The sequence below is a fragment of the Apus apus genome, chromosome 24 (assembly GCF_020740795.1).
Source record: "Apus apus isolate bApuApu2 chromosome 24, bApuApu2.pri.cur, whole genome shotgun sequence".
Classification (NCBI taxonomy): domain Eukaryota; kingdom Metazoa; phylum Chordata; class Aves; order Apodiformes; family Apodidae; genus Apus; species Apus apus.
In genome coordinates, this window is record NC_067305.1 from 2,730,301 (window position 1) to 2,868,655 (window position 138,355).

Genomic DNA, 138,355 nt, shown 5'->3' on the forward strand with positions numbered 1-138,355 from the left:
GAGCTCTGCACCTCCTCCAGACTGACTCTGGTTCCACCAGGAGCTCATCAGGAGCCCCTGGAGCTCCTCCAGACTGACTCTAGTTCCACCAGGAGCTCACCAGGAGCTCTGCAGCTCCTCCAGACTGACTCTGGTTCCACCAGGAGCTCACCAGGAGCTCTGGAGCTCCTCCAGACTGACTCTGGTTCCACCAGGAGCTCACCAGGAGCTCTGCAGCTCCTCCAGGCTGACTCTGGTTCCACAAGGAGCTCACCAGGAGCTCTGGAGCTCCTCCAGACTGACTCTGGTTCCACAGGGAGCTCACCAGGAGCCCCTGGAGCTCCTCCAGACTGACTCTGGTTCCATAAGGAACTCACCAGGAGCCCCTGGATCTACTCCAGACTGACTCCAATTCCACCAGGAGCTCACCAGGAGCTCTGCAGCTCCTCCAGACTGACTCTGGTTCCACCAGGAGCTCACCAGGAGCTCTGCAGCTCCTCCAGACTGACTCTGGTTCCACCAGGAGCTCACCAGGAGCCCCTGGAGCTCCTCCAGACTGACTCTGGTTCCATAAGGAACTCACCAGGAGCTCTGGAGCTCCTCCAGGCTGACTCTGGTTCCACCCGGAGCTCATCAGGAGCCCCTGGATCTCCTCCAGACAGACTCTGGTTCCACCAGGAGCTCACCAGGAGCCCCTGCAGCTCCTCCAGACTGACTCTGGTTCCACAGGGGGCTCACCAGGAGCCCCTGGAGCTCCTCCAGGCTGACTCTGGTTCCACCAGGAGCTCACCAGCAGCTCCTCCAGACACACCAGGACCCACTCTGTCCCGCAGCCCTTGGGGACCGGAGCTCAGCACTTTCCGGACCTGGCCCGTTCTTGAAGACCCAACCACGGATGCTCCGTGGGGAAGGAGCTGCTGGGAGAGGGATGCTCTTCCCTGCGGGGGTGACGCTGCTGCTCCCTGCCCAGCGCGTCCCCAGCCAGCACCGGCGGTGCCTCATCTCACCAGGGCGGGAAGCAGGAGCTTCTGCTCAGCAATTCACTGACATTCCTCAAATTTGCCCCAATCCAGACCCCCCCAGCCCCCCTTGTTTCTCCTCCCCCCGCCCCCCAGGCCTGAGTCGGCCGTGACGTCACACCCGGTCGCTATGGAAACGGTTTGATGTCACGGGAAAGTGGGAGCTCAGGACGGGAGAAGCCAAACCCGGAGGAACCGCGAGCCCGGCGGGATTTGTGCGGGTTTCCCCCGGGAACCTCCTTTCATAGTTCACATTAAAGATGAATCTTTAACCCGGGGGGGGGAAACACCGACCCAGCAAGAACAGGAAAAAAACAAAAAAAAGACGGAACTTTTAGATGTTGTTTCGGTACCGGAGCCCCCGGGATCGCCGCTCTCTGCCCCCCCCCCCCCCATCCCGCCCGTTCCCCCCGGTCCCGGTTCCCGCACCGACCCCCTCCCCCCCTCATCCCCCCCCCCCCCCCTCCCGCCATCCCCGCCCCGCGCCAAAGCGCGCGCCAACTCCCCGCCCCGCCCCTCTCCCCCGCTGCCATTGGTCCGTTCCCTCTCCGTCCCGCCTCCCCGCTGACGGACAAGGCGCCAGCCAATGGGAGCCGGCGATCCGGCGGCGGGGGTGGGCGTGGCCGGGCGGTGACGCGGGAGGAGAGGGTAGCAACAGTTGCTTCGAGACCCGGCGCCAGGCGCCATAGTGACCGTAGCCCTGGAGACTGTTACTTGCCAACGGCAGCAACGCGCGGCCCCGGCGGCCGGAGCCCAGCGCAGCCCGCGGCGCCCGGCGGGGAGGGCAGGTGAGCGGGGTGGGGGGTGGGGGTGGGCAACGGGGGTCCCCGCCCCGCTGAGGGGGCCCCGCGGTGCGGTGTGTGAGGAGTGAAGGGGAGTCCAGGGAGGCGAGGCCCCCCCCCCATCGCCAGCCTCAGGGGTCGGTGGAGGAGCCGCCTTCCCCGTCCCGCCTCTCCGCCCCGTCCCGGCTGTGGCAGGATTCGCCCCTCGGCACGTTTCCCCGGGGGGGGCTCCCTCGAACCCCCCCCCCCCCCGCTGCCGCCTCCGGGGCTGAGGCTGCTCCCCGCAAAAAAACACCCCCGGAAAGTTTGGGAGCGGCGTCGCGTCCGGGCGGAGCGGGGGAGGAGGAGGAGGAGGAGGAGGAGGCACCAACCCCCCCCTTCCCCCCCCCTTCCCGGCCGCGTCCGGTGCCCGCGGGCCCCGCCCGGAGCGCGGCGGGCCCGGCTCCCTCCCCGGGGCACGGCAGCTCCAGCCGCCCCTTGCAGCCCCAGCGGGGCCGCACGGCGGGAGCCTCATCCCTCCCGCCCTGAACCAACTTCTTCAGGGTTCGTTTCACGCCTTTGAACTCCCCGCTCCCAGCCTCGGGTTTGGTTCGGGACGAGCTGAACGTTTGCTCCGTCCTCCTCCCGCCGCCCGGGGTGGGGAGGAACTCGCCAAGTGCCTGGTGAGAGTTGGGAAGAGGGGCTGGAGACTCCACCTTCTTGTTTAAGAAGCTTAAAACCTCTTGTGCCGTCTCCGTTTCCCTCCCCCGGACACTCCTCCTGGTCTTAACTGGGTGGGGGGACGAGGTTTCAACTCCTCCAGTTTGCCAGAGCTTTGAAATCCCAGCGCTTGCTTTCCTTGTTGGTCTTAGAAACGAGCAGAAAATTGCAATAAGAACTATTTTTAAGTATCTGCCGTCTATTCTTGACTTGGTTGCTCCTGTTTGTTTGGAATAAAGTATGTTGTGAAACAAGACTCATCTCCTGTTAAAGCAGGATTTTGTGGATGTGCCTATTTCAAGCGTGAGTTCCTGCAGACTGATTAAATCTTTCCATTCTTTGACTTAGATCCTACTCTAAAGTCTTTTTTTGGTTTTGCTATTGAAAGAAGAGACTCTTACCCATTAAAGAGCAAAGCAGAATAAATAAGGTATTTTTTAAAAAATGTCCTTTATGCTTGGAAGAGCCTTAAACTGAACCAGGAGTATCCTCAAACTGACTGTGCTCAGGTTTATTTTTTTACTAAAGGCTTTTTTCATCTGCTTCTGCCCAACCTTTGCAACTCTCCATCTCAGTTACAAATAATTTGAGAACAGGGAGTAATTGCTGGCTTAAAAATAAAAGGGGGGAAAAAAAAAATCAGTCTCAAAATATAAGCTTTAAACTCCCAAGGTTGGGGGTTCCTTCTTTGCCTCTGTTTGTGACTTTCTGTGTGAATTTGCTTTGGTCAGCTGAAGATGAATCCAGTCTTATCTCAGTTTTATTTGGAAGTTACATGTCTGGTGGGAATCAAGTCAATGTGGAAGGGAATCTGGGAAGGGCTTCTCGTGGTGACCTATTTCAGGAGGGGTTGATTCAGCCTCTGAAGGTTGAGAGAGTCTAGGATGAGCCAGTTTGGACATTTGCCTTCTACTTGGCTGAAGTCAGGTGAGGAGAAACCCCCATTTTTCAGGACCAAACTGGGGGGGTTGGATATCCAACACGGGGACTGGGATGAGGCGGCTCCTGGTTTCACTTTGAAAATCTTATTCCACAGTTTTATAAAAAACCAAACCCCACAGGTTCTCTGCTCTCCATATTTGGTCCCAAGAGACACGAAATATCTTTTGAATTGTGTGAGATGTTTTGCATTTGCCTCTTGGTGTGTACAGATGTGGGTGTGCTGGTGTGTTTTGTTTCCAGCCTTTAGAGTTGATGTTCTCAGAGCTGTTCCTGTGAAGGTGAGGATGGAAATACTCATCTTTCCAAAGGGAATCTGAGTGCTCAGGTAGTTGATGTTCTCAGAGCTGTTCCTGTGAAGGTGAGGATAGAAATACTCACCTTTACAAAGGGAATCTGAGTGCTCAGGTAACTGCAGGATCTTGGCCTTAAGGGTGAAAGCACACACAAAACCAAGAGAGGGCTTGGCAACTGGAATGTCTTTGTCCCCCTGCTTGCTTCCTGCTAAACTGGAACAATCCCAGTGCATTTGTGGCTGGTGATACCAGCATCCACTGTTACAGAGCTGTGCAAGAAGCCAGGTCTGACAGACTTCACATGGGGCTTCCACAGACAGTCCCTGCTTTGCATTTCCCTGCTGTGTCATTTGCATCTCATGAATTCCTCTCATAGTACTGTGTCCCTGTCCTGGGGCCCTGCCTGCCAGCTCTGTTGGCTGTGGAGGGCCTGAAATCCCAGGGCTGTGCTACAGCAACCAGAGAGGGTGCAAGATGTGCAAGGAGACAGGCTGGGTGTTGTGGCCGTGGCTCAGGACAGCAAATTCCCCCTCAGCATCAGATCTGCCCTCTCAAAGAACATTGTGGGGGTTTGGCTTATAAATGTGGGGGTTTGGCTTATAAATGTGCAGGTTTGGCATAAAAATGTGCAGGTTTGCCATATAAATGGAGGTCCATCTTCATCAAGGGCCCACGTATCCCATGGAATCCCCCACAGCACAGGGCTGGGGGAGAGGGATGGGGTCGCCCATCTCAACACTTAAGGCTGAGTGTGCTCTAGAGAGAGCTGCTGTTCAATTGTGTGCTTTGTATGTGAAAGTACATTGGAAATGCACTTTCTGGGCATTTTAGCACGTGTGAATCTGTCATGGTTAATTTAAGGCCATAGTCATTAAAGGCATGAGCAGCCAGTGCCTCTGACAGACATCAACCGATGCGGTGTGTCCTGCCTATTTCTTGAGGTAAATTCTCCAGTTGAGAATGTTTGTTGCCACTATAAGTCACCTCTGCACTTGCTGCCCTCTGTCACAAAAGCTCTTCAGGGCTGCTGTAAAGGTAGAGCTGCAGTCAGTGCTTGATAATAACCCTGGCTTTTCCCAGCTCCATCACAGGGAAGCAGTCGGCGCCAGGCATTGTCTTTAAATAGTCTCCTGCTTGTAACACCTCAGAGCGTTGGCAGCTGTTGTGTTTAATCACAACATGTTTTCCCTCTTCGTACAGCCCTGTAAACAGAGCTGCTTTAACGGATCCCAGCATATTTGCCTTGCTCAGTTTTAGCCCTCCAGAGCTAAAAGCGTCCCGCGGCGCGCGGCGTCACAGGGAAGGGCCGTGCTGATTCAACAGGCGGATCTCACCGCACGGCTTCGCAGCCAAAGTTTCTGCTGGAGGCTGCTGAGTTATATTTAAACCCTTTTTTTTTTTTTTTTTCTTTCCCCTCCCTCGGAACAAATGCCAGTGCAGTTAAGGGCTGGATGCTGGCCAGCTGGAGCAGAGCCCTGCCTGGCCCAGGGTGCCAGGCTTTGCCGTGGGTGCTGCGGGGAGGAGCACCCAACCTCCCCGTGCGTCGGCGCGTGCAGCTGGGGGATCCGGGATTATGTTTCTGAGACTTGAAGCATATGGAAGGTTTCTTCCTGTAATCTGTGCTTTAAGACTCGGTATTTTGTCATATTTGGACTGGCAGTTCTTAATTCCTGTGTTCAAACATTTCACAGATCCACCACATTGTCGAAGAACAGGCTGGGTTCCTCACGGTTGGCTGTTTCTGTCTGAGTAGTATATGGACTAACTAAGCCATAAACATGTAAACAGAATCAGAAAATGGTTTGGGTGTCAAGGGACCTTCAAGATCATCTAGATCCAACCCCCCTGCATGGGCAGGGACACCTCCCACCAGCCCAGGTTGCTCCAAGCCCCATCCAACCTGCCCTTCAGCACTGCCAGGGATGGGGCAGCCACAGCTTCCCTGGGCAACCTGGGCCAGGGTCTCACCACCCTCACACTCCAGAATTCCCTCCTCCTGTCTCAACTCAATCTCCCCTCTTCCAGTTTTAATCCATCACCCCTTGTCCTCTTGACAATAGACAAATAGGCAACAAAACTTCTCGTCAGCACAAGCCACGTGCCCATTAATACACTGAACAAAGAGGATTCTTTTTGTACAGAGCACAACCTACAGAAAATCACTTTTCTTGCCACGTGGAGGCAATGATTACATGCCCACCAGTACACAAACTGTTTCCAGTTAAGGGGGGGAAAGGAAACAAATTAAGAACCCACCTTCAGCTCTGGGTCATGTTTTTCTGAATGTTTGCATCTCACCCAGCTAAAACAGTTTACATTTGTGTAGTTCAGCTGACTTGTTGAAACAATATTTAGTGATGTTTAGACATGTCAATGAATGTGAGAATCTTCCAAGGCCATTCTTTCTTAGGACACCGGGGGATTTCAATTTACAAGGATAATTTTTAAATTGCAACAGAAGCAAGAGTCCTCCCATATAGAACTTTATAAAGTGTATTGTTCTGTTGATCTGGGATTAAAGAGCAGTTAAGATCTGGAGAAATGCCAAATGGAGGTATTTGAGAAGTAATTCAAAGGCAATTGGTCAGGTTGCTTTTTCCCCTAAATTCGAAATCATTATCAAATGAAGGATTCATTTTTCTGAGCTTAGTAAATGCCAAAGAAGTCTCAGCACAGGGCAGATGTGTCCTAGTGATGAAGCTTTGGAAGAGATGAACAAATGAACGTTGCCGTTGCTTTCGAAGAACCAGGGGTCCAAAATGCTACCATTGCTGATTTCATGGAAAGCACGTGCAAAAAAAACCCAACCCAACAGATTCTTTGTTTTCTTATCACAAATCAATCCTCTGCTGAAGGAAATCCTCAGTGTCTTTAGGAAGAAGCTGACAGAAGAAATAATTGCTTTGAGTGCAGTGACACTCCTCACTGCTGCATCATTTAGTTCATTGCTGCACGTTGGGACCATCCAGTCCCCACAAATGATTGTTTTTTCCTGTTCAAGGTGGTTCTTCTCTGGCTTCATGTGTGGAAATGTCTGAATGTGTATGAGCAGAAAGGAGCAGGTACCTGCATGTAGGATCTGGTGAAAACCAGCAGTTTGAGACACGTCCCTGTCTTCTGTGGCAGAGTGACTTCATGTTCAAACTTCTTCAGGGCATCTCTAGTTTTTACAGTCTCTAGTCATTACAAAGAAAAGGCAGAACATGAGCAGACACCAAACAAAAGCAGGAGACAAGAAGGCTCCTGTGGATGCCATGGTGTCCAAGATGTGTGTAGCAGCATTTCTGTGGAGATCAGCACTCCAGGAGTGGTCCTGGCTGCCAGGACAGCCCAACCTGGGCTGACATAAGCACTTTTCTCTTGCTGCATCTATGCCATGAATTTTGCTGCCATACATAGTGCCCAAGGGCTGTGTTTCCTTTCTGTGGCCTGGCCAGCTGACACTGCTCTGCTGGGAGAACTTCCCCATGTGGTTCAAAGTTTCCAAAACGTCACCTGCTCGGCTGCCCTCACAGGAGAGGACTTGAGTTGTACTGGGGTGCATGGATGCAAGCTGGAGCCTACAGCAAAGGTGGGGGGAAACATTTCACCAGAGAGAGTAGTGATATGGCAAGGGGTTTCAAACTGAAAGAGGGAAGATTTAGATGAGACAAGAGGAAGAAATTCTTCACCGTGAGGGCAGTAAAGCACTGGCCCAGGTTGCCCAGGGAGGTTGTGGAAGCCCCATCCCTGGAGGTGTTCAAGGGCAGGTTGGATAGGACTTGTGCAGCCTGGGCTGCTGGGAGGTGTCCCTGCTCATAGCAGGGAGGTTGGAGCTTGATCTTTTTTAAGGTCCTTTCCAAGCTTCACCATTCTATGATTCTAAGCTCCAGGGTTTGGGGCAGGGATCATGCAGGAGCAGCAGGACACCAGCCTCCAGCCCTGCTGCCTCCTCTCGTAGCCCCCAAATGGCTCCTGCTGTTGAACACAGATGGAGATGTTTGCACCTGAAATTAGATTTCCCCCAATCCTTCTAGAGATGAGGTTCATGGCTGGATTATCTTCTCTCCTGGACAGCTCTGGAGCACATGTCCTGCCTTTCCCATTGGGAGCTCCTGCACCATGTGCTGCAGACACATCCACATTCCTTGGCAGGAATGTTATGGGTGAGTGAATCCCTGTGAAGTCCACATGGCACGAGTGAATCTGGGTGTGAAGAAAGATGGTTCTACCTCCATAGCAGAGTTTTGTAAGTGCCCATGTCATGTGGAAGCACTAGGATGAAATCCATGCTGAATCCAGGCAGTGGTGCCCCAGTTCTTGAGGAGTTTCTCTGGGAGTATGTGGTCAAGGTTCTTCAAGGTTAAAGCAAGGCAGAGGGTCCCACTGAATTGAGCCCATAATTATTGATGCTCCTTCTTTTGGAGGTGTCACTAGCTAAGATGACAAGAAACATCAGGGGAAGAAGAGAGAGAGGAAGAGGCATGGATGGAATGATTAAAAGCAAACAGCCCAGGCATAATAAGCAATTTGCTTGGCTGCCTCTTAGTAATTGTGAGCTTATTCTTTAGTATCAGCTTAAGATCCTATTGCCACCATGACAACCCTGGAACTATTCTGGATGATTTCTGGCTTAACACACAGCTGATCAAACATTCACCTTCTCTGGGGATTGGTATTAGTTATTGTTCCTTCTTATCTCTAGTGGAGGGTACCTGGGATGCAGGGAGTTCAGCTGGCTTTGGAAAAACGAACCTCATGCTGACAGGTGATACCCCAACCTGTGGTAGATAAGGCAACGTTTGAGGAAGAACCTAAACCTTCATGTTTATAAGAATAATTGGGGGTGTAAAGAAAGTTCTGACGTGGCTTTGGGTAGAGGGGTCACCTCTTTGGTGGGCTCCCTTAGCAGGGTGTGAGGGGTACCAGGCTGAGGAGCTGCCTGACCCCAGCGTGGCCCTGGTGAAATCACACAGGTCCTGTTCTGCTGGTCCATCTGGAGGAGCAAACACACTGTGTTGTACAAGTCTTGGCCTTGGGCTGGCCTGCCTTTGTGCAGCTGAGCAGGCAGGCAGCAGGACACTTTACAAGAACCTTTGTTAATTGTATTTATTTATATTTTTCCTGAGACAGTGCTGCAGTGATCAGAGAAACCAGGGCACTGAAAACTTAATTTGTATTATTCTAAGGCACAGACATCCAGCAGCCCTACTCTGTGATGCAGCAGTGGCCTGAATCCAGCACTGGTTGAAGGTTATTCCATTCACTTGATTTGGGAAGGTTCTTTATGGTGGTCATTATGCATATGTCTTATTTCTAGAATGGCACCTTTTAGAAAACAGTGTTTGAAGGCAGAAATAGTCCAGATGATCTGAGCATGTTGCAGCTGATGATCACTTTTGCACAGAGGGTATCCTGTGTTTTGTTGCTCCCAGGGCTGGATGCCAACATCGTGGAGCTCTAATCAGCTCATGTGAAAAGGCCCTTTTCTTTCTTCCTTTTCCCTGCTTGGCTTTCTCCAAGATCTGACCCTGAGCTGAACCAGCACCTGATGATGTGTGGGTTGGATCAGTGCTTCAGGTGGGTTTAATGGCTGGTGTTGGGTAATTTCACCAATCTTAAGCATCCTCTCCTCAGTGTGTGAAGGAGGCTATGGGACTGGGTACCAGGCCAGTGACATCCCTGTCCCCATCACCCCATGGCCATGGTGTATTCACCAGTGTCCAAGGATGGAGCTGAGTCTCCACCTGGACAAACCCAGGCTTTGCTGAAGAGGGTGAAGGCAGCTTGTTCTTCTTGGCCAAACCTTTCCAATCTGCTGCAACCCAGGCTACAGCTGGAGAAGGGAACCAAAGGGGGATCTGGAGGTGGGCTGCATCAAAAGAAGTGTGGCCAGCAGGGCCAGGGAGGTGATTCTGCCCCTCTACTCTTCTCTGGTCAGACCACACCTGGAGTGCTGTGTACAGCTCTGGTGCCCTCAGCACAAGAAAGATACAGACCTGTTGGAGAGGGTCCAGAGAAGAGCCACCAAGATGATCCAAGGCCTGGAGCAGCTCTGCTCTGGAGACAGCCTGAGAGAGTTGGGATGTTCAGCCTAGAGAAGAGAAGGCTCTGAGGAGACCTTAGAGCACCTTCCAGTACTTGAAAGGGGCTCCAGGAAAGCTGGGGAGGGGCTTTTCATCAGAGAAGATAGTGATAGGACAAGGGGTGATGGTTTTAAACTGAGAGAGAAGAGATTTAGATTAGATATTAGGAAAAAATTCTTCACTCTAAGGGTGGTGAGAAACTGGGATGGGCTGCCCAGGGAGGTTGTTGATGCCCCATCCCTGGAGGTTTTTAAGGCCAGGTTGGATGAGGTTTTGTACAACCTGATCTAGTGGGAGGTGTCCCTGGTCATGGCAGGGGGTTGGAACTGGATGATCTTGAAGGTCCCTTCCAACCTTCATGATTCTATGACCCTACAGTTCTATGATTAGGTGGACAAAGGGCCCGTCTCAGTGCAGCAAGATGTTCGTGGCAAGCAAGGCTGAATCTGCACAGAGCTGGATATTCCACTTGGTTCAGCCAGATCTGGGGCCCTTCTGGCAAGCAGGCAGTAGTCTTGTATTTTTGCTTACCCAGATTAAGTTCTTATTTGGACAGTAAAGAGAATCTGTGTGTAGCCTCTGATAAGATTGAAGCTTGCAGAGAGCTGGGAGGAAGCAAGTTCTGAGATAAGCCCGAGCTCTCCGTGTGCTGTGGGTACTGTGCTCATCAGTGCTGCCACCTCCCTGGCCCCTGCAAGGAAATCTGTCTCCTTTCTCCTCCCCCAAACTTGTCTTGGAAGGTCCAAATCAAAAAACTCAACTTGAAATCCACTTCTGAGCTGTGAAACATAGGGGTAGTGATGAATAAGTGCACATGGACTATCTAATTTATCTTCAGTCCTTGCATTTTAAACAAACTATTTGATCTGTTGTTTAAACCCCTGCCCCTTCTCCCCCAAAAGAAGATGAAATGCAGATCTTCTCAAATATTCATAACCTTAAATGACCAGTCATGGGAGGAACTTTTTCTTTTAATAGGTACAGCGAAATAATGGTTCCTGGTCACCAAGCTACTCTTCAGAGCTTTCTTCTTCCTAGCAAATGTTTATCCTTCCTAATATGATAGATGCAACAGAAGACTTGCACCTGCCAGGAAAGTGAAATATCCCTCACCCAGGTCCTAAAACCCTTGAATAAACAGGGCCTTGCCTGCAGGCTGCCTGTCCTCTGCAGCTGTTGGAACTCAGAATGTAGATTTTTTAAAATCAAATTACATTCCTGCAAACCAGAAATACAAAATTCACCCTTCTTGGCACCAACTCTGTTCCATTCACTGTCAGGCTGACAACCTGCAACACTCTGCCTTGAGCTGGGCACTGCAAAGCAAGGGTTCTCCCTGCTCATGGCTCAGGCTGGAGGTCTCTTGGTGTCAATATTTTCCTTTAGGAATTGCATTTATTATGGTCCTTTCCTTAAGATTACTCCCAACACTGTGATGAGAGAATATTCACCAGGTAGGAGCCACTGGCAGGCAGGAAGCAGTTAGATGGTTAGAATTGCTGTTTGATGTGCTAATAAATGGACTTATTTACATTTCTTGCATGCTGCAAACATTAGAGATAATTGCATAAGGTGAGGAGTTGTAAGCCAGATAATTCATGTTTCAAATTCTCCTGGAGCAGCAAAAGTTTCTTACCACTCTTGGTTTCCACAGTTTCATTCTTCCCAATTTAGATGCTGGTCAGAAGTTTAAAAATCTTTAAAAAAACAAACAAACAAATAAACAATAAACCAACCAAAAAAAACCCAACCTGTTTTTATATAAAAAGCACAGTCAACATTTGTGTAACATGTAAGAAACTGTGTTCCTGGAGGTTTTCCTGCCTCCTGGAATTTTGGGTCAGTTCGTTGTTTACTCGTTCTCGAGGTGGAGGCTCTAGGTAGACAGAACTTCTTTCCAACTCATCATCTACAAGAAGTTCAAACCCATGGATGTTTGGGCTGTGACAGTGCCAGGAAACCCCAACATACCCTGATCATCCTTTTTCCTGGCTCATTGTAGCAGGGCCTGGTCTCTGCCCCAAAGTGCTCACTGTGCTTTCATGGGACGGGCAGAGCAAGGGTTGTCTTACAACAGAGATGGGGGTGAATTATTTGGTGCTGGCAGCGTGTTTTTGTCATCACAGCAGCCTCCTCTGCAGTCCCCAACTAAGACATTCCAGTCTGGTGCCTCAGCAGCTGCTGCTGCAGCACATCCATCATCTCCAGGCCTTGGGAAGGGCCGTGGCCACAGGCAACTGTTCCTGGGAAGAGCCTGACGTGCCTTCAACTGAGGGATCTTCAGGCTATTTGATCCATAACCCTTTTGGAGGTCAACTTCACTGAGAGCAAACACCCTCCTGTGCCTTCATGGAGGAACCTATCATGTTTCAAGCTGAAATAGGGGAGGTTTAGATGAGATAGGAGGAAGAGTTCTTCACTCTGAGGGTGGTGAGACACCATCCTCTTCCCTGAGTCTGCACTTTGGGTGCTCAGGCAAAAAACTCTCCACAGAAAGAACACACATTGTTCAGCTGAGCATTCACATCAGGTTTGGGTTTTTTCCCTCCCACAATCACTATATGCCAAGAAAGTCAGGCTGCTCAACCCCAGCACTGACCCAGAGCTGCAGGGGGACCTGACAAGGGTATGATTCAAGAAGTGGACTCAAAGGGACCTTGGACAAGGGCAGGAGGGAGAGGACAAGGGGGGATGGATGAAAACTGGCAGAGGGAGATTGAGGTGAGACATGAGGAGGGAATTCTGGAGTGTGAGGGTGGTGAGAGCCTGGCCCAGGCTGCCCAGGGAAGCTGTGGCTGCCCCATCCCTGGCAGTGTTGAAGGGCAGGTTGGATGGGGCTTGGAGCAGCCTGGGCTGGTGGGAGGTGTCCCTGCCCATGCAGGGGGGGTGGGACTGGATGAGCTTTGAGGTCCTTCCAACCCAAACCAGTCTGTGGTTCTGTGATTGGTGCTTAATAAAGTACAAACTCTTAATTTATAGAGTTGATTTTGGGAAACTGGTATTGAGATAGGGAACAGGGTGTGAGGACAGGGCACACCCAGTGTGACCAGGCAGCCCCAATCTCTTTATTCCCTCTATCCATTGTCCTGGTGGATGAGAGCTGGGCTGGGCAGTGGGTTGCAAGGCAGGTCTCTCCTAAATTCAAACTGTGGACCAGGGACTTTTCCACATCTTTTTCATGGATTCAATCAGTAGGAAAACATGATCTGCCTTGTTGTCATATTCAGGAATATTGAAGTCCTCTGTAGGGAAGCATGCTTTGTCCTCAGCCCCACAGGTGCTGTGCAAGCTCAGTCTTCTTCTCTCATTTGTAAAAAGCACTAATTAGCACTTGGTGGGAACTGAAAGGAGACATTTTAATACCAAAACACCTGAGGGTGTGTCTGTCATAATCAATCTTGTGTGTGTTTCTGCAGGCCCTGGGGCTGTATCTGTAGCTGTGTATGTGGAGGGACAGGTAGATTTTATTTTTTATTGATATATATATACACTATATATATATATACACACACACACCCATATATATATATATAAAAACATATATTAAAAATATTTCTGTATATGTACATATATATACATTAGGATGGAGTGTAGTTCCAAGAAGACATCATGGCTGAAGGATGTTTATTCCACGTTTCTGCTGCACCTTCTGCCTCTAAACCCCTTGTCCTTGCTGGGGTTTCTGTGGGTGCAGCCACCTTAAACCCTCCTGTGGGTCTGTGCTCTGGGGCATAAACCAGTCTCTGAGCAGGTCCCTTCCTTTTCTGATCCAGCTGCCACATCTTTTGGTACTTCTGAGTCTGGGAAACCCTGCTTGATTTGCTTTCTGCTTTCATTTCCATCTTCCATTAAGGAAAAATTCAATACCTGCCTTTTTCCAGAGACCAGAAAGTTGAGCTGGGAGGCTTGTAAGGATTACTATTTGAAATCCTGAGGTGATTGCTGCTTTATTCACTGCTCCAAATCACGTGCATTTTTGGGATGGTGTCATTTATTGCTCTGCTTCATGCCCTCTTGGAATACTTTGTGTAGGAGCACTTGCCTTTTACCCTCTGGACACTGAAAAACAAGGACAACCAAAATGAACCAACCCCTGGAGAAATGATTTAATGGGAGAAATTCTTTTGAGGGAAAAGAATGATGGTGGAATTTCTTGCTGAAGTGACTCCAGTGTCATTCTTCAGGCTGTTTTAAGGTCCCAATAAACACACACGTAGAGTGCTCTGAAAAAGGGAATTTTGGAAGAAAAATCTTGGGAAGATGGACTGTAGATGAGCTGAACTTTGTTGTTCCACATTGCTGTGTTTGCACTACCTGGTGTGAAACACAGAATAGTTTCAGTGACACTCCCTCTCTTTGCACATTTGAAGAGAAAATTTGGGTTATGGATTGAATTTTTCCAGCTGTGTTCTAACCTCATGTCCTTAAAACTCCAGCAAAAACATGCCCACAAATAACTAAATTAATACATCATACATTGCAATTCTTATTCATGTTCCCCCAAGAATTACTCAATACTTCAGTGATGAGTCTTTTATTAGTGTAACATGAAGGAATTTTTTATGATAGCTTAAAATTTGGCAGCTACTTTGTTGAATTGATATTATGATATTGGACAAGAAGGTATTCCACAGGAAATATTTTGAATGCATCTCTTGATTTCTGGCTGCTTTCTTCATATATACAGCTTGAATGACATGATCAGACAGAATATTATGCAATATTTCTGCTGGAGAAAAGAAAATTGTCTATGGGTGAATTTATCATAGAATCATTGAATGGTTTGGGTTGGAAGGGACCTTCAAGATCATCTAGATCCAACCCCCTGCACGGGCAGGGACACCTCCCACCAGCCCAGGTTGCTCCAAGCCCCATCCAACCTGCCCTTCAACACTGCCAGGGATGGGGCAGCCACAGCTTCCCTGGGCAACCTGGGCCAGGCTCTCCCCACCCTCACACTCCAGAATTCCCTCCTCATGTCTCCCCTCAATCTCCCTCTTCCAGTTTTCATCCATCCCCCCTTGTCCTCTCCCTCCTGCCCTTGTCCAAGGTCCCTTCTTTGAGTCCACTTCTTGAATCATACCCTTGTCAGGTCCCCCTGCAGCTCTGGGTCAGTGCTGGGGTTGAGCTGCCTGACTTTCTTGGCATATAGTGATTGTGGGAGGGGAAAAAACCAAACCTGATGTGAATGCTCAGCTGAACAATGTGTGTTCTTTCTGTGGAGACTTTTTTGCCTGAGCACCCAAAGTGCAGGCTCAGGGAAGATGATGGTGTTGCCTTTTTTTTTCCTCCCTCTGCAGAAAGCAGAACTTCTCCGCTTTGAAAACAAATGTCACAGATGATCTCTGGAAACTGTTGTTAATGTCTTGATTGTGTGGACTCCTCTGACCTTTACTGCTGACCTAAACCCATTCACTTTTGAGCTACAAGTTGCTAAATAAGAACAGAAACTGACCCTTCTGTTTTGGAAACCTGGAAATTCAGGATTAACAAAATCTACTTTGTTGCCTTTGAAACAGGCAGATGTGATCAGTTAACATAAAATTTGCTCAAGTTTATTTTGACTGAAGTCTGATGTCAAGTAGCATCCTAGGAAAATATTTAAGAATAAAAAATACCAGATTGCTGACTTACAACTCTGTTGCTGTTGGGTTAAACTAACTATGGTTATAAAATCCCTGGTATTGGCAAAGGTTCTGTTAACAGAACTGTAAGTGTTTGGATATAGTGTTTTAAACCAGTTGGGTTTTCTGCTGTTAATGGAAAGCATGTTTTGACATCTTCCCCTTAGCTCCCTGACTAAACTGTCTGGATTTGGAATTCCATCTGGCTGCACTGAGGAAACTCTTCCCTCTCTTCCCCACCCAAATGGCTTCTCAGGGCATAAAACCATTGAAAAGGTTAACTGGTTTTTTCAGGGAACAGATCATTCTGCTTTTATTATTGGCACTGGAGTGGCCTTGACTGGCTACCTGCTGCACTGGGGCTCTCTCGAGGTGTTGGAAGCTTTTTTAAAATGCTTAGAGTTGCTTAGGCTTGTAAATAACCTACAGATCATAGCCCAGGAGAGACCTTTGAGTCAGGGGGTAGGAAAGGGTCGAGTGTGGGTGTTGGAGAAACCCCAGAGCAATATTTCAAGTATCAGAAAAAACAGAGGTTTCATTTGGCTGTGCCAAAACCCATCCATAATTAATGCATCCTTTTTCCCCTTTAAAATGTCTTCCTCCCCCCCCTTCTTTGTCTTTTGGATCCAATAGGAGATTTACTACCCTGTGGAACAGGGAGATGAGTGTTAACCTGTGACTTCTGGCTTTCTTTTTTAAAGGCAGATTTATGCAATTCAGTCAATGAAAGGGAAACTACCAGAGAGCAGTAATTGGGTTGATAGCTAAACAATTGATTATTTCAAAAGGAAAAAGTGAATCCCCAGGAAGAGCTGAATGCTGACTGATTCCCCTGCTGCTTTTGAAGCTGCACAGCTCAGACAGGAGAATCAGGTGAGGTGATTTAATCAAGACATCTGTGCAATCTCCCTCATGGAAAAGAATCCCTTGAAAGCTTCGTAGCCCACACAGAGGAGCAGGGTCTTGGCTTTTAATGTCTCAGCCTCATCTTCCTCAGCTTCCCATAATGACAAACCTTCATTGTTCTTTGCAGCAGAATAAGGGGGAAAGTTGCTGATGGTTCAGAGCAATTCAGTGTTCCTTGGGCTGTGTTTCTGGCAAAAAAATAAATAAAATAGAATGGGTTGATGCTTTAGATAGTTCTGGAAAATGCTTAAAATGGGAGGCAGTGTTGCACTGGTGCTGCTGGAAACACAAGTTTCCAGGTGCTACAGCTCAGACAACATCCTCACACCTCCATAGTTGTTCCAGAAAGAAAACACCTGCTCCTGGGTTTTCCAGCTCTGTTACAGAAAAGCTCAAGGCAGTGGTGGTTTCTCTGTAGGGGAACAGTAACAAGTGTTGTTAATCCTTGCAATGTTAATTAGGCTCTTGGGGAGAATTTGCAGACCTCTGGGTGGCCAAGGGAGTTGCACCATCCTGCAGGAACCTGGTAGCAGAGGCCTGATCCCACCACCCATTCCTATGAGTTAAGAATTAAATCCGTGCCTCTCTGAGTGTGGAGAGGCCTTGTGCCTGCAGGTCAGCACAGGGAGATGGATGAGAGCTTGGTGGGAGATGGTTTGGGGATGAAGTGGACAGGAGTGACCCCCTTCCCAGGCTGGCTTGTCTCTTGTCATTTAAACTCTGCCTGAGCAAACATGTGGGACAGGCTGTTGGAAAATCTGTGATAAAAAGGGTGAGCAGGGGTCCCCATTGCTGAGCCTGGTGGTTCCTCCCTTTGTCGGGTCAATCCACTGTTCTATGACATCTCCAGGACATGGAGCTCCTGGAGAGAGTCCAGAGGAGGCCACAGAAATGATCCAAGGGCTGGAGCAGCTCTGCTCTGGAGCCAGGCTGGGAGAGTTGGGGTGTTCAGCCTGGAGAAGAGAAGGCTCCAGGGAGACCTTAGAGCAGCTTCCAGTGCCTGAAGGGGCTCCAGGAAAGCTGGGGAGGGACTTGGGACAAGGGCAGGGAGGGAGAGGACAAGGGGGGATGGATGAAAACTGGCAGAGGGAGATTGAGGTGAGACATGAGGAGGGAATTCTTTGTTGTGAGGGTGGTGAGAGCCTGGCCCAGGTTGCCCAGGGAAGCTGTGGCTGCCCCATCCCTGGCAGTGTTGAAGGGCAGGTTGGATGGGGCTTGGAGCAGCCTGGGCTGGTGGGAGGTGTCCCTGCCCATGCAGGGGGTTAGAACTAGATGGTCTTGAAGGTCCCTTCCAGCCTTCACCATTCCATGATTCTGTGATGCTCTGGTTCTATTTGCTTTGCTGATTATTTGGCCTTAGGAGGGTTGTTACTTTGTTCTCAGCAGCTGATGGCTTTCTGTTCTAGAAGAGATGGATTTGTTTTTTCCATCCCTGAATAATTTAGATGCTATTGATAGCTTAAAAATATTCTTTTGCAGAGAAACTGGGTGCTTGTGTTAGACTGCAAATGAATTCTGTATTTCCACCAGCAAATTACAGAGCTGCTGCATGAAGTTTACTGTTACAGAGCTTTAGGGGCTCCAATTTAGTTTTCATTTAATCAATTTATTTTGTGGAGGAAAAATTCTATCAACTCTGGCAGCCCTTTTAATAGGTGTGTTTCAGAAATGAAATCATGTCTGATTCTGGTTCCAAATGTGCTGTGAGATTAGTGTTAGAAAAACCCCACAACAAGCAAAACCCCACAATTATTGCTTCTCTTAATTGCAAAAGGAGCAAAGTTCTTATGTATCAAGAGATTTGTTTTAATTTTGAAAGGTTTTGGCATCCTCAGCTGGAACCCACTATTGTTGCTTGTGAGTGCAGCCCCAACCCAGGAAATGTCTCATAATTTGAGAAACAAGTATTTTCTGGTTGGCCTGTGTGATAGAAAATATTTAGCCTGAAAACTTGAATTAAGATGGTGGAACAAATCAATAGGATGGTCTCAGCTGAGGCAAATCTTAATTAGTCTGGAGCATGATAGTGGTGGTGGGATAGGGTTGGTGCCCTTCTCCTCCCTGAAAGGGTGAAGGTGTAGGGGAGGAGGGGGTTCTCCCCTTCTGCTCTGGTGAGACCCCACCTGGAGCTTGTGTCCAGTTCTGGAGCCCCCAACATAAGAAGGACACGGAGCTCCTGGAGAGAGTCCAGAGGAGGCCACAGAGATGATCCAAGGGCTGGAGCATCCAGAGCTCTGCTCTGGAGCCAGGCTGGGAGAGTTGGGGTGTTCAGCCTGGAGAAGAGAAGGCTCCAGGGAGACCTTAGAGCAGCTTCCAGTGCCTGAAGGGGCTCCAGGAAAGCTGGGGAGGGACTTGGGACAAGGGCAGGGAGGGAGAGGACAAGGGAGGATGGATGAAAACTGGCAGAGGGAGATTGAGGTGAGACATGAGGAGGGAATTCTGGAGTGTGAGGGTGGTGAGAGCCTGGCCCAGGTTGCCCAGGGAAGCTGTGGCTGCCCCATCCCTGGCAGTGTTGAAGGGCAGGTTGGATGGGGCTTGGAGCAGCCTGGGCTGGTGGGAGGTGTCCCTGCCCATGCAGAGGGTTGGGACTGGATGATCTTTATGGTCCCTTCACACTGAAACCATCCCATGAGTGTGTGAAGGTGTCCAGCATGCCTGATGTTCTCCTTGCTCACTAGCTGGTGTCTTAGCCTAAGTTTCCCGTTGCTCAGCAGCTTGGGTTGGAACTGCAGCGGGGCCATCCTCATCTGCAGAGAGGATCTTCTGCCAGCAGGACCTGCTCTGAGCCTGGTCTCCCTCCCAGGCTCTAGAGGTATGTGGAGTCTCCTCTCAGCTCCAGATCTGGGCCTTCCTGCTGTTGCTCAGTTTGCAAGTGGAGGCATTCTTAGCATTCCTTCCAGTCTGCACCGGAGCTACACAACATCTAATGACACTTCTGCACACCAGCCTGCCAGCCAATTAACATGAGAATGCATCTTAAAGCTTTGTAATTACTCCAACCTGTCATTGGGCTGGAAGAGTCCTGGGCTCTGCCTGGCAGCCTTTCCTCCCAGGGCAGCCCCTTTCTCCTTCTGCCTTTGGAGTCTTCCTGCAGGTGAAGTAATTGTTTTCCTGAGGCCTTCTTGTCCTTAGCAGCACATTTCTCCTCTTTCTTAAGGGTTTTTCTGTTAATTACTTTGGGTCCAGGAGTGCCACCAAAGGTTGGGACCAGGCTCTGAAGGGGAGTGGAACATGTTGCTGCGTTTCTCTGCTGACCTGAAGTGTTCCTGCCACTTGTAAACACCCAGGGCTGCTGCTGCTTTCTTTGGCCTGCCCCAATTTTGATTCTTGTTTCTACAGAAGCTGCTGGAAGAGGTGCCTTTGGCAAAGGTGGGAACTGGCCTTGCAGGACTGGTTCCCTGGAGGGAGGGACAGGGGCCCTGCCCACTGTAGCCTCCCAAATTCTACCTTAGTTTACCCTTGGGCAGGGCAAGGGGCATCCTTTCTGTTCCCTTCTGCTTTACACCTTTGTGGCTCTTCCTGGCAAAATCAAGGGTTTTATTACCACAGGAAAGGTACAAGCTCCAGAGGGGGATGCCTGGAAGGGGGATGCCTGGCACCATTCCAGGGCTGGACCCAGCAGGAGCAGTGGGGGTGTTTGCATCCTTCCCCCTCTGGGCACCCGACTTCAAGCAGGATTTTCAGCTCCCTGCCCAGGCAGCTCAGAGTCAGTTCCCTCCAGAGGTTGGCTCAGAGGAGCTGCATCTCCTGCTGTACCAAAAATTAAGGCTTCAGCCACTAATGAGGGTACTTAGGGTCCGTGAGTGATGCTGGGTGCTGTAAATCCTGTGCATCCCTTAGCACCTGCATTGAGAGCATCACGGAGTGGTGGGGGTTGGAAGGGACCTCTGGAGATCACAGAGTCCAACTCTCCTGCTTGAGCAGGATCACCTGGGGCAGGTCACACAGAAAGGCATCCAGATGGGTCCTGAAAGTCTCCAGAGAAGGAGCCTCCACAGCCTCTCTGGGCAGCCTGTCCCAGGGCTCTGTCACCCTCACAGCAAAGAAGTTCTTCCTCATGTTGAGGTGGAACTTCCCATGTTCCAGTTTGTGCCCATTGCCCCTTGTCCTCTCACAGGGCACCACTGAGAAGGGTCTGGCCCCCTCCTCTTGACACCCACCCTTCAGATATTCATAAACATCAATGAGATCCCCTCTCAGTCTTGTCTTCTCCAGACTGAGCAGCCCCAGCTCTCTCAGCTTCATCAGACAGATGTTCCTTCATCATCCCTGTAGCCTCCATGTGACTCTCTCTGGTCCATCCCTGTCCCTCTTGAACTGGGGAGCCCAGAACTGGACACAAACTCCAGATGTGGCCTCACCAGGGCAGAGTAGAGGGGCAGGAGAACCTCCCTGACCTGCTGGACACTCTTCTCAATGCTCCTCTGTTGATATCCTATGGCGAATCCCTGTGGTTACCCTGAGGATAAACTGATTACATTCCACCCTTACACAGCTTTAACTCCAACCCCAGCTCTTCCCAAATCCAACCCTTGCATTTGGGGAGAGCTCTGCCTGCTTTGAATGGAGGTTGCTGCCTTTTTGTAGAAAAGGGGGGGGGGAAGGAATGAAATACTAGTTAATACTTAATGCATATGAGCAGCAATGCTGCTGGGGTTGCCTAGCAGCCAGGGAGACAAGCAAGAGAATCAAAAGAGCTGTTGCAGTGAATGTGGTTGGAGCTGGTTTCTCAGTTTGAGGGTGGAATCTGACCCCTGCAGCCCATTTTCATTTGATTTTTAATTTTGGGAGGGGGAGGAGATGGAGAAATTGACCACCTATGGATATTTTTGCTCCGTCCCATCATCTCTCTCCTCTTCCCCCACCCCCATCTGGTTTTTCCTTTTTAGATTTTTCAAGTGTAACTTGGAAAGCTGTAGCCAAGGGGAGGTGTTAAAGTTTTGTATGGTTTCTGGTGATGGAATGGGGGGAAAAAAACCCAAACCACAACTATCTCCAAGTGACTTTTTCCTTCTATTTCCAACTTGTATCTCCAGGAGTCTGCAGATCATTAGCATTTCATGGGCTCTTCCATCTACTGCTCAGTACATGCAGGAAATGCTCTATAGACTGGAAATAGCTCCTGAAGTCTTGCTCATTGCTCTCATTCTTGCAAGGAAGTGGATGTACATTTCATTTTCTGGAAAGCAAAAGCAGAAAGATACTTGAGGGAAAAAAAACCCAACAACCAAACCAACAGGGGCCTTGAGCTGCTGTGTGATTGCAAACAAACTGCCCCCTCTCCCCCCAGCCCAGCAATTCCCCAAAGCTGGAATAAAAACCAGTAGGAGAGAAAATGAAGGAAGGCTGACTGTTTGAATAGTGACTTTCTGGAACTGTGCAGCTCTTTTTACTTCTTCAGGGAAAGCTGGAAACCCTTTTTCTTGCCAGGCAAAGCTGTGGGAGTAACAAGACTCCAGCAACTGAAACCCCTGAAGCCCCCACTACCATCCTCACTTGAGATGAGAGGTGTCAGCTCTCCATTTTTATGCCTTTTCCTCATCCCAGCAGTAACTTTTTAGCATATTTTAAAGCAGGAATGAGGGCACTGAGCAGAAAGGAATGAAAGGAGAAGAATCATTGGACTTAATTTGCCTGTTTGAATTAAGGAATAAGAATAGTGGCTCTTTCAGGGCAGGCAGCCTCTTTTACACTGGGAAATGAGTTGATATGTCTTGGGTGAATGTCAGCAGATACCACTCCTTTAATTTTGGTGGAAGGAGCAAGGGGGTCTAGACAATGACTTTTGGCTTGCTTCACAGGCTGGCATTTGAGTGAGACCAGACTTAACCAGAGGTTGGACATGTCCATCTGTGCTTCTTCTGCTGTCATGGCAGAGATTATAGAATCCCAGACAGGTTTGGATTGGAAGGGGCCAAGTTGCTCCAAGCCCCATCCAACCTGCCCTTCAACACTGCCAGGGATGGGGCAGCCACAGCTTCCCTGGGCAACCTGGGCCAGGCTCTCACCACCCTCACACTCCACAATTCCCTCCTCATGTCTCACCTCAATCTCCCTCTTCCAGTTTTCATCCATCCCCCCTTGTCCTCTCCCTCCCTGCCCTTGTCCCAAGCCCCTCCCCAGCTTTCCTGGAGCCCCTTCAGGCACTGGAAGGTGCTCTCAGGTCTCCCTGGAGCCTTCTCTTCTCCAGGCTGAACACCCCAACTCTCCCAGCCTGGCTCCAGAGCAGAGCTGCTCCAGCCCTGGGATCATCTCTGTGGCCTCCTCTGGATGCTCTCCAGGAGCTCCATGTCCTTCTTATGTTGGGGGCTCCAGAACTGGACCCAGTGCTCCAGGGGGGTCTCACAAGAGCTGAGTAGAGGCGGTCAGTCCCCTCCCTGGCTTTGCTGGCCACACAGCTGATGATGCACCCCAGGACACAGTTGGTTTCTGGGCTGGAAGAGCACATTGCTGGCTCACGTTGAGCTTCTCACCAATCCCTTCCTGCAGTTCTGTTGCAGCACCTGGAGGGTTTGGTAGATAAACCCACAGAAAGCCCAAAGGAATCACTGAAACCACCCTGCACTTGGAGATCAGCAGCTCCAGGAAGAAGCTTTAGCATTAATGACTGTGGAAGTGACCTGATGTGATGCCAGTGCCTAAGCCTAGATTTAAAAGTTGGAGGGACTAATTCTACCCAAATTCTGTTCCTATTGAATTTAGGAGCCTGTGACAGCAGCATGTGGCCTTAATGATGATTAGCAAGCACAGCAGAACTTTTCTGTTTAGATCATGCTGCTGCACCCAGGACAATGATCTCTTTCCACCAGCCAAACAAAAGCCTGTCTCTGCTCTTTATTTCCACAAAGAACAAGCTCTCCCTTAAAATCCCCTGAGCGTTTAGACATTTTTGCTCTCGATTAGTTGCCTGAAATTTTAAAAGTAATAAAAGGCAAAGTACAATTCTGTCCTCTGTTCTTGGAACTAGAAGAAAACATCTTTCTCATGAGTTTCTCTTCTTCAAAGCAGAGGACACTCAAAAACCACACAAGCTCCCTCCTGGAAGCTCATTTCCCAGCAAGACTCCCTTTCCCTGGGCTCATAGAATCACGGAATGGTTTGAGATAGAAGGACCTTCAAGATCATCTAGATCCAACCCCCCTGCATGGGCAGGGACACCTCCCACCAGCCCAGGCTGCTCCAAGCCCCATCCAACCTGCCCTTCAACACTGCCAGGGATGGGGCAGCCACAGCTTCCCTGGGCAACCTGGGCCAGGCTCTCACCACCCTCACAACAAAGAATTCCCTCCTCATGTCTCACCTCAATCTCCCTCTGCCAGTTTTCATCCATCCCCCCTTGTCCTCTCCCTCCCTGCCCTTGTCCCAAGCCCCTCCCCAGCTTTCCTGGAGCCCCTTCAGGCACTGGAAGGTGCTCTAAGGTCTCCCTGGAGCCTTCTCTTCTCCAGGCTGAACACCCCAACTCTCCCAGCCTGTCTCCAGAGCAGAGCTGCTCCAGCCCTTGGATCATCTCGGTGGCCTCCTCTGGACTCTCTCCAGGAGCTCCATCTCCTTCTGTCTTTGGGCTCATAGATACAAACCCCTACCTGTTGGTGTTTTAGTTGTGTTTTTTTTTTTCCAGTAGTTTAATCCTGCTGTAAAGGGATCTAAATTCTGCTGGGAAATTTCTAGGAATGTACAAATAGGTGGGGAGAAAGTACCAGTTGTAAGAACATTTCCTGAGGGCCCAGTGTGTTTGTGGGGAGCTCTGGTACCTGCGTGGTGCTTCCCTGGGCAGCAAACTGGGACCAACGGGTCTTGGTCTCACAACTAGTTACTAATGTCTCCAAAAGAGCTTCACCCGTGTTTTTAAAAAACATACAGATTGAAAAAGAACAACAACAACAAAAAACAACCCTTCCTTTCCTGGGCATCTGCTTTGAGGAACACTCTCCAGCCTCTTAATCCGTTTATTCTGAACTAACAATTAAATAAAAGAAAACCAAAACAAAACCCCAAACCAGTCCCTTCCCCCCCCCCCCCCCCTTCAAGCTTTGCCTCAGTTACTATAGCAAAGAAAATTATTTGTCAGTCCTCCCGGGCTCCTTCTGAAAATACCCGCTGACATATTTAGTGGCGGGCGGGGCGGGGCGGGATGGGGATGTTTGGTTTGGGAAGAGCACCCGGGGTTGCCTAGCAACGCTGCCTAGCAACGCTCCCTGGCCGCGGCCGCGTTGCCCTTGGCAACCGCTGTTGCTCCCAAACAGCGTGTTCGGCCCCGCATCCCCCCCCCCCCTCCTTCACCGGCCTCCTCCTTCCAGAGATGCCAGGGGGTCCCCCCTGCCCTGTCACCCCTTAAGGTGGAATTAGGGTTAAACTCCCTGCCCCCATCCTCAGGTTGTGAGTCAGGATAAGGAGCTTTTGGGGAGGGTCCAGCCCAGGACCCCAGGGGTGGGGAGAGGAAGGAGCATCTGCCTGGGAGGAAAGGCTGGGAGAGCTGGGGCTGCTCAGCTGGGAGAAAAGGAGGCTGAGGGGGGATCTGGTCAGTGCTGGTGAATATCTCCAGGGGGTGGCAGGAGGATGGGGCCAGACTCTGCTCAGGGGTGCCCAGGGACAGGACAAGGGGCAATGGGCACAAACTGGAGCACAGGAGGGTCAAGTTAAATATAAGAAAATAACCTCTTGGCTCTGAGGGTACCAGAGCCCTGGGACAGGCTGCCCAGGGAGGTTGTGGAGTCTCCATCCCTGGAGACATTCCAACCCCACCTGGATGTGTTCCTGTGGGATCTGCTCTAGGGGATCCTGCTCTGGCAGGGGGTTGGACTGGGTGATCTCCAGAGGTCCTTTCTGACTCCCACCATTCTGTGACCTAAGGATAAGGAAATCCATGTAGCACTAAACTCACCTGGGGTGGGTTCCTGTGGGAACTGCTGTAGGTGACCCTGCTCTGGCAGGGGGTGGTTGGACTGGCTGATCTCCAGAGGTCCCTTCCAACCCCACCACTCTGGGATTCCCCAAGAAAGGTTCTGTGACTCCAATCTCTCCACTCAGCTTGATAGACTGAGCCCAACCCTGCTCCAGGATGAGCTTTGAAAGCTGCAGCTTTGCCTTGCCCGTGTACTGCATGGCTCAAACAAAGGGTTTTCTGGGGGTTATCTGAACCCCTCTCTGGCCAGACAACAAACAGAAGGTTTTGTGGGCTGAGATGTCTGTCAGAAAGCCACCCACTCCTGTCTCTGGGAGTGTGCAGTTTGGGAGAGTGCAGACTATCAGAGCAGTGTGCAGTTGTTGCAAGCCTTTATTTTCTCCTAGTCATCTACAATACAGTCTATTCTGTTACTGTCCTCCCCAAAATGCAGCAGAGCTTGTCTCCAAGTGTAGAATATTCAAATACATGTTCCCAGACATGAGGCATCTGAAGCAGCCTTCTCATTTCTTTGCTTGTTCCAGGAAGAATTACCTGTCTCTAGGTAGTTTGCGTTTTCTGTTTGGGCTCTTGTTTAGTCCTGGAGTCTGCAGCACCAATAACTGTACAAACCTGACATTTCCATGGGGAAAAAACCCCAACAAACCAGCTAATTCCCCAGTGTACTGGTCTGGAAATCAATTCCTTCTGTCCCTTGTCTTGCTGAAACATGCCCTGAGTACCGTGGTGGAACAGTTGAATAGTTTTGGGACCCCTTTATATTAGCCTGGGGCTCTGAGGAGCACAGTTGCACTTGGGCAATGCTGGTTTTCAACTTGGGGCAGTTTTACTGCACATGGAGAAGCAGAATCATCAACAAGCAAATCCCAAAGTGTCATTAAGAGAAGTTTTACATGTTCTGGAAAACCATCCCATTCTGTGGAGTGCAGGAGGAGAGCCCAGACCTTTGTGGTGGTTTCTCAAGTGATAGCACAGCCTGGAAAAAGCATCTTGGGTGCATGTGGAAGGATGGTGGAGTCAGAGTTTATGCAGATATGTGAGAAACACAAAGAAACTTGCCCTTAATATCAGGAGAAAGCAAAGAAGCCCTTCTCCTCCTCCTCCTTCTCCTTCTTCTCCTGCCCACCCAGGCACTTCCTGCCTTTCTGAGGGAAAAGTGACCACTTCTTGTTTCTCTCCTTGTTCCAACTCTCCTTTCTGGCTTCTCCAACTACCAGTACAAACCCACAGCACTCGTGACCACTTGTCTATCCCCTCGTGCCACGTTTCAATCCACCCCGTGGTGGAATCTCTCCCGGAGACCTCCAGAGCACTGACTCAGCCCCTGCTGTACAAGCTGAGATGAAGTCATCTCTTCTCTGAACAGCCACAGTTTATGTTTGTGGCTTGTTCAGCTTAACTTTGTTAAGCACCACAATGCTTCTGAATGGTGCTATATAAATAAATAACAATATTCTGGTCTGTGTTGGCAGCAGTTACTTCTGTATTTGCCGTTCGCCGGGTCGGCCTGATGGAAACAGCTGCTGCTGCCTCCCCACATCTAGATGAAATACTGCAGCAAATCTCCTGCTTCACACTTAAATTGTCAAAAGGCTGCCTGGTCTAAAGAGCATTGAAAGGGCTGTCAAGTCTAAACAAGGGCAAAAGTGATGGCTGATGAACATACAGGTTTCAATTAAGTTGCTCCCTTGGAACTGATTGCAAAGAAGTGACATATTGCATCGTTTTCTGCCATATGACAAGCTATAAACAGTGGCAAAAATGCAGCTGAGGAAGGTTTGTTCCAAAAGGAGCCCGGGAGGATTAGGTGTACCCAGGTACCTGGGATTGTCCTGGGAACATGCAGAAGCAGAGCTACAGACAGCAGGGGTAAAACAACCAGCTGGTCTGGTTTGGTCGGCAACTGAAACTAAGATTCGTCCTAGAAAGGAGCCTTTGAAATGTTTTTGTGCCAGATTTTTGCTTGACACTCTTTATTTCCACTGGTGAATCACAGCCCTGGGAAACCCCAACAGTGCACATGGTAAAAAACATGGGAAAATGATTAATGTGAGCCCAGCACTTGTGTTTGCTTTCACCAGATAGAGTTGTCAGGGATGAGGAGGGGAGGGAGTTTGTTGTAAGTTGAGGTTTTTACAACATCTTGCTGACTGTGCCAGTTTGTTGTGGAGAAGGGAAAGACTTGAGGGCACTTGAAGAATCACCATCAAATATATAGAAAAAGGGATTTAAATTGGTTCACCCTGTTGCTTAGTGCAGGGAAGGAGTAGCCAAATGTTGGAATGATTTTGCACAGGGATTGGGAGGAAGGATTTATAAAAAGATCAGGGGAAATCGAGCCAGGATTTAGACAGGGATCAGGGAGGCCCTCCCATTGGGTCCCAGGTTCAGAGTGGACCCCCTTGCTTTCTAAACTTCTCCAAGAGGAGTCCAGGAGCAGTTGGATCCACTCCTAGTCCCAGCCTTGGTCAGTGGTTCATGTCTAAAGGGGCTTCAGTGGAGTGGTTCACCACGTGATTATGGGGCTTGTGTGATTTTGGGTTAGCAGCAATTGAAGATTCATTAACTCTATTACAATAAATCAGAAGATTAGGTTTATATGATTTTCTAGCAAAACTTGATCAGTCAGGAATCACAGTTTGTTATTGTCAACACAGCAACTTAATTAAAGGTTGAACATTTTCCTAAATCAAATCCCATACACACACAGATACTGAGGTTAACCTGTGATGAAGATGTTGCCTTTTCTGCAGATTACAGTCAGTTTTGGTGCCTAATGATGGAAATCAAGCTATACTCACTCTTTTCCCTTTGTGGGCTTGTGTCTGGATCACATCCTGAAATCCTGCTGCCATCCCAGAGAGCTCCAAGGGCTGCACTTGGGATCAGTATTTGCAGGGTGACAAGGTGATTGAATTTGGTCAGTACTTTTTCACTGGGATTGTAATTCTTGTCAGGTCATCTTGGCAGCTTTCAGAGTGGGCTGGGACACAGGACTGAGGGGGCTAGGGTACATTTCCCAGGAATTTCAGGCATGGTTGGGAAGTGCCTGGTTGTCCCAGCTCAGTGTACTGGTACCAGGACAAGAAGGTACCAAGACAAGAAGGTACCAGATTGTCTCAGCTCACTGCTCCAGTAGGCAAGGTCAGAAAGTGCCAGGTTGTCCCAGCCCACTGCACTTTTAATTAAAAACCAGAGCAACGTTGGGCCCACAGCACTTGTAATTAAAGCAAGAATGATGTTGGATGGTGTTGACATCATGATGGGGCCCAAGGAGGGGGGTCTGCACCACCACAAGCACCGAGGCGTGTGTCAGAGTAGTTACTAGAAAGAAAGATGGAGTTTCAAGCACTTATTGACAGGGTTGGAATAGGCTAGATGGTTGGAAGCTGTTGGACTTCTTAGGAGCTGGGACTTGTGGAGGTAAGTCTGGGAGACTGATGGTGAGATGCAGCAAAGCAGCAGCTGGGCTGGGTGCTGAGCACCAGGGGGATCATTCAGATCCAGAGCAACCCAGTGCTGGCCTTTGAGAGGGTTTGTACTGTTAACCCAGAAAGAAAATGGAGCAGGTTTTGGTGTGGCAGGGAGGTTCACCACATTACTTTGCCATGTTCAGGTCTGAGATCTGCCCACGTGGGGTTTGGCCACAGGCTGCTGCCAGCAGTGTTAAACCATCCCAGCTTCTGCTGCTCAGTCTCAGCTGGCTCTTAAGGAAACTCCAGATTATCCAGCCAGCACAGACACATTCCTTGCTCTCTTCTGCCTCTCTGAAAGCTACTTTTAAAGAAACAGCAAAGAGGAGTGACCTGCTGTTACACAACAGTGATGTGTGTGTGTGTATATCTATTACTTGCCTCGATTCCGTGAAATCTAATTAAAGACCAAGTGTATATTTGTATTTCAGTATATTATTAACTATTGCTAATAAAAGCCTTTTCCAAATTTGTATTTTTCCATGAGGACCAGGTCTGCTGCCCTTGAAATGCCTGTTTTGGGTTTATCTGTGTTTCCAGGTAACTGGAGCTCTTAGACAAGCAGCCTTTGCTTCTGTTTTAAATTAATTTAACCTAATCAGTGGAAGGCTCTGTTGCCTCCTCTGTTTATAACATTTTGAAGCAATGTAATAAGCAGCCTCTCCAGAATCAGCTTATGATCAAGTTCCTTCTCATGTTTGCTTCCCTCTCCCACCCTCTCCCCTTTACCACCACTCATGGAAAAGCTGAAGGTTACACCACGTGGATCAGGACACTCTTGGGATGTGCTGGTTCAAGTGCCAGCTCCTGTCAGGCTGGAGGGGCTCATTTCCAGCCAGGATGGGGGGGTGAGGGCAGGTTCACACTGTTCAGAGGGTGGAGATGCCCAAAGTTCTCCCCATCCTCTGCTGGGGGCTGCTGGGTCAGGGGGGGCTGGTTGTGAAAGGTGAACGCTGCTCCGGGACGTGCAGGGTACACGAGTGGCTGTTGGTGCCTGAGGGGATGGGGCACATCCCATGGGATCTGAGGCTCCATCCCACGGGATCTGAGGCTCCATCCTGCAGGGTCCCAGGCTCCATCCCACAGGATCTGAGACTCCATCCCGCAGGATCCCAGGCTCCATCCTGCAGGATCCCAGGCTCCATCCCACAGGATCTGAGACTCCGTCCCGCAGGATCCCAGGCTCCATCCTGCAGGGTCCCAGGCTCCATCCCACAGGATCTGAGGCTCCTTCCCACAGGATCTGAGGCTCCATCCTGCAGGATCTGAGGCTCCATCCTGCAGGATCCCAGGCTCCAACCCGCAGGATCTGAGGCTCCATCCTGCAGGATCTGAGGCTCCATCCTGCAGGATCCCAGGCTCCATCCCGCAGGATCTGAGGCTCCTTCCTGCAGGATCTGAGGCTCCATCCTGCAGGATCTGAGGCTCCATCCTGCAGGATCCCAGGCTCCATCCCGCAGGATCTGAGGCTCCATCCCGCAGGATCTGAGGTTCCATCCTGCAGGATCTGAGGCTCCATGCCAAAGGATCTGAGGCTCCATCCCAAAGGAGCCCAGGCTCCAACCCACAGGATCTGAGGCTCCATCCTGCAGGATCCCAGGCTCCATCCCACAGAATCTGAGGCTCCATCCCAAAGGATCCCAAGCTTCATCCTGCAGGATCTGAGGCTCCATCCTGCAGGATCTGAGGCTCCATCCCACAGGATCTGAGGCTTCATCCCAAAGGAGCCCAGGCTCCATCCTGCAGGATCTGAAGCTCCATCCTGCAGGATCCCAAGCTCCATCCCACATGATCCCAGGCTCTGTGGGGTGGCTGCATGTCACGTGGCTGCAGACCTTACAGCCTCTTGGTGTGGAATGAGGGGTTTTGGTGTGGAGGCCAAGCTTCTGATGAGCCAAGACTCTCTAGCTTTAACCTCCTCCAGTGTTTCCTGGCTCTCTCTGAAAGCCAGAAGGGCTGGCTCTTCTTCCAAGGCTCTTAGAGCAGTTAATAAACCAGGAAATACTGTAGCTCTCCTAAGTGAAGCTAGCATCATGGTTGCCAGTTGTACAACATTTTGGACAAGGATAAGCTCAGGTGCTCAGCAGCCAGACTTCCAAAGGGTTGGAGCTGCACCCATTGCTAACAGCCATGTTGGGAGTTTTTTTTTCTCCAAGCATCCCTTGTATGGTCAGAAGGAAAAGATAACTCCTAAGCTTGGGTGCTGGTGGAGCAGGTTCTCTTTGGAGACATTCCAAACCTGCCTGGACGTGTTCCTGTGGGATCTGCTCTAAGGGATCCTGCTCTAGGAGAGGGTTGGACTGGATGATCTCCAGAGGTCCCTTGCAACCCCCCCACTCTGTGATCCTGTGATTCCTTGGCTCAGCCATCCCAAAGCAGAGCATTCCTTTGGGATTCCCAGATGGGTGAGCTGGAATCATGCAGATCTCAGCTCAGCCCCACGTGCTGCCCATCTGCAAGTACCTGCTCATCTGCTCCTCCAGCTCCCGAGCTTTATGGGCAATGGAAAAAAAACCCAAACCCAAACCCAAACAATACTATGAATATTTTCCTGATTGGAATTTCAGGGGAAGGCCTGTTGTTCCTTGGAGATACCAAGCTTTGGAGCCACGCACAGGGAGAGAGGCAGGATTTGATACAAGTATTTGCTTTAGTTCTGCTCTAAGGCAGAACATTCACCCAACTGCATTTCTGTTCACATCAAAACAAAAATCAAAAACTATCTATTCTTCCAAAGAACAAAACACTTCCTTTCTGGCCTCTGGTTAAAACACAACTAATGCCTTTTCAGGACAAATTATTAAATCCAGACTGAGCCAAAAAAATGTTGAATGAAATGGAAAATAGTTAAGAAGGTTTTCTTTACTATAAAAACTGTGGCATAGAGTGTGGTGGATCAAGTTGATTGATAGTGTGCATCTGCTAGAAGAGAAAGGGGGAAAAAATCTGCTATTCCCTGCATTCCTTTTATTATTTTCAGTCACTTTTGAGAACGTTGAGGATTCTCAGTAATGAATCTATTAAATGTAAAAACCACAGTTCCTTTTTCTGTAGCCAGGGGAGAAAATGCCACTTAAAGCCCATAGAGAATGTGATGGCTAAACAGCATTTTTATTTCTTCTGAATTCAGTGATTGCTCTTCTGGTTTTCCTATTTATCTGAGCTCCAAGCCAACTAAACCTGAAGAAAAGTTCCAGAAACCAAGTAACTATTTGTATCTGTAAATCTGCTTTTCCAAGTATGCAAAAAATGCACAAAACCAAACGAATGAAAAAGCAAAAACTTGGGTTTGAATTTGGATCCCAGCAGGTCAATGTTATGGATGGAAAAGAATTCATTTCTTAAAAAAATTAAGCTACAGCCTTCCCTTTACTGTCTGTGAAATACCCAGTATCAGGAGATTTCTATTTTAAAAAATAATTAGTAGCTGTATCAGGAACTTGAGGATGGAAATGTGTGATTCCATGTGTGATTCCCTGGTTATTTTACCCCCTGTTCAGCCCAAGATCTGCTGAACAGAAAGAAAACTTGGAGCTCAAACTGCCCAACTGAGCATCTTGCCTCTTGGGTGTACTAAATATATTTAATAATTCTAGCAGGTTCACCTAGGAAAATCAACTTTTTTCTGCCCTTATATCTTAATTTGAAGGGAAGGCCATGAAGTGCATCCTCCAGACATCAAAAATCTGATTTATCGTTGATTCCTGGACTTCCAGGCAGTCATTTTCCTGGTGGATTTTTATGCCCCACGTTTAAATCCACTTTGAGAAGAAGTTGGTTTTGCAAATGGGAAATGGAGGGGCAGTGGAATGACCCAGTAAAGGTAATAAGACCCACCAAGCTTTACTGGAAAGCTTAAATATAAGTAACTGGGAGAAACTTTATCCCAGAGGCAGAATAATTGATTATTCTTAATCAAAACAACAAAGCCCACATTGAAGATGTTTCCCTTTCCCCCATTTATGTCCCAATATTATATTCTATTTGAAAAGTTCTGCCAGAAAAAATTAAAAAGGATGCAATCAAGGAAATGGAAAAGTTTAAAGAAGATCATAGGATGAGCATGTAAGCTTTGAAAAGCAAATTCAATCAAATCATTTGTCTTCAAATGAGCAAGTGATTGACAGAGGCAGCAAGAATTTTAGGAGTTTGAAAGCTACACGGGTGTGATTGTGTGATTATTCTGGATTAAACAAGGGCATCCACTGGTTGCTGGTGTAGGGTAACTCATGTTTTATGTTCTCACCTTCAAAAATTAAAGATATGTAAATACAAGACCTAAATACCCCACGAGAGCCAAGACTGCACCAGTCCCACCCCTGGTTGCTCTTTAAAAAGAAAAATAAAGGGGAGGGGGGGGTCCTTGTCACTTGAAATGGTGACATTTTCTTCTGATGTGAAAACATGGAGCAGATTGGCCTGTGGTTCCAGCACAAGTGACCCTGGGCCTGGGGAGGACAGGATGGAATCCACCAGTATCCAAAGGGATCTGGGAGCTGCCTGGTGCTGAGCCATGTGCTTGGTCATCCCGTGGAGCCAGGACCAGAGCACTAGAGCAAAATAAACCAAATAGTTCCCTGGGACAGACTCCCTGCTCTGGCTCTGATCAGTCATTAGATGTTTTGAGGTCTGAGCTCCCAAATGTTGTTTGTTTGGAGTGTTCAGGAGCCGATGGTTTATCTCCAAACACACCGTGGAAAAATACTTGCAGTTCCTCCTCCTGGCAGAGCTCACGGGCTGCAGCACCAACCCAGCACCCTGAGCACCCTGTTCCCACCTGGGGGCTCTGGCTTCAGCCCCCCTCCTTTCCCAAGGTCTGTTTTTGGGTGCTGGTGCAGGGGATGCTGCTGCTTTCCCTCCTCGGCACTCGCAGGCGGGAGGAAGCTGTGTGAGATCCTCCTGCTGCCTCCTCCTTCTCTCCCCCCTCTCCCTGCAAACTTGAATGCAAAAAAAAAACCAACACAACCCAACATAAATTCTGAAAAGCTGCTCTTATCTCTGTTTTCCCAGCGTTTTGGAGCTGGTTTAGGCAGGAGAGATTAACAAAGGCAAGGTTATTTACATGGAGGCGACGTGGCTTATGAATGAAACGGTGACAAGTGGAGTTTTTATCACCCCTCAAGGCTTTTGATGTTACTACCTGTCCTTCTCAAATGCATTCAGCATCTGACAGCCCTCTGAGACCAGAGCTTGAAAAATACCTCACCTAGAGGAGTATCGTGGCTTTTTTAGGAGTGGGAAAATTAAAGTGCAGGGAAGGGGAAGCATTCTGTTCAAGGTCACAGAGCAGGCTGGTGGCAGAACCAGAAATAGCACCCAGAAGTTATTAGTTTTTTCTGTATTTCCTTTCCTGTCACTGCTGTTTGCTTGGATACCGAGTGAGCTGGGTGTAAACAGAGGGTTTCCAGCACCAGGCAGCCTCCTTATCTGCCTGATATATCCAGTGATGATGCAACCTGGCACCCAGATTTCTCCCCTGCCTCCGTCGTGCTGCATGGGACTTCACCAGCCCTGTTGAGCAACCTGAGTTTTAAACTTCATAGAATCCCAGACTGGTTTGGATTGGAAGGGAACTTAAAGATCATCTAGATCCAACCCCCCTGCATGGGCAGGGACACCTCCCACCAGCCCAGGCTGCTCCAAGCCCCATCCAACCTGCCCTTCAACACTGCCAGGGATGGGGCAGTCACAGCTTCCCTGGGCAACCTGTTCCTGTGCCTTCCTGCCCTCATGGTGAGGAATCTCTTCCTAATATCTCACTTAAATCCCCCCTCTTCCAATTTAAAACCATTACTCCTTGTCCTGTCTCTGCACTCCCTGCTGAAGAGTCTCTCCCCATCTTTCCTGTAGGTATTGGGAGGTGCTCTAAGGTCTCCCTGAAACCTCTTCACCTTGTCTCTCTACCTGTGTCAGTAACACTAACTAACCCCCATATTATCCTTTATCCATGGTCAGGCCCCCCCTGGAAAAAATAATGGGCCTGTCTTTTTGCTCTCCTTAACCCAGTGAGGAGCTGGGAAAGCCAAGTGTGGCTGCTGATCCTCTGTGACCCACCAGTGGCTTTGTTGACTACTAATTAGATTCTCAGTTTGTGCAGACTCCCCAGTACCAGGGGGGGCTGCCAAGCTGTCAGGCTTTCACCAGCTGTCAGAAGCCACAAGACACCTTTTAATAGCTTCTGTCAGTCCCTCCTGCTGCAGCTCTTTCTTTCTTTCACTGCCTTCTTCCCAGGCAGGGGTGGGTGGGAAGCAAACGTGGCTGGGCTGAACCTCTTGTCCTTAGAGCAGATCTAAGAGGAAGGCAACAGATCTTGGAGCTGTGGGTAACAGGAGGGCTGGTTTTGGAGCCACCCAGTCTCTGTTGGGAGAGGATGCTCAGAACACTCAAACTTCCTCCTCTGTGGGAAGTGAAGAATGGGATGGAAGGAGAGCAGTGAGTCCTTTCATGGCCATTTGCTGAACTGCCAAGGAGCTGCACCAGCTGAGCTCCAGCATCCCACGTGCATCAAGGAGCTACAAGTTCCTTCCTTTGCACACACAGCTCTCAAGAAGGGGGAAGAGCAGGACTTGGGATGCCACCAAGCCCTGGCTTGGCTGCTGGTTCCCTTGGTGCTCCCAGGGTGTCAGCAGAGCTTTCTAAGCACCTTGAGATGGTTTCTCAGAGTGCAGGAATCCTGGGGATGCTGTCAGCTTTTCATCAGCCCAAATGAATGCTGGCAGATGGCACACACAGAGCTGTCATCCCAGCTCTCAGGAAGCACAGGATGGCTTTAGTGGGAAATAAATGATTCTTTATCCAGGATGTTTCACTGATAAACAAAATAATAAATTGCCTTGTACATGTGCCTTGGTGCCCAGTACTTCTCTGTCTGTCTGCCTTGTCTGGAAGTACCAGCTGCAGATTTCACCAGGGTCTTTGTCTCTGGCTTGGTTGTCATCACTAACAGAGCCTGCAGTTTGTAACAAACCTGAACATAGTGTTGGTGATTTATTTTGCCAGCAAACAATCCACCTTCCACCCTGCCTGCCTCTCTCTGGTCTCCTTTGGGAAACCAGATGACAACATTTATCAGCAGAGACAAGTAGGTGATCATTTTGAGACAGCATCACTTCCGAGTGTCCTTTTCTGCCCTTAAAAAGAGACCTTCTGGTGACCTGGAATGCCAAGATCTGACCCTGCCAGAACCATTCTCTAGTAGATCATTCAAATACAACTGGCAACTGATTCACCTTCCTCCTGTAACCTCACCACGCTCTGTTTTTTCTACTCAGAAAGCCCTAGAAAGCTGTGAACCAGAGCCCAGGGCACCAATAACAGGCAATTAAACATCCTTGCAAGAATTAGGGGAATGTGTACACAGAAGGTGATCCCTCTCTTCTGCCTGAGCATCTTCATGTGAGCTTTATAAACCTTCCTCCTTTGCCAACAGCCCCGGCCAAAATGGTGGATGAGAAGCTCAACATGAGCCAGCAACGTGTCCTTGCAGCCCAGAAACCAACTGTGTCCTGGGCTGTGTCACCAGCAGAGTGACCAGCATGGCCAGGGAGGGGGTTCAACCCATTTACTCTGCTCTGGGGAGACCCCACCTGGAGCACTGGGTCCAGTTCTGGAGCCTCTGGCATAAGAAGGACATGGAGCTCCTGGAGAGAGGCCAGAGGAGGCCCTGGAGGTGATCCCAGGGCTGGAGCAGCTCTGCTCTGGAGACAGGCTGGGAGAGTTGGGGTGTTCAGAGTCCTTGCTGCAGGGCAGGCTCAGCCCTGCTCTCCTGCCACCAGCTGTCCCCAGGATGACCCTGCAGGTCCCTTGGGATGCTTGTGGCTGCCCCATCCCTGTAGGTGTTGAAGGGCAGGTTGGATGGGGCTTGTGCAGCCTGGGCTGGTGGGAGGTGTCCCTGCCCATGCGGGGGGGTTGGAGCCTGATGGTCTTTAAGATCTCTTCCAATCTTCACCATCCTGTGACTTTCTGATTCCCAGGGTGGCTGAGGGATGCTGGGTGGGTGGTGGGACAGGGATCTGAGTGACTGGAAGATGTTGGGGGCGTCAGCCCTGGAGGGTGGGAGCAGGACAGAAGGGTGATGGTGTGTCCCTGTTTGGGGACCTTGGCATGGTCAGGGATGGGGCATTGGAGGTGGTGCTTTCTGGGGGTGGTTTTGCAGATTTTGAAGTGATGGTCAATCCCTGTTCTTCTGCTGTTCATGTTTGATTGTCAGGTGTGAGTACAAACCCATACTGGCCACCCCACTTCCCAGATGCAAGCACCAGCTGAGCTCCAGGCACGTGCTTAGATCTGATTAATTATTTTTTGTGCAGGAGCTAAAGATGATAAGGCAGAGGGGGAGTAAAAATGAGTTTTAAATATGCCCTTACTCTTCCAGATCTGAAGTTATCCTCACGATGACACAATCATTTTCCAACTCTACTTTTCAGTTATATTTAGAAACACATTTTCTGTTCCTTCCCCTCTCCTACTCTGTGGAACAATTGTGCAACTTAAGTTTTTCTTCATATAATAATACTGTCTTAAAATTAGCTCCAAGACTCAAAAAGACTCCCCTGTGTAGGAAGGTAACTGCCTTCCTTCCTACCACTTCCCCTGGATCTTCCATTGGGATTTGGTTCCTGTCAGAGGCGGGTTCCTCGGTTCCTTAGGGTGTTGGGCTGATGTCCCTCTGCTCTCCCCAGCAGTGAGCATGCAGAGTTCAGAGGGTGGATCCGACTCAGCAGCTTCTGTGGCTCTTCACCCTTCTGCCCCAGCCCAAGCTCCAGTGGTGCAACCAGTGCCAGCATCTCAGCAGGTAACGTATGCACAGCTTGCCATGGAGAAGAGCCCTGCTTTCTGGGCAGATGTGTTGTAATCTAGGGTTCCTCTGTGAGGGACAGGGTTGTTCATTAGATGGTTGAGGGGAGAACCTGTTGCTGGGCTTGGTGTTCATAAAGGCCATGGATATTTCATGTCTTAGCCCTTGGAATAAAGCAAGATTTCAAACATGGGATTTAGAGTTTAGCTTAGCTACCCAAGGAAGTCGCTTCAGGCCAGTTTGGTGTTTGCTTCAGTTGGGGTGTTCAGCCTGGAGAAGAGAAGACTCCAGGGAGAGCTTAGAGCACCTTCCAGTGCCTGAAGGGGCTCCAGGAAAGCTGGGGAAGGGCTTGGGACAAGGGCAGGGAGGGAGAGGACAAGGGGGGATGGATGAAAACTGGCAGAGGGAGATTGAGGTGAGACATGAGGAGGGAATTGTGGAGTGTGAGGGTGGTGAGAGCCTGGCCCAGGTTGCCCAGGGAAGCTGTGGCTGCCCCATCCCTGGCAGTGTTGAAGGGCAGGTTGGATGGGGCTCGTGCAGCCTGGTCTGGTGTTCCTGCTCATAGCAGGGAGGTTGGATCTAGATGATCTTTAAGGTCTCTTCCAACCTTCACCAGTCTATGATTCCATAATTCTCTATCCTGTTGTTGTTATTTGGTGTGTCAATAAAAGCAAGAGAAAATGAAAGTGTTGAAAGGCATCTCTGCAAATGGGGCACCCAGCTGGGCAGAGGAGAGCTGGAGGAAGCACCAGTGTGAGGAGAGGATGGAGGAGGAGCCACATTCTGGTCTCTTCCTTTGGCAGGTGGATCCTGACATTTTAAACTGGGGAGGGGGGATTCAGGATTCTTGTCCATGGATTCAGGGAGGTTGGATCTAGATGAGCTTGAAGGTCCCTTCCAACCAAAGCCTTTCTATCACTCTATGGATATGATGCACTTGGGAGGTCTCCTGGCTGGGAGGAATGGTAGGTTCAGCTGATGAATGAAACCTGCAAAATGGGAAGGGTTAAGTACAGCTGGTTCCTTTTTATGCCTTTTGGGGAACTATCAAGAGGAGTTTCTGTCGCAGGAAGCCGGAGGGATAAGAGGATGGGTGGGTGTAACTTGGCTACACCCACTTCTCTCCAATTCCCAAGTGAGCAGAAGTCACTGCCATTGGATGCTGGTGAAAAGGAACAATTAAAAATTGAGGCAGGAGCATTGGATTGACCAGGAGACGTGGACATTCCCATCGTGTGGTCCGGGGTGTGTTTGGCCAGCTCTCGGTCACCCTTCAGCCTTCCCATCTCCCATGCTCTGGGTTTCTTGTTGCTGTTGTGATACCGTGGATACCCCTGATCAGCAGCCTCAAGTATCTTCAGGATCATCAGTCATTTGTATGAATTTGTGACACCTTGTTAAAGAAGCTGAGAAAACCCATCCCTTTGGATGATGAAATTACCCATCCGGGCTTTGCTGGTGCTGTTGTCATGACACGTCGTGTTGAGTGGAACTCTGTGGATTAAGGATGACCCAGAAGACTGTGGAAGATTGAGGAGGAGGAGCATCCAGAGCCATCCCTTCTCAGCAGCAGGACAAAGGCAAAACTGAGGATGAACTACTGGCAGCATGGCTGGTGTGAGGCTGAAGGCTTTGGTGGTGTTGATCACTGGTCTACCTTCCAGTGTGAGAGGAGGCTGTATGAACAGGATGGCTTCATCTTACAGGTTGGAGATGATTCATTAATTTGGTTGAGAGGTAACAGGAGGAACTTTGCAGGTGGGGACAAATTCCACAAGTAGCTGAGCTGCTCAGCTGTGCCTGAGGAGATGTGTTCTTTGTTGAGAGCAACCACAGAATCGTTCAGGTTGGAAAAGACCTGTAAGATCATCCAGTCCAACCTCAGTGACAGAGAATGGGTAAAAGGCAGGAGAGACTTTAGTTGAGGTGACAATGTCAAGGCCAGACTTGAAAAAGGGCTTTGAATGTTCCCCTGGTGCCCTGGTTGCAGCTTCTTTTGGAGAGAAAATGGACAAAGTGTCCGTGTCCTCATCCCCAGCTCAGCTGAAGGATCTCCAGTGTGTCCAGACTTACTGAAGGTCAGCCTGGGGGCTGGTGATGCAGACACTGCCTAAAAATCTGGACAATTGGCATATTCCTGGAATCCAGCTGGAATAGAATTAATTGTTGGCTGGTTACAAAGGGCAGTTGGGAGGGTGTCAGGGGGTTAAAAAGCATGAACAGATACGTGGAAGGTAGGCAGGGATTGTCAAGGTGTCTCCTAGGATTCATGTGAGGTTGTTTTGCAGCTTTTTGTGGGGTTGGCCCAATCTGCTGGGTATTTTTAAAGCCTCAGAGGGTGACAGTCTCCACAGGGAGTGACTATCTCCTTGGAGAAGGTCCTCATCAGTTTAAAAGGCCATACTGATGTTTGGCTTGAATGTGATATCAGGTCCCTGGCCCTGTTCCCATGGGCCCTGCTGGATCTCTTCTTCCCATCCACCACGTCCCCATTGCTTGTTTTGCTGGATCTGCAAGGTGCTGAGCACTCTACAAGGTGTGTGTCCACCCTCAAACTGGATGCTGAGCATAACACCCAGAGCTGGGAGATGATGGAAACGAGAGGGAAGAAGTAGAGCAGAGGCTGAGCACTGCAAGGCAACACAAAGTGTTTCTGTGCCCTTGGTGGCCCTGAAGGGAGAGCAGAACCATCTCAGCTTTGGGGCTGGTAGAAACCAGAAGGGTTGAGACATGTTGGAGAGAGTGGAGAGTCACAGGAGGCAGAGCATGGTCTGGTGTGGCAGCTGGTAGAGAGGAGACTTTGCAGCCCTAGGAGGAAAATGGGAATGTCTGAGGAGTGGTTCTTGTTGAGCTCCTCCCAAACCTCACGTTGAGCTCCTCCCAAACCTCACGTTGAGCTCCTCCCATCAATCAGCTTTTTGCTGGCATCTCCTCATGTGGAGACTTAAAGTTGATCCATGGCAGAAAATGTGGATCCAGCTTTTCCCAAGCTGGGGGCACTGATGTCCAGTGCAAATTGCACGGGGAGGCTGGGGAGCACAGGGAGGCTCAGGGGCACTGCAGCCTGTGGAGCAGGAGGCAGGAGTTCCACGGGGGTTTGAAAGGGGTAACTCAGATGTGTCACAGACTGGAAGTAACTGTTCCTGTATCTTCTTGCAGAGGGTTCTGGTCCAAGCAGCAGGCTCTGCTCCCAAAGGGGCGCAGATGCAGCAGATCTCTGTTCCCAGAGTGCAGCAGGTTCCACAACAGGTAATATCTCCAGGGTGAGACACCACCCAGGGGCCCCTGTGTCAGCAGGACCCCCCCACCCCCCATGACATTTGAAACTGCTCTTCATCAAAGAGTTGTGTGCAATTAGAGAACTGGAGCTGAGTGTGAGAGCAACTTGCTGCAGCTCTGCCTTGCTTAGACTGATGGCAAAAGAAAACTCAAAGAGATTTGGAGTTTAGAACCTTTCCTGTGGCAGTTCTTCCATCCATTTGAAGATCTGGTGGCTGCTTTTAATTGCCATTGCAAAGAGGTCCTCCTCTCTCAGGGTTTTTGGAGGGGCAGAGTGGTTGGGATTATTTTTTTCATGACACAAATACATGAATTGGTTGCATGTGGCTTCACAGAAAGGTGACAGAGCCCTGCAAGTGGGGTTTTTTTACCTCAGCTTTTGCCTTTTGCAGTCCATGTTTCCTAAGAAACCAGGCACGTGTGGACACGCTCCTTGGTGTGGACAGTGAGTCTGACTCTCTTGACTTTTTCCTCTGGCAATTTTTTTCTATTTGGTTGCTCAGTTTCAGGGAGGAAAAAAATCAACCAAGAAAACTTGACAGAGGGCAACTCCCTCCCTCCTAGAGCAATGGAGAAAGGGGGCTGGGGTGGAGGTGGACACTGCCAGCCTCCTGTCTGAAGGAAAGGTTGCAGGATGATCTCACCCTTATGAGTCAGCAGAGAACCAGCCCTGAGACATGGGTGCAGAGGAAACCCAGCTCCATTGTTTTCCACTGCTGGTGGAGCAGCTCCTTATTTCTTTCTTAGAATTTGACCTTTTCCAAAAAAAATGCCTCCCTTGGGATTCCTGGGCATGTGGGTGTTTTGGTTCTTTTGTTTTGCTTTTTCAAAGCAAGCCTAAATGTCAAGGTAAGGTTGAAAGTTGTGGAGGGATGTAATGGGTGATTTAACTCCCTGTTCCTGGGCAGTAACATCTGTTTCTGGTCCTTGTTTCAGGTGCAATCTGTGCAGCATGTCTATCCATCCCAGGTCCAGTATGTGGAAGGAGGAGAAGCTGTTTATACCAATGGAACCATGTAAGAGTCTCTTGTTGGCTGTAGCAGTTCCCTGTTCCCCTCCCAGCTGGGTTGAGCCCTTTGGTCCTCCCAGCTCCTTCCACCTGGTGCTGCTGCTGGAAGGAGGAAGAGGAGGAACAACAACAAACCCTTTTTGTGTGTGTGTGGGGGGAGTTTCAGCCAGACTCCAGCCTCCCTGGTCTCCAGGGAATCACAGAATCATATCATAGAATGGTTTGGGTTGGAAGGGACCTTACAGATCATCAACCTAGGGAGGTTTAGATTAGATATCAGCAAACATTTCTTCACTGAAGAGGTGATTAAGCACTGGCACAGGCTGCCCAGGGAGGTGGCTGAGTCTCCATCCCTGGAAGTGTTTAAGAAACATAGATCAGAGAATCACAGGGGTTGGAAGGGACCTCTGAAGATCATCGAGTCCAACCCCCATGATGTGGTGCTTGGGAACATGTTTTAAGTACTGGACTTGGTAGAGTTGGGTTAGTGGTTGGTAGAGTTGGGTTATGGTTGGACTCAATGATCTTGAAGGTCTTTTCCAAACAGAATGATTCTGGGATTCTGTGATCTAATCCCAACCCCCTGCATGGGCAGGGACACCTCCCACCAGCCCAGGCTGCTCCAAGCCCCATCCAACCTGCCCTTCAACACTGCCAGGGATGGGGCAGCCACAGCTTCCCTGGGCAACCTGGGCCAGGCTCTCACCACCCTCACAGGGAAGAACTTTTTCCTCATGTCCAACCTGAATGTGGAAATCAGAGTGAGAATGGGGTTTGGCTTCTTCAGGAGGGAAAAGAGAAGGGTTGCTAGTTGGAACAAACCTTAGCACTCACATGGTGATGGGGTATTGGTGAGAGAACAGCTTAAAATCATAGACTCATAGAATGGTTTGGATTGGAAGGGACCCTCAAGATCATCTAGATCCAACCCCCCTGCATGGGCAGGGACACCTCCCACCAGCCCAGGTTGCTCCAAGCCCCATCCAACCTGCCCTTCAACACTGCCAGGGATGGGGCAGCCACAGCTTCCCTGGGCAACCTATTCTAGTGTCTCACCACCCTCAGAATTCCCTCCTCTCCACCTCCTGACCCTGTTGTCTCCTTTGACAGACGAGCCACCTACTCCTACAACACAGAAGCTCAGATTTACGCCCCCAGCAGCGCAGCCTCCTATTTCGAGCCGCAGGGAGGAGGTGGAGCTCAGGTGACTACAGCGACATCCTCTCCTACAGCCATTCCCTCTCACAACATGGTGGGCATCACCATGGACATTGGGGGAAGTCAGATCCTCTCCGGCTCGGGAGCCTATCTCATTCATGGGGGGATGGAAAACACTAGACATTCTCTGTCACATACTTCACGCTCCTCTCCAGCAACGGTATGTAGCCCTGCAGATGTTGAAGCTCAGGGGCCAGGAATTGTGCCAAGGGGACTGAAAAGCCTTCAGAAAATCAAATAAAGTCCTGTCTGTGAACATGTCTAGAACCTGCCATGCCAAGGCAAGGGAGAGAATAGACACTGGTGTACTACAGGGAGTTCTTCAGCAGGAGTTGGGGACGTCTCTCTTGCTGGTGGGCAGAGGCTTTGTCAAACTTTCTTCCCTTTCAAACTGCTCTCATTGAAATTGTGCAGCAAAGAAGAGAAAATTCTCATTTTGGGGTGGTTTTGTTTTTTTTTCATTCCCTGAGCAAATTACTTTGGCTTCCCCGTTCAAAAGAATTGCCTGTGTTTACATTTTTGAACAAGCAGGACGTCTGACCATGGGCCTTGGCTTCCCCACAGCAAAGAAATATACCAGTGTGTTTTTCTTTCTGAAGGGACCTGAAAAATCCATCATTAACCCACTGGGTAATTAGCACAGAAGGTCTGTCAAGCTGATCATGCCCAATGTGCAGTGATTGAAAAGCCTTTGTGTATCTCCTACACCATTGTGTATTCTGCCCGTGCCATGTGCTGCAGCAAATGTGTTGTAGGGATAATGCTGATCAAACAGAGATGTTGAAAACCCTTAATTATGATTTTGTTTTTGGAATGGTGTCCCTCCAGCTGTCAGTCGAGGTGCCAGGTTGGGAGAAACACAGCTGGACACATGTGTGGGACTGGGGGGAAACACCTGTGAACCCAGACCAGCTGGAGCTGCCAGGGCTTTTCCTGGAGAACCTCCCAGCCCTTGGTAGCAGCTGCAGCCAGGAATGGGTTGGAGCTCTGCTCACCTTCCTTTCCAGACTGATTTAGGTGTATTTATATGTTTATATTGAAACATAATTACAAATATAGGTGTGATTCAGAGTATGTGGCCAGATTTTAAAATATAAACAACAACACCACCCAGGGAGAAAACCAGTTGCTACTGGACACTCTTGGACATCCTGCCCCTTAGGTTGTGTTTTGTTTTCCCCCTGAGTTTTAGAACACAGACTTGATGGTTTTTTGAATCTTTTTACCTTGAAAGGTTGGTGACAGAATAAACGTGCTCTGCCTGAGGTAGAAGCAGGGGAAATGTGCTCAGCTTTGGGTGGAAAATGACTTCTGGAACAGCTGGGGTCCCTCTCTCGTGTGTGTGTTTGTGTGTATTTAACTGTTCACAGTTAAAAACTGTTCACAGTTTTTGTTTGTTTGCTATTTTGAAGGAAGTAGCTGCTGATGTTGTCACCTGTGTGGGGCTGCACCTTTGCAAAGCACAACGTGACTTTGGTTTGGTTTGTTATTTCTGTTGCCCTGGTGATGGGCACAATGGAAAAGGCCCAGGTAGAATATGTGTCAGTAGAAATGTCCCATGAACAGATGGAGCTTGTGGCTGTCTAGCACATGAGATCAAAGTGGTCAGGAAAAAAAGAATGGAGGGAGTTACCTTTATGAAAATGCATCTGAGGTAAATTCACTTCGTTGCCTGTGAGGAGGAACTTTCAGAAAGGATTTTAACACAAAATGTCTGTGGCTCTTTTGAAAGGGTTCCAGAGAGTGAAGGAGTGGATGGAAGACACCCTAGGGATGTGTCTGTGGGTGGCTGTCAGTTAGAATCATGGAATGGTTTGGGTTGGATGGGACCTTAAAGATCATCCAGTCCCAACTCCCCTGCATGGGCAGGGACACCTCCCACCAGCCCAGGCTGCTCCAAGCCCCATCCAACCTGCCCTTCAACACTGCCAGGGATGGGGCAGCCACAGCTTCCCTGGGCAACCTGGGCCAGGCTCTCACCACCCTCACACTCCAGAATTCCCTCCTCATGTCTCACCTCAATCTCCTTCTTCCAGTTTTCATCCATCCCCCCTTGTCCTCTCATAAGCCCTTGTCCAAAGTTCCTCTCCTGTGTTCTCCCAGCACAGACCAGAGTCAGAGGGGGACAGGGCAGATCCATGAGAACTGCTTTGGATTTCACAGCATGGTGGGTGGATGGGGAGTGGAAGGCTTAAGGAGAGCAAGGACAACACCACATCAGTGGTTGGAACATTATTTTTCATTGCAGTGCCTGAAGCAGAGGACAGGGAAGGCTGGTGTCCCAGAGGCTGGAGAAGCTGTAGTCCTGGCAAAATGGATTTGGGGCAGAATTAAGAGCTTGGTGGAGAGGGAGTAAAAGTACATCTCATGCAGGTGTAGCCAAGGAAGACGTGGTGTTTGCATGTGGCTTTGGGGGTGAAGTGCAAAGGGGATGGAAGCCAAAGTGTCCAGCAATGGGGGGGTTGGCTGCTGGGAATGGAGAAGGGTCTGGAGGGCTTGAATGCTTGAGGCAGAGCTGGCCCTGAGACCTCAGAAGGGAAAGCAAGGAGAGCATCTTCAGAGGAGGCAAAGAACAAGGCAGCACTTCAGAATTAGCAATGGTATCAGAGCTGCCCCTGGAGGTTGAGGATGTTTGGTGAAGACTGAATGTACCCTAAGATGTAATCTTCAGTTATTTAAAAAAACTCATCCTCTATATCTGCTGGAATGATGATGTTCAGCTCCAGCAGGTGGGCTGAAGCAGCACATGAAGTTCAACATCAGTGCCCACAGAGCAGAATGAATCTTCACTTAAACTAGATGATACCAAGAGGGGAGATCCTTGAGGCCTCCCATGAGTGGGTCCTCAGAGCTCCTCCCTTCATGCTCCTCACCATTTAAGAGCTCTTAGTCTTTCCCCTGTAGGATATTTTTTCTGCAGATGTCAAGTGTCCATTTGCATGGGACACTTACCAAGGAGCCAGAAGGTTTGGCAGTGTTTCCAGGCTTGTGTAAGAGGAGTTGCTCAACTGGCACTGGGCTGCTCCTTGAGCAGAGGAAGGAAATGGTGTCTCCCTCTAACACTGACTCATTTCCTGAAGGCTGCATCAGCAATCAGCCCTTGGTTCCTCATGGTGCATCACAGTGTGCTAGACATTTTTTCTCAAAGCCCACTGACACGTAGTCTCAGACTGACCCTTTTATGAATTCTGTGATGACTTCTTGAGAAGTACCCCAGGGGTGGCACTTTTGGATGGAAACCAAGGGACGTGGAGGTGCTTGGACAGAGTGTCCTGCTCAGACATGGACATGGCACAGACTGTGTCTTTGGTTGTTGAGTGTTCAGAAGTGAGGTCTGATTTGTTCTGTTCTCCCACCTTCCTGGCAGAGCTGGGTTTGTAAATGGCTGGTTTTATCTCGATCTTTATCTCCACCATGTTGTAAGTCAGGTCAGACCGGAGCACAGGGAGCTGTGGAGGAGGCCATGGTGTGCAGATGTGATGCCTTCAGCTTGTGCTCACAGATGAGCACAGGACCATGCCTGTCAAATGAGGACAGATGCTGGAGATAACTGCTGCCTGCAAGGCTCACTGGCTGGTGTGGGCTGCCCTGTCCTGCCTGCACTAACAGGTCCCAGATAACAGGGCTTTGAGAACATCTACTGGAGAGAAACAGCAGGTTCTGCTCCTGCCAGGCCCTTTTGGAGGGGGGATTTTTGAGTTTGTTTTTATGGTGGTTTCTTTTTTTCTCACTTGCAAAAGGCTTATGCTCAGGAGCAGCAGAGCTCTGGGTCCAGCAGCTCTCCATGAAGAGATTGTCAAGGGAGCCCCAGGGGCAGGAAGGAGAAGACAAGAAGTGTTCAGGGGAGGGTCCAGGCATGAGGCAGCAGCCATAACTGGGCTGAGTGTAGAAGAGAAGCTCTTCAGAGGGAAGCACAGGGGCTCTTCAGGGGCCAGAAAGCTGCACCAGGACTCCACTTGCAGAGGCTCTGAGCTCAGGGGCCACGAGCAGCAGCAAGAAGTGCCTTCCCAGGGGAAGGAGGTCGCTTCCTGAAACCCCTCTTCTTCCTTCAGGGTCCCCTCACAGTTCTCTTCAGGAACAAAGAGCTCTTATCCACTCCAGCTCCTCATGCTGTGTGTCAGCCCTCCTTGTGCCCCTGTCTTATTTAGTTGCCAGCAGTTTGAGATCAAGATGTTAAGCAGCAACAACAACCAAAGCCATGACTTCCAGTTCTTGAAAGATCTGGGTAAAACTCCCCATTCTCTGGAGCAGATCTTTCACCTGCTGCTACATATCTGGCTGGGGGTGGTTCTGAAACGGGCAGGAAGGGGAAAGGAGAAGGAAAAAAGACTCCTCTTTTGCTGGGCAGTGGAAGATAAAAGCCTCCTGGTCTTGCTCTTTCACCCTCCCAGGGATTCTGTTTGTGTTGTTTGCATGCGACCCAATAACGCCTCCGCAGCTTCATCCCATAAGGACTCACCTGTTTGCCTCTTCTTCACAAGCTTGTTGATATAAAGCATTAATCATTCAAATATTAATAAAGAAACAATAATCCTGGCTGTTGCTAACTATCTGATTTCCTTTCTTTTTCTTTTGTTTCCCCTCCCCACCCCCCTTTTTTTTCTCCCCCCCCCCCCCTCCCCCCGTGCACATTTTCTTTAGCTTGAAATGGCGATTGAAAACCTACAAAAAAATGAAGGGATTACATCACACAAAAGCAGTTTGCTCAACAGCCATGTAAGTTACAAATGGAATTTACAACCCTTTCCCCCCCCCCCCCCACTTTGGTAGGAGCATTCTCTTGGTAGCCCTTTGGTGTATTACTCAACAGCACGAGCCACTCAAAGCAGCCTTTGGTGCCCAAAGCAGCCTAAGAAACACCAACCTGCAAAAAAGGGCCCTGATGTTCGTGGTTGTTTATGAGATGCTCTGGATTCTGGGAACTGCCTCTCCCCTCTGTTTGATTTAGTTCATCTGCCTTGCAATGGGAATTGCTGGCAATTAGATAAACACATTGGAGGAAGTTCTTTTCCTTTCACTGGCATTGAAAGATGGCTGGAAAATAACTTGGTGTGAATCATGAGACATGTCCCTTAACCTGCTCCTCTGGGTGCCTTAATTCCTCTCTCTGGGCCTCAGGGAGACCCTTACTGGTACAAAGCCATGCTAAATCCGTTTGCTAGACCTCTCTCTTCTCACTGTGCCAACAATTTCCCTGCTTTGTGTGAAGTTCCTGCTCTTCTACTGGCCCTTCTGCACCGTGGTTTATGGCTCCCATGCTCCAGGGTGACCACACGCTCCTGGGAGGTCTGGAAGGTCTGGTTCAAGTCATTGGACTTGCCTTGGCTCCAGAGTGTGTTGGATGAGGCTGAAGCATGCTCTGCACTGACAAATCACGTTGTCCAAAGTTTTACTTCTTTATTCTAACAGATTTCCTTTTGCTTTGTGTTTGGGGCCAGATTTGTTGTTCTTAGGTCCTGCAAGAACAGTCTTTGCCTTCTTCACCCTCCAGAAATAGCCTGAAACGGAAGGAACATTAAGCCTAATGGTCTGATTTTCTCCAGCTGATGTCAGACTCCAAACCTGGGCTCCTGGATGAGCTTGGTCTTGATTTCAACCTCTAGGTTCCCTGTTGTAGTTGGGGAAACACAAACCTACAGCATCAGGCTGGTCGTTCCTGTTCTGAGCACCTCGCTCCCAGGCCCTGCCTGTGCTGTGCCCCAAGTGCCACCCACCCTGGTCCAAGGGCAACTCTGCAGAGTTTGCCCCTTGTTTGTCCCAGTGCAGAGAGGGACAGAGCAGAGCAGGATGGGGTGGGTAGTGATGTGGTGTTGAAGGAGGTTTGGAAAAAAAATCAGGAAAAGGGCAGAGGAGCAAAAGTGGAGACACAGAAGAGATTTCATCTGCCCACAGGCTGTGCAGGATGGAGTTGGGGCCTGATCCAGGCTCAGATCAGATCTTCCCCACCCTTGCCTTGCAGGGTAGATGTCTCTTTTCTCAGGACATGGTTCATAGTTTGAAGCAAGGCTGAAGTTCTCTGACAAATTCTAAAGGGAATAAACTCCCTCCTGAGCGTGTGTGTGCACATCAGGGACATGGTTTAAGCACTGGGCTTGGTGGAGTTGGGTTAATGGTTGGTAGAGGTAGGTTATGGTTGGACTTAATGATCTTAAGGGTCTTTCCCAACCAGAAGGATTCTGTGATCTTCAACCAGGTCAGGTTGCACTATTAGTTGTGACTTAATTGCTTTTACTCTTAAGGTTGCAGAGTTTTTTATTAAATGTTCTGTCCCTCCTTTTATCTTTCACATTTGGCAAATCTGTCAGTTCTTGGGATAATGGTTCAATTTGGTTGTTGTCATCAGGTGTTTCAGGCCAGGGCTCTTTGGTTGGGGTTGTGGGTTTTTTTTGGTTTGGTTATTTCTTTATTTTTTTTAGAAAAGAAACAAAAAGTGTCACAGTCAACAGGGAATGTTTTACATAAAGCTGCTTAGGCAAAGTTAATGTGGAGTGAAGCCACACTTGATAATTTAATTTAGCATCAAATACCCTCTGAGAGGTTATTTAAGTGCACTTGAGAGATCAAATTTGGGAGGTGAAGCTCATGTTAATACCCCAGTGACATATGATGTTTCTAATGGAATCTTGTCAATCTGTGGCTGTTCCTGGGAAACAAGTGCACTCCAGAGCCCAGGGCAGAGGATTATTTCATTGCCAATGATCAGTTTGCAGATGATCCAAAGGAATTGGTGAAAAATAACTACCATTTTTTGTCCCCAAGTGCCCAAAGGTGGATATTCCAGGAAGGAGTTGGATGCTATAACCTGCTGTTCCTTAGTATTTATAGGAGTAGGGGGAAGATTTTTATTTTTCCTCACTTTCTGTAAAACAAACAGAAAAAAACCTCAAATCACCCCCCCCAAAAACCCACTGGACTTCTTCCCTCTGGGTGAATGTCTTAGGTGGGTGTTGCTGGAGTTTTCCCCCTGAGGAAAAGATCTGCCCCCCAACTGGGATTTAGGTGGAAACACCTAAAATGAGACTGAAGAGAGAAATGGGAGAAGTGTTAAAGGGAATAATTTTCCCTTGGCTGGGGGAGGAATGTGATCATCTTCTGCAGGATGAATCTCCTGCTTGGTGGAGAAAGGTGGGTGGTGCTGGAGTTGGTGCTCATGAACTTGGGTGGTTCCAAGCTGAAGTGGGAGCTGAGCTGACAGGCTTTTGTTCCAGAAAAGAGACTTTTCAAGAAAATCTGTAGGTTTTGATGAAAGTTGGGGTATGTCAGGGAACTCCTGGTATGAGTGAAATGTTTCTCCCTCTTGCTGAGCTCAGGGTGCTCAGCAGGCACATGGGTGGTCCAGAGTCCCTCCTACATCTGAGCTGGCCTGAGCTGGGACTTGGTAACTTGCTCCTTTGGTCTCAGATGAAAACACCTGAAATATGAACCATGAACCTGTTCCTTTAGTGGTTTCTTTTCCATGGAAGTGCCCAAATGGAGAAAAGTGAAGAGAACTCAATGGAGTGAAATGTCAGGGAGGTCACTGTCCATTTGTATTTTCACAAAGTCATTGATATAAAACCTGAGGAATTAGGACCCCAAAGATTCACCAAGAGTAGAAAAGAACCAGATCCTGGAGTAGGAATGGAGGGGACTTAAGCACAGGCCAACTTTTGTACATCCATGGGGAAATCCCCCTGGTTTCTAGACCAACTTTGTGCTTCATCCCAATGTGTGCTTGAACTTGGTGTTTGAAGGAGATGATGTGGTTGATCTTTTGGCATCCAGAACCTGAGTCTGTGTTAACCACTGCTCTGGTGGGAATGCAGCTGCTTCTGGTGGAGCTGGGCCTGATGCACGAGGGATGGAGGTTTGGGGGTGGAGAGGGGAGTCCTGAAAATGTTAACCCCAAATGTCCCTAATGACCAGGAAAGGGCTCTTATCAAAGCTATTGAATTGAGTCCCTTGGTGCATCTAATTCCTTCAAAACTTCACTTCTTGTCTTGCTGCTGAAGTCATTTAGCCAATTAAAGGAGTTTGGGTCTTTTTGTATCTTAATTCCTGCCCTTTCAGTCCAGCCAGGTGTAAATAATTTGTATCTGAGTGCAAATTTTAATCAACAGAAATGTCAGAAGTAGTTCAGGCAGTCAGTTTTGAAAACCAGATGGAATCCCTCAGATTTTGAAGGTTGCTTTGCTAACCATCAGTTTTATTGTTGATTGATCAGTTGCAGACGGGCCCGTTTTCAGATTAACCAAGATTTTGCAGCATATTTGGTTCCATTGAAATTTATTCCTTTATAAATATCTCAACAAGTATCTTAACAACTTTTTTTCTTAGAAGCCATGAATTCTTGCAGCTTAATTTTGGCTCTGCAGGGTTGAAACTAAAGCTGGACACTGAGCTGGCAGGTGGACCCTGCGCTGGCGGGTGGACTTTGTTTTAATGCTTGCAAAATCTGACAGCATTTTTGTTGGGTTCTTAGCTTTGGGCTGGGGGTTCTTTTCTAAAAATACAACTGGCTTAAGAGATACAAAATGATTTCTATAAATGAACTACCCAGCATTAAGTTCTTTTGAACTCAGATGAGCTCTCCTGATGCTGAAGCATTGACGTTGTTCGACGCAGCCCGTTCCAGCCCTCTTTAGACTTTCATGTGTTCTTTCTCTCTTTGTTTTCCACACATGAAGCTCCAGTGGTTGTTGGACAACTATGAGACAGCAGAAGGTGTCAGCCTTCCCAGGAGCTCTCTCTACAACCATTACCTGAGGCACTGCCAGGAGCACAAACTGGATCCAGTGAACGCCGCTTCCTTCGGGAAACTGATCCGGTCGGTGTTCATGGGCCTGAGGACTCGTCGCCTGGGAACCAGGTTGGTGTGAATCTACATTTGTGCAGAGTCATGGAATTGTTATGGTTGGAAAAAGACCTCTGGGATCATTGAATCCAACCATCCACCCAGAGGGAAAAAAAAAAAAAAGGCTCCAAGGAGACCTTGGAGCACCTGCCAGTGCCTGAAGGGGCTCCAGGAAAGCTGGGGAGGGGCTTGGGACAAGGGCAGGGAGGGAGAGGACAAGGGGGGATGGATGAAAACTGGCAGAGGGAGATTGAGGTGAGACATGAGGAGGAGATTCTGGAGTGTGAGGGTGGGGAGAGCCTGGCCCAGGTTGCCCAGGGAAGCTGTGGCTGCCCCATCCCTGGCAGTGTTGAAGGGCAGGTTGGATGGGGCTTGGAGCAGCCTGGGCTGGTGGGAGGTGTCCCTGCCCGTGCAGGGGGGTGGATCTAGATGATCTTTAAGGCCCCTTCCAACCCCAAACATTCTATGGTTCTATAATCTTCCCATGGGAAGCACCATTGGATTTCAGGTCCCTCTGTCATGATGACCCAGCAAGCAAATCTGAAGCAACCCCAGTGAGGGGGGGAGCTCTGAGTACCCTGTGCAGATCCCTGGGCTCCATCGCCTCCCTCTGAGGCCTCAGCTCAATGTTGTTAGTGACACACTGGCCAGTGCCAAGGTGGAAATGCTGTCACTGTGTATCCATGGCTGCAGAGCTGTCCTTCTCCCTCCCAAAAGCAGTCACTTGGGGATTGAAAAATGCCAGTTTGGTGGAAAAACTTCAGCTGACACATCTCTCTGATGTGATGGAAAGATGTTCTCCTGAGGAGCATCACAGCAGCTTTACTGACCAGCAAGGAAAAATGAATCACAGCCTCTTTTGCTTGCAGAAACCTTCCAGTTTTCACAAAAACTACAACAATGCCCAACTCCAAGAACAAAACCACATCAAAGCTGTTGCTGTTCCTGTGAAAGTGCTGGCTACCCAACCACATTTTTCTTACCATACTTGACTATTCAGCCAGGCTTGTTTTATCAAGATGGAAGTTTGTTTTTTTATGGGGGAAAAAAGCCACGTCCTTAAACCCTAATCAAACAGCAACGTGTCCCCTGAGGTCTTTCTGTCATTCTGTTTAGTAACACTTTGTATTGTACCACTTGTCTCTTCTGCTCCAGTTGCCATGGGTTACTTGGAACAAGCCTTGCTGGGTTTTACATGTGGATGTCACTGAACTTTGTGACATGTGGTTTTGCATTTCCAGGGGGTGATGGCATCTCTGGTTAGTTCATTAGTTTTGGCCTTTCAAACAGGGCTTGGCAGCAGAGCAACGTGTGCTGGAAGGAGGAGGGTGTAGTGTCCAAACAAGAGTAAATTGCAGGGCTCTGGTGTCCCCTCATCAACTGGTTTCCACCCAGTGACTTCAACTCTTGATCCTTCCAGGGGAAACTCCAAATATCATTATTATGGGATCCGTCTGAAGCCGGAGTCTCCGCTGAACCGCCTGCAGGAGGACACCCAGTACATGGCCATGAGGCAACAGCCCATCCACCAGAAGCAGAGGTAGGTGGTCCTGGAGACTTGGAGCTGGCTGGTGGTGCCCCCAGTGCTGCTCTGGGCAAGGGGACTTTCCCCAAAATAGCTGCAGATCCCACCTTGGGGCTTGGCTTGGGAGCGTGTGGGGAGGGAGCTGCAGGTCAGTGACCACTGAGGAGCTGGACTTGATGATCTCAAAGGTCTTTTCCAGCTTTGGAGATTCTGTGTGATCCTTATTTTGTTGTTTGGTTTTTTTTTTGGTGTCACCTTGGGCCAAACTTCTTAACCCCTTTAATTCTGTGCTGGGCAGGAGGTTCTCAATTCCCCCCTCCACTTGAGGGGGGGATATAAACGCTCAGCCCTGGAGCGTAACCTCACGTGTTCCATGACCAACACAAAACTCTGCATCACCACCTTGCATCTCAGATGCCCATCTTGGCTCGTGCTTGCCTGAACCCCAAACCACCTTCTCTACATGCAGGTACAGACCCGTGCAGAAGATGGATGGGGTGGCAGAGAGTGGCTCCAACACGACCCTGCACACCACGCCGGAGCAGTCGGTGGCTGCTCAGAGCCAGCACCACCAGCAGTTCATAGGTGAGGACACTGGGTCAGGCTGGTGGGCATCTCCATCCTAGAGCTGTGAGAAGAAGGAGACACCTTGCCCCACCAGCCCCTGCTGGGTTGCATTTGTTTGCTTCTCCAATCAACCTACATTATCATATATTTCTATACACACATTGTATATATGGTGTGTCTATATATATATATATATATATACACACACATGGGATGTATATGGTATATATACATATATACACACACACATATATATAGTATACATAATATATGTGGTGTGTAGGTAGATATTATGTATATATTCTTATAAACTCTTGTATAGATGATATATAGTATATATTAATATAAATAATAATTTGAAGAAGAATAATCATTATTTCATTATTTGATTATTTAATTGTTTATTGGAATACTCTGTATATAGTGTATCTACATAATATATGAAGATGATGAAGAAGAAGAAGTATAATTTCATTATTTGATTATTTCATTGTTTATTGATCTATACTATATATAGTGTATATACATACTATATGATGATGATCCCAGGGCTGGAGCAGCTCTGCTCTGGAGCCAGGCTGGGAGAGTTGGGGTGTTCAGCCTGGAGAAGAGAAGGCTCCAGGGAGACCTTAGAGCACCTTCCAGTGCCTGAAGGGGCTCCAGGAAAGCTGGGGAGGGACTTGGGACAAGGGCAGGGAGGGGGATGGATGAAAACTGGCAGAGGGAGATTGAGGTGAGACATGAGGAGGGAATTCTTCATGAAAGCCACACACCAGCACCTTGGACTCATCCTGCCTGGCTGCTCCTGACTCTCCCCATCTTTCCCAAATTTCTTTTCCCCCTAGATGTAACCCATGTCTTTCCTGAGTTCCCAGCCCCTGACCTAGGTAATGTCCTCCTACAAGAAGGAGTCACCATGAATGATGTGAAAACTCTGCAGCTTCTTTACAGGAGACACTGTGAGGTGATTCTTTTCAATGTTTGAATTGATTTTAATTGATGTGGGGCAGATTCATCTGCTGCCCTCATATCCTGCTTTTAGGAAAGCAGGTCTATAATAGGGAATGCTTGATCTGCCAGGTATTACAACTCTACTATTGCACTTTGTGACCTGTTTTATGTTATGATTTTTAAAACAATGCCATTTTCCATTATTTGTCTTGTAAATTACTTAATCTAAATGGCAGGACATCAGATTGATGCTCACACTTGTGTCACCAGATGCCAGCAGAGCAGCTAATGAGTTGTCTTCTTTGTTGTTAGGCCACTTTGGATGTTGTGATGAACCTTCAATTTCACTATATTGAGAAACTGTGGCAATCCTTCTGGAATCCTAAAACCCCACCTAGTGATGGCTCTGCTGCCCTGCCATCCAGGTAGGGCTGCTGGGCTCCCAGTCTTCCCCAGTCTTCCATTTTTTAGTGGTATTTTATCATTGAAAAAATGCACAAAAGATTTTCAGCTTCATTAGGGCATGTTGAGAGCTTTGTAGGACCTGGAAGTCTTTCCTTTTGACAAAGGCTTGATGTGAGAGGACAAGGGGGGAATGGATGAAAACTGGCAGAGGGAGATTTAGGTGAGACATGAGGAGGGAATTCTGGAGTGTGAGGGTGGTGAGAGCCTGGCCCAGGTTGCCCAGGGAAGCTGTGGCTGCCCCATCCCTGGCAGTGTTGAAGGGCAGGTTGGATGGGGCTTGGAGCAGCCTGGGCTGGTGGGAGGTGTCCCTGCCCGTGCAGGGAGGTGGGACTGGATGATCTTGAAGGTCCCTTGCAACCCAAACCATTCTATGATATGATTCTATGATGTGAAGGTGTTAAACACCTCAAAACCATTTGTAGGATCTGTCAGTACCAGGTAACCTGCTCCACCAACCTGCTCTGCAAACATTTGTCCCCACTGCTACAGCTGAGGAGCTTTAGTGCAGAGAGGAGAGGCAGGAATGTTTTGGAAGTAGCTGGGTTTGTAGGAAGGAACCAGCTACACCTTTGCCTGCTGAAATGACTCCCCTCAAGGGCAGTTCCCAGCTTCACATGCCCAGGGGTGGGCAAGAGGCACCTGAGGTTCCAGACCAAAGAAGCAGAAGCAGAAACTCCTCAGAGCTCTGACCCCATGGACAGGGAGGTTTGCAGGGTCAGGCAAGACCTGCACAAACAAGCAGACATTTCCTTTTCAAAGGACCAGGAATGGGTTTTTCCTGCTGAAAACTGGGGTTAGAAATGGAGAGGAAGGGGGAATGTACTGAATGCCAAACCTGCTGCTGATGCTGCCTCCCTCCTGCTCCCACAGCGAAGAGGAGCACGAAGGGACCCTCCCAAGGGACAAGCTGATCACCCTGTGCAAGTATGAACCCATCCTCAAATGGATGAGGAGCTGTGACCACATCTTGTACCAGGCCCTGGTGGAGATTCTCATCCCCGACGTGCTCAGACCGGTGCCCAGTGAGTATCCTCCAGCCTGCTCAGGGGGTTGACCTGCTAGAAAGCAGCTCCATGGAGGACCTTGGAGTCCTGGTGGACAATCAGTTATCCATGGGACAGCAATGTGCCCCTGTGGCCAAGAAGGGATACATCAAGAGCAGTGTGTCCAGCAGGTCAGGGAGGTTCTCCTGCCCCTCTGCTCTGCCCTGGTGAGGCCACATCTGGAATCTGTGTCAAGTTCTGGGCTCCCCAGTTCAAGAGGGACAGGGATGGACCAGAGAGAGTCCAATGGAGGCTACAGGGATCATGAAGGAACATCTGTCTGATGAGGCTGAGAGAGCTGGGGCTGCTCAGTCTGAAGAGAAGACTGAGAAGGGATCTCATTGATGTTTATAAATATCTGAAGGGTGGGTGTCAAGAGGAGGGGGCCAGACCCTTCTCAGTGGTGCCCTGTGAGAGGACAAGGGGCAATGGGCACAAACTGGAACATGGGAAGTTCCACCTCAACATGAGGAAGAACTTCTTTGCTGTGAGGGTGACAGAGCCCTGGGACAGGCTGCCCAGAGAGGCTGTGGAGGCTCCTTCTCTGGAGACTTTCAGGACCCATCTGGATGCCTTTCTGTGTGACATGCCCCAGGTGATCCTGCTCAAGCAGGAGAGTTGGACTCTGTGATCTCCAGAGGTCCCTTCCAACCCCCACCACTCTGTGATTCTCAGAGGACATGGATGATCCTGCCTCCTGCTCAGCTCCTCCTGGGCTGAGTCATGGGATGTGCCTGCTGAGCTCATGACTCACTGGCTCTGGCTACAACTTGCCACAAAGGTTTCCACTGTGAAAACTCATTTTAGAGCCTTTTGTTTTGAATACAACCTCCAATATTATGGCAACAGCAACATTCCTCCTGCTGCCCTGCTCTGTGGCCCCTGGAAATTCCCATGGCTTTTAAAATTGCCTTTATTCAAATCACATCTCCTGCCTCTGGTTGGGAAGGTGAAAGTGCAAGTTTCATGCCCAGCTAATCCTGCTGAGATGGTTCCTTGGGGACAGGATCTTTCTTTACATGGGACCATCCCCTGCTGCACCTCCTGGAAATTTGGGGTCAGCTTCTATTTGGGAGATGAGTGATGGGATATTGAGGATTTTCTCTCTGTTCTGGCTCCTCCAGGTGTCACTGTCCCCAAGGTCTCAGCTCAGCAGTCCTGGGAAGCCACATCCCTCTGAGTTGCTGGTGTCACTCTACCTGCTGGGGGGTTGGGTGGCTTTAAAGGGCTTATTTCAACACTTGGGAGATGCTGAGGGAGAGTTTGAGTGAGAAAAGGGTAAGAAAGAGTAAGGAAATGAGAAAGAATAAGAGTAAGAAAAGAAAATAAGGAAAAAAAATGGAAAGGGAAAAGGGAAAGGGAAAGGGGAAAGGAAAAGGAAAAAGGGAAAGGAAAATAATAAAAAATAAGAAGAAAGAACAAGATTAATGATAATGAGAAAAATAATAAGAAAAAGAAGAAGAAAGAATAAGAGTGAGAATAAGTGAGAATGAGAAAAATAAAACAAGAATAAGAACAAGAATAATAATAAGAATAAGAAGAATAATAAGAAATAAGAATAAGAATAAGAGTAAGAGTAAGAATAAGAATAGAAGAAAAACAGAAAGAAAGAATAAGAGTAAAAATGAGAATGAGAAAAATAAAATGAATAAGAGAAGTTTGAGAGAATAAGAACAGGTGTGTGCATCTCAGGACCCATTTCCTTGGTGCCAGGACAGCAGAGCAGCTCAGGCTGTGCTCCCAGAGCAGTGTTGGGCTGGGCAGGGTGTCCCAGGCTGGGCTGGGCAGGGTGTCCTGGGCTGGGCAGGGTGTCCCAGGATGGACTGAGCAGGGTGTCCCGGGCTGGGCAGGGTGTCCCAGGCTGGGCTGGGCAGGGTGTCCCAGGATGGACTGAGCAGGGTGTCCTGGGCTGGGGAGGGTGTCCTGGGCTGGGCTGGGCAGGGTGTCCTGGGCTGGGCAGGGTGTCCCAGGATGGACTGAGCAGGGTGTTCTGGGCAGGGCAGGGTGTCCTGGGCTGGGCAGGGTGTCCCAGGATGGACTGAGCAGGGTGTTCTGGGCAGGGCAGGGTGTCCTGGGCTGGGCAGGGTGTCCCAGGATGGACTGAGCAGGGTGTTCTGGGCAGGGCAGGGTGTCCTGGGCTGGGCAGGGTGTCCCAGGATGGACTGAGCAGGGTGTTCTGGGCAGGGCAGGGTGTTCTGGGCTGGGCAGGGTGTCCCAGGATGGACTGAGCAGGATGTCCTGGGCAGGGCAGGGTGTCCTGGGCTGAACCTGGAGTAGCCTTTCTAACTCTGCAGCCTTCCCTGCAGGCACCCTGACACAGGCCATTCGGAACTTTGCCAAGAGTTTGGAAGGGTGGCTGATGAATGCCATGAGTGAATTTCCCCCCCAGATTGTCCAGACCAAGGTAAGCAGGGGGGAGCAGGATGCAGGGCAGGGGGTGCCCCCTGGGGTCTGTGTTTTTGTGTGGGGAGGTTTTCCACAGAGACTGGAAATTGCTGTGAGGGTTTGGCCACTTTTAGTCCAGACTAACGAGAGTGTAAATGGATAATTATGAACCAAAATCAGCAAGGAGAGGGAGGACAGGTAGGGCAGTTTCTGTCCATTGAGCCATTCCCATGTCCTGAAATGGGAGATGGAGTTTTCTGGGAGAAAATCTCTGCACTGGGATAAATCTTTCCTGCTAGGAAGTGCAGGACACCTCATGGGCTGAGTGGTATTGCAGAGGTTGAACCTAAAGCTCCTCACCCTCTCCTACAGCCATGGATTCTGGCAGCCTGTCCTCACCTTGCTGCTCTCTGCTGGGCCCCCCACTGCAAGAAGGACATTGAGGGGCTGGAGCGTGTCCAGGGAAGGGCAGTGGAGCTGGGGAAGGGGCTGGAGCACAAGTGTGAGCAGGAGCAGCTGAGGGAGCTGGGGGTTCAGCCTGGAGACAAGGAGGCTGATGGGAGACCTGCTGGCTCTGCAGCTGCCTGAGAGGAGGTTGGAGCCAGGGGGGTCGGGCTCTGCTCCCCAGGAACAAGTGATGGGACAAGAGGAAATGGCCTCAAATTGCCCAGGAGAGGTTTAGATTGGATATGAGGAGAAACTTCTTCCCTGAAAGGGCTCTCAAACCCTGGCCCAGGCTGCCCAGGGAGGTGGTGGAATCCCCACCCCTGGAGGTGTTTCCAAGCCCTGGAGATGTGGTGCTGAGGGACACAGGTCAGCACTGGACTGGGTGGAGTTGGGTTAATGGTTGGACTGGATGATCTGAAAGGTCTTTTCTAACCAGAACACCTCTGTGATTCTGAGTGTGAAAGCCTTGAATTTCAAGCAAAGAAAGGCAGAGGCTGGTTTGCAAGATGCAATGGACCTGCTAGTGCTGCTCTGGAGTGCTGGTGTGTGCTGGATGGGGCTGTGCAGCTCAGCCAGCCCAGGGCTGCTGTGTGCTCGGGCTGGGCAGCAGGAGGTGCTGGCCCTGAGCCCCGTGGTCTCTGTTGCAGGTGGGGGTGGTGAGTGCCTTTGCCCAGACCCTGAGGAGATACACATCCCTGAACCACCTGGCTCAGGCTGCCCGGGCTGTGCTGCAAAACACTTCCCAGATAAACCAGATGCTCAGCGACCTCAACCGGGTCGACTTTGCCAACGTGCAGGTAACTCCTGGTGCCTCTTCCTACCTCCTGTTGGCTGGAGGTGGGGGTCTGTGGGGAGGATGTCTGCTGGTAACCAGCTCTGATGCTCAGAGGAGCATCCTATGGAGCCAGGCTGGGAGAGCTGGGGTGTTCAGCCTGGAGAAGAGAAGGCTCCAGGGAGACCTTAGAGCACCTTCCAGGGCCTGAAGGGGCTCCAGGAAAGCTGGGGAGGGATTTGGGACAAGGGCAGGGAGAGAGAGGAGAAGGGGGGATGGATGAAAACTGGAAGAGGGAGATTGGGGTGAGACATGAGGAGGGAATTCTGGAGTGTGAGGGTGGGGAGAGCCTGGCCCAGGTTGCCCAGGGAAGCTGTGGCTGCCCCATCCCTGGCAGTGTTGAAGGGCAGGTTGGATGGGGCTTGGAGCAGCCTGGGCTGGTGGGAGGTGTCCCTGCCCGTGCAGGGGGGTTGGATCTAGATGATCTTGAAGTTCCTTTCCAACCCAAACCATTCTATGGTTCTACAATCTTATTTCCAATACTAAAAAGCATTTAAATGAACAGTTTAATGGTCTTCATGTTACTTCTCCAGACAAGCCTCCCATCTCGCTGGGAATAGTGGAGAAGGCACAAAGGAGCTGCTGTGAGAAGCAGTGCTACCAGCAGTAATGCAGTTTTTAATAATACTGTGCTGTGGTCTGGGCAGAGTAGAAGAGACATGGTTCCAAGCTGGTTTGGAGTCCTTGTCTACTAGAAATGAAGTTGAATTCCTAGGCTGAGATGCACCAACCATGCAGGCTTGGCTTGAGTAACCATCAGCCCTTCTTCCCGAGCAGGAACAAGCCTCGTGGGTCTGCCAGTGTGAGGAAGGGATGGTCCAGAAGCTGGAGCAAGATTTCAAGCTCACTCTACAGCAGCAGAGTTCTCTGGACCAGTGGGCAAGTTGGCTGGATAATGTTGTTACTCAAGTCCTGAAGCATCACGAGGGCAGTCCCAGCTTCCCCAAGGCAGCCAGGCAGTTCCTCTTGAAGTGGTCTTTCTACAGGTACATTTGCTTTCTCCTTTTGGATGTGTTTCTGCATCAGGCTTAAGGCATGTAGCTAGGTCCTCCTTTAGGTTTGGATTTAGAGGGTATTTAGAGAAGAGAGTAAGAGGGGAGATTGAGGTTGGACATGAGGAGGGAATTCTGGAGTGTGAGGGTGGTGAGAGCCTGGCCCAGGTTGCCCAGGGAAGCTGTGGCTGCCCCATCCCTGGCAGTGTTGAAGGGCAGGTTGGATGGGGCTTGGAGCAACCTGGGCTGGTGGGAGGTGTCCCTGCTCATGTAGGGGGTTGGATCTAGATGATCTTTAAGGTCCTTCCAGTCCAAACCATTCCATGGTTTTATGAAAAGCCAAGGCCATGTTCTTCACTCCATGTAGCTCTGGTAACTGTTGCTCTGCCCTGGTACAGAAGGGAATCTTCTGGCTCCTGAATCCTTTCAGCATGGGGGCAGGATACCCCATCAACTAACTTCTCTAAAGGGCTTTGCTCCTCTTGGGTTAGAGGTGGGGACAGAGCCCTGTGCTTCACAGCACCTGCAGGGTGAATAATTCACACCAGCCACCATGCAAGTGGAAAACACTTCCCAAGGACTCTGTTTCCTGCCCTTTTCCCAGCTCCATGGTGATCCGGGACCTGACCCTGCGCAGTGCTGCCAGCTTTGGGTCCTTCCACCTGATCCGCCTGCTCTACGACGAGTACATGTTCTACCTGGTGGAGCATCGTGTGGCCCAGGCCACGGGGGAGACCCCCATTGCTGTCATGGGAGAGGTGAGAGTTCCTCCTTCCCTGGAAACAAACCCACACTCAGCAGCACTTCAGGAGACAAGAGTGGGTCACAAAAGCAGGTTGTGTCCTCAACGTGGGTTTATAACCTTTGTGGAAGGATCTACTGAGGTTTCTGAGATCCTTGAGTTCTCCATAACCTGGGGGTACCAGCCCTGGCTTTGGGGTTCCCCTCAGAGCCAAGTCCCATTGAACACAGAAACTAAACCAAGCAAAAAAAAAGATCCAAAAGTTACTTTCCCTGCACTTGCAGTGGTACCTTTCACTGAACTTCAGGCCCCTGCAAGCTCCAGAGGTGCATGGACAGTCCACCACTCTCTGGTTTTGACTTGAAGAAGAGAAATGATGGGTTGGTTAAGTTGGGGGAATTAGGGTTTTGTTAAACCAATCAGACATTAACCTGGTGCCTGGTTTGCAGCTCCTGAAGCCACTTCCAATTTTCCACTCTGAAATGATTTCAAAAGCCCCACCTGTCACAGCAACATAGAAACTGATCTTGCATTAAAACTGATCTTCTTTGCTCCTTGAAGCTCCTGTTTTCTTCCTCCCATGGAGCTCATGCAGGGCAGAGAGTCCAATCCATCCATCCTGTTGCCCCAGGTCAGCAGCTCTGTGAATTCCCACTATTCCCTGCAAAAACCTCTTGTCTTCATTCATCTGAAAAGGACCAGAGAGTGGCTTCCAGCAAAACCTACTTTGGAGAAGCTGGGAGGAGCTTCTTGAAACCCTTGCAGTATTTCTGTTCTCCAGGAGGAGGCTGATTCTTCTCAGCTAAAGAGGATGAATCGGGTCCATTTATAATTCCTGCTTCTAACTTATAACTCAGCTCCTTCTCCTGCCCAACTTTTCAGCCTGATTGTCACAGTCATGAAGTGTTTCAGACCTCATCACAGAGGGAGACAACACGTCTCCAGAGCTCAGTGTAGCCCCAGCTCCCTGGTTACACCGTGGCCTTCCAAGCCAAAGCCCTTTCCTGACATGGACACCAAGGTTTTGGAGAGAGATGCACAGAGGTGGAGAGATGGTGGAGTCCCAGGAGAGGTGCAGAGTTCAGGTGTCTGAACATCTGCCCAGCAGTTGCAGAGAGCTGGAGAAAAGGCACCATCCTTTGGGCTGGGACAGCACTTTGTCCATCACCTGGTCCTGGGAGATGGAAAAGTGTTTCCCTCTCTCCCAGAGCTCCATCCTGCCCTGGATGTGTGTGTGTGTGGTCTTTGCACAGGTTTCATGTCAGACTTTTCCCCAAAACACAGGGCTGGGTTTGCTTGCTGCTCCTCACCACTAGCACTGCTGATGCTTGTGGTTTCTCCTGGGAGCTGCTCGTTGGAATTGCTTGGACACAGATGCCAGCTTGCAGGGCTGGTGCCTCCAGGTCTCCATAAGCCTCACTTACCTTGTAACTCCTTTTTCTTTCAGTTTGGTGACCTCGCATCCCTGTCCCCCACACTGCTGGACAAAGGTACCTCCTCTCCTCCAAGGGAAGACCCACTGGGTTGGGGTTGAATCACTGTGGGAGGGGGGAACCTCATGCTTACCCTTCCACCCTGCTCTGTTGGGAAGAAGAACCTCTTCCCCTCCAGTCCTCACTCTCATAGAATCATAGAATCATTTCTGTTGGAAAATATGTCTGAGATCATCAAGTCCAACCATTAACCCACCTCTGCCGAGTCCACTGCTAACCCATGTCCCTCAGCACCACATCTTCATGACTTTTAAACCTGTCCAGGGATGGTGACTCCACCACTGCCCTGGGCAGCCTGTGCCAGTGCTTGGCAACCCTTCCTGTGAAGAAATTGTTCCCAAGACCCAACCTACACCTCCCCTGGCACAACTTGAGGCCGTTTCCTCTTGTCCCGGCGCTCGTTACTCGTGGCCTTGTTACATGCTGAGCCCTGTCCTTTGCAGATGACATTAGTGACCTGGGCAGCGAGGTGGACACGGTCTCCAGGAGCGTGGGGGAACCTCTGGTGAAACGGGAACGCAGCGACCCCGGCCACTCCCTGCAGGAGATCTGACCCAGGGCTTTGGCTTTTCCCCAGCTGGACGGAGCCATCCGGAGCCGGGCTTGAGGTCACGAGCCTGAGCCTCCCCCCTACCTGTGTTGTTAGTGCCTCTTAGTTTCTCTTTTATGTTTACTTGTGTTTGAGGATGGGCTCCAGGGCTGAGCCCGGTGGGATGGGGCTGGTTTGTCCCCCTGGATTCCTCCTGCCTGCTGCTGGTTGGAGGGAGAAGGTCCAGAGTTCCCTGCTGAGTGATGGAGCTTCCGTGGGCAGCGACGGTGGGACGTGCCTGGCCAGGATTGGCCTGAGTCAGGCAGGAAAACGAGGCTTTCTCTTTCAGGGAAGGTGGTTTGGGTTTCTTCCCCACTTCTCAGACTTCACTGTGATACAAACTTGAACCAATCAGTGCCCAAGAAGAAGGAAAAATCCCTGAGCCTTCTCCTCCAGCCTTTCCGGACCAGCTGTCCTGGCTCTGACTTTGCCAAATCGTTCGTCAGGGAGCTCAGGGCAGCGGGTCTGTGTGTCCCCCTGGGGACAGGGCTGCACATCCACCTGGGCCTGGAGGAGGGTGCACGTGTGTGCCCTGGGGCTGGCACGTGTGTGCCCTGGGGCTGGCACATGTGTGCCCTGGGGCTGGCACGTGTGTGCCCTGGGGCTGGCACGTGTGTGTTCTGGGACTGACACGTGTGTGCCCTGGGACTGGCACGTGTGTGCCCTGGGACTGACACATGTATGTGCTGGGATTGACATGTGTGTGCCCTGGGACTGACACGTGTGTGCCCTGGGACTGACACGTGTGTGCCCTGGGACTGACACATGTATGTGCTGGGATTGACATGTGTGTGCCCTGGGACTGACACGTGTGTGCCCTGGGACTGACACATGTGTGCCCTGGGACTGACACGTGTGTGCCCTGGGACTGACACGTGTGCTCTGGGACAGACACGTGTGCCCTGGGACTGACACGTGTGTGCCCTGGGACTGACATGTGTTTGCTCTGGGACTGACACATGTATGTGCTGGGATTGACGTGTGTGTTCTGGGATTGACACATGTGTGCCCTGGGACTGACACGTGTGCATTCTGGGACTGACACGTTGTGTGCTCTGGGACTGATGTGTGTGTTCTGGGGTTGACATGTTGTGTGCTCTGGGACTGACACGTGTGCTCAGGGACTGACACGTGTGCTGTGGGACAACAGGACACGTGCTCCCCCTGCTCTGTGTCTGCCCAGCCTGGTGTTTCATCACTGATCTGCAAATGCTCCTGGGACACTCTCAGACCAGCTCAAGATACCAAAGGACTCTGAGGAACAGCACCTGCTCACCAAGCCTGTTGGTTCCCCCTGTCCCCTGATGCCCGTGGCCGCTCCCAGGGACAATCCCCAACCTGGCCAGGGTGCCCAGGCAGAGGGGACTGGTCCCACCTCCTGGTTTTTGTACAACTCTCCCTTGATGTCCTGCTTGGTGTTGCAGGTGGGGCTGCAGCCAGAGCAGGGGCAGGGGGTGTGACTGCAGTGCCTTAGGGTGGGCTGGTGTGTCCCCCTGCTCTGGGTGGGCCAGGACAGCTCCAGCTCCCATAAAACACCCCAGGGCTCAGCACCACAGCAGCGTTTCCCCTGGCTGGGTGGCTTTGCCTTCTCCTGCTTTGCCTTCTCCTGCAGCAGCCTCGTGGTGGTGGGTCCCTGGGGGAGCTCCTGCCCCTGCAGGGTTTTGTTCTCCCTCCCCATGTCCCGTGGAGTCTTGGGATGGTTGTGGACAACAGAGGATGGGGAGGGTGGGATCTGTCCTCAAGCCAAACTGCAAAAAACAAAACCCCAGGGCAAATCTTTTCTGTGAATAAAGGCTGTGTCTTAAATAGCTTTTATTAATTATTCTTCTTTCTGATGATACAATATTTGATGTGAGTTGTTTCCAGGGGCCTCGTGTCCATTTGCATCAGACTATGTTCTATCCAAATGTATTCTTGACTCTTTCCAAATGGTACTAAAGGTAGCTGTGACACTTGGAAACCTGTTGCTAATGGAAAGTAAAAAGAAAGTGTGTGTAGTGGCACATCTTTCCCTCTTCCTGTTGTCTGTCAGGGTGATGTTTGTCTGTACATGTCTCCTATCAAAGTAGCAGGAGACAAGTGAGGAAGCTGGATTTATCTGTAAATAATGGCAATGAACACTCCCAGGGGCAGAGGCTGCACTTCAGATCCTGCTGCTGAGATCAGGTGGGCTAAAAAAAAGCAGAGCTGAGCAACCGAGGCTTGAACTTCCCTGCTCCCACTGGGTGTGAAATTCACTTCAGCTGGGGCATTGGCTCCTCTTTGCAGCAGCTGCTGACCCAGCCCAACCACCTTCTGCTCACCAGGGATGTGCAAACAAGCAGCTCTGGAGCTGTGCAGGACTGTGCAAGGAGCCTGGAGAACCACCCAAACCCCATATGCACCCAATTCCCAGCTACACCTGAATAGCAATAAACATATATCCAATGCTCAGGCCTGTACAAGGATTGTTGTGGTCCCATTTCTTCTTTAACCACTGAAAGGAGATGTGAGGCAGATGCTGCAGCCTTGCAGGGCCAGGGGGAGGTGCAGGATCTGCCCAGTGCAGTCTAATTAAAGCAGTTTTGGCCAGAGATCTGTTGTCTGCAGGGAGGCAGGTTCCCCATGAAACAGCAGCTGGTCTGGAGGGGTCATATTTAATATTGCTCCTCACCCCAGAGGTCAGAAGAGGCTGGGAGCTCAGGCTGCTGCTGGGCACGGGGCTGTGAGGAGCGTGTTCTCCTTGTGCATCCAGACTAATTGTGGAAGATGGGAGCAGTGAGACAGGGATGTGACAAGTGACAGATCATTCCCACTCTGACCCTTCAGGAAGGGGAAGGTTTAGCCTCAACCTCCTTCCCTCTGCATCTTTCTTGCTCATTTCAGCTTTTCATCAGAGTAGACAGTGATAGGACAAGGGGTGATGGTTTGAAACTGAGAGGGGAGATTTAGGTGAGATATTAGGAAGAAAGTCTTTGCTCTAAGGGTGGTGAGGAACTGGGATGGGCTGCCCAGGGGGGTTGTTGATGCCCCATCCCTTGGGGTTTTTAAGGCCAGGATGGAGGAGGTTTTGTGCAGCCTGGGCTGGTGGGAGGGTTCCCTGCTCATGGCAGGGGGGTTGGAGCTGGATGATCTTGAAGGTCCCTTCTAACCTTCATGATTCTATGATTCCCTCTGGATTGTGCCCAGTCTTGTTAGGATGGCTGGGCCAGCACGAGTCTCTTCCCTCAGATACTGAGTCTCAGGGCTGGAAGAAGGAGGTTGTTCCCCCCTGGGGAACTGGGCACCTCTTGACCCCGAGCACACCTGCTCGTGAGTGGGAAGCAAAGCACAGCTCCAAATGCTCCTGTTAGAACATCCCCCCCATTGGTTCCACCACCTCTCCTGTGTCCCTGTGGAGATGTCAGTGTGAGTGTCACTGCAGGGTGACCTCTGCCCACCTCTGCCAGCCCTGGGAGCCCAAACTGCCCCGGATTGAACCCTCCCTCCCCCTCCAGGTGACTGGTACCTTCCCTACTCAAGACAGGGAAACTGAGGCACAGAGCGAGGTGCCTCATGGCAACAACTCACTGACCCCCTGGGTGCCAGTCCCAGTCCCACTGCCCACTGGTGGCAGGAGGTGCTCAGCTGCCCCCAGCCCACCTGGGGCTGGTTGAGATGCAAACTGGCTTCACCTGGAGCCAGGTGGGGCTGGGTGGGTGGGTAGGGGCAGGTCCATAACCCTCCCAGTGGGCTCTTTCTGGGTGGCTGCTCATATAAACCAGCAGCCTGCTCCTCTGAGGGACTGGTTTGGGTTTGCTTTTGGTTTTCTTTCTTTTCCCTTTTTTTTTCCCCCCCTTTGCCTTAATTTGGAGCCTGGTGGGGAGGGCTGGGATCTGTTGCCTGCAGGGCTCTGGGATGTAGTGCCAGGACTTTCCACCCTCCCCAGTGCTGCAGAGCAGGTAAGGACACAGAGAGGAGCTGCCCCTGCTCCCCCAGCCCTACCTGGGGCTGCAGCCAGAGCTGGGCTCTGCCAGGAAGGTTCCCAGCACCCTCCTTCTCCCTTCTGTTGTCCCAGATGTAGGACGATGCTGTCGGGCAGCTCCGGGGTGGGCTCGGGGCTGGGTTCCCAGCCCAGCTGCAGTGCCCAGCAGCCACCACCAAGGAACCTCCTCCTTCCCCCGCGGAGCTGCTCGCTCAGCCTGCCCGCCCAGGAGGATTTCTTCCAGAGCTTCAACGGGTAGGTGGGAGCTGCTGGTTGTCCCCAAGGGAACGTGTCCCTTGTCTGGGATGGGGTTTGGTTCCCAGTCTGGCACTGGTGCTCGCAGGCTGCCCCTCTGGAGCCAGGGTAAAGCTGCTGGGGCTTCTCTGGTGTTTCTGCGGTGGCTGAGACCAGGTGTGTCCCAAAAGCCACCAATTCACACCCGTGTCCCTGCTGCTCTGACAGGGGCTGCTGTGATGTGAGCAATGCTTTGGGGGCTGAGCTGGTGGGCTGCAACTACTCCATCCCCGACCCACAGCTGGTCCGGAGGATCGTGGCTCAGGTGGAGTTTTACCTCTCGGATGAGAACCTGGCCAAGGATGCTTTCCTCCTGAAGCACGTCCAGAAGAACAAGATGGGCTTTGTCAGTATCAAACTGCTGACGTCCTTCAAGAAGGTAGGCTCCCCGTGGCACTGCCCAGCTGAGCTGGGTGTCTGGGTGGGCCTTGGCTGCCCCAGGTGGGGTGTAGAGAGAATTCCAGGCTCAGCTCGGGCTGCCCACGCCCCAGCAAAACACCGGTGGGCTCTGCTCTCTGCCTGTGATGTGTTCTCCACCCACGGAAGGGTGTGGATGGCCCTTAAACCAACCCCAGGGCTGGGCTTGCCCCTTCTGCCCGCAGCTCCCCCAGATCCTTTCACCCAAGGGCTGCAGGGACGCCCCGCTGGGTGTGACGTGACTTGTTGCCACGTCCAGGGGACGTTCTGCAGCAGCCGAACGGCGCTGGCGCAGCAGCGGGGAGCTCACCTTGCTGTGGCTGCAGCTGGGGGGGTGCAGCCTGCCCTGGAGAGAGGCTGACGGGGCTGGGGGGGGGTCCCCCCTTGTCACCCCCCAGGTGAAGTACCTGACCCGGGACTGGCGCCTCACGCTCTACGCCCTGCGCTTCTCGGCGCTGCTGGAGGTGAACGAGGAGGGCACCAAAGTGCGGCGCCGGGTCCCCGTCCCCGAGGCCCTGCTGAACGTCCCTCCCAGCAAACTGCTGCTGGCCTGGGAGCTGCTGCCCCAGGAGCAGGAGGTGCTGCTGCTGTCACCACCACCACCACCACCACCGCTCCAGAAGAACTTCCTGGAGACCGTGACGAGGATGTTCAGCCCTTTCGGGGCCATCTCCTCCATCCGCATCCTGCGCCCGGGCCGCAAGCTGCCCTCGGACGTGCGGAGGTACGCGGCGCGTTTCCCGGAGCTGCTGAGCAAGTGCTGTGCCCTGGTGGAGTACGAGAGCCTGGAGAGTGCCCGAAGGGCCTTCGAGGACCTGGGCCACCAGAGCCACCCGGCTGGAGAGAGCATCAGGGTGGTCCGGCTCTGCGGGAAGTGCCCCAAGAAGAAACCTGGGGCTGAGAGGGAGCTGGAGGAGCGGCCGGCTCGGAAGGCACAGGCAGCCCCGGGGTTCTCCTGCAGCCTGGGGGGCTCCCTGCTCTGCAGCTCCCCCGAGAAGGAGGGTCCCCTGGCATCACCTCCCAACCTCCCGCAGAAGGATCCGCCAGCGCCCGCGTGGCCCAGCAGCGACCGGCCGGGCGCGTTCAGCGAGGCCTTCACCGGGCTGCTCCTGGCCAGCAAGATCTTCCCCCCGCTGGAGCCCAACGTGGGTACCAGGAGCTGCTCCGGGCTCTGCTGCAGCCCCCGCAGCCCCTGCGGTGGCTGGGGGAGCAGGGCCTGGCTGCCCTGGTGCAGCAGCCCCCGCCCCGATGCTGAAGCCCCTCCTGGTGATGCCCTGATGGCAAAGCAGGCACCCGAGCCCCTGAGCCCGCGGGACCAGGCGCTTCACCTGCCCGAGGGCACCCGGGGCTCCTGCAGCAGCTCTGGGAGAGGAGAGCTCGTCCTCCGGCGCTGAGGCTCCTTGACCTTTGGGTTGAAGGGTTTTTCTTTCCGTTTTTTGGTTTGTTTGTTTTTTTCCCCCTTTTTCTCTCGAGCAGAACAACCCCCCGTGCCCCCCCCCACCCCGAGAGCTGCAGGGGGTGGCGGGGGCTGCAGCTGCTCCAGGGCAGGGGGGCTTTGTGGCCAGGCTGATGCTGGGGTGAGCGTGTGGGGAGAGATGCTGAGTGGGAGCTGGGCCGTGCCCTGCAGAGGGGACTGTGCCTGTTGGGGGGGGGTCCAGAGTGAGCCCCCCCCAAACCCCTGCACCTCCTGCCAGCCAGACCCGGAGAGATGTGGCCACTTCCCCAGGGTGCTGGGGCTGCCCTGGCCCTGGGCTGTGGAGCTGGGATGGGAAATGAGCAATAAAGGGAGATGAAGTTTCCAGGCACTTCCTTGCTGGTGCAGTGATTTATTATTGTTTTCCACTCTGCTGGTTTTGGGGCTGCCCCAGGTGCAGCCAGGAGAGGGGGTGGAGGGTCCCAGCCTGCCCTGCAGCTCCTTTCCTGGCCAGCCTGGGGGTGATTTGGGGCTCTCCTGCTGCAGCTGTGAGGCAAGGCCAGGCTCTGGAGCTGAGTGTGGTGGCACCTGAGGCAGGGTCTGATTGCCTGGGGGCTTCAGAGGGCTTTGCCCCCAGCCCTGCTGGAGGGGACACTGGTGGTGATCAAGCCCAAAGCTGTGCAGACCTTCTTGTGGTGTGTCTCCAGCCCCCCCAGGCTCTGTCCCTGCCCAGGGGCTCTACTGGTCCGTGTGGGGCTGTGTCTGTGGGTCCTGCTGGGACCTGTCTATCCTGGGTGCCCTGGGGAAGGGGCAATGTCCCCCCACCCCTGCCCCACTGCCTGCCCTGCTGGCAGGGACTGAGCCCTGGGGCCAGCTGGGTGGCACTGAAAGAGAAAAGGGTTCATCAAAGCTACTCGGGGAGAAGGTTGCAGGGGGCTGGGGTGCCCCCAAACCCTGCAGGTGGTTCTCGGGGGCTGTGGGTGTAAATGCTTGTTCCTTTTGAAGTAGCACAGGGTAGAAATGGCAAGTTGATCCAGCTGTGCTGTGAGGACCAGGCTGCACCCACAGTCTCCTTGTGCCCCGTGACAAATGCTGCCGTGTCCACTGCCTGAGCTGCCACGTTCTGGAGTAAGAGAGATGGGGAAAAGGACCCCAAGTGTGTGAGGGAAGGGCCTGCACTGTCACTCAGTGACATGTTTTCCCCCAGCCCTCCCTCAAGCAGTCCTGTCAGGTCTTCTAGTTTCCTGGGTGGAGGAAGAAGCTGCTCCAGATCCCTCTTGGAGAGGGCTGCATGTTCCCTGGGTGTGTGACAGCTGGGAGATGGTACCAGCTGCTGTGGGCTCCCAAGGGAGGACTGGGTTCTGCTCAGCATCCCAGGATGAGATGCTGGGGCTGTTTTGCACTACAGGGACTCCCTCAGAACTTCCCCTCCTGGTAGGTGGAGGATTTGGCCCTACCAAGGACATCCTGCTGGGAGCAGGGTCCCCAGTAGGAGAGCAGAGTGTGATGTGGGGGAGTCAGGATGACAACTGCTGGGAACTGGAGGCCAAAGATCCCTTCCTGGCCTGGGTCCTGTTAATTAAACTCTCTGTTAACGAGGCACCTCTGGCTGCAAGATCCTGCAAGGCCATCTGTAGAACTTGTGGCAGGGACTGATGCTGGGGGTGTGAAGGCAACTGCAACTTTTAAAAACCTACAACTTTATTTCATCTTGGAGCAGAGCTGAGCAGCCCTGCTCCTCGAGGTGCTCCAGCCTGATGGCTCCTCTTGACTGGATGCCAGGGAAAAGGGCTCCAGCAGCCCTACCTGTAGGAATTGGCCTTGTGTTTAGGCAGGAAGGTGAAGTTGGAAGGTACAGGTCCCAAAAGCAGCTCACTGGAAGAAATAAAGAAATAAAATGAGGGAGGGAAGGAGAGAAAGGGAAGGGAGAAAATCAAACCAAAGCAAAAACCAAGGAGAGGTTCAGTACAACAGAGCCACTGGTACCCAGCTGCTGTGTGGCCCTGTGACTCTCCACTGCTGGTGGCTGCAGTTAGACATATCAAACCAACCTTGACCTTCCTGAAAATGTAGGCCTGCTGCACACAAACACCTCTGGTGCTGAGCTTTAACCCCCAGCCCAGCACTGGAGGGACACAGCTGGCTGACAAGGGCAATGTCCTTGCTGGGGAGTCACCAAAAGTTGATGCATAAAGGGGTTCCTGAGCTTGGGGAGCTGAATTTCTGTTGGCAGCAAGGCCTGAAATCAACACAAGCCTCTGCAAACCTCCCCCCACCTCTCACTGGGCTCCTGCAGAGCCAAAACCCTCTTGGTGCCAAGAAGTATTAAGGTCAGATCCTGAAATGATGTAAGTTCTGTTACAATCAGATTCATCCCAGGGAAAGACTTCAGCTCTTTCACACTTTGGAACACATATTTCTAGAGCAGAGTAACTTTCTTGATGGTCAAGGAGGTTTAACTTCTTTCCTGGATGCTGGTTCAACACAGCATCACTAAAACTTTCCATGAGACATGTCAGAGCAAGAGGATCTCAGCAGGGCCCAGGACTGCACAGCAAGAGTCTGAATCCACAGCACAACAGCAGAAACTGAGGGTGCTCAGTCCTGCTTCTGGTTCATGTCTCAGGAAAATGAGCTTTAATGAATTAATCCTACATTGGCTTAAATTGGTGAGTTCTTATCATGGAATCACAGAATGGTTTGGGTTGGAAGGGACTTTCAAGATCATCTAAATCCAACCTCCTGCATGGGCAGGGACACCTCCCACCAGCCCAGGCTGCTCCAAGCCCCATCCAACCTGCCCTTCAACACTGCCAGGGATGGGGCAGCCACAGCTTCCCTGGGCAACCTGGGCCAGGCTCTCACCACCCTCACACTCCAGAATTCCCTCCTCATGTCTCCCCTCAATCTCCCTCTGCCAGTTTTCATCCATCCCCCCTTGTCCTCTCCCTCCCTGCCCTTGTCCCAGGTCCCTCCCCAGCTTTCCTGGAGCCCCTTCAGGCACTGGAAGGTGCTCTAAGGTCTCACTGGAGCCTTCTCTTCTCCAGGCTGAACACCCCAACTCTCCCAGCCTGGCTCCAGAGCAGAGCTGCTCCAGCCCTTGGATCATCTCCGTGGCTCCTCTGGACTCTCTCCAACAGGTCTGTATCTTTCCTGTGCTGAGGGCTTCAGAGCTGCATGCAGTGCAGCTGGAAATGTCTGTTACCTGGCACTGCAGAGACCACAGGTCTTGGTGTAGCCTGATGTGGGCAGATTCTGCTTGAAAAATGGCATCTAAAAATTCTGATCCAAACTTGTAATGTGGCTTTAGGCAGCTGTTCTAACAAAATGGATGAGGATTAGGAAAACCAGAGGAGGTTGTAGCCATGCTCTGTTTTTGCTAATCTCTGTTTCCACAAGCTGGGAAGTAGCTCTCATTCCCAGCTCTCATTCCCAGCTCTCATTCCAGGTGCCTTTGAGCTTGCAAAATCATTTCAAGCCAGTATCTGAGGGCTCACAGATGAGGGGGAAAAAAGGTTCCTGCACTTTGCTGCAGAAATCAGATACTGAAAAATGGGGAAAATGGGTTGCTCAGGTGTCTGAGTCTGGGGATGGAGATGGGGACTGCCTGGGCCTGGCAGGGTGGGATTGTCCTGGCAGGGCATGGAGGGATCAGATGCTGTCCCCCTGAGATGTCCCACTGCTCTGCTCTTCTCTGTCACTTCCTACAACTGTCCTGGGATGGAAAGCATGTCATGAGAGAGGTCAGCTGGCCTCACTCTGCAACGGGTGCTGGATGACCTGCTGAAGCAGCTCCAGGGACTGAGAGAGCTCCTCACAGCAGCTCCAAGCTCAGCCAGCACCTCAAAGCCCTGGTTTAACCCTTTGCTGCTTTCCTACAGCCTCTCCAACCAGTGCGAAAGAGTCATGGTCTGCAGAAGGTGCACACAGTGACTTGGTGGGGCTCTGCAATGTCCCCTCCTAGCAATTTAAATGAACTTAATGCTTTATTACCTTATTTTAATCCAATCATCCACGTTCTGGCTTGCCATCAGTGTCTCCAGGTAGTCTCTCCCCATGTAATAAGGTGGCCGCTCGTTAATTTTCTGAGGTAGGTGTTCTAATAAACCAACTGGAATATACCTGCAGTGAAAGGTTAAGAGCACCATGAGATGTTGTTCAGAGGGTGCAGGATCCCTGTGGTAAAGACCCTCTCTCCTAGGAGGAATTACCTGCACAGGAATGAGAGCCATTCCAGCAGGAACTTCCTGGTTTTCTCCACTCCCTGAGTATCTGACCCCCAGTGCTCAAGGCCATAGTTGGTGAAGTTTTTGAGGATATCAAACCTCTGGCTGGAGGAGATATCCCAGTGTCTCTGTTCCTTGATTTCAGTGAAAAGCCAGGGTTTGATGAGTGCCCCTCTGCAGGGAAAAAAACAAACCAACAGTGCCTTGTTATTCCCACGACTGCTGCTTCTGAGAAGCCAATTTCCAGCACTTCTTCACCAGCCAATTCTCATGGATTTAGCTTCATTCCAGCAGGAAAGCTCCTGTGAAGCTTTCACCACTTAGTTCACCAAGAGGAAACCTCTCGTGTTTGGGGTCTGTGGAGGTTGTTTTTCTCATTCTTTTGGCCCTCTGGCACTACCAGAGCTGAGAAGCAAAGGGGAAGCAGAGGCACTTGCCTTGCAATCATAACTCCTGAGACCCCCGTCTGCAGGGCCCGATTTGCATCTTCATAAGACAAAATGTCACCATTTCCTGTCCAGAAGGAAAGGAGAAGCCAGAGGTCAAAGTGATACATGAGGGTAAGTCAAAATGAGTTAATCCAGGCATGGGATAAAACTAAAAAAGGACACGGGGTCCAAAAGTCAGATTATCCAAAGAGGCTCTAGGGCTCCTGTTTCCAGACTCCCAGGGATGTTTCTGGTGGATGTTCCCCTTCCAAGGAAAAGGAGCCTGCTCCTCTCTTCTCCTCCCAACTCCTGCCCTGGAGGTTTAGCTGGGACTGTCTGTGCCACGGTGCCCAAGGGAGAAAATACCTGCTAAATCCCAAATGTTGTGTGTCCTGCCTGTCTCTCCTGCTCTGCTCAGTGCTCATCATCTGCCCACGGGCAGACCTGGGTGCACAGAGCTGCTGGGAACCCCCTCCAGGGAGCAGCAGGAGGGATCCTCCAACTCTTCCCCAGGCTGAATGTCCCTGGGAGCCTGTCTTTTATAATGGGATTGTGGAATAGTTTGGGTTGGAAGAGACCTTCAAGATCATCTAGATCCACCCCCCTGCATGGGCAGGGACACCTCCCACCAGCCCAGGCTGCTCCAAGCCCCATCCAACCTGCCCTTCAACACTGCCAGGGATGGGGCAGCCACAGCTTCCCTGGGCAGCCTGGGCCAGGCTCTCACCACCCTCACACTCCAGAATTCCCTCCTCATGTCTCACCTCAATCTCCCTCTGCCAGTTTTCATCCATCCCCCCTTGTCCTCTCCCTCCCTGCCCTTGTCCCAAGCCCCTCTCCAGCTTTCCTGGAGCCCCTTCAGGCCCTGGAAGGTGCTCTAAGGTCTCCCTGGAGCCTTCTCTTCTCCAGGCTGAACAACCTGGAGGGGTTTTTTTTAAGGTATTTTAAATCAAACTTTCAGTCCCCCCAAGAAACCAGCTGAAACACCTACCAAACAGGGGCATGGGGGTGGCTATTTTAGCACACTCTGCTATGTAGGCCCAGTCAGCTCCCCTGGTGTAGCGCTGCTCCCGGGAGCGGCCGTGGAGCTGGGGGAGAAAAGTCACAGTGAGACCCCAGGGAACGTCCTGGAGGGGGCAGGAGGGAAAGGGAGCACTGGAGGAATGTGCTTCAACAAAAGCAACGTTGGGGAAAAGGATCCCTCTGGATCTGCAGCCCAGGCAGCTGGGAACAGAGCAGGCTGTGGAAGCGTTCAGCAGGGCTGGGTGATGCTGCAGCTATTTGGAAACCAGAGCAAGAAGTGACTTCCCAGGGAGAGGGAACAGTCAGGGTGGGCAGGAACTGCTCATCCCCATGAAAATGAGATGGTCCCGTGGCTTCCCCAGCCCCTTTGTTTAATGTCACTTCTTTGGCTGAAGCCTCTGTCCCAGAGCACTGCAGGAACCACCTCTCTCTGCAACGGATACAAGGCCCCAGGAAAACGTTCCCTGCACCTGAATTTTAATCTGTTATTAACAGGAAACAACAAAAGGCAGCAGGGAGCTGGGCAAAGGTGTCAGAGGGAGCTGCTCAGCTGTGGGGCAGGGTAAGGTCACCCCCCCATCATGCTCTAGGCTGAGATGGCAGTGGAGATCCCCAGACACCAACCAACAACCTCCTGCCCAGCACGTGTCCCTGTACCGTGACCATGGATGCTCCCCACTCCCGGATCTTGGGGATGATTTTATGAGCCACATTCATCTTCTCTTGCACCCCTGTCCGGATCTTGACAGTCAGTGGGACGTCCAGCACCTGCAGAAATGGGAGGGTGAGGCCAGGCTGAGGCAGGAGTTGGCTCCACCAGTTCATCTCCTGCTGCCTGGAGGTGCTTGGACTCACCGAGTTCATCCCTCGGACAATCTGCTCAAACTTGTTAGACCGAGTCATCAGGGCACATCCTCCTCCCTGGGGGACAAAAAGCAGCAACAGGCAAGAGCTTCTGCCTCCTTGCACAGTGAAGAGTCTCCCTGGAGCTGCTCAATAGCTGCTTTCTCCTCAGGAGATGCAGGTAAGACTTGGGGCATCTCAAGACTTGGAGAAAGAAGACTCCAACAACAAAAAAAACAACCCACGGTCCTTTTCCCTCCCAACTTCTGCTGCCAGGCAGCCAAGCCCTCCCTGCTCTTTGAACAGCTTGTTCACCTTCTTCCTAGAACCACAGACCAGTTTGGGTGGGAAGGGACCTTAAAGACCATCTAGATCCAACCTGCATGGGCAGGGACACCTCCCACCAGCCCAGGATGCTCCAACCTGCCCTTGAGGGTGTCTCACCACCCTCCCAGTGAAGAACTTGCTCCTCATGTCTCAGCTGATCTTCTTGCTGACATCCAGTGCCCATAAATGAACTGGGAGCTCTGGGTCAGACTGGCAGGAGCAGATCAGGTAATAGGAAATGAGGCAGAAGACAAGGATGAAGGAAGCAGAACACACTGCAGAATATGTCATCTTACCTTCTTGTAGACCAGGTCAATGGGACACCCCACGTTGATGTCTACAAAGTCCACTTCAATTGTCTGGTTCAGGAGCTCTGCACATTTGGTCATCGTGTCTGGAAATGCTCCCTCCAGCTACCAAAGGAGGACAAGTTGCAAGGAGTTCAGCCTTTCTCCTCATGTGGTTGGTTATGGAGATGACAGCACCCACCTGAACCCCAAAAATGTCTTCGGTGTGATGCCTTTTGAGGAGAGCCCACTCAGAGGACTGTCCCTGCAGCAGGTTTGTGCACACAGCCATCTCCCCACAGGTGACATCTGCCCCAAAGCTCTTGCATATCCTTCGGAAAGGGAGGTTCCCACACTGGAGGAGAACCACAGAGAGGTGGTTTGTCAGGAGATCTGCTCTGTGCCAAAAGTGGCAACAAGAAATTATGACAAAAGGAGAGAATCCTTTACCTACCGTGGTCAACGGAGCCAAGTAGAGCTTGCCTTGGATGTCCAGCTGGAAAACAAGGGTGGAGGAGCATGTTAGTAGGGCTGAACCAGCAGTGGTTAAACAGGAAGAGATTCCAGGCAGCAGTTTTATCACTTGCCTTGAGTGAAACTCAGGGAGAAACCCAGGAAATCACTGGGTTTGCTTGAGAACCTCAACTGTTCCAAGAGAACGTCTCGTTTGGAGAAAAGCACCAGAAACAGGAACCACTGAATTTGTTTTCACTGCTCAGCTTGGAGAGAACTCAGAGCACTTCTGGATATAGAGGGATGCAAGGCTGGGTGCAAAGCTGGGGGTGATGAGGAGGTGAGGAAGGAGGTGATGCTCTCACCCCAGGAGAGCACCATGGATCCCAGCCAGCCTTGGCCTGGTCTATCCTTGCTCATCATTCCCACCCTCATTAACAGCTCAGCCCTTTCATGTGCAAGAGGCTGCAGCTTCTCTTGACTCTCACCCCTCCATGGCCCAAGAGCTCACCTCCCTGCATCCTTCTCCTCATGACAGGAGACCTCTGCCTGCCTCCCACCCAACTAAGAGTTCTCTTCTGTCTTCCCAAGCACCATCTCAACCACTTGACAGGCACACAAGAGTCAGCAGCCCTCAACCAAAGTCTCACCTTCTTCTTCTCACATGACCTCAGCTTTATCAGGTCTTCATCTGTCACTGGCCCCACTGTCTGGATGGAAGAAGAAACCTTCTCCCCACTTGTGGGGCCAGGACTCTGCAAGGCTTTGGGATCTTCTCCCCGCTCTGGTAGCACAGGACATCCAGGGCTGTCTCCCAGCCCCTCCTGGGGGGTTGTGCAGTTGGACACCTCTTCCTCCTCTGCAGAACACCCTGTGGCTTTGCCTCCCTTCCCACCATCACCACGAAGCTTGGCCAGACCCCGCAGATACTCCTCAGCCTTCCTGAAGCTGAACCTCCTCTTGCGCAGCTGCTGCTGGAGCTCCTTGGAGAGGTTGTTCCTCACCAGCGACTTTCCTGCCCACTGCTTGGCCAGCTCTTCGTTGATGATGTTCTGGTAACCATCCCCAAGGTGGGCTTGGGCAAAACGGCAGGTGACACCGTAGGGGCACTTGCCAAAGGTCTCAAAGAGCACACAGGTGTGGCCCAGGTCAGCTGGCTTGGTGGCCATGTACTCGCCCACCTCGTGAAGGAAGCGGCACCGCCGGCCGAAGAAGCACTTCTCTGCACATCCCTGGCAAGGAGAGAGAGGAGGGTGACAGCTCTGTCCCCCAGGGCCACCTCCCAGCCAGCAGGGAGGGGAGCCTGGCTCTGCCCCGACTGCCCAGAGCTGCTCTGAGCACCCCCAGGGACCCCGCCCAGGGAGGTGGCTGCTGGCAGGTGCCACAGAAGGGCAGTGCATGACAATGTGGAGATTTAGATGAGACCTTAGGAGGAAACTCTTCCCCATGAGGGCAGTAAGAGCCTGGCCCAGGTTGCCCAGGGAAGCTGTGGCTGCCCCATCCCTGGCAGTGTTGAAGGGCAGGTTGGATGGGGCTTGGAGCAGCCTGGGCTGGTGGGAGGGGTCCCTGCCCAGCCAATCCAAGGGGCTGGATTTTTAAGGCCCCTTCCAACCCAAACCCTGCCACGACTCTATGACATTCCCACCTGAGGGGACATTTTAGCACCCTCCTTCCAGGGGAGCTGACACTCCCTGTGACCCCTCAGCTCACCCTACTCCCCCTCTCCCAGCCAGCACAGCCCCCCTGCCACCTCCACCCCACAGGGAGGGGTTTCCCTGCTCTGGCTCCATCTTCAACAACCCTTCCTAGACCTAAACACAAAACCCTCAAGCCCTCCAGCAGGAGGGGCCCAGCAGGTTCCCAACCTGCCACCCCAGGGCAGCACAGCCCAGGGCCTGGTGCCATACCTGTGTCACCGAGGGGCACAGCCTGTTCTGCTCGTAGTGGTTGGGTTTCATGCAGGGTCTGCTCTTGTTCTGCCCCCGGGCACGTTTCTTCTCCCCTGGCTCCTTCTCCTCTGCCCCACCATCCTCTCGGCCTTCCCCGTCCTGACCGAGCTCCTCGGACTTCACCCGTTTGGCAGGGGGCTCCTCCTCCTCCTTCTCCTCCTTCTCCTTTTCCTCCTCCTTCTCCTCCTCCTCCTCCTCGCCCCCCTGCTCCTCCCGCTCGCCCCCGCCCCCGCCGGGCTGGCCCCGGGCCCGCAGGAAGGCGTGGAACTGCTCCTTGGTGGCCAGAAACCTGCGGGGACACGGCCCGAGTGAGCCCCGCGGGGGGGAGAGGAGCGGGGGGCTGGGATGGCGGGGCCGGCACCTCCTGGGGGGGCTGTGGAGGGTCTGGGCACGGCCTGGGGGGGTTATGGAGGGTCTGGAAAGGGCCTGGGGGGTTAAGGAGGGTCTGGGCACATCTGGGGGTTAAGGAGGGTCTGGGCACACATCTGGGGGTTAAGGAGGGTCTGGGCACATCTGGGGGTTAAGGAGGGTCTGGGCACTCATCTGGGGGGTTATGGAGGGTCTGGGCACATATCTGGGGGGTGATGGAGGGTCTGGGCACACATCTGGGGGTTAAGGAGGGTCTGGGCACGTCCTGGGGGGTTATGGAGGGTCTGGGCACATATCTGGGGGGTTAAGGAGGGTCTGGGCACACATCTGGGGGGTTATGGAGGGTCTGGGCACACATCTGGGGGGTTAAGGAGGGTCTGGGCACACATCTGGGGGTTAAGGAGGGTCTGGGCACATATCTGGGGGGTTATGGAGGGTCTGGGCACATCTGGGGGGTTAAGGAGGGTCTGGGCACACATCTGGGGGGTTAAGGAGGGTCTGGGCACACATCTGGGGGGTTAAGGAGGGTCTGGGCACATCTGGGGGGTTAAGGAGGGTCTGGGCACGTCCTGGGGGGTTATGGAGGGTCTGGGCACATATCTGGGGGGTTATGGAGGGTCTGGGCACATCTGGGGGGTTAAGGAGGGTCTGGGCACACATCTGGGGGGTTAAGGAGGGTCTGGGCACACATCTGGCGGGTTAAGGAGGGTCTGGGCACACATCTGGGGGGTTAAGGAGGGTCTGGGCACACATCTGGGGGGTTAAGGAGGGTCTGGGCACATCTGGGGGGTTAAGGAGGGTCTGGGCACACATCTGGGGGGTTAAGGAGGGTCTGGGCACATCTGGGCGTTAAGGAGGGTCTGGGCGATCATGGCGGGTCAGGCGGGACATGGAGGGGCCGGACGCGCACCCAGGGGTTACGGAGGGGCCAGGCATGAACCGGGGGCTTATGGAGGGTCCGAACGCGGCCGGGACTCAGGGTGGGGTCAGGGTGAGGCCGGGCCGGGCCCGTCCCGGGGCTGGGGGACCCGGGCCCGCACTCACCGGGCGCGAACCGGCGCCACTCCCGCCGCCACGGGCGCCGCCATCTTGCTGCACGCGGGGGATGACGCGGGAACACGTGACGGGGGCGTGGCCCCGGGGTGGCTATAAAAGGCCCGGCTGAGGGGCGGCCGCCTCACAGCGGCGGGTGGGTCGGGCCGGAGTGGGGGCGGTTTTTGCTGTCCGGGCTGTGAGGGGGGGCTCTGAGGGCTCTGTCCGTCCGGCTGTGGGAGGTTGTGAGCTCTCTGGGCTTGTTGGGGAGCCTCCCCCCCCGGGAAAGGCTTTGGCTGTTTCGACAGGTCCTGCTGCCCTGCGGAGCACCTGAGCTCAGGGCTGGCTCTGGGGGGTCGTGGGCAGCTCCCCCCGAGTGGGGAGAGGAGCTGGTTGGGTGGCCCTGAGAGAGGTGGCCTCCCTTCTTGAGGGCTTCTGTCTGTCTTGGGGCATTGCCGTTCTCTGAGGGGCTCAGGATGAGCCTGGATTAGCACCAGCTGCTCTGCCAGGCCTGGCTCTCTGAGCAGGGCTTGTTGTGTCTTGAGGGGCAGGGCACAAAACCCCTTTGTCACGGTGTCACAGCGTCCTTCTGGTTGGAAAACACCTTCCAAGATCGTGGAGTCCAACCACTGTAGGCTTCTGAGGGGCTGTGTGGTTTTGGGGAGGAGGTTTAGCCCCGTTGCCCTGTCAGAGCTGTGAGCTGGAGGCGTCTCTGCTCCACACCTGGTGTGAGTGGTTTGTGTGTTTGGGTCGTGGTGTTGTTTGTCTGGGTTTTTTAAGCAGTAAATGCAAGGCCCAGTTGCTAGGGATGAGCCATCTGTTGCACAGAGCTGTAAATCTGCCTCAGACCTGTCCCACAGGCAGGATTCTGTTGCCACTGCTCCAACAATAGGATTTTCCGTGTTGCCCTTTGGAAATGTTTTCAAGCTCAACCCAGCTGAGGCCCGGGAGAGCTTCATCTTTCCACCTCTGTTGGCCACGGGAAGAGCTGGTCTGTGCTTCTTGTGTCAGGCTGTGTCCAGTTGTGCCTTCCTCCTGCTGTGGACAGGCTGCAGGAAGGGTGGAGGGGCTGTGAGACAAGGCCATCCTATCTCTGGGGTTGTCCTCTGACACGCAGCCAACTCGAAGGGGACTGCAGGTGTGAGCTGCTGCTTCACATCCCTGGTGGCTGCATTAATGGGATTGCCCCATTAAGACAATGAGTAAGGGCTGGTGCTCGTGAGACTGGCTGGAGCACAAAGCCTTGTGCTTGGTGTGTGGGTGGAAGTTCAGGCTGAAAAACCCAGCTGCTGGATGTTTGGTGTGAGATGGCACACACTGACCTCTGCTCCCTCCTCTGGAGCTGCCACATCTTCACTGTGTGTTTGGGACACTCGTGAAAGCCCCTGTCCATAGCAAGTGGTAAGTGCCTCATGGTAAAATGGTAAAAAAAAGGGTCAGTGCCTCATCTGTGCTGCTCTCAGCTCGTGCCTGGTGTGCAGGGGCCTCAAGCAAGAGAGATCTTGAAGTGAGGGGCTTCTTGTCTCATGGAGTGGTGTGTTCTGAGCTCTCCTGGGTGAGGTTTCCTTCCCAGCTTGGGCTCAAGTCCCTTCTTTGCAGTCAGGCTCCACCACCTGCTCAGCCTTCTTGTTGGTTTGGCTCTGGGCTGCCCAGAGGGTCAGAAATAGCTGTGAAGTCCAAATAAAGACAAGACCTCTGCTCCATCTTCTTTCCTGCCCTCCTCCCTGCACTGAAGCCAAGGCCTTTGCTAGACCCATTTGTCCAAATGAAAAAAAAAAATCACCTCTTTTGTTTCCTGAGCCCAGGAGAGCAGCCTGGAGTGCAAGTTCCAGCCCTGGGCTCTGATGCAGGAGCCAACAGCAGGAGGCAGAAGGTAACTTGTGCTTTTTCCATGCTTTTTTTCCCTCTGGGGGCTGCTGGAAGCTGGTGAAGAGCCACTTGTGGCCTTGGGGGGGTTGCCCCCAAGCCCTGAGCTTCTTCCTGGGCACCTAAGAGTTGTGTGTGTGCACGTGGGCCTTGAATTTTGGTGTTTTTCTTGTTTTCTGTTGCCTTAGAGCTGTTCTCTCCAGATGCTCCCCCAGGAATGTCTTTTGGGAGGAGCTGGGAGCCTGGTAAGGTGCTTGTGCTGCTGCCAGGGGTGGGCAGGTTGCCTGATGGAGCCAGGTTGATGTCAGAAGAGCTTTTTTTTTTTGGCTGGTTGGGTACTCGTTAGTTTTGGAGAGAAAAATGAGGAATGTAAAACACTATTTTAAGCTTCAGCTTGGCTGAGGGAAGGAAGGAAGGAAATGAGGCCCTGGGGATTAATGAAATGGTTTCACTGATGTTTTTGTGGGGCAGTAAGCCTGGAGTGAGAGTGCTTTTTGACTCACTGGACTCAGCTGAGGTCACAGACTTTTCACATCTAATCCCTTCTCGGGGCATTGGCTCAGTAGTTTTATGAGCCTGAACCTCAGGCAAGGTTCCCAGCAGACCCTGGAGAAGGGTCTGGAAGTGGAGCATGAAGCTGCTGGGATTGCCAGCTCTGCCCCAGCCCCGTGGGCACTGAACTGGGGCCAGCTGCAGCCTGTGTGGGCAGCATGGATGGGCTGAGGACTCAGTTCCATGCAGCTGAGCAGCTCGGTGTCCACCCGTGGCTGCTGGAGGGTGAAGGAGTTGAGGGGGATGTCTGCTTGGTACAGAGAGGTGCTGCTCTGGTGGTTTCAGCTCTTGCTGAAGTCAGGTCATGCTGAGGTTGGAAGTGGGGCCAGAGGAGCTCGTGAAGCCCCTGCTGCAGCTGCCTGAGCTGGACAGCTTTGGTGGGCGAGCAGAGAGAGCTGGGATCACCAGAGCTGTCACCTCAATGTCCTTCAGCAGCACTAAAGCAGCTTTGAAGGAAATCAATCCCCCAGAACTGGCTGGGAAAGGCCAAGTCAGGAAAGGAGGAAAGGTTGATTAGAGGAAAGTGTGATGTATCTATACAGGGAGAACTAAGTCAGAAAAAGTTCAGCTGCTTCGGTGTCCAAGTTAAACAAGACCCAGGTATTAATGAACTGTCCCTGCCAGAGAAGCTGGATGTGTCAAGCCCCTGGTTCTGGCTACTACACCAAGGTGTGAGCTGAGAAATGAGGTTCTGAGGCAGCCCCTGGGGTCACATCCACAGCTGCTGTGGGGGGAGAGCAGGGATAGGGATCTGGGGCTGCTCACATGTGGCTGGATGCCTTTCAGAGCAGTGCAGGAATGTCCTGACAACCTTTGCTGCTTCATCACCTTGGTGGGCAAGTGCCACAGGAGGCAGGTGTGAGATCTGCCACGGGGGTGTGGGCAGGGGAGCTGGAAATGAACCACCTTCTGGGTCCTATCCATCTTCTGGTCAAAGCAAAATCCCTTCCTCATGTCTCTTGTCTGCTCTTTTATCCAGGCTTGGTTTTTAAAGCCCCGTGCAAACGCTCCTCCAGCCTTTCTGCAAAGGAGCCTGTTCCCACTGCTCATAAATCTCCTATCAGGAAGCTGCTTCCAAGATGAAAGCTTAAATGTTTCCCCTCTCTAGTTTCATGCCCCAGCCCCCCAATTCCCTCCCTGCCCTAATCACCAGGTCTCAGCCTCCTCCCAGCAAGCTGATGGTTCACGTGGACACGTGCTGGGGGTCTCCATCCCCCACACCAAGACCCCCAAAAGCCACAGTCTGCCTCAAGAAGAGCAGTGGTGGGACCTTTTGGAGATGAGGTGGGCTCCTCAAATCCTTGCCAATGGCTGAGCCAGGCAATTGTGTGATGGTGGTTAGAAAAACCTCTCTTGCCATAGTTCCCTCTTGGCTAGTTTGAGCTGCTCCCAAGGCTGACTTAGTGCTTGGCCCGTGGATGGAGCAGTTAAAGGTCATTATCTGGGCAGGGCCTGTGTGGTTTTGGGACAGACTGGACATGGATTGAAGCTCAGGGTCTGTTGTGGACCTCGTGCCACCTATGGCAGGGGTGATTATTCCTGAAACTGCACTAATAAATCATGGTGGGGAGTCCTGGAAGCTGCAAAATCATTTTGGGCTGGGCAGGGGTTTCTGACAGAGGTGGGACAGGGAAGGAAACGTGCAGGACATCTGGGCTCACGTGGGAGTGGTGGGAGCAGTGCAGGATCCTGAGGCTCTTGGCTGTGACGCTCAGCTCTGTTAGTAAAGCTTGGAGGAGACCCCAAGTCTTTTCATCAGACCCTAAAATAAGACCAAGCCAAGGCACCAGTCGTGGGAGAGGCTGAGTTCTTGGCAGAGGCTGCTCTGAGGGAGGATGTGCACGTGGCCCTGGGCACTGGGGAACGTCCCAGTTCTTCCATTCTGGGAGCTGTGGGGGGACTTTTCACACCAGCCATCAATGTCCCTCCAGCCTTCATCAACCCTCAACCCTGCTGGTGTTACCAGGGCCATTTTGGGGCAGCTTCTTGGCTTGGTAGGGGAGAGTCACCTGGGAGGGACCCTTCTCCTCTGACCACCCTGTCACCTGGGGTCACCCTGTCCCTTCTCCATGGGCTAATCCCCCATGGCTTGGTCCTCTGTTGGGACTTCTGGACAGGAAAGGTGCCTGCCTTTAGCAGGCCTCTTCCAATGCCCTGTACCACGGGATAACATCTTTTTATTTTTATTTTTACATGAAAAAGCAACACAGAGATTTCCTCCTGACATTTAAGTCAGTCAGTAAGTGACAAAATGAATAAACATTCCTGCTTCACTGAGACAAAGGCTCCAAGATCCTGCTGTGACTAAAATGTTTCATCATTTCCGAAGTGAAATGTTTCAGTTAGAAAGAAAAAAAAGAAAAATCAAATAAGAACAACAACTAAAAATGACATGTTTCAATGTTTTTCTAATTATTTCCCCCAGTTGGGCTGAAGTTGTTAACTCAAATTTGGCCCCGCTTCACCAATAGTTTTGGGACCTTCCAAAAGCTTCTATTTTGGTGACTTTTCCTGTCATTGATGAAGAACAGTTTGATCTCTGCCCTGCAGGGCCTGTTCCCATTAACTTCTGGGTGCTTTCCTTCCAGGTTTGCTGCTGGGACCTGCTTTGGCATCTCAGCACTGTGATTCCCCTGGGAATACAGTGGGAATACTGGGGCTGCCTCTACCCTTTCCCATGCTGGATGGATGTTGAAATGCACGTGTGTGTGTGTTTGAGGTGGGCTGGTCTTCCATGCTCAAGCCATGATCTTCTCCCTCCTCTGTGTCTCCTTTACCAGGTGCCACGTGGTGATGGCTTTTTTTAGAAGCAGCTGCACCCTCTGACATACCTGGGCTGATCCTCCATGCCAAGTTCCTCCTGGTCACTGGCACAACATGTTTCTTGGATCCCAGGTGAGCAATGTTTTTCTCCCCAAAACCTGCCTGCTATGAGCTGCAGCAGTCCTGGAGATCATGGAATCATGGGATGGTTTGGGTTGGGAGGGAACTTAAGGATCATGAAGTTCCAAGCCCCCTGCATGGGCAGGGACACCTCCCACTAGGTGTGCTGGGAAACTTGCAAACCTGGGAATGGTGGAGAAGCTGGGATGAGCTGTTGCTTTTTACAAAACAAAATGACAGGCTGAGAGAGTTGGGTTGTTCAGCCTGGAGAAGAGAAAGCTTCAAGGAGACCTGAGAGCACCTTCCAGTGCCTGAAGGGGCTCCAGGAAAGCTGGGGAGGGACTTGGGACAAGGGCAGGGAGGGAGAGGACAAGGGGGGAGGGATGAAAACTGGCAGAGGGAGATTGAGGTGAGACATGAGGAGGGAATTCTGGAGTGTGAGGGTGGTGAGAGCCTGGCCCAGGTTGCCCAGGGAAGCTGTGGCTGCCCCATCCCTGGCAGTGTTGAAGGGCAGGTTGGATGGGGCTTGGAGCAGCCTGGGCTGGTGGGAGGTGTCCCTGCCCATGCAGGGGGTTGGAACCTCATGGTATATAAGGTCCCTTCCAACCCAAACCATTCCATGATCCTATGATCTTCACTGGCTCCTCTGCTTGTCCTCATGCCTGCCCTGCCTGCATGAGTCAGAGGAACAGCATCTGTTGATTCTTAGGGTCACAGATGGCTTTGTTTAGCTTGTTAATTGTGATAGTGTGGCCTGTGACTGACACATGGCTGCTTTCAGCAGTGGGTGCTGGGGCTGAGGAAGAAAAGGCTAAAGGATGTTCTTCTCTTGGTCATTTCTGGACCTCCCCTCCCCTCAGCCATGGCTCACTCTGTGCCATGGCCCAGGGAACTGCACAGTTCAGGGGTAGATGTTGCTCCAGGGCTTGTGCAGAGGTGGTGGAGCCTCATCCCTCTCATCCTTGTGCTCAGCCTCAGGAGGGGGGATCTGCAGCTTTTCAGAGCTCCCTTGTGTTGAACTTTGGAGCCAGTTGGTTCTTAGCATCACAGAGTGGTGAGGTTCAAAGGGACCTCTGGAGATCATCCAGCCCCCCTGCTAGAGCAGGATCCCCTAGAGCAGATCCCACAGGAACACATCCAGGTGGGGTTGGAATGTCTCCAGGGATGGAGACTCCACAGCCTCCCTGGGCAGCCTGTCCCAGGGCTCTGTCACCCTCAGAGTCAAGAAGTGTTTCCTCATGTTTAACTTGACCCTCCTGTGCTCCAGTTTGTGCCCATTGCCCCTTGTCCTGTCCCTGGGCACCCCTGAGCAGAGTCTGGCCCCATCCTCCTGGGAATCCTTTTCTCCTTTCATCCTGAAGGAAGGGGCTGCTTTGAATCATCTCTCTCCTGATCCCTTCTCAGTTGGCTGTTGAACCTGTAACTGTGAGACAAGCAGGTACTGCTGAAGGTGGGCAAGGTGGGTCACTTGTGCAGTTCCCTTCACTCACTCAACCCTCTTCAGCATCCTACTGGAAATATAGATTTACAAGAAAAAAAATCTGCTATTTCATTAGGTTTTGGAAAAAGAAAACCTCACTGCTAGTTTTCCCCAAAGCCCTTCCTAGCATCTGATTTTTGCAGGCTGGGGTAGATGTATTTTTTTGTTGTTCTTCCTCCTCCTGACTAAAAAGGTAGAGAGATACAGTGTCATTTGAACTTGGAGCAGCTGATGAGGTTTTGCAAAATTAGGGCCATCCCCAGTTTCCCCAGTCTCAGTGGGATGGGAAGTGCCAGTTTTCCATCCTCTCCTTGTTCTGGAAGACTCTTGATATGCCTTAAAAAATGAGTATTGGAGGGAGTTGCTCTTGCCTGCCTTGAGTGAGAGAGATTCCTGTGTGTGTCCAGGACCTTGCCCAGCTGATGGAGGGATTTGTAGCCAGATGGTTTCATTCCTGTGCCCTGTGCAGCTCTGCCACTCCAGGCTGCTCAAGAGGAGCCCTGGGAGGATCGTGGGCACAATGATTGTGTTCCTGCCCAGTCACTTCCATTCAGCTCAGCTGCAGAGCATGTGCTTGGCCAGTATCACTGGAACTGAAAGGCCCTTTCATGTAAAGGAGACAGTTGTCCCTGTGGTGTGGACATGGGTGAGAGAAGAGGGAAAGGAACAGGCAGTGTTGTTCCCAGGATGTTTTATTGCTGTTGAGATGGGAAGCATCACTTCATTCTTCCTTCTCCCAGCATGGGGAGGGAGAATGAAGCAGCTTTGGTTCAACAGCCCTAATAACTGTGGTATGTGAGCCTGGGGGTGCTTACATAGGACAGACCATCCCTTCTGGCTGTGTTCTGCACTCAGACAGCTGCTGGCAGCTCTCCTGATGTTGGAGGGTGAAGGAATAGTAGCACAGAGCAGCCATTAGCTATTTCCAAGTAGACCTTGGCAATCCCTGGGATGTGCTGAGTCCAGAAGTGAGCAGATGGGCTTTGGCTGGGCTCTGGGAGCCTGAACGTGAGCTCTGCTACCAGAACTCACTGTCCTGGTAGGGAAGTGAGGAGGTTGAAGTGTTTGCAATGAGCTTTGACACTCTCCTTCCTGAACTGGAAAGACTTCCTGCCCATTTGTTTCTCCCCCTCAACCCCTCGTGTCCCTTCTCAGCAGGGACTAAGACACTTGCTTTCTAGGCTGGCTTCATACTAACATGAGGTTCCATCTGCCTGCACCCCTGGGTGTGCTCCCTCCCCCTGCAAACCAGAGTTGGATCCCTTGGCTGATTTCAGCAGCATTTGGCAGAGAGGAAACCTCTCAAAAAGCACTGAATTCCTGCGAGTTTCAGCGAGAGGTGGGTGGTTTGGTTTAGTCCCCAAACTTGTGCCCCCTCTAAGGGGGGCTGGGGCAGTTGGCTGGATGGTGGAGCAGCAGCTGAGTGGGCACAGAGAGCTCCAAAGCCAGCTGGTTACCCCAGGTCCTGCTGGGCAAGGTGGGGGGCAAATATAGGGTGATGGGGGACACAGGGAAGAGTAGGGGGAACCTGGGGGGGAGTCTGGATGATGCACATGTGAGAGCTGCCATTGCTGCAGCCCTGGGAGCTGGGATAGTGGTTTCCAGGTCCTACAGGAAAGGTGGGGAGAGACTTTTCACCAGAGGATGTAGTGAGGGGACAAGGGGTAATGGTTTTCTGCTGGAAGAGGGGAGATTTAGGTTAGACATTCGGACTAAATTCTTCAAGAGGGTAGGAAGGTGTTGGCCCAGGTTGCCCAGGGAAGCTGTGGCTGCCCCATCCTTGGCAGTGTTGAAGGGCAGGTTGGATGGGGCTTGGAGCAGCCTGGGCTGGTGGGAGGTGTCCCTGCCCATGCAGGGGGGTTGGGACTGGATGATCTTGAAGGTCCCTTCCAACCTTCACCATTCTGTGTGTGAGAGCTGCAGGAGCCATAGGGTGTTGGTCCATTACAGCTTCTCCCAGTCCCAGGACGGCCCCAGCTCAGCAGTAGAGAACAAGTTCCATGTTAAAACATGCCAACACTTCTAGGGCAACACCAAGAATATAACCTTGCTTTAAATAAATCCTGTTCTCCTGGCTCTGCCCCAGGAGGCAGGATTGCAGACCCCAGCACATCTGTCCAGCTGTAAAGCTGCTCTTCATGGAGCCATTCTCTTTTCAGAACAGGTGAAGCTTTTCCCAAAGCTTGAATTTAAGGCGTGGGATGCCCATTCCTGCTGACAGGACCCATAAGCACTGTTAAAAAGCTCAACCCTCTTCTCCCCACTGTGGTTCCCCCCCCCCTTTCTCCTGCCCCTGGAGGTTTTTCTACACCAGGCAGAGTTTGCAAAACTTGGCTCCGGGGAGTCTGGTCTCCCCTGCAGCTGCTTTTTTTTTTTTCCTGCTGCATCTCTGCAAATCATCAATATTCATGTGCTTCGGTGGCCAGAGCCTCTAAAAGGGCTCTAGAAATCCGGAATGGGATCCAAGGCTGGAAAAAGCCCTTCCTGTGTGTGGGCTCTGGGAGCAGCGGGTTGTGTGTTTGCCACGAGAGGGGGTTATGAGCCTGTGAGAGCCCGGGAGGAGTGGGTGCTGAGGGTGCTGTGACTGGGGACAGGGTGCCCTGACAGGTCCTGCTTGGAATCACCATCACCCAGCAGCTTTGTTGTGTGTTCCAGCCTGCTGGGGACCCCCAAAGCTTGCAGCCTTGCCGTGGGGAGGGGGCTGCAGAAGGTGCCTTTATCTCCCTCTGCAGACTTCAGTGCAGCTTCATCCCATTTGCCTGTGAAGGATGGATTAAGATGTGATAAGGCCTGGTAAACCTGGGGGGGGGGTGGTTCAGTGAGAGGGGGTTTAGCAGGAGTTGTGGCACCTGCTGCAAAGCAAAGGGTGAGACAGAAGCACATTGGGCAGGGAGGAGCTTGGTCCTTGTCTGCCCACAGGGTCTTGCTCCCAGATGATTCAGTGTGGGAGACTTGCAGCAGAAGGTGGTTTTCCTGACTGGAATCTGGGTAAGGAATGCTTCACACACCCTCCCTGTTCCTCTGGTCTGGTTAAGCATCACTTTCCCTGAACATACATTTCCCAAGAGCTGCCCCCAGTGCCCTGTGCCATCCTCTCCTTTGCACTGATGCAACTACTCCTGTGATTGCAGAAAAGCAGCTTGAGGAACTGATCTGGCTGATCCTATTTAATTTTTGCCCCCTTTCCCCTTTTCCTTTACAAGTGTTGCTCGAGCATGTTCAGTCCTGGGATCTGAGATAATCAACCTGCACTGGATAGAACTGAGACAAAATGACCCCAGGGTGTTTCCTTGCACCTTTCTCTGCTGTAAAAGCCCTTATTTATTTTGCTAGGTGAGCTCCAAGTTGTTGAGGTGAATATATGGGCAAAGAGCTTAGAGAAGTTTGAACTGAAATCAAGAGGCCTGGTTTGTTGTTTGGTTTTTTTCAGTTTTCTGGGTTTTCTCTGTTGATTTTTCCCCCTTATTTTACAGCTTTCATGCCCACCTGCAAAGACCAAAATGCCTGAGCAAGGATGTTTGAATATCTTCCTGGCTGGGATATTTTCTCCCACCCTTGGAGAAGGTGAGATGGAGAACATATAAAAAAGGACACTGATTAAGAAACTACATTCTTTCTTTGAGAGGGGAAAACACTTAACATTTATGGACTTAAAATTCTGGACTCACATCTGCAGTCTCCTGTGATCTAACCCTGATATGTTCTTCTGTGAGCCCAAAGATTTTTCAGCCAACAAACCAGCTTAAAGCAAGAGCTAGTCCAAGGGTCAGTGGGATCAAAACCCAGCCTAACCCATGAGTTTCTCATCCTGCAACAGTTCCCATTTAAACCTCCTAATTCTGTCCTGGTTTTATGTAAAGATCTGGTTTTCCCTCCTCTCTGTGTTCTTTTGGTCCCCATGTTGATTGAATTTGCTCATGCTCCAGAGCCCAGGTTGCCTCCAACAATATCCTGCTCTCTAGCCCTGCAGTTCCTGCCATAGCAGGTTCCTGGACTCATTTTGGATGTCAGGACACTAATTAGATATTTGCCCTCCCCACTCCATGGCTTTTTGCTTGGGATTTGAAGCCTTGGGAACAGGAAGGGTTCTGGTCTGTGGAGCCAGGCTGGGTCTGTGCTGTGCAGTTGCAGTGGAATTCTTGTGTGAAGTATCATTTATGGTCTGTCTGCTGCACAGACATGAGTAATGGTCCCCAGTTCCCATCCATCAAATGTAATTAGGTCCATTTCCTAATGAGCCTTTGGACTGTTCAAGTGGGAGCTGAGAGGAAGATGGAGCACCTTGTCATGGGGCATGGCTTCCAGGCAGGAGAAGAACCATGAGCTTCTTCCAGGGTGGGTTCCAGGAACAAACCTCAGGAGCCCAAACATCTGCTCAAAAAGGAGAAAAGCCCCAAGGGATGAAAACCTCAGAGGTCAAGCTGAAATCAGGTATTGACTGTGCTCTTTTGTGCCAGTGTGGTCCTGAGCAGTGACCTGGATTCCTGCCTCCCAGAAACTGGGGGATCCCAGAAAAATCTTAACAGTGTGTTTTTCAACCCTGAAGTTTGGTTTATTTTTCCTCAGAAAGGAGTTGGTTTTTTAGAAGGTATCAGTTAAAATAGAATCTGAAGCTGTTCCAGAGAGGGTGCTGAGTCTCTTGATTATTTGTTGGATTAGTTTGTGTTGGTTTTCACATTGTTGATGCATCCATTAGGCCACAGACCAAGGAAAATGTGGAGGGGGGTGAAGGGGTTGGACTAAAGCAACTTTGTCTTTTGAAATGTCCATTAATTGTATGAGCACATGGTTGGTTGTTGTGGGTTTTTTTTGCAAAGGTTGCAATTAAAATGTGTTCCAATTGACCTGGTAAGTTGTCCTCTGCTCTCTAATTTAGTACTTGACACAATGTCCTGACCTGGACTTTTCTGGTGATTTTTTTGAGGCTTGGTGAGCTGGTTTGGTTTGGTATGTTAGAGATTTTCATGCATGAAGTTCAACAAGGCCAAGTACAAGGTTCTGCACCTGAGTTGGGGCAATTCCAAACAAAAATACAGGCTGGGTGGAGAGTGGATTGTAGAGTCCAGAGGAGAAGGACTTGGGGGTGATGGTGGATGAGAAGCTCAACATGAGCTGGCACTGTGCCCTGGAGCCCAAAAACCAACTGTGTATCCTGGGCTGTGTCATCAGCAGGGAGAGGACAAGGGGGGATGGATGAAAACTGGCAGAGGGAGATTGAGGTGAGACATGAGGAGGGAATTCTGGAGTGTGAGGGGGGTGAGAGCCTGGCCCAGGTTGCCCAGGGAAGCTGTGGCTGCCCCATCCCTGGCAGTGTTGAAGGGCAGGTTGGATGGGGCTTGGAGCAGCCTGGGCTGGTGGGAGGTGTCCCTGCCCATGCAGGGGGGTTAGGACTGGATGATCTTGAAGGTCCCTTCCCACCCAAACCATTCTATGGTTCTATGATCTTAAATCATCTTTTGGGTGTCAATTGTCCCTTCCTGGGTGGCAGCTGGGTGCTGCCAGGGTCTCTGTGCATCTTCTGTGGGTGCTTCAGATCCCATGTTTGGAACAAAGTGTTTGCTGAACTGCAGGGAAACTGCTGAAGGGAATTGTTTTTGCTCCAGGGGTTTGGGACAGGGTGTGATGGGTGTGTGGGCCAGGGTGGATGCCCAGCCAAGAGGGCAGGGCTGGGGCAGCCAGCAGCTCCACTGCTTCAGCTTCCATGGAGTTGGTGTTGGAGCTGCTTGGGTTTGAGCACCCTGCTGTGACCTCTGTGCCCAAACAACTCAATGCCACGTGTGACTTAACAACCAAAGGGTCCTGGTCCTCCAGGTCTTGCTTTTTTTTTTCCCTCAGGACAAGTTATTAATGAGCCTGATTTTCTTCTTTGGCTTTGCTGTCGTGGGACTCTGGCTGGCAAGCAGAATTAACAAGGGCTGGGGTTTGTAATTCCTGGCACAGAAACAGCATTAATGGATTTGTTCAGTTCCCTTTTATCAGCTTTTCCAGCCTGCTTCTTATCTCATTACTTTGGGGAGGGCTGAGATGGGATTAACAGAATGTGAAGGCCTGATAAATGCAGATAGAAACCTAAGAGCTGGGGCAGATCAATATAGGTCCATCATGAAAGGCTTGTGGAGAGCTTGCTGGGCTGGACCCACAGCTGCCATGGGGCAGTGCTGGGCTCAGGGACCCCAGAGGAATGTGTCACATCAGGCATGAAACCTGTTGGGCTGGGTGAAAGTGAAGCACATGTGAAGGCATCTGGCACTTGGCTTCCTGCAAATTAATCCTGGGCTTCTGTTTCCCTGACTCTGCAATTTGCTGGGGTGCTGATTAGCATCTTGGCTGGATGACACTTTCCCACAGCACTGGGAGTGAGTTGCTGGTGCCTCCTGCATCTGAAGAAGCCACTGATGAACCCGTCCCAGAGGTGAAGTGTGTGATACATGGAACATATGGAGCTGGGGTCTGGAGGAAAGAGGGAAATGGACTGCTGCTCTTTGGGGTGGGAATAAGGATGCAAAGTTTGGAAGCTTCTCCAAGCCATCTAACCAACCTGTGGTTGCTAAGGGAGTGGAAAACAGGTCTTGTGGGAGCAGGTTTCTCTGTTCCTGGAGTGATACCATGAGAGTGACCTTTCTCCTGGATGCTGGGCAAGCTGGTGCCTCCTTGTGCATCCTTCCTTTTCCTATCCATGTAGGCAGAAGGGGAGTCTGAGAGGGTCCTAGGCAGCCTTGTTGTCTTCCTGGAGGCAAGGAGCAAGTCTCCCTGCCCAGCACAGAGCCACCCAGCAGCTCATCTTGTGCATTTGGAAATTCAGCTCCAGCAGCCTGGTTGTGGCCCTGACACAAAAACTGCCTTGTCCTCAACAAGCAGGAGGGGGCTGTGGGGTCCTTCCTGTGCAGGGCAGCTTCTCTGTCTGTTCCTGAGGCTTCTGTCTTGCTTTGCCTGGGTTCCTGAGGCTTCTATCCTGCAGGAAGGTGGGAAGAGGGAAGTTCTGTCCTCCCTCCATGCCTGCTGGGATCAGTGTGGTGAGGACTTTGTGGTGGATGTGGACACAGGGTCGTTTCATGTGCCAGTGCTGTGTTCTCTGTGAGCTCCAACACAAACCCAACCAGGAGTCAAGACCCAGCATCCCACACTGGCTCCTGAGGCACAGCCCTGGCCCTCTCTTTCTTTCAACCTGTTCCACTTCAGCTTGGAAGCTCTGAAAAGCATCCCAGGGCTCTCCTGGGGACCCCTCTTTCTGACACCAGCCCTGTCATGGTCGTGGTTTTGTGGAAAAAATAATAGTTCATTTTCAAACGAATCAAACACAGAGGGGACACAGACACCCAGAGCAGGGCTGGAATATGTTACCCCACCCCTCCCTTCTTCCCACCCAAATCCCTTTGCTCCCAGTTTCTCTCCCTCCTTCCCCCCAGCAGCACAGGGGGATGGGGATGGAGTTTAGAGTCAGTTCACAGGCTGGTGGTTCCTGCTGCTCCTTCCTCCTCAGGAAGAAGGATTCCTCACAGTCCTGCCCTGCTCCCCACGGGGTCCCTCCCATGGCAGAGTCCTCCACCAACCTCTCCTCCATGAGTCCTTCCCACCAGCTCTGTCACATCCCACAGAGTCACGAGTGCTTTGGGAACATACTCCCCTGGTGCAGGGTCTTCCAAAGCTGTGCAATCAGAGTCCACAGGCAGCAAATCCTCTGGCCACAAAGTCCAAGACCTGTGGCCAAGTTCCCCCCTCCTGGTGCCTTCAGGGAATGTCCCACCACGTTCCTCCATGGATGCAGGGGCACAGCTGCCATCTCGCCATGGGCTGCAGGGAAACTTCTGCTTGGGCACCTTCTTCCTCCAGCTCAGGTCTTCTCCCCCCGAGTGCCTCTCTGCTCAGCTCTTACCTCAGTCCTTTCATATCTTAATGAAGAGCTTCATCTATTGTCCCTCTGATGGCTCCCTGGCTGGTTTGGAGCAGAGGGAGCTTCTCATCTTCTCACCACTCCTGGCGACCTCCCCCAGCTACCAAACCCCCCCCCAAACCAAACCAGAACAACCATCCTTCCCTCCTTTCTTCACACACTTTCTCAGGCTTCTGCTTCCCTTGTGTCTCCAGTGACAACCTGGGGAGAGCTTTCTCTTCACCAGGCATTCATCACAGACTCTGCTGGGTCTCTCCTCCCTGCTGCCCCTGCTTTAATTTGCCTTTGCTTATTTGGGATACAAAGCTCCTCCATCACAGCATTTACAGTTTGCAAAGCCTTGGGCCCATTGCTTATTGTCCTTCTTAGATCCCTGCTTAACTTCCTGTGCCCTTTCTCTGCTTCCAAAGCATCCAGGACGAATCACAGTCCCTGTCCCCAGCTGTCTGCTGCATAGTTCCCAGATCCCAGGAACCCAGTTTCCAGATACTGCAGAAATTCAGTCACAAAGTCCTTTTCTTTCTCATCCCTTCAAAAAATCACTTTCTCTGGAAGCAGCACCAGGTGACTTTGCCTCCCTGATGAACCTCCTGACCCAGGAGCAGCCTTGGGCAAGATCTCCCTTATCTGCACCAAGTCCAGCAGGGCTGGATGGGTGGTGAGGGTCTCCTCCAGCCCTCAGCTGGTGCTCAGAGCATCCCCACCTGCTTTGGAAGCTGCTGAGTTGGTGCTGGCACTGGGCTTATCTCCCTGGCACCAAGGAAATGGCATCACCTTGCTTTGTATCCACTTTTTCCATATCAGCTTTTGTCCTGGTTTTCCTTGGACTCTTCCCAGGATAGATGGGTCTGCTCTGAAGCCCAAATGCCCAGTTCCATTCTTCACAGGGTGTGGTGAGGAACAAGTGCTGGCCACATCTCAGCTCTCTTCCCCTCCAGGAGCTCCTGGACTGGGGATTATTCACTATTTATACTTTTTTAGTGAACTGAATCTTCACACCACGTTTGGTGTCCAAAGAAGCAAAGTGAAGCCCATGTTGGTGTGCCAGTGGGGCCTGAGGTGACTGGAGAGAGGGGGTGGGACACGGATGTGGGCTGCTTTGCTCTGAGGCTTGTTGGAGCAAATCATGGAGCCTGGGGTTGGGGAGACTGGCCCACATTGTTGAGCCAGGGCTTGTGCAGAGGAGAGGCAGGAGAGTTGTGTGGTTGGTGTGTTGGAGCTGTCCTGGAGCAGGGCTGGGAGCTCTGAGCCTGTGGCTGGCAAGACAGGGGGTCAGGAGAGAAGCCAAGGGGGTGACTCAATCCAGCCAAGCTCTTCTTGCTCTGGGCACTGTGGTGGGACTGGAGCAGTTCCCACGGGGGGTGAGAACAGCTCTACTCTTGCTCTAGGTGACCTCTGGAGGAGAGCATCTCTGTCACCAAGGTGGAGTGGGCAAGGTGAGCTCAGCCCCACTTGCTCCTCAGCATTCAAGGGTTAAAACTTCCCAGCTACCACCTTTTTCCTGCCTGGGAGTTGGGTCCTCCTCCCCTTCCCCAGGCAACAGCATCCAAACTGAAATCATTCTGCAGGTGGAGACCAGGATACCATGACACTCCTGAGTCCTTCCAGTTGGGCCAGGGTTGCTCTGGTAGGAACCTGGAACTCACAGGAGCCTGCAGTGCAGGTGGAGGCTGCAGAGCCAGCAGAGCAGAGCTGCTCTGGGGGCTTTTCCTTGGTGGAAATGTTCTCATGCACATCAGAGCCCAGTGCTGCTGCTTTTGCTCACCTCCTGTCAGAGGGGACAGCTCGATCCCCTGGCCTGTCCTCCAGAGACCAGGTCCAGCTTGTCCCGTGCCTGCACAGGAGGAGCAAGGACAGCAGCTGGCAGGAAAAGCAAGCCAGGCCAGCTCAAAATAGCCTGCTGCTTGTCAGAGTTTTCCATGAGACCTTGGAGACTCCTTATCTCCCTGCTGCTGTTCTGGCACAGGACGAGTTGCAGATGGAGCAGCCTCCCTCAGCCACGTTACCTCGGTCATCCCAAGGCTTCCTGCTGCCTGGGCAGGACTCAGGGCCATTGTCCCATGGGATGAGGGCTTGCAGGGTGCACAGCAGCCTCTCCTTTTGCAGGACTCATTGAGTGGCAGTGAAACCTTGCCCAGTATCATGGGATGGGGGATATGGAGAAGTTTGGCTGGGGTGGGAGCAACTTTGGCAGGGGTTGGGCGTGCAGGCTGGGTGAGGTGTTCAGAAGGTGCCAGCAGTCAGAGGGTGGTCTCCTGCCTCTCCTGCTGCAACCTCTGCCCTGCAAAAGGCAGCAGGGACACCCCAAACCACCCTGCTGGGTAAAAACAAGCATATTCCTGCTAGGAAGCAGGCAGAGCTGCTGCTTTGCTTGCCGGGAGGTTGGTCCTGCTTGCCAGGCTCCTCCTGCTCAGGGTTCTGTGCTTCAGGTGTCACCAAGTTGTCTTGTTTGCAGCCCCAGGGAAGGTTTGTGACCTCCTGGGGCTTTTCCACAAGTGCTTGGCTGACCCTGTTGGATTTTCTTGTAGCCTTAATGAGACATCTGGGGGCAATTAGTCTGCTGTTTCATGACATGCCTGGCTTTTCTCATTGAACGTGCCATGGTGGGGCTCTGCTGGCCCTCCAGCCAGAAGGGAGGGAAGGCAGGAGGTGCTGAGTCAAGCTTTGCATCCCTCCTGCTCCATCCTGGTGCTGGTTGCTGCCCTGTGCTTGTGCAGGGTCCAGCTCCAGGTGTAAACCCCCCAGGACCTCTGATGCACAAGCCCTGGAGGATCAGTCCTGGTGTGACCTGTTGCTCTCGTGCAAGCCCTGAGATTAAGGCTGAGGCTCCTTCCCTCCCCCAGGCACTACCCTCAAGTTTCCTAGTGCAAGAGCTTACAGAGAGGATTAGTTATAACCCTTTACTTCTGCAGTAAATCACGTTTTCCACTCCTGCCAACTCTGCAGAGAGGAGAGGCAGCACAGACTGGGGTTTCCCGTGGCACTGTTGCTGACCCCAATTATTTCAAGGTGATAAAGCCCCACCTGTCCCTGGCCTGTCATAAACTACTACATTGCACTGCAAACCACGCAGGGTAAAGAGGAAATAACAAACATTGTTTTGTTTTTTAGTTGTAGGGCTTTTGGGGTGAAGTTCCTAGGGTTTTTTCCTCTCTGACCCCAGGAGCCTGGGATCCCTCCAGGAACTGAGCTTGGCACTAAAAGTCACCGGATCTTGTGAGGGTTTCCATCCCCAGCAGGGATCAGGTAGAGGGGACATTCATTGTGGGGCTGGAGTGACTTCTTTGGACAGAGTTCCCAGTTCAAGAGGGACAGGGAGGGACCAGAGAGAGTCACATGGAGGCTACAGGGGTGATGAAGGAACATCTGTCTGATGAGGCTGAGAGAGCTGGGGCTGCTCAGTCTGGAGAAGAGAAGACTGAGAGGGGAGCTCATTGATGTTTATGAATATCTGAAGGGTGGGTGTCAGGAGGAGGGGGCCAGACCCTTCTCAGTGGTGCCCTGTGAGAGGACGAGGGGCAATGGGCACAAACTGGAACATGGGAAGTTCCACCTCAAGATGAGGAAGAACTTCTGTGCTGTGAGGGTGACAGAGCCCTGGGACAGGCTGCCCAGAGAGGCTGTGGAGGCTCCTTCTCTGGAGACTTTCAGGACCCATCTGGATGCCTTTCTGTGTGACCTGCCCCAGGTGATCCTGCTCAAGCAGGAGAGTTGGACTCTGTGATCTCCAGAGGTCCCTTCCAACCCCCACCCCTTTGTGATTTTACAGAGGGGGAAACTGAGGCACAGAAGACTGATGCTCCTTCCTGCTAGAAGTGAGGATTTCTGGGGCTTTCTGTCATGTTTGGCTCTCAAGGTCTCCCTTCCCAGCACTTTTCTTGGTGGTTCCTGATGCAGATGCTGGGTTTGTAGCCCAGCTGAGCCTGTTCTTAGTGCTAGGAAGAACCAAAAGCTGCTGCTGGGCAGCTGCTTCATTGAGAGTTCTGAGAATGAGGTTAATTTTAGACAACATCTGATGATCCATCCCTTTAATAGACCAGCACATGTGCAGACCTGCAGGAAACACTCCAAGAAACCTATTAGAAATCTTGTGTGGAGGAAAAGCCCATTGAGCAGTTCCAGTGGGACTGCCAGGGCTTTCTTGTCTCTTTTCTCCTTGTAGTTCACTTCATCAGCTAATGGGTTTTGCTGACAGGTATTTATCAGCCTGAACATGCTTCCCCTGGTCTTGGGAAACCAGAAGTCTTTACTCCTGACTCCAATAAAATAATCAGCCCAATAGCCCTGAATGAGCAGCTCTGGATATCAATCCTTCTCTTGGCATCTCAGCCAAGGGAGTCATTAAGAGGTGAATGGCAAAAGCAGAGAGCAAAGCCACCCAAGGTTAGAAACAGGCCTGACTAGTATTATTTATTTGTGTTTTGGGGTTTTTTTCAGCTAGGTATTTCATATGTTTAATGAGCTGAGGGGCAGAGTGTGGGAGCTGCTGTCCCCAGGGCTGAAAGCAAAGCTGCCCCAGCACAGGGGGGGTGAATCAGCCCCATCCTGGAGTTGGGTTTGCAGAGCAAGGACCTCAAGGTGCTCCTGGGTCCCCAGAGGGGCTGCCAGGACCTGGCTCCAGCATCCCTCACTCATCAGGAGTTGTTTTGCTGAAGAAAAAGGGGCTCGACCCCCTGAGAAACCACTGGTTGCTTTTCCTTTCTGTCCCCTCCTCCCCACAGAGCTAATCCTCCTCTCCTTCACACCCCCTTTGCCACCCTGTGTTGATTTACTCCTTTCTCCCACCAGTTCAGGATGCTGAAATCTTGTTTTCAGCCCTGTCTGGAACAAGTGAACACCAACAGAGGCTCCTCTGTTTGGATGATCCAAGCCTGGCCTTACAAAAATAACAGTGAAGCACAGCTCAGCAAGGTGCAACATCCAAGAGCCTTCAGGTCATGATGTTAGATTTATTATCAAGGAAACACCCCATAACTTGGGAGATGCTGCTCTCCATCAGCAGTGCAGTTGGACATTCTTTGCAGCTCTGATGAGAGTGAAGATTGATGTCCCTGCCTGTCCTTGCTGGTGGTGCCAACAAGGGGTGTCTTCCCTTCATTTTTATTTCTCCTCCACAGTTCTGAAAATGACTGGAGGGAAATTTTACCCTGGGTGCCTGTTGGTTTGTGGGTTTTGTACATCTAGGGAGTCCAGACAGGTTTGTTTAAAGCTCTTTTGCTCTCTCTATATAGGAATGTGTGTATATACATATGTATTTATATTTCATATATATGTGTATGGACTGGAAGGAAGTCAGCTCCTGTTCTGCTGCCCAGGGCTGGGATCTGCACATTCTCTTCTGAGTGTTTCATGCCAGGCATGAGCTGTGACTTCTGTTTTGAATGCAAATTTTAATTAAATTGGTGCTTGTGAGCTGCTGGGGGGAGGGGGGGGGTGGCTTTGGGCACTATCTTGCTCAGGAAATTAAATGATCTCATGAGAGTGAAGGGTTTCCTCGTTTCACTCTCACTTGCAGGGTGAAGGAAACCAGGTTCCATCCTTGTTGGGTGGTGAGGAATGTGTGGAAGAAGGTGGCACTGCTGATGGAGAGGAAGGCTTGGTTGGTTTGGCCAGGAAGAGGTTGGATGCTACATCTCATCAGGGATCAGAGGGATGGATCAGACCAGGTGCTGAGCACCACGAGGCTTTGCAGGCCCTTCCAGTGCCCTGAGGGACTTTGACCTTGGTCTGGTGGTTCAGTTTATGGGAGGAAAACATCTCCTACACAGACCCTGGGGCAGCAGTAGGACCTTTTTCATGGCTCGTGGAATCCAAACCATAACAAAGGGCAGGAGAGCTGCTGTGTTTGCAGCCAGCCCAGAGGGGTTTGTCTGGACACTGGGCTGAGCTGGGTCACTGCAGGGTCCTGGGAGCTGGGCAGCCCTTGCCAGCCCCTCCAGCCTGTTTGCAGAACTCTCTGCTTCCCTTCCAGCCTTCTCGTTGCCTAAAACATCCCACCCTTCATTTCTTTCTGCCTAGGTTTTCAAGATTCAAAAAAGGTTTCAAGATGCAAAAAAGACTGGAGGAGAAGTTTGTCCCTGCTGATTGGAAGTGGGAAGTGTTGTCTGGCTGAGGAGGATGTCACCATCCTGCTGAAGATTCAAGCTGTGCAAAACCCATGGACCTCAGGTGACAGGGAAGAACAGGTAGGAATGACTGGAAGCAAGAGGGATCTCCCTGGGGATGGTGTGAGTCCTCCAGTAACACCCAGCTCACCACTGCACTGGGTTTGCTCTTCAGAAGGAGCTGGCCAGAGTGCTCCAAGGTGGACATTTCTGTCCTTGCAATCAAACTGGGTCCTCAATGTGGAGTAAATCAGTGAGTCTCCCCCAGAACTAAGCTCTGGCAGTTTATCCACCTGCAGAAGATCTTCACTGTTGTCCCTGGGGGGTGGCAGAGATGATGCAGACCCTTCCAGCCCTGCTCTGCAGTGACTGCAGCCTGGCTGCCAGCAAGAACCAGCCCCAGCAGAGCTCCCACATCTCACAGAGTTTCTGTCTCTTAGATCTCTGCATTTTTTGCTGGCTTGGGAGTGTTATGGCCTGGGAAACCCTTTAGTGCTGGGTTATTCAGAACACTCTGGTTTTCCCTGGGAAGTTTCAGTTGTGGTTTAGTTGGGTTGGGCTGAGATGATTGCATTTAAATTCAAGGCAGATTTTCATTCACTCGTGGGGAAATGAATGTTGGGTCCTTGCTTCCCTGCTAGAAAATAAGCCCTGGCTGCACAGATCTGCACAGAGGTCCTGGCCCCAGGTCACCTGGCTGCTCTTGCACTGCTCAGGTAACAGCTCTGCCCCCTCAGCTGCTTGGCCAAGTGCTCCAGAAACCTGTTGAGATGTTGACATGTTGCATTCATAGCAGCTTCTGGATGTGAGAGAAGGTGAGGGAACACTGAGAGGTTTGTCCCTTCTGCAAGTAGCCTCTGATTCTGGCAGGGGTGATGAAGGTCCATCCCTCAGCAGAGGGAAGCACCACAAAGTCCTTGACCAAGATGAGGCTCTTCTGGTTGAAGGTTTGGACTCAGGGCCCACCCTGCAATCTAGTCCTGACCCTGGGTTTATTGTTTGAACTGCTGCAGCCTGGGTGCATGGCAGGGGCTGAGCAAACCTCAGGTCTTGCTTCAACTGGAACAGGAACCTCTGCACAGCCATTGCCACCAAGGTGGGCTCAGCTGGGGGGAAGTCAAGGTGGATGAGGAAATGCAGTGTGAAATCTGTCATGGCCTTGGAGTCTCCTCAAGGGAGCCAGGGAACAGCAGTGCTTGAGGCCCTCAAAATGAGACTGGACTAACTTCTGGGGAGCTTGCAGGGTGAACCCCTGCTGCTGTGGCCCTGGGGGTTGGTGTTTCATAGTGAGGGGAGAGACCTTCCCCCAGTTGCTCTGCAGTCACTCCCCAGGAAGGTCCAGGAGAGCTGATGGAGAGTCCCTTTTTTGCAGGGAGTCACATGAAAAAGATGAGGGGTACTGGGTGCAAGTTACTCCTGGGGACATCCCAACTGAAGGCCAGAAGAGTATTTTTCATGGTGAGCAGTTGGACACTGGAATAGTCTCCCCAGGGAAGTGGTGGATTCTGCAACACTGGACACTTGTACCACTCAGCTTCCCAAGGTGCTGGGTCAGCTCATCCAAACTGTGTCCCTACTTAGAAAGGTTGGATCAGATGACCCATGAGGTCCCTTCCAACCTGGCATTCTGTGATGTTTGCTCCTGAGGGTGACAAACACACCAGCAGGTCTGTGCCCTCCTGATCCTTACCCTTCCTGACAAGAGGAGAAGGTGGAGCTCTCAGCACCTTGCACACTGTGGCTTTGAGCTCAGCTGGGACAATCATACTGTGAAATGGAAGCAGACTGTGGGAGAGGCAGGACTGGGCACAGGTGAGGAGGTCTCTGGGGGCCAGGCTGCTGCAATCCCATTGCTGCAAGGCAGGAGCAGGGAAGCTGAAGGTAACAGAGAAGCTGGGACCCCACCAACCCTGCCTGATCTCTCTGTGGAGAAGCCCCAGGCAGTGGCAGGTCTGGAGACCCTGGAAAATGCAGTTTGTGGCACCAATTAGGAAGGCTCTGAGCTGTTGCAGCAGGACAGGCTTTGGTTTCTCTTAACAAGTCCCTGTGGTTTCAGGCTCATGCTGCACAGTGAGGGGTGGGGGTTCCAAGCCAAGATAAATAGTCTTGGGGTCTGGCTGAGGCTCTAGGAAAACAGAGGGAGCAGCAGGTCATTTGGTTAATAACTTCAGACACAACCACGAGCTCGTTGGGGCTTCCTGTGAGGGAGGCTCTGGCAGAGGAGGCTGCACCCCAGCAGGTTGGGCACCACCAGCCCTGCAGTGCTGGCCTGGCACTGGGACAGCCTCATGTCCTCGTGCTCTGTCCTGGGGCCAGCTCTGCTGGGGATGGGAATGCAAAAAATCCCTCTTTTTTTCTCCCAGGGCCACAGTGACTTGCAGTGACCTGCTGTACCATGGAGGACAGGCTGTGCCTGTCACCCCACCTTGTCCCTGTGCAGGAGAGGAGCCTCGGCCACTGGAAACCAGTGAGGGGAGTGGGAGGGATCTGTAGGGCTGCAACTGGGCCTCCTTTGCCTGCAGTGATTTGTCTCTGGCTGGGAGGGGTCTGGATGAGGCTTGTTCAGCTCATCAGTACCTGCAAGATGGGATGGGGAGGGGAGCTCAGACCTCCCACAGCCTCCAGCAGAACTTCTCTCCCTCTGCTGGGTTCTGCTGGGTGATGGATGTTGTTTTTCCCATTGTGGCCTTGAGATTCCTCCCTCTTGCTTGATTCCCAGGCATGCCAAGGTGTATTTACACTGCCCTGGGTAGATGTGGAGGTGCCAAACTGGGTGTGAGCAGGGTCTGCAGCCAAGGGTGTTTGTGGCCTTTGGCCAAACAAGATCTGGGGCAGTTCTGGAGGGCTGGGATCCTCTGCACTCAGCAGGTTCTGCATTAAAGGTTCTAGGAAAGAAGTGGTTTCTGTGTCCCTATGCCCAGGCATTCTGCAAGTCTTTTACAGCTCTGTCAGTGATCTTGTGATGAGCATGAAAGCTGGATAATCTGCTGTCACCTTGAGCAGCAGGGATGAGGTGTTGGGTTCCTTTCCTTGTCTCCTTTGGGCAGAGGAGGGGGAATAATCCCAGAAACAACAGGCTCCTCTGAGAATCTCCATCAAAGCCATCCATTATGGTGCCTTTTCCTTACTTGTTTGTGCTTTTCCTTCTTCCAGTAAATTTCTTCAGCCATCCTGGTCTGTCCTGTTGACACCACAAGATGAGAGGGAAGAAGCAAGAGCAGGTGGGTGCCAGCCAGGGTGGTAAGGTTGGGCTTTTGGGAGTCTTCTGCAATGGCAACTGGTTTGGGGGATGCCAAGACCAGCCCCTTCCTCCCTGATTCCCTAAAAACCAGCCAGCTTGGGCAACAAAACAGCTGCAGCTCATGGGAACCAGTAACTCACCCTGCAGGCACCTGTGAAGCTCCTGGCCCTCAGTGTGTTGTCATCTCAATGTCCACCAGCAGCTCCACAGTCCGTGTGCTGAGGCGTGTTAAAGTTTGTTCATAGGGTCATAGAATGGTTTGGCTGTGAAGGGACCTTAAAGATCATCCAGTCCCAACCCCCCTGCATGGGCAGGGACACCTCCCACCAGCCCAGGTTGCTCCAAGCCCCATCCAACCTGCCCTTCAACACTGCCAGGGATGGGGCAGCCACAGCTTCCCTGGGCAACCTGGGCCAGGCTCTCACCACCCTCAGAGTGAAAAGTTTCCTCCAAATGTCTAATCTAAATCTCCCCTCTTCCACTTCTAAGGCATTCCCCTCTCTTTGGGTGCCAAAGTGCTTGCAGATCCATGTGCCAGCCCTACCCTCCTCAGGTCCCCTCTGCACAAGGTCCAAGGTGCAGGTGGATTTTCTCAGCCTCGTGTCTGCCCAGAGCCCGGGGAGCTGGGCTGTGTGTGCTGGGGGCTGCTGGGCTGTGGATAGCACAGAGCCCAGCTTCAAAACACAGAGAGGGAAGGTTCCAGCTGGGAAAAAAACAAACTCACCCTGTGGAATGTTGTAGGACTGATTCCCCAGCTCGTGTGAGCAAACAGGCACCTTCTCACTCTCACCCCTGCCCGCGCTGAGTGAGGACGTTGCCCCGCGTTGTCCAAACAGGGCTCTTACAGAGCAGGGAAAGTCAAACCCAAGATAAACCTGTCACTCATGGGGAAGCTTTAGAGAAAACCAAACACCACTCTGGGAGCTGCAGGGAGATTTGGGGAGTCTCTTCAGCTTCAGGCTCAGCAGCACCCCCAGCATCACCACCTCCTGCCCAGGTTCTCTGAGCTGGTCAGATACCAACTGCTGAGGATGTGCCAGCAGCCTGTGGGCTTCCCCCCAGCTGCACCCAGGGCTTTGCTTCTGTCCTCCTCCTCTAGTACAGGCTGTGGGGGTTCCCAGAGCACTTGCAGTCCCCAAACCTCATCCTGGCAGCCAGACTGGCTGCTAAAAGGGATGGAGAACAGAAGGAAAAAGGTAGCGTGGCTCCTCGCAAACCCTGAGTAGCCAAGCCACCACCTGCAGAGGATCACGAGCTTGTCTTAGACCCATCTCCATGGAGATTAAGCCCTCCTGCCACTCCAGAGGATCAGCAGGAGAGCTCTGCCGACCTCAGGGCGCACGAGGATAAGAGGAAGTTTCTCTCGTGCTGCTGCCAAGTCTAATCAGGATCTTTCCACACCAGCTCCGATCTGCTGGCGTCTCTCCGGCGTGGACAGACCTGTTCTTCCTCTGATGCCTCAGGGAGCAAGAAACATTTCGCCAGTCTCCTGCACTGATTTCAGAGGGTAAAACAAACCTGGGACAGTGTGTTCCAGCCTCCTGGAGAGGAGGAGATGTTGGGAGCAGCTCAGGGGAGCTCACAGAGGGGCTGTTGCACCACTCGACTGGGTTGTCTTGCACCCCAAGCAGGACGCACCTCACACCCCTCGACTGGGTGGTTCCTCCTTGTTCTTCTACCTTGCACAATTTTCCCTGCCTTCCCTTAGCCACGAGGGCACAGGGTTTTCCCTTCCATTTTACCCACTGGGGCTGCAGCAAGTTTTCCAGCTGCAGAGCCCAGTAAATCACCAGGTTGAGGGAGGCTGTCCCAGCTCTAACTCCGGGGTCACTCCACTGCTGCACGGTAGCTCCAAAGTGGATTAAATTTCCAGGAACTGGAACTGACTCACTTTTCAGCCACCAATTCTCCTGATTCAAAACAAACACAGAGTTATAGACAGGCTGTGCTCGGTCTCACAGATGATTTTTATCGACCCTGGCTGGGGGCTGGGATGGAAAGAGCACTGGGTTGGAGTCACTCGCTTCCCGTTCCCAATCCCCGCTGCCTCGGGAGGATTTGGGAAGCAGAAAGTTCGAGTTGGGGCCTTTGTGAAATTCTGGCTGCTCTGAGATTTTCCCACACGTCCATTAGCCATACAGCTCCTTCAGGTTTCTTTCCAGAGGGTTTTTAAGGGCTGAAAGGTTCTTAGTATCTCTCTGGTGTGATACCCGGGCTCCATTGGAGCTTGAACCTACGGTGTGTGAAGCAGAGAAGCACCATGGCACTGTGGTGGCTACTGACTGGGCAAGAAGACCCTCTTCTGCCCCAATTTAGAAGGTGCAGGAACCAGCAGCAAGGCAGGCAGTGTGGAGCTCAGTGGAGGGATGCCTGCCCCGTGCTGCATCCCATCCAGATGCTCTTTAGCGGAGGAATCGGTGCAGTCAGATCCATGAGGTGCCACCACAGCAGAGCTGGGCTGTGCCAGCTGGGTCCCTGCCCCCCTCCTGAGGTCCCCCCACTGCAGTGGGAACAGTGGGGTTATCACAGCAGGGTGGCTCCTCTCTAAGATGGAAATTTCTCCTCTGGCCAGAGGCAGTGGGCTTGGCGTGCGTCCCTGCTCCCTGTCACTGAGCCTGCCACCTTCCAGGGTTCACTTTGTTCACAAAGAGCCTCAGATAAGCTACTTGGCAGGGGTGCTCTGTTCTGCCACGGCATTAGCCTGGCTGGAGACAGGGCTTGGTTTTGAAAAAGTATTAACCTTTTGTGTTCCTCAGAAGATGCAGCTCGGACTCAGCCCCTGGGGCTGGGAAGCATCAGCATCACGGCAGGGCTTGGTTTCCTCTGGCTGCCACCACGGCCCAAGGAGGTGTCCACCTGGAGGTGGTGACCCTGCTCACCTGTGGGCTGAGCCCCAGCTGGTGAGTAGAAGGAACCTGGTGAAAAACTGGGCTGTGAATCCCTCACCATCAGAGCCATGGGGCTGTGAAATGCCAAAGGAACAGCTGCAACCCAGGGGACACTTCACTGGAGTGTTTCAGGTGAGGATGAGTTTCTCCTTGAGTGCCTGGTTTTGCCAATCTGGAAACAAACAAACAGCCTCACTTTGAACCCCTCCTGCTCTTAAACCAAGGGTGGGTGATTTGGGGGAGCCACTCATCGAGCACCCCAGGGGCTGCTGGAGTCCCCAGCCAAAAACTTGGCCCCAAGCCCTGCAGTGTGCCCAGATTTGGGGTGAAGGGCTGGCTGGCAGCCCACCTGCTGCCCTCCCTGCCCCTCAGCCCCATTCATCTTGGTTTCTGGGGCTGTTTATGCAAGAAGAGTTGGCCAGAGGTGCCCAGCACTGCTGCGTGCCAGGGAGGAAGAAGGTACCAGCACAGGCTGCTGTGGCTGCCACCCAAGGGCCCGTGTTCTCCCTTCTGAGAACAAAAGGTCAGGATGTGGCCTCTGAGGGCCCAGGGTGAGGGGTGGCTCTGGATCCTTGCGTGGCTTGTCCTGGGGGTCCTGGCAAAGGGACCTGCTGCCCCGTGCTCTGTGCTGCTGGGCTGAGGGCATCCTGCTAGCAGAGATGTTCAGGGACACAAGGTCCCTGGGAGGAGAGCTCCTGGGTGCTTAAAGCTGAAGGTGCTGTGCTTGGGTTTAGTCCTCACTTGGAATCCCAGAATGGGTTGGGTTGGAAGGGACTTTAAAGGTCATTCAGTCCCAACCCCCCTGCAAGGGCAGGGACACCTCCCACCAGCCCAGGCTGCTCCAAGCCCCATCCAACCTGCCCTTCAACACTGCCAGGGATGGGGCAGCCACAGTTTCCCTGGGCAACCTGGGCCAGGCTCTCACCCCCCTCACACTCCAGAATTCCCTCCTCATGTCTCACCTCAATCTCCCTCTGCCAGTTTTCATCCATCCCCCCTTGTCCTCTCCCTCCCTGCCCTTGTCCCAAGCCCCTCCCCAGCTTTCCTGGAGCCCCTTCAGGCCCTGGAAGCTGCTCTAAGGTCTCCCTGGAGCCTTCTCTTCTCCAGGCTGAACACCCCAACTCTCCCAGCCTGGCTCCAGAGCAGAGCTGCTCCAGCCCTGGGATCATCTTCATCACCCTCATCTAGACTCTCTCCAGGAGCTCCATCTCCTTTTTATGCTGGGGGCTCCAGAAGTGCATCTGACTGCCATGAGAAAGAGAATACACATACACAATTTTCCAGAGCATTTGACACCATTTCTGAGTTTAAAACCAAATATGCCTTTTTTTTGTTTCCCCTCCCCTGCTCCAGCAAACCCCATTTTGTGAAGAACTGCCAGCAGGAGAAGCACTTTCTGCAGCTCTGAAGAAAGGAATGAAGGGGATGCTCTAGGGATGGTGTTGTCTCAAAAATCTTCTCTGAGCAGCTGTGAAGAGGAGCCCAGATGTTGCACAGCCCCCCCTGACTCCTGCCATGAGGTCCCCACGTCCCCCTTGGCAGCACTTCCATGGTTGGTGGCCGTGCCAGCAGCTGGTGCCAGGAGGAGGTGCAAGACAGAGCAAGTTTTGTGTCAGGCCTGGCCTGGGCTTGCCTGGTGAGAAGAAACACAGCAGAAGTATGTGGTGCTGGTGGTGCTGCTGGTCCCAGCCCTTTGGCCCATCCAGGGCTTGGTGAGTAGCTGTGCTGGAGTCTCAGGAGTGATGCTGGTGGGTCCTTCTGCTCTTTTATTCCAGTGTTGTGTGTCAGCACCTTCACTTTGACAGTGGTCCTCTTCTGGCCTACGTGGTACAGGGGAGAAGGTCCCTGCCCATACAGGGGGTTGGAACTAGATGGTCTTCACAGTCCCTACCAATGCAAACCAGTCTGTGACTCTGTGAGGTTGAACCCCATCACAGAAATGGGGAAGCAGGAGGTGACACTGGTGTCCAGAGTAGTTGCAGGTTTGGTCAACATGCCTGGATGATTTCAGGTTACTTTGCTTCTGGCTCCTTCCAAAGCCAACGAGCTTGTCCATTCATGACTTAGTTGTGGCTGCCCCATCCCTGGCAGTGTTGAAGGTTGGAGACCCCCCGGAGCTTGTGTCCAGTTCTGGAGCCCCCAACACAAGGAGGACATGGAGCTCCTGAAGAGAGTCCAGAGGAGGCCACCGAGATGATCCAAGGGCTGGAGCAGCTCTGCTCTGGAGCCAGGCTGGGAGAGTTGGGGTGTTCAGCCTGGAGAAGAGAAGGCTCCAGGGAGACCTTAGAGCAGCTTCCAGTGCCTGGAGGGGCTCCAGGAAAGCTGGGGAGGGACTTGGGACAAGGGCAGGGAGGGAGAGGACAAGGGGGGGATGGATGAAAACTGGGAGAGGGAGATTGAGGTGAGACATGAGGAGGGAATTCTGGAGTGTGAGGGTGGTGAGACCCTGGCCCAGGTTGCCCAGGGAAGCTGTGGCTGCCCCATCCCTGGCAGTGTTGAAGGGCAGGTTGGATGGGGCTTGGAGCAGCCTGGGCTGGTGGGAGGTGTCCCTGCCCATGCAGGGGGGTGGATCTAGATGATCTTGAAGGTCCTTTCCAACCCAAACTATTCTATGACAAGGTCACCCACAGAGTCACTTGGGGACACTGACTTTTCTCTCACCTACTTTCCAGGTGACGGGAAACAAAAGAACCCAAGATATTTAGGAGCAGGAAGCCAGATTCTGTAAACTGTCTAAAAATGTAACCTCCGGAGATGAGGTTTCACTCTGGCTTCAAGCCCAAAGGAACGATCAGAGCTGATGAACATGAGAGGACATGGGAGGGATGGTGGAGGGTGGGGAGGAGCAGGCTGGCCTGCCCCAGCATCCTCACTGCATCTCCTTGCCTGGGACACCCCAGCATGGAGACATCTCCAGCATGGAGACCTCCCCATGCCTTGGGCTGAAGCCACTGCCTTGGTTTGAAATCATTTGGACTCGTGAACCCTGCAGAGTTTTGACTGATGGCCCCCAAAATGCTGCAGGGGGGAACAAAATTCCCAGAAGAGCAATGACTCCCTGCTGCTTTCCAGCTGCTGGTGGCACCTGGGACACTGACATCTCCAAGGTGTCTGGGGAGCCCAGGGCTTTTGTGGCAAGGCTCCTCACTTTCTAGCCTTGCCTTCCTCAAACCCTTTTACAAACCAGCTCTAGTTGCTGCCCCTGGTGCCCTCTCAACTGGTTTTGGTAGCTGGGAACTGCAGGAGTGCTGAGCTCTGCTGGTTCATTTCCCACACGTGGTTTCTTTGAGACTGACACATAATCCATGGAACCAAAACCCTGGAGTGGCTCATCCTGCGTGGTGGGTTTCTGCAGGTCACCTGTAGGCACCTCATCCACCCTCCAAGCCTGCCTCACCCACTCCATCCCTCCCTGGGTCATTTGTAACATCTCTGCAATGGGAACAGCTCATAACAAAAGGTGTCATTCCATGGCTGAGCTTTGCCAGCTCTCCTGGAACTCCTGGTGGACTCCAAACCATCTGGGAGGTGCTGATCCCTCTTCAGGGGGGGTGCTGAGCAGATGTGTGCTGCACCAGGAAGGGCATCTCCTGGGGCAAAGAGGGTGTTGCTGGAGAGGAAGGAGAAATGGGATTTGGAAACATCTTCCCTTCAAACACAAATGATGTGGCTTCCAAGGAAACCATCCTGGTCTCCCACGACCAGGCTTGGGATGAATATCCCTGCTGGGGGAGGCTGGCAGGAGCAAGGCAGAGCCTGTCATCACCACTGGGGACAAGGAGCAGATCCTGGAGACCTTGGGCCAAGGAGTCAGGAAGGCCAGACACGTGCTGCACTCTCAGACATCCTCTCCCTTGGGACCAGCTCTTCCTGCCTCGTGGATCTGATTTAAATCTCCCCCCCCAAAAAAAAAAAAAGCCCTGGGAAAAAGAACAGTCACTCTCTGCTGAAGCAGGAAAACCAAATTGCTCCTGGGATCCAGGGGGAGGACATGAAGGCAGCAGGGACCTGTCCTGTGGAAGGGGTAGTGGTTGAGCTTCCAAAAGGGCAAAGGCAGGGGGTGTAGCAGGATGGGATGGAGCTGCTGCCCTGGCCCTTTGCAGCTCTGGGTCTGAGCAGGGCTGTGGGGGAGCTGGGAAGGGGTGGGAGTGGCATGAGTAGTTCACAATTAGCAGTGGGGAAACACTTAAATAAGAAAATCTGGCAATCCTGGAGAAGGGGAAGAAGAGAAAGGACAGAAGAGGCTTTGCCCTCCTCATTAATACTAATGATTAGCCCAGAGAAAACCCCGGGCACAGTCTGTCCCCAGGCAGAGCAGGGGCAGCAGACACCCTGCACTTTGCAGCCTGGCAAAGGGACTGAATCCTTTTTGATTGTGACCAGTGGAACCCCAGCCCACCCAGTGGCTGGGCTCATTTCTCCAGAAAAGCAGCCAAGAGCTGTGGCAGAGGTGCTGGAGAGCCCAGCTCTGCCTGGGAACCTGCTCCTGTCCCAGCACCTGGTGCTGGGTGGATGTCTCGGTGCCACCCCAGCCATCCCTGGCATCCACCTGCTCCCAACTTCCACAGATCTGGCCAAAACCCTCAGAAGAGCTTTTGATCTGAAGAGGGGAGGGCAGGGATTGACTAGGAAATGGTCTCAAGTTGTGCCAGGGGAGGTTGAGATTGGATATTAGGAGAAAATTCTTCACTGAAAGGGCTCTCAAACCCTGGCCCAGGCTGCCCAGGGAGGTGGTGGAACCACCATAGACTCATGTTATAGAATGATGAAGGATGGAAGGGACCTCAAAGATCATCCAGTCCCAACCCCCCTGCATGGGCAGGGACACCTCCCACCAGCCCAGGCTGCTCCAAGCCCCATCCAACCTGCCCTTCAACACTGCCAGGGATGGGGCAGCCACAGCTTCCCTGGGCAACCTGGGCCAGGCTCTCACCACCCTCACACTCCAGAATTCCCTCCTCATGTCTCCCCTCAATCTCCCTCTGCCAGTTTTCATCCATCCCCCCTTGTCCTCTCCCTCCCTGCCCTTGTCCCAAGTCCCTCCCCAGCTTTCCTGGAGCCCCTTCAGGCACCGGAAGGTGCTCTAAGGTCTCCCTGGAGCCTTCTCTTCTCCAGGCTGAACACCCCAACTCTCCCAGCCTGGCTCCAGAGCAGAGCTGTTTCTCTGGAGGTGTTCCCAAGCCCTGGAGATGTGGTTGCTGAGGGACATGGGTCAGCACTGGACTGGGTAGAGTTGGGTTAATGGTTGGACTCCATGATCTGAAAGATCTTTCCCAACCAGAATGGGTCTGTGATTCTGTAGCAGCACCATAAAACCTTACACTAGAGCTGCTTTTCAGCAGGGGCTCCCCAGGTGCTTATCAAATCACCTCATTTAAAAAATGAAATCTTTTCATTACCAACTTTATTCTCACCTAGTGAGTTTTGAAGGAGATCAGTCAGCTTTTGGGTTTGTTTTTTTTTGCTCCCCTAAAGACTCAGAGAAGCTGCTTTTCCAAACAAAAAGGCTTCTTTTTTATTATTATTCTTATTCTTATTATTCTTTTTTTCCAGCCAAGCCTTGAAAAGCAGAGGAAGAACATGCAAATATTTTTGATCCACCATTTTTCAGGGATGAGAAGTTTCTTTCCCCTTGCTGCTGCTGCTCTCCTCAGCAGCCCCTCACTGAGCTTCCTTGAAAACCTGGGTCTTATTTAAGAAAATCTCAGATGGGAGCTCTTGAAATTCACCCTAATACTTACAGACTGTTCTTTGATTCCTCAGGAGTAGAACCAAGTCATCTTGCTGCTGGGAATGAAGAAACTCAAGATGAACTTGTGCCTCTGGGCCATTTTTTTAAGCTGTCCTGATCTGATGCCTCTGGATGCTGCACACCCTCAAAAAGGTGAGTTTTGACCCAGCCCAAATGCTTGATCCAGCAGAAACAGGTTTGGTTTGTCTAGGTAGGAAGGAGCACGCAGAGAAGTGATGTCCCCACCAGTCTGTACAAACCAGGAGTTGCTGGGATGGAACTGGCTGCTCAGAGTCACAGAATCATTGGGGTTGGAAGGGACCTCTGGAGATCATCCAGTCCAACCCCCCTGCTAGAGCAGGATCCCCTGGAGCACATTACCCAGGGCTGCATCCAAGCAGGTCTTGAACATCTCCAGGGAAGGAGACCCCACAGCCTCTCTGGGCAGCTCTGTCATCCTCACCATAGAGAATTTTTCTCCTCATCTTCAGATGGACCTTCCTGTGTTCCAGTTTGTGCCATTGCCCCTTGTCCTGTCACAGGGAACTACTGCAAAGAGCCTGACTCCATCCTCCTGACACTCCCCCCTTAGATATTTGTAGACAATCATAAGGTCTCTCCTCAGCCTTCTCTTCTCCAGGCTGGACAGTCCCAGCTCTCCCAGCCTTTCCTCATCAGGGAGATGCTCCAGTCCCCCTGTCATCAGCACTTCCCTGTCTCTCTTGAACTGGGGAGCCCAGAACTGGTCCCAGTTCTCCACCTGTGGCCTCACCAGGGCAGAATAAAGGGGGAGGAGAACCTCCCTCAACCTGCTGGCCACACTCCTCCTAATGCATCCCAAGATACCATTGGTCTTCTTGGCCCCGAGGCCACATTATTGGATCATTGTCTTGGCTACAATGCAATTCCCAAGGACAAGCTGCAGTGTGGCTCCCCTGGGCAGTCCATGCAATCCCTGCAGGGCTCCCAAGCTGCTTGTTGGGAGCCCCTCACCCTCCTCCTCTCCCAGGTCCCATTTTTCCTGGCCCTGGTGTCAACGTTCATTTTTGCTCTCCCAAGGTTTGTCTTGGCACGTGGCTGGAGGAGCAGGGGCAGAGCAAAGGGATCCTTTATGTAAACCAGCACTGGTTATAATTACTCTGCTATTATTATTGCTAAGCAAATAAATAAGAAAGGGCAGCAGCAGCCTGGGGGCATGTGGGGCTTGTGCAATCTCTGCAAAACCCCAGGAGCAGATCAAGTACCAACGCCCAGGGCTTGCAGAGGTGGGACAGACTTGGAGAAAATACTTAATTTCATGGCATCCTGCTCCAAGATGAGCTGGAGTGACACAGGAGCAGCCTGGGGAGATGGGGAAATAGGAAAGCAAAGCACTTCTGTGGGCATTTTGCACCATGAGGACACCCTTCCCTAGGCAGAAGTCTTCTTTGCTCCTGTTCTGGGCTATTTGAATCCAAAGAGGTGATGTTCCTCCTCTGGAAGGGGATTCTCCCCCTCTACTCTGCTCTTATGAGACCCCCCGGAGCTTGTGTCCAGTTCTGGAGCCCCCAACACAAGGAGGACATGGAGCTCCTGGAGAGAGTCCAGAGGAGGCCACAGAGATGAGCCAAGGGCTGGAGCAGCTCTGCTCTGGAGCCAGGCTGGGAGAGCTGGGGTGTTCAGCCTGGAGAAGAGAAGGCTCCAGGGAGAGCTTAGAGCACCTTCCAGTGCCTGAAGGGGCTCCAGGAAAGCTGGGGAGGGACTTGGGACAAGGGCAGGGAGGGAGAGGACAAGGGGGGATGGATGAAAACTGGCAGAGGGAGATTGAGGTGAGACATGAGGAGGGAATTCTGGAGTGTGAGGGTGGTGAGAGCCTGGCCCAGGTTGCCCAGGGAAGCTGTGGCTGCCCCATCCCTGGCAGTGTTGAAGGGCAGGTTGGATGGGGCTTGGAGCAACCTGGGCTGGTGGGAGGTGTCCCTGCCCATGCAGGGGGGGTGGATCTTATATGGGGCTCATACATCACTGGCCTGACCCCAGAGCAGCTGGGCTTTTTTCTAGCCAAGCTTTTTCTAGCTCCATACCGACTGGGAACCATCCTCCAGGTTTACACCAGAGTAAAAGTTCTGCAGCCTGAATCCCTGCCATCTACCTCTGCAGCCCCCCTGCCTGCCAGGGAGCTCACAACATCCAGCACCTCCCTCCTGGGCTTCCCAGGCTGAAAGGCAGCTCCCCTAGTCCTTGTCTGCAAGCTGGACACTCTGTTTCTTTCTTCCTCTTCGTCCATCCGGTTTTCCCTTTCTTTTTCTTGACCACAACTGTCCCTCTGGAGCCTTCCCAAGGACCCACTCCCAGTTCTCCTACAGCTTTTCTCTCCCAAGGAAGTCACAGGGTGGTGGGGGTTGGAAGGGACCTCAGAAGATCATCTAGTCCAACCCCCTGCCAGAGGAGCATCACCTGGAGGTGGGAAGCAGCAGGATGTGAGCACTAAACCCTGCCCATGGTGGAGCTGGGGACATCTCCCTTGGCCCTGAGTGACATCCCAGCCCTCTGAGCTGCTGCACTTTGCTTCCAGCCTTCCAGTAACAGTTAGGAAGCAGCTGTTTGGTGGAAAAGAGTTGTTTGTTGTTTCCTTTTTCCTTTTCTTTTCCTGCTGGATTGCTGTGCACCCACCACATGGTCACGAAAAGCCAGGGAGATGTGGGTGCTGGAATTCCCAGGGGTGTTGGGCAGCCTGGTGGGCTGCTCCCCAGCTGGAGGCTTCTGCTCTGCTTTGCTTCCATGTGGCTTTTCTGTAAGAAAATCAGACTTCTAGGGCTAGCAAACCATCTGCTGCTTCCCCGAGGTCTGCAGGGGTGTCAGTTCCCTGCTTTTTCCCCCTGCAAAACCCCTGCTGTTGGCCTGGGTGGTTGGGTGGTGGTGGGTTTGAGTCCTTCATCTCTGCAGCTGAAGAGCTTCTGGCTTTTGCAGGTCAGGGGAGCCTCTAAACCCTGGGCAGGAGGAGGTTTGAGTCCTTCATCTCTGCAGCTGAAGAGGGTCTGGCTTTTGCAGGTCATGGGAGCCTCTAAACCCTGAGCAGGAGGAGGTTTGAGTCCTTCATCTCTGCAGCTGAAGAGCTTCTGGCTTTTGCAGGAGGTCAGGGGACCCCCCGAGCCCTGGGCAGGAGGAGATTTAAGCCCTGGGAGGCGAAAAGCATCATCAGGGTGAAAATATCTCTCTCCACCCCTTCTCCCCACTGGTTTTTCTGCACTGCTGAGGCTTCTCTGCTCCTCTGCAGAGTCGTGTGTGTGTGTCCCCCGGGGCTCTGCTGCTGAGGAGTGACAAGGGTGAGCGGCTTAATTAACCTGCCATCAGCTCTTGGCAGCCAACAGCTCTGCCACTCCAGCTCTAATTAAAGCCAACAAAACCCTCCTTTATCTCCAAACCTGGCCAAGGGCTGGGATAAGGCAGGAGGCCACTGGGGAGGTGAACTCAGGCAGCTTCACCCTGGCACCCAGCCCTGTACCGAGGGGCTGGGGAATGTGTCCCCTGGGGGCTCTGCAAAGCAGCTCAGGGAAGGGAGAAGTGTGGGTGCTCCAGCCCCTCCAGCCCTTCCCACCCTGCAGGAGTAGCCCTGTCATTTCCCTGGAATATCTGATGCTGAATTTCTTGCCTGTGTCTTATGCCCAAGGGAGGGATTTTCCACCCCAGCTCATGATCCTTCTGGAAAACCCTGGGGTGGGTTCTGGGCATCACTTGTCTCATGGAACCATCACAGGTGAAACCTTCTGCCTGTTGGTGTTGCAGCCTGGGCTGGAAAGCAACTTGAAAATCAGAAACAGATGTTAAAAATAATAATAATAATAATAACATGCAGAGAGGAGACAACCCCCTGGAAGGCCACGTGCCATGTGGGGAGCAGTGACTTGGAGCCTGGCACTGCTGGGGGGTGGCCCCCAGCCCCAGAGCTGCCCGTTTGGGAGGTGACCCTGCCTGGCTCTGCCCTGACCCACCAGCCCCTGTTTCCCTGCACAGCCTCTGGGCTGCCAGGAGTTGCTCACCTTGCCTTTCTGTTTCTCCTGGCAGAGGATGACTGAGCTTTACTTAGCTGAGGGGGATGATAAGAGCATTATCTGGGGGCACGGCCAGGATGAAGCAGTTGTTTGTCAGGCAACAGGCTTCTCCTGGTTCCCTAACGAAGGGAAAGGCAAGGCTAAGCCAGGGTGGGGGTTCCACAAATCCATGGACACATGGGCTGCTCTGGAGCCAGGCTGGGAGAGTTGGGGTGTTCAGCCTGGAGAAGAGAAGGCTCCAGGGAGACCTTAGAGCAGCTTCCAGGGCCTGAAGGGGCTCCAGGAAAGCTGGGGAGGGGCTTGGGACAAGGGCAGGGAGGGAGAGGACAAGGGGGGATGGATGAAAACTGGAAGAGGGAGGTTGAGGTGAGACATGAGGAGGAAATCCTGGAGTGTGAGGGTGGTGAGAGCCTGGCCCAGGTTGCCCAGGGAAGCTGTGGCTGCCCCATCCCTGGCAGTGTTGAAGGGCAGGTTGGATGGGGCTTGGAGCAGCCTGGGCTGGTGGGAGGTGTCCCTGCCCGTGCAGGGAGGTTGGGACTGGATGGTCTTGAAGGTCCCTTCCAACCCAAACCATTCCATGATTCCATGTCACCTGGCTGAGCAGCATTCTGGTGCTGTTGGTGGTCCTGTTCTTCTAAGATTGTTGGGGTTTTTTTTCTCACTACATAGTTTGGGGAACTTTAATTGCTCTATGATTAAGTGACTTTTAATTTCCCTCTTGTTAAATGTAATCCCATTTCCTCTTGATTCTTTTCCTTTCTTTCTTGTTCTTTCCCCCTCCTGGAAATTAAATTAACATTCCATCTAATTACTCAGCCACTTCTCTAATTGCTGAGGGGACTGTGGTTGTTTTACTCATTTAATTAATTGAAACCCACAATATTTAATGCAGAAGAGGATTTATTGGCTGTGGAGCTGGAGTGCAGGGCTCATCTGGCAGGAGCAGGGTGCTCCATGGAGAGGGGAGTAATTCCAGCCCAGCAGGCTGGGAAGAGCTGGATCTGAAATCCATTTTTTGGAGTATAAATACGGGGCAAATTCCTTTCCCTGCTGCTGCAGTTGCCTTTAGGTGCCTCCTTTTGAAGGGTATTTTGAAACACATCAAGTCCAGAGACCTTCCCACGGTCAGCAGAGATTTTAGGGTGATGCTTCAGTGTGAGGGTGGGGAGAGCCTGGCCCAGGTTGCCCAGGGAAGCTGTGGCTGCCCCATCCCTGGCAGTGTTGAAGGGCAGGTTGGATGGGGCTTGGAGCAGCCTGGGCTGGTGGGAGGTGTCCCTGCCCATGCAGGGGTTGGGACTGGATGATCTTGAAGGTCCCTTCCAACCCAAACCATGGTTTGCCCTCTGAAGGTGACCCTTGGGATGCTCAGCTGGCCCTGCTGCAGCACCAGCAATCCCTGAGGGCCACTGATCATCTCCTGGCATGAGAAGTGATGGCAAAAAGCCAAGGAGCAGGAGCAGGATGGAGCTGCTGGTGTGCCAGGAGCTGGAAGTGGAAGGCTGGCCCCACAGTTGGGGTTGGTGGGCCCTGGGGGAAGCCTCTGCTGGGAACAGAGGCACATTCAGGAGGGGAGATAACAGGCCCTGCTGTGTTTGCCCTGGGGGCAGGTTGCTTTGGCCCTGGTTTGTGCTGGGGATTGAAACAAATCCATTGTGTTTTGCTTTGCTGTTGACTCAGAGCAGATCAGCAGCCTGCTCCTGGGTCTGGGGAAGGGCAGGCAGGATCTCATTCAGGCCTGAGAGGTCTTTAAATGCCTGCAACTGGTCACACAGAGACCTGCCTGCAGTCTCTGCCTGTGCCCCCCCTCCAGCCCCTGTTTCTGGGCTGACTCCCCCCACTGCTCCAAGCATCCCGACTGGGATGTGACTCAGTTCAGCTCGAAGCCTGGGCTTGTTTCTCCATCCCAGTGGACAAACCCCTCCTCTCTGACTGCTTCACCTCTCGTGGGGGCAAAACCTGCCTCTGTGGTGCAGAGCAAGGCTCTGAGCTGAGCTGATCTGCCACATGTCACCAGAACATCAACACTTAGACCCCCCCCTCAACCCAAACCCAAGCCAGCCAAGGGGGCCGGATGTTTTATTTGCAGACCTGCCAGGCATCTGTAAATTCCAGGCATCCCCACTTCCGTGGCAGGGGATTTTATAAGAGGCAGAAGAGCTTTGAAGTGAAGCCCCTTTGCCCCAGCAGCTCTTCCAGCCCCAGCAGAAGAGGAAACCTGGCTGTGCCGGAGCTGGAGCTTCCCGGCGGGATGGCTGCAGGATGAGCCCAGCTCCACTGGATCACACCCTCTGGAATGGGGAGGAGTGAGTGGTGCTCTTGAGCTGAGCCCTCCCAGGCATGGCCACCAGCACCCAGGGGCAGGTGAGTCCCTCACAGGCTGCCAGGGGGAATGAAACTGCTTCCCCGGCAGTCGCTGGTAGCGCTGGGGTGGAGGTGTGGGCTGAGGAGCTGCCAGGGCTGAGCCACCAGGATCCCATGAGGATCTGGAGTAAGGACATGGATGTTGGACCTCTCTGGACCCAACCTGAGCTCCCCAGACTCCTTGTGTCTCTTTGCTCTAAGCCCGAGCCAGGCTGAGAGCTGTGTGAAGGTGACTTTAACGTGGGCTTGATGACCCGAAGGGTCTTTTCCAACCAAAATGATTCTGCATGAGGGATGGTGCCCAGGTTTTTAGTGAAAGCAACTCTGCAGGAGAAGTGTTGGCTGGAGGGAGGCAACTCTTTGGGCTGCTCTGCAGCAGGACCTGAATGTTGGAGCAGGTTTCTGGGATGCTCTGGCCTTGCTGACCTGTGTGACACAGCCTGGTGCCTGCTCCAGAACAAGCTCCTTCCCTTCCTACCAGCCACCTGCCAGCACCACGGCTCCTGGTTGCTGTTTCCAGCCAGTGGCACCTCTCCCCAGTCTTTGGTTCTCAACAAAACGTGACTTTCTTTCCCTGGAGGACCCTGCCAGCTCCTTCTGCATCTGTCTGAATGGTCAGCCAAGAGCTGGCAGCAGCTCCCTGCTGTTCCCCAGGAGCACCAGGGGCTTTACAAGCAAGACTTTTGGGACGAGATTTCTTTCTTTGCAGGGAGATAAAAGTCCTGGAGCAACTCCTGGCACTTTCTCCCTCTTCTCCAGTGTTTGTCTCATAGTCATTGTCTGGGCTGTCTAACCAGGACGTGGGTGATTTCTCTGCAGAGGGAGCAGGACGTAAACCCCCTGGGTTCAGCTGTTTGGGGTGAGGCTCAGAACTGGGGCTGCTCTGTGGGATGTTCCCCGTTAGGCTGGTGAGAGTGACACTAATGCAGCCCTCTTTGGAGGACACGTGTCATGGAGATTAGGCCATTGTGTTTGACAGCATTGAGGGCATTAGATAAATCCCCTGCCAGCCCTGCCCCTCCTCTGCTTCCCCCCGGGCGGTGCCAGGACAATGTCCTCACGCTGCTCCCTGGGCACTGATCCTCTTGGAGAATGAATCCTGCTTCATGGGGGTTGACTTGCAGCCCCCAAACCTTGCAGATGAGTCTAGGAGGACCAAGTCTGCTGCTGGAAGGCCAAAGGGATCTGAGATCCCAAAGCTGGGAGCAGAGGCTGCTGATGTCTGAAGGGATTTATCTAAAGCTGTTCCTCCCCCCTGGCCATGGGTCAGGGCTCTGTCCTCTCTCCCTCTGGTTTGCTGTGGTTCCAGCACCAGGGATGAAGCTGGAAGATCAGATGAATCCCTATGGTCCCTGCAGCTGTGGGTGGCTGGTGGCAGATCATGGACTGTCCCTGCTGGGGGATCTCCAGCCCATGTGCAGCTGGGCCATTTCTTGTGGCACCGTAAGAGCTCAGCTCCCCTCAGGGAACCTCTGAGCACCCCTGAGCTGCCAGGAGAGGCCATGAGGGGAGTTTGTTGTGATACCCCATGGCCTGAGATGTGCTGGATGGTCAGGTCAGCATCCCAGAGCCAGGCACCTCCAGCTGCCAGCAGTTACTTTGGAGGAGACCTTGGGAAGGCTCTGCTTTGTATCCCAAGGATCACGAGTGGCAGCATCCATCCCATCCCAGCCAAATCCTGCTCCAAGAACAAGTATCACTTGCCACTGAGAAAATGAATCATTGACTCACAGACTGGTTTGGGTTGGAAGGGACCTTCAAGATCATCCAGTCCCACCCCCCTGCATGGGCAGGGACACCTCCCTCCAGCCCAGGCTGCTCCAAGCCCCATCCAACCTGCCCTTCAACACTGCCAGGGATGGGGCAGCCACAGCTTCCCTGGGCAACCTGGGCCAGGTTCTCACCATGAAGGCAATTTTCTTGCAGGGCTTTGATCCAGTGTAAAACGCACAAGAACCTGACTGCTGAGGGGGAACATCTGGTCTGTGACCTCCGTGCCCGGGGAGGTGTGAACCAGCTCTTTGGAGATGTCTCCCCAGCAGGCAGGATGCTTTACAGTGCCTTGTTATTGCTCCAGAGCAGAGCCCTGGGCAAGGTTCTGGACACCTTGGGGACAGCTGGGGCTGTCCACTGTGGTTAGTGGGGCTGAGGTGTCCAAGTTCAGGTGGAGATGGAAGAAGTGCAGGTGTCTGGGACAGCCCTGCTGCCCTGTGCCAAGACAAACTCTGCAGGAGTAGCAGCAGCAACGTTACAGCACTTCTTGCTTCGCTTCTAAACAACCTTGCTCAGTTCCTGAGGAGTGACCCGTGGGGCTTGTACCCCATAATAGCTCCATATCCTGGCCCCTTCCAACCACCCCATCTGGCCCGTGGCCTGGGGAGAAGGGACACAGTGCAGAGTCCATGCTGCTGGAGATGGGATCTGTTCTCCTGCCTGCCCGTGCCTGCCGCTCACTTTTGGGGTCTCCGTTTCTTACAGCTTGAGCTTTTCAATCTGTTCATAATCTGGTGTGTTCCTCAAAGCGAGGAGATGGGAATAGGCAAAGCCACCAGGCTCCTGCTGCACAGCACGTGTCCAAAGCTCAGCCCGTGCAAGAGGAAAAGGGGCTCATAAAAACAGGATTAGATTTACTCTGCCTCATTTCAGCCCGGAGCGCGCTCGTAACTCACGGTGACAGGGGAAGGTTCACCAGGCACAGACCCCACCGACAGGCATGGCAGGAACCACTTTCAATTAGGGGTTTCTTGGCAGGTTCCCAACTTTGTGTCAAACTCTTCGGGGTTGCCTTTTTGGCCGGGTCAGCTCCGAGGTGTGGAATTGAGGTCCCTGCTGAGCAGCCGGGCAGGGAGGGTTGTCTCTGCTTTGCAGGGAAGGTGGAGGATGGTCCCTGACATCCCAGGCAGGAGGAGGCTTTCCCACCCAGCACAGAAAGGAGCCTTCAAGCTGCATTTTTCCATTGAGGAAAAAAAGACAAGAAGAAGGTGGGTTGTTGGTTGGTTTTATTTTTTTGGAAACCAGTGGATTTGGGTTGGAAAGAGAAGAGTTTCTCAAGACGTGTGCCAAAGTGAAAAAAGAAGATGAATCCAAAGTGACTCTCTCCCACCTCTCCAGGCCAGTATCCAAGATCCAGCTGCTGGTAGAGAGGGACTGACACAACCACTGCACCCATGCCAACCCTCCCAGAACTGCTGGAAGACTGGGATGCCCGTGGTCCCCCCTGCTCTTGCTCCCAGCAGGCTGGGAGGTGGCTGAGCTGGATCAGGCTCTTGCTTCTGCATCCGCTGAAAAACTGTAAAGCCTGTTTTATGGCAGGCAGGTCTGGCCTGAAGCCTTTTTCCCCTCCCTGGAGATATCAAGGAGAAAGTCATTATTTTGCTGATTTTTGTTGACACTCTGTGTAAGAGTTGCCATGGCTCTCACCAGGGACACCTCCCCTGGCTGGGAAACTGGGGGCCTGGGAAGGCACAAGGCAGAGCTGCTGCTATCGCCTGCCAGGAGGGAACATGGGAACATGGCTGTGCCCAGGGACACTCCCCAACATGGGAAGGACATGATGGATCTGTTGTAGCAAGTCCAGAGGAGACCACAAAGGTCTGGTGCACTTCCGTGATGGAGACAGGCTGAGAGTTGGGGTGTTCAGCCCGGAGAAGAGAAGGCTCCAGGGAGACCTTAGAGCAGCTTCCAGTGCCTGAAGGGGCTCCAGGAAAGCTGGGGAGGGGCTTGGGACAAGGGCAGGGAGGGAGAGGACAAGGGGGGATGGATGAAAACTGGCAGAGGGAGATTGAGGTGAGACATGAGGAGGGAATTCTGGAGTGTGAGGGTGGTGAGAGCCTGGCCAGGTTGCCCAGGGAAGCTGTGGCTGCCCCATCCCTGGCAGTGTTGAAGGGCAGGTTGGATGGGGCTTGGAGCAGCCTGGGCTGGTGGGAGGTGTCCCTGCCCGTGCAGGGAGGTTGGGACTGGATGATCTTGAAGGTCCCTTCCCACCCAAACCAATCTGTGAGTCTATACTGGGGTGCAGCATCTCTACAGCCACGGTGGGTCCCTGCACCACGGGCAAACCCAGCGTCCCCACGTCCCCATTGCCCCCTCTCTTCCTGTGACGCCTTTCACCATTTCCTGAGCACTTTCCCACCGTCTCACCACAAGCTTCACCTTTTCCCCCCTCTCTCTTTTCCCAGGCAGGACTCTGGGTGTCCTGAACACGCTGAAGTTTCACGGCCCATTAGGACAAGGGAATGACATCCCCATCGGCCGGGTTCATCGCTCCGGGCTGCCGAGCCCGGGAGTGAATTATGAGCATCCATCAAGGATGGAAACACTGGATGCAGCCAGTGAGGAAGCACGTGGGATGCAGCTCTCCAAGAGACACTGGGACACCCACCCCCTGTCCCATCCCTGCAGAGCCAAGGTGGGTTTTTGCTGTTCTCCTTGTACAGGGTCTGTGACATCCCCTAAACTGCCCCGGTCCCGCTCAGCACTTCCCTTCACTAATTTTGCAGCCCCCAGAGGCATTTTTGATGAAAAACATCCCATGAAAAGCCACTGCAACGCTGCAGCCTCTTTGAGTGATATTTTCTTGGTGGTTTTGGTTTGGAATATCTTCCTCTTAAATGAAGAAAGAAGCCCCTCTCGGCCTGTAATGATTGGAACGTATCCCTTAATTTTCCCCCATCCCTAAATGCTCAGCCCCAGCATCAGGGGCTCAGCAGGAGTTTTAAACTGGCTGTGGGATGCTGAGCTCTTCACCTGCTTCCTTCCTGCCACCTTATCCACTGTCCTTGCTCGTGCCACCTCTGATGCATCCACATCCTCAATTCCTTTCCCAGGTGGCCCTGGAGGCTTCCATGGGGACAACACTGGCCTTGTCTCTCCTGCTGCCCTGAGCACGGGGGGATCTGCTGCTGTCACCACGAGGGACTTGTCCCACCTGGAGCTGGGACCTGGCATTGATGTTCACCAGCCATAATCTTCCAGTCACATCCTCCAGGGAAGGTGTTTTACCCAAGCACGGTGTGGAGGAGCCAGTCCCAGGCACGTTCCCTCCCTGGACCCTTCCAGCTCCTTCCAGTATGGTTGTATTTTATCTGTGGGGCTCTGTAAGGATTTTGTTCTGTCATCCTGGAATTTTTATGACTCCTTTGTGTGTATATAATGCGATTGCCCTGGAACAGAGAGGAATTAATCATTGTTCCTTTGTTAGTTTTCAGGAATTTTTCGATGTTTTTGTTCATCTGTCATGTCCAAATGTGGGGTCCATGGGTTATTTGACATTCAAAATGACTTAATTGCTTAGATTTCCCCCCTCGGTGTTTATGGACACTTGTTCATGGTAGATTTGGAGTGTGACATTATGTACCATCTATTTCCCGGCTGGTTCCAAATTTCATTCCATCCCAGTGGTTCATAACATCTCCTCTTGCTGTAGATCATGGCTCCTGGACTCTGTCATCTCCCAACAAGTCAATGGCATGAACGAGGACGCAAGAGGTGGCTGAAAGTAACATCAACCTGCAGCTCATCCCTCCCTGTGGGACTCCAAGGCCTTTATTGGCTCTTTTAGATAAGGAAGATATCAGAGATGTCTCTTCAGAGGGTCTGGTTCCCATTCTCCAGCAGGGCTGTAGATGCCACGTTGGGATCAGGGCGAGATGGTCATGGTTCCTGGTTTGCCTGGGTAGGCTTCACCACTGCAGGTCTTCACCTCCATGGGGCCACCATGCCAGGGCTGCCTTTGGTCAGGAGAAACTTGAGCTCAGAGATGATTCTTCCTCACCTCCCAGAGGATGCACAGTGGGACAGGAGGCCAAATGCATGTTGGAAGTGAAGTTGGGCTTCGTCTCCCCAGGGGTGGGGATTCCACCACCTCCCTGGGCAGCCTGGGCCAGGGTTTGAGAGCCCTTTCAGGGAAGAAGTTTCTCCTAATATCCAATCTAAACCTCCCCTGGGCACCTTGAGGCCATTTCCTCTGGTTCCATCACTTGTTCCTTGGGAGAAGAGCCCAGCTCCCCTGGCTCCAACCTCCTCTCAGGCAGTTGCAGAGCCAGAAGGTCTCCCCTCCTGTTCTCCTGGAATGCTGGAAAAGCAAAAGGAAATCTCCAGAGCTTGCTGTAAGCCTGTGAGACACCAGCTTGGGGCCAGTTTAAAGCCTGGTGGATCAAGGACAGCTTTGCTGGTCAAGAGGAGGCAGCCAAGCCAAACATGAGCAACTCCCAAACCTCCTCCTGGAACCAGAACCTTCCCGTCAGCCTCTGGATTTCACTGCCCCATGATTTGGGACAGAAGGTGCTGGTACCAACCCTGCAAGATACAGCAGGGTGAGGTGTGGGGACAACCAGCCAGATTGACACGTGGGCTGGCTGGAAGCCAGGTCTCCTTAACCAGATGACTCAGGTCGTTAGGAAAACGTTAGTTAAAACAAAAGATGCAAATGATACCAGGCTGTGCTTCCTGAGAGCTCTGCAAAGCTTCTGCAGCCTCATGTGCTTCTGCTGTGGTTCTGCAGTGGCTTTGACACCTTCTTGGGCACGTTTGCTCCTGCTCCATCGGGGCTGTTTTGCATTAAGCTGTTTGTTTAGCAGCTACTGGGTTTTTGGCAGGGCAGGCGCTGCCTCCTGCGGGCTGAGAGGAGGAGGGTGTCAGGCAGTGCTGCTCTGCAGAGCAGGCAGGTCAAGGTGGAGCCTTCTCCTCCAGGGAGAGAAGATCAACAGCACCCACCTCTGCTGCCCGGCCCACCACCCCACAGCCCCCTGTGGGCTCAGGCTGGGTGGTCTTCGTGGCTCTGAGGCTCCTTCTGGGGCCATGGGGACTCGGGGCAATGGTGGGTCAGGCTTTGGAGGTCACTCCTGGGAAGGTTCGTTGATGGGGCAAGGTTGCCCAGATCCCAGACCCCCAGTGAGACCCTCCAGAGTCGAGGTGAAGGAAGGAAAACTCTCCCAGTGTGTTAATACTTGGAAAAACAAACATGAGGAAGTTGAGAGAAGGAACAAGGCAGCCACCAAGGGAGCACTAAGCTTCTCCTCTCTGGAGCTCCAGTCCCTCCATGTCCTGTGACCGTTGCCACCCTGAGCACCCCAGGCCAAGAGCAGCCTCTGCAAACATCTCCAGCCATGCCCTAGCAGGGCTGGCCCACGGGTTGCTTCTGAAGTGGCACCTCCACCCCTCCCAAAGCCACCTCTGCCTCTTCCTCCTGCTCTCCTCAGCTTCCAGCACCCAGTGTCCTGCTTTCCAGCTGGGTGAAGCTCTGCTTGGGTGGGAGAGGAGCCATGACCAAGGGAGACAGGGCATGGCCACGGGAGGTGCTGCAGGGTCAGCAGCTCCATGTGCCTCCTGGGGGGGCCTTGCAAGGGTTCTCCCCTCTCCTTCTCAGCACTGCTCAATTGGTTTGTTGTTGATTTTTTACTTTTTTAAAAAAAAATTTTAGGACAGGCTGGCAACGGATTTTGGGTGGTTCCTGAGCCCAGCAAGCACAACCAGATTAAGGCTGTAGTCCATGGCAGCTGGGGAGGGACTGAAGGAAATCTTGCCAGGAAATCTTCATCCCAAGGTGACACTTTGTGAGAGCTTCTTGCTGAACTTGGTGAGTATTTTGGGGCTGGTGGGGTGGGGAAGGGCAGAAGGGACACCTGGAGGTGATGGATCCAGTCCCCCCCTCCATGCACAGCAGGGCCTCAGGTTGCTCAGGAGCTTATTCTGGGAATTCTGACCATCCCTGGGCTTGCCCAACCTCTCTGGGAACCAGCCAGGAGGAGGAACTGCTTGAGGGCAGGTTCATCCTGGCTCCAGCAGATGCCTGGTCTTGAAGAGGCACCTGGGGATGGTGGGGCTGGGTCCTGCCTGCAGCTCTGCCTGCTGCTGAGGACACAGGACCTGCTCCCTGAGGTCCAGGCAGGAGGAGCTGGGGGATCAGCCCCCCCAAAAAAGCAGGAACCCACCAGGAAAAGCCAATGCCAAGTGTGTCCTGAACAAGGGCCACCAGAGTGGTGCTGCCAGGACTTGGGGTGTGGATGTGATGGGGAGCTGCCTCCATCCCAGTTTGCATCTGCACATGTAAGGATGTTTCAAGGGTATTTAAGGGTGCTTCAAGGGAATTTAATGGCCTGGGGGCATGTTTAAGAGCTTGCCCATCTCCCTGGGACCAGGAGCAGGTGAAGGAGCCCACAGAAGGTGATGCTCCACCAGCAGCCCCAAAGCTGCCCTGAGGTGGGTGGCTCAGCTGGAGCCAGAGGTGACCTGCAGCCTCCCTGCCTGTCACCCCGGGGTCCCACCTCTTGGGATTTGCTGCTCAGGCCCCCCCCAGTGCTGGTGCCACTGGGAAGCTCCTGGCACTGGGGAGATGGAGGGTGCAGAGAGTCCCTCCAGCTGGGGGAGGCCTGAACCTGCCTTCCAGCCCCAGTGCTGCAGGAGGGGTCCCAGAGGTGCACAGCTGGATGGAAGCAGCCACAGCTGGGTTGTTTTCCCTACCCCACTGCTGGGCTGGGCTCTTTCCTCCCCCTCCAGGGCTTCTGGAGACAGGGATGGGTTCTCTTCCCCTCGGGATGTATGGAGCCACCTCTGCAGCCCCGGGTGCCAGGGATGGCCGGAGGATTCCTGGGGTGCTGTTTCATCCTCCTGCAGCTTGATTACCTATATTTTTTTTCCTTTTATAGTCGATCAAATGCAAACGTGGTGCTCACAGCCCTGCTGGCTGAGCAGCAGCACCACTCAACCTCCCAGTCTCCTCCTCCAACAGTGGGCAGAGCCACTGGGTCTGATTTGGGCCAGGTCCAGTCCCAAAACTGTCCCATGGGACAGTCCCAGGCCACTCAGGGTCAGACCTGCCACCCCCACACGGGACCCACCATCCCCAGCAGACAGTGGCACTTTAGCTTGGCTTTGTCCCCAAACCCAGCCAAGTCTCCCCCATCCAAGCTGCCCCCCCCTTCCCTCTTGCCTCTCAGTCTCTTCCCTTCCCTCTGTCCTGGTGCTTCTCCACAAATATCTGTGTAAACAGAATTTCTCTTCTTCCAGTTTTCCAGTTGGGACTATTCTACCAGGGGGATCCTGGTTGGTTGGTTGGTTGGGTGGGTTGGTTGGTTGGGTGGGTTGGTTAGTTGGTTGGGTGGGTTGGTTAGTTGGTTGGTTGGTTTGTTCTGTGCAATTTCTAATGGTTTCCAGGAAAGCTGGAACCTTCCCAGGGGTGGGAACACACATGCCTGCCCCTGCCCCTGCCACCCACCCCGACCTCCACCCTCTCTGACTGACACAACAAAAAACGTGGCTCAGGTTTCTTCCCAACCATGCCACAAAACTCACCCAATGCCACTTCTGAGAGCTGGAGAAAGGGAGGGTTGAAGTGAGAGGTTCCCATGCGGTGGAATCATTAAGCTGGGCTTTGCAGAGGTGTCTGTCTGCTCCTCTTGCCAGCTCCCCACCTCAGAAAGCTTCACCCAGCTTGGAATGTGGGTCTGCAGCATCTGCCAGCACTTGCACAGAGGAGACAGCAAAAGCACAGTGAGGTAGGGGCTGTCTGTACCCACAAGCTGGTTGTTAACTCTGAAGACTAATGATGCCAGGGGAAACAGCAGCAGGACCTGTCTTGTTTCTAACCAAGCCCACAAGGAGTGATGATACTTTCCATTTCTCTTTATAAAACCAAAGTGCCTTCCTGTGGTCACCCCTGAGGTGACTGCTGGTACCCACGAGGAGCCAGGGGAGCCATGGCAAGACTTAAATCAAAGCCACCAGCCCCGGGGGGAAGATATGGAAGGGAATGAAGCTGGAGAAGTGTTTGTCCTGTCAGGAGGCAGCTGACAAGTGGAGGAGATGAAAGGGGGGATGCCCTTGGCTCCTCTCAAGCACCCCCTGAGGTGCACAAGCAGCAACCAGGGCCCTTTTCACCAAGGGGTTTGGTCCCCTGGTCAGAGCCACCACGGGGCAGCCAGAACAACCCCTCAGATCTCAGCTGGGCTGAGGGGCAGCAACACTGCAGAGTCCCACGTCTGCCTGCAACGAAAACTTGTTTCTTGAGGGATTTCAGCTCCTTGACGTTGCCCCGTGCAGCCGACCTGCATTTCTTTATGATCAGAAAGAATTCCTCCCAGCTCTGCTGTATCAGAGCATCCCTGGGGCTGGGGACAGGAGCTGGGATGTTTGGTCACCTCGTTGTCTCCAAGCCCTGCACGGCCAAGATGAATTGGAAGGATCCATGAGGTGTTTGTGTGCTGAGGCTGGGAAAGCCCATCAGCTCCTCCCAACTGGTTCCCTTCTGCAAACCCAGAAGTTGCTGGGGGGGGGGAAAAATGGACTAGGGAGACTTTAAAGGTCCCTTCCAACCCCACAGGTTCTGATTCAGTGATTCCATTCTATTCAAATCAACCTTTGAAACCAGATAAAGTGACACAACTGAAAAAGAACCCACTTTGCACACCAAGAGCATCAGTTTTTAACTGACCAAGTGTCATTTAAGAAGAATCTTTTGGGGAACGTGATGAATTGGTGGGATTTTTAGCTTTGATCAACACAAACCACCAGGTTTCGGTTTACCTGAATGTATCTAATGGATCTTGGCTTTTATTTTTATGGTCAAGGACTTTGGGCACCTCCAGCCCAGTGGGTGAGCTGGGAGCCATGGAACTGGTTCCACGTGTTGGTTGGTCTGTCCCGTGTTGGATCCTGCTGGGATCTCATGGTGCCCTTGTTCTGGGAAGCAGGTATGGGGAGGGGGGGGGGAAATGCTGGGAGGGAGTTTGTTGTGCTGCAGAGCTGAGGGCAGCCCCTGTGAGGGACACCCCCCCCCCCTCCCCCAGGGAGGTGAATTCAATGATGGCTTTAATTAACATGGAAGAGATTTGTGCTGAGGAGGCTCTGGGTGCTGCTCTGGGGAGGGATGTGCCCTGGGGAGGGGGGTTTGAGGAGGGGTCTGGGGAGGGATGTGCCCTGGGGAGGGGGGTTTGAGGAGGGGTATGGGGAGGGGTATGAGGAGGGGGATTTAAGGAGGGGTATGGGGAGGGATGTGCCCTGGGGAGGGGGATTTGAGGAGGGGTATGGGGAGGGATGTGCCCTGGGGAGGGGGGTTTGAGGAGGGGTATGGGGAGGGATGTGCCCTGGGGAGGGGGGTTTGAGGAGGGGTATGTGGAGGGATGTGCCCTGGGGAGGGGGAGTTTGAGGAGGGGTATGGGGAGGGATGTGCCCTGGGGAGGGGGGTTTGAGGAGGGGTATGTGGAGGGATGTGCCCTGGGGAGGGGGAGTTTGAGGAGGGGTATGGGGAGGGATGTGCCCTGGGGAGGGGGGTTTGAGGAGGGGTCTGGGGAGGGGTATGGGGAGGGGGATTTAAGGAGGGGTATGGGGAGGGATGTGCCCTGGGGAGGGGGGATTTGAGGAGGGGTATGGGGAGGGGGGGTTTGAGGAGTGCTGTGGGGAGGGAAGGTTTGGGCACCGGGACCGGGCCGGGCACTGCCCTTGGTGAGCCCTGCGTGGTCGGGGTCTCCTCGGTGGGTCGAAGCCCCCCAGCCTGCACAGCCCCCTGCGGGATAGGGTGCGGGGGCAGCACCGGGAGGGGGGACACACACACTCGTCGCAGGGAACTAGATGGGGGTGATGCGGGGGGAAGGACTGGGAGGTCCGGGCTGGTAGCACCGGGGATGCGGGGCTGGAGCGGGGGGTCCGGGGCTGGAGCGGGGGGGTCCGGGGCTGGAGCAGGGGGTCCGGGGCAGCACCGAGGGGGTCTGGCTGGGGCCGGGCGGGGCGGGGCGGGGCGGGGAGGGGCCGGGCAGGCCCCGTCGGCTCCGCTGCGAGCAGCGGCCGGTGCCTCCTCCCGGGGAGCCGCGGACGCGCCTGGTTGCGGGGCGCGGGCGGCACCGGCACCGCCTGGGTCGGGCGGGACGGGGCTGGACCGGCACCGGGAGCGGCACCGGAGGGCAGCCCGGCTCGGACCGGGCGGAGGCGGACCCGGGTGGGGCGGGGGAACCGACCGGCTCCAAACCCGCCCCCCGCCGCGGGGAGGAGGCGGTGGCCGAGCCCCCCCCCCCCCGCCGAGCCGAGCCCAGCCGAGCCCAGCCGAGCCGTGCCGTGCCGAGCCGTGCCGAGCCGCTCGGCTTCTCACCCATGGCCTCCCCCGGCCCCACGCGTGTCCTGCTCCCGGCCCGGAGCCGCCGCTGAGCCCCACGCACCGGCCCGGCCTCCAGGTAAGCCCCGCGGACCCCGGCTCGGGAGCGGCGACCCCGGGCACCTGCCCCGGCTGGGACCCATCCTGCCCCGCACTCCGCTCTGCGGGGCCTGGGGGGCGGATCCGGGTGGGGGGGGGGGTCCCCGACGGAGCCTTTTTCCCCCCGGGGATGACCCGGCTCCGTCGGGTCCGATCCCGAACTTCGCCGCTTCTTATTTTCCCTCGAGGGTCGCACCCGAGCCGGGGGTGCAGGGGGGTGGGGGGGGGGGGGGGTGATGCTGCCGCCCCGCAAACGGGGCGCGACCGGGTCCTTCGGGCTCCCTCGGGGGATGCCGGGTGGGGAGGGGGGAGCCAAGAACCGGGGCCGTTCGCCCCCCCCTCCCGCTCGGGGTCGGGGCGGCCTTGGCGGCTGCCGGAGGAGTTTGCTTCATACTTGGAGCCCGTCCCGCCCGGCAGAAACACAAACACGGCTCCGGGGGCAGTTTGTTCACAGGAGTGGAGGGGGGGGGGGGGCGAAAAAAAACCACCCCGCGTCCTGTCTAAATATTAGTTTAAGAAACGGAAGGATCTCCGGCCGGGCTCTGTCTGCATCTGCAACCCTGTCACCTTCTCCCGGCTCCAGCTTCGGTCCCTGTGGCCAGAACATGCTCCTCAGGATCTGGGAGGCCAATTCCAACCCGGCGTCGAGGGAGGGAAATTCCCCCTCCTGCTGCGGTCTGTAGGGAAGGCTTTAAAAAAAAACAACCTAGACCACGGATGTCTTTATTGCACATATATGGTAGCTTGTGGCCGGCACGGATTTAAATCCTATTGTTGCCTCGGGAGCCAACCCCCATTTCGGCTGGGTTTGTCGAGGTGGGAGAAGGGAACTGGAGGCTGTGGGAAGCGGCCTGGGGAGTGGTGGGTGGGTGTTGAAGTGTCAGGTCTGAGGCCAGGATCATCCGTGGATCCCAAATTCGGGCTCCCGCGTTCGTGGGCACTCGTGGGTTTCATGGTGGAAGTGGCTGAGATGCTGCGTGGCAAAGGAATCCAGCAGGGAAGGGGTGTGTGTGTGTGGGGGGGGTGTCTCTGGACAAGGTTTTTAGGAGGCTTGAACATGTGGGGTTTTTAGCTGCTGGTTTTAACTGGGCCGGTGGTTCAGACCCGGATCTGCCCATTGCAGCGCTGACCCCGGGCTGCCAAGCTGGGGATGCTGCTCCTGAGATTTGCTCTGGGCTGTGACCGTGTCCCTGCATCAGCATCCAAGGTGTGTCCCCTCACCCCCCCGGTGTGTCCCCTCACCCCCCGGTGTCCCCTCACCCCTGCGGGACAGGCTGCGGGCTCCTCCCGCGGCTCCAGCCCCCGCAGCTCCAGGGCTGGGGGCTGAAACGCGACTTCCCAACGTTTCTGCGTCTCGGGGTTTGAAACAGCGCCGGATCTTGCGGTGCTTGCTCCGTCCTGGTCCAGCTCGGCTCTGAAGGGGCAGGGGTGTCCCCATGCAGCCCCCCCCGGGGACACTGGGCTGTCCCCCCCCCTCCCCGCAGTTAGTCAACGTGCGGGATGCGGTGCCAGGGGCAGGTTCCTCCTGGGCTCCGTGGCCACCGGGTTCGCAAGGGTTTGGGAAGAGCCCCGCACCTCCCAGGCCTCGTTGGTATCCAACCCCCGGGCTGTGAGTGAAGAGGAGCTGGTGCAGCCTGCTGTGACCCAGCCAGAGGGGACGTGCGGGTCCTGGCACCGCTCCGGTGCCCCCTGGTCGCTGGGAGGGTGGTGGGCACCCCCGGCTGGAGCTGGGTGCTGGTGCTGGGTGCTGGAGCTGGGTGCTGGTGCTGGGTGCTGGAGCTGAGTGCTGGAGCTGGGTGCTGGTGCTGGGTACTGGAGTTGGGTGCTGGTGCTGGGTGCTGGTGCTGGGTGCTGGAGTTGGGTGCTGGTGCTGGGTGCTGGAGCTGGGTGCTGGTGCTGGGTGCTGGAGCTGGGTGCTGGAGCTGGGTGCTGGTGCTGGGTGCTGGAGCTGAGTGCTGGAGCTGGGTGCTGGTGCTGGGTGCTGGAGTTGGGTGCTGGTGCTGGGTGCTGGTGCTGGGTGCTGGAGTTGGGTGCTGGTGCTGGGTGCTGGAGCTGGGTGCTGGAGCTGGGTGCTGGAGCTGCTCTGGGTGCCCTCCCACGGTGCAGCGGTGAATCACAGCCCCCCCCCCCGCCACCTCCCTGCCCTCCTGCCGCAACACCCTTCCCAGGGCTGCTCTCCTGCCGCCGTGCCAGGTTGGGAGGCTCCAGGGCATCCTTTTAGGGTTGATTTCCACCTCTGAGCGACTAGAAGGGAGGTTCTAAGATTGGCAGCGTCTGCTTTTTGAGCTTAAGGTTCCTCCTCGTGTGGCCCTAAAGGCAGCCCAGCTAGCATGGCCAGAGCAGGTGCCACCTTGGCTGTCCCCATGCAGGCACCTGGTGTGGTGACATTCAGCACACGGGGCAGGGCAGCGTCCTGTGCAGGAGGGGCCTCATCCTGCAGTGTGCTGAGCCACCGTGTGCCCATGCAGGGGTGGGTTTTTTGGGGGGGGAATCACAAAGAGCCATCAGCTGCCCAGTGATGTCAGCCCCTTCCCACGGAGCATCTCGTGGTACCCAGCAGGGCTGAGCCTGGGCTGAGAGGGAGATGCTGGGAGGAGGGAAGGTCCAGGGACCCTGCCCTGGGTGCCTCCCGTTGCAGGAGGTGTGGTAGCACAGCTCAGGACTGGTGTGTGTTTTACTGGGGTGGGATTTGGCTTTTTTTATGTATTTCTTTTCCCCTGGTGCTGCAGGCAATTTCATTGCTGGTCTAAGCTAAAGCGCGTGTGCACCATCCTGCTTCCAGGTCCCTGGCTAAGCCCATCAGGGCAGCAGCATGTGGCCCCTCTCCAGTGGTCCCAGGGCTCAGCATGTGTGTGGAGGGGGTGAGGACCTGGGTACCAACCAACCCCTCTGCTCCCACCATGCCAGGCACCCCAAGGGAGCTGCTACAGCCATGGGGCAGACCAGACCCTTGCTCAGGCTGAGCCACCTGCTCCAGCTCCACCAGAACTGGAAAAATCCCCCCCCCCTCAGTGCAGCTTTTCCTGGGATTCAGCCAGTTCGATGTAGCCTTTCCCTGTTAAACTTGGAGAAGAGGAAGGGACACCCCAACTTGCTCCCTCCTGACCGGGCAGGACGTGGTGCAGAGTTCCTCCTGCCTGAGGGAGCATCCCGAGGAACGCGGCGACCCCCTCCTTCCCCTGGGAAGGGGAAATGCCACAAGCACTTTTCCTCCCATCCCTTCCCCATCACGAAAACCCAAAACGGGCTTCACTTTGCAACTCAACACCCAGAGCTAAATTGAAACAATCTCTTTGCCACCCCCTTGTCCTCCAACGAGGCCAAAAAAGCATTTCCTTCCGCCGCTCGTTCAAAGGCCGCGGCGCCAGCGTCTCGGGCCCCTAATAAGAAGTGTCAGTTGCATCAAGGCTGCTTGGGGTGAAGTGTTCTGATTTGGAGGGAACCACATTTGTTTATTTTTTTAATTATCATCCTTTTTTTTTTTTTTTCCCCCCAGCAGAAAAGATTTCCTTTGAACTTCATCCAGACCGAATGCAGAAGGGGATGGTTTGGTGGCTGCCAGGAGGGAGGCAGAGCAGCCCTGCCCAGCCCAGTATCCCCAGTGCAGCAGGAGTTGTCCCAGGAGGGGAAGTTCCTCCTTTAGCATCACTCCCAGGCTGCAATAATCCAAGGCAGGAACTGCCTTTTTTTCTCTTATTTATGTGGGGGGTTTTTTTTCAGCAGACCTGGCTGCTTGATGCTCAGGAAAGGGAGGTAAATCCCATCCTTGAGCTCTCCAGGGCAATGCCCAGCTCTGAGTGAGGAGAAGCAGGGTCTGGCTTTGTGGGGTTTGCTGTAACGGGGGGTTAGAGACCTGCTCTAGGTTTAGGGAGCTCCTTGGTTTCATCTTGGTTTGGGTTTTTTTTTTCCAGGCAGCAGTGGAAGGATAAACCCACCTGTGGGAAACCACCCTTAGTCCTTCCAGGGAGAAAAATGTGGCCCCGAAGGAACCACATGAAGGGGCAATTTTTGAAGCCTATTCCAAGCAGCCAGGCTTGGGTGGGATGGGTAGAGCAAACAGTGGGGCTCTTGGGGCTGGGGAGGGCTGGCAGCTCCCCAGCCTTGCTGTCCCCAGGCAGCTCCAGAGGCAGACAAGCCCCATGATGGTGATGTCCCAGGGGTGGGAAGCACTGGGCTGGCAGAGCTGTCGCTGCCCAGGTCCTGCATGGCTTGTGGTGGCTCCTTTGTCTTGCAAAATGTTGGTTTTGGCTGGGCTCTGACAGGGCTGGCTGGGAGCACGGGCTGTGTTTATGGCCTGTTGTTGTTGCTCCCTGACCCTCCCCTATAAAACACTGGAGCTGTTGGACTTGGTGATGGCTGCGGGTGGCCAAGGACCTCTTGGCACCATAAAACTGGGCAGAGCCCCCCAGGCCTGCTGCCCCAGACAACCTCGTGCTCTGCTTCCAGAGCAGGGTCAGTTCATGCCTGTGCCACTGACCGTGGGGCCACAAGCCACAATCCCACATGCCCATGAGGTCCATCTTGGGGGGTGGTGTTGGACCTGAGCAGCTCTGGGCTGCAGCCAGCAGAGCTGTGCCAGGAGGAATGAGCAAGGGATGGTCCCAGCAAGGTGCTTGAGCAGCTTTTTGGGTTTTTCCCTTTCTGCTGCCTTCCCCACGACAGGCAGGGATGTCCTTGTGCAGTGTGGGGGGACCAAAGCCAGCCAAAAACCTTGGGTATGAACCAAAACATCTTCATCCCCGTAAGCAGGTGCTGCATCACCCCCAGGGACACCAGCCCTGTCCCTCTAGGCTGTCCCTGAGGAAAGGGCAGTCTTCATGAAGTGGTGTTGGCTCATTAAGAGCACTTCTTTGAGCCTTAGCAGCTCCACGGAGCTGTCTGGGAGGGATGGTGCCAGCAGTGGAGCCACCACACGAGGCAGGAGGACACAAGAAGTGGCAGCGTCGCTCGTGCCAGTGACACTGTCCCACTGCCCTGAACCCTGGGCTGGGGACATGCCTGTTTAGTGCCCTGAGTCTGGGGGAGGCAAAGGAGGGACCCAGCCAGGATCTGGGTGGCATGAGCCCTGTGAGTGCAGGGGACACGTGGGTGTGAGGGTTGGTGACATCAGTTGTGTTGGACCCCCCTGGCGGAGGAGAGATGGGGAGGAGAGTGGGGGGCCTGGCCCCCCCTGGCTTGAGAGCAGTTCTGAGGACAATGGGACTTCCCTTCCCCAAATGCTGCACAGGAGCTGTGGTGGGATGAGGCTACACCAGCCGTGGGTGATGGAGAAGCACTGGCATCAGGGGGGGTGGGGGTGACAGTGGGATGCAGGGTGGGCTGCCCCTGCTGGCTCCTCTCCTGAGGGCAGTGGGAGAGGGAATGCTCAGCAATCCCTCTCCTGGCTGGAGCCCTTCCTCCAGCCTCTCATCTTCCAGCAGAGCTTTCTTTAATTTCCTTCATGGGTGCTGTTGAAGGATGCTCTTGAGGGATGAGATGGGTGCTGTTCAGGGATGCAGATGCTGATCCCTCACAGGGAGGCTGGAACTCCTCTGTCCTGGCTCAGTTCTGGCTCAGCCTCTCCTGCTCACTGGGTTAGGGCAGTGCTGGCAGGTTCCACTGCAACATCTGGGTTGGGAAAGGTGGAAAGCTGGTAGAAAAGGGTCAGGTTGCCCATTTTGCCCACATGGCCTCATGGTCCTGCCCTCACCTCGCCGCCGGCGGTGGCTCCTCCGCAGGAGCACGGGAAGGATTTGGGGTGATCATGCTCCAATTCCAAAGAACATTTTGTGGCAGCACAGAACCATCAGCTGGGGGGAAGGAAAAACCATCACAGCCTCTTATCCACAAGCTGGGTTGGATCTGATCTGGATTGCAGGAGTTGGGTGGGAAGGGCAGTGCCTCCACAGCTCTCCCATCTCCCATCCTCGGGTCCCTTGTGTGAGCAGAGGGCTTGGAGGGCAACACTTTGCTTTTTTTTTGGAAGTTGGGTGGCTCTTCCATGGGGAAAGCCTCTGGTCCCTAGATGTCCCACGAGGGTTTTTCCCACAGCAACAGGAAGGTTGAAACACTTGTCCCTCTGCATCAGGATGATGTTGTGCCACCTCTGCATGCAAAGGCCCTGGTGACTCTGACCTTTTGGAGACCCTCCCGCTATTCCCAACATCTCCAGCCCTCTTGATGCCAAGTTTTGTACTTCCCCCACCCAAAATCTCCATTCCCAATCCACTGCTGTTGCTGTCCCGGGAGGAATTTCTCATTTGTTCACTCTGGAGCAGCTCTAAGTGGTTCAATATGTCAGCAGTTGCTGCTGG

The 138,355-nt window shown here is 52.9% G+C and overlaps 3 protein-coding genes across 9 annotated transcripts; 2 read left to right on the plus strand and 1 right to left on the minus strand.

Moving 5' to 3' along the window:
* Positions 1-1,703: 1,703 nt before the first annotated feature.
* On the plus strand, positions 1,704-65,661 carry RFX2 (regulatory factor X2). Of its 7 annotated transcripts, none has more exons than XM_051639745.1 (18): positions 1,704-1,786; positions 37,366-37,478; positions 40,641-40,730; positions 41,697-41,776; positions 42,880-43,147; positions 47,629-47,703; positions 51,654-51,835; positions 53,241-53,360; positions 53,815-53,930; positions 54,758-54,876; positions 55,176-55,288; positions 56,199-56,350; positions 58,678-58,775; positions 59,851-60,000; positions 60,813-61,021; positions 61,632-61,785; positions 63,217-63,259; positions 63,706-65,661. In XM_051639745.1, the coding sequence occupies exons 2-18, from the start codon at positions 37,374-37,376 to the stop codon at positions 63,813-63,815; spliced, it is 2,184 nt and encodes a 727-aa protein (XP_051495705.1). In that variant the 5' UTR covers positions 1,704-1,786; positions 37,366-37,373; the 3' UTR covers positions 63,816-65,661. The 7 variants fall into 7 exon arrangements, 6 of the variants coding, with proteins under 6 accessions (XP_051495705.1, XP_051495706.1, XP_051495701.1 ...); XR_007891589.1 differs by lacking the exons at positions 1,704-1,786; positions 37,366-37,478 and adding an exon at positions 38,759-39,187 and having other exon boundaries at positions 63,706-63,903; positions 65,002-65,661; XM_051639746.1 differs by lacking the exon at positions 47,629-47,703.
* A 2,236-nt stretch (positions 65,662-67,897) lies between these two features.
* On the plus strand, positions 67,898-71,575 carry LOC127394158 (la-related protein 6-like). The gene is made up of 4 exons (XM_051639968.1): positions 67,898-68,049; positions 68,257-68,467; positions 68,904-69,654; positions 71,358-71,575. Exons 1-4 carry the CDS (start codon positions 67,898-67,900, stop codon positions 71,573-71,575), a joined length of 1,332 nt encoding a protein of 443 aa, XP_051495928.1.
* A 27-nt stretch (positions 71,576-71,602) lies between these two features.
* Positions 71,603-80,912, minus strand: DUS3L (dihydrouridine synthase 3 like). The gene is made up of 13 exons (XM_051639762.1): positions 80,869-80,912; positions 79,414-79,744; positions 78,157-78,738; positions 77,508-77,549; positions 77,256-77,408; positions 77,063-77,179; positions 76,452-76,517; positions 76,254-76,364; positions 75,565-75,661; positions 74,583-74,658; positions 74,131-74,319; positions 73,913-74,041; positions 71,603-71,794 (listed from the first exon to the last, which is right to left on the minus strand). The coding sequence occupies exons 1-13, from the start codon at positions 80,910-80,912 to the stop codon at positions 71,722-71,724; spliced, it is 2,010 nt and encodes a 669-aa protein (XP_051495722.1). The 3' UTR covers positions 71,603-71,721.
* Between the last annotated feature and the right edge of the window lie 57,443 nt (positions 80,913-138,355).

What these genes read in the sequence shown, in the direction of transcription:
- LOC127394158 (XM_051639968.1), top strand. Translation starts at nt 67,898, where the DNA reads ATGCTGTCGGGCAGCTCCGGGGTGGGCTCGGGGCTGGGTTCCCAGCCC. An exon ending in TGCTGACGTCCTTCAAGAAG is followed by an intron (nt 68,468 to 68,903) that starts GTAGGCTCCCCG and finishes GTCACCCCCCAG; the next exon opens with GTGAAGTACCTGACCCGGGA. An exon ending in CCCGCTGGAGCCCAACGTGG is followed by an intron (nt 69,655 to 71,357) that starts GTACCAGGAGCT and finishes CCCTCCTGGTAG; the next exon opens with GTGGAGGATTTGGCCCTACC.
- DUS3L (XM_051639762.1), bottom strand. Translation starts at nt 80,912, where the DNA reads ATGGCGGCGCCCGTGGCGGCGGGAGTGGCGCCGGTTCGCGCCCG. An exon ending in TTGACCTGGTCTACAAGAAG is followed by an intron (nt 76,518 to 77,062) that starts GTAAGATGACAT and finishes TTTGTCCCCCAG; the next exon opens with GGAGGAGGATGTGCCCTGAT. An exon ending in TCAGGAGTTATGATTGCAAG is followed by an intron (nt 74,320 to 74,582) that starts GCAAGTGCCTCT and finishes TTTTCCCTGCAG; the next exon opens with AGGGGCACTCATCAAACCCT.
- RFX2 (XM_051639740.1), top strand. Translation starts at nt 39,074, where the DNA reads ATGAACTACTGGCAGCATGGCTGGTGTGAGGCTGAAGGCTTTGGTGGT. An exon ending in CACGCTCCTCTCCAGCAACG is followed by an intron (nt 43,148 to 47,628) that starts GTATGTAGCCCT and finishes CATTTTCTTTAG; the next exon opens with CTTGAAATGGCGATTGAAAA. An exon ending in GCAGTTTGCTCAACAGCCAT is followed by an intron (nt 47,704 to 51,653) that starts GTAAGTTACAAA and finishes CCACACATGAAG; the next exon opens with CTCCAGTGGTTGTTGGACAA.